The following is a 143,754-nucleotide window of genomic DNA, read 5'->3' as shown; positions in this document are numbered from 1 at the left end:
AAGCTTTATTAATTCAGGCCTTGTTTTCTCATTCCTTACAGCATCATTTCTGCCACAGTTCCAATAATTCTAGTAAAAATTCGCTGGAGGACATCTATTGCTTTGTGTGCAGGACAGAGAAAAATTTTCATTAAGAAACAACAGTTTCTTCCCCTTCCCCATCTGCCTTCAAAGCCTTTTTCTTATTAAAAGTACATTAGCTCCTTGAGAGCAACAGAAATAAAACGACTTTCTCTATAAGTTGTACTTTCTACCTGCTCTTCTTAAAGAGCAAAAGACCCACCTTACAACTAAACTCCTTGGAGCCCTGGCAGCAGAAACAGGAATTTTCCCTTCTGCACTATCCCTACAAACATATACAAGTTCCCTTTGCTTTTTGCTTTAGCCTGAGGCTTCCAGTATGTAGAAACCTGCTGTCTAAAATGAAACTTATACATTTAATAAGAATTCAAGACTGTCTGAAGAGAATTGGCTCTTTTATTAACTACATAAGTCTGAAACTCAGTTAGACACTGCTCAGAGTTCTGTAAATATAAGTCTATATTTCACCATGGACATGTTCAGTGACTTAAAAGCAATATAAACAAGGTAATTCCTAAAGGAGCGTGGCATCCTTTTCTCAGTGCAGTCATATCCATTGCAGTTACTGGCTACTTTATTTTACTATACTTTACTTCTTACAGCGTTCTAGAGGAGGTTTTTGTGTTGGGTTTTTCTTTTTACAAGAAAAAAAGTTGCAAAGAATAAGCAGCATGTGAATAGCAAAGATATTGCTCATGTTTTTATACAGTATAAAAAATTCAATAACTGTATGGACAACGTTGGTACAACAGAGTGTTTTGGTTAGGAAGAGAGCTATATTTCTCTGCTACCTAAAAACTCAAACTAAAAGAGACTGCAAAGGGAAAGAAATCCCTTCCCTGCCTATATTGTAGTGTTAAAAAATCTCCAAAGCAGGATATCATGCACATGCTCTATGTTGTAAAGCAGCCCTACCTTCATTTTTTAAAAAAGAAACAACACAAAAGAAAAACTTCCTAGGCTTAATGTTTCAGAAAACTGTTGCCATTTGCAAATACATTTTGGGTGCAAAAGTTGAACAATTCTGATCTTTAAAAAACAAGGTTCTCCTAAGAAACTCAGAAAAACATATATTTTTTTTCTAGACACTGAACTGGCAATATTTCCCTACAGAACAGCTCTGAATCTGTCTGAATCTGAAAAAAAAAAAGAAGCATTCCTTGACCCACAGCCAGACTGTGTGTGTGGAGGCCCAACAGTGTGGCACCAGCTCTGTGCCAGGCTCTGGTCCTTCTGCAGCCTCCTTGGAGCTCACTCCTCCCTGCCCAGCCTCACTGACCCACTGCTGGCTCTGCACAGCCAGAACAGGGGGCAGGGCAGGGCTGTGGCCAACAGGAGTAATGCTGGCTCCATTTGCACAGAGCTAGAGCTAAACACCAGGGGTGGCAAGGAGAGGAAATGAACAGGTTTGAACAGCCCCAGAATTATTTCCATAGAGTCTTAAGGCAAAAAGAAGCCACATGAGCTCTATGCAGCAAATAGAAAGGGCATAAACAGGGACCACACAAGATGGAAAACATTTGTGGCCATGAGATTCACAACGTTGAAGGACAAAGAGTAAAAACTACAAGAACAGACATTTCCTACCGAATATGTGCAAATAACTGCAAAGCCCAGAGTGCCCTAAAGAGTGATATCAAAGGATTCAATTAAAGATAGAAAGGATTTACTGCTTCCACAGTTTTACAACAGAGCTATCGAAGACAAAGCATAAGGACTGACATTTTAATGCTTCTGAAAACAGATAGCGAGGAAACGGGTTTTTTTCCCCAGACAGTATTAAAGCATGTAACAGTGAGCAGTCTATATTAATCCTCTGTGCTGCAAAGCAAGTTGGGCTTAGGTTATTTGGGAGTGAATGACAGATTTAGCTGTACTGGTGAAACAAAGTACAAAAGCGAAGGATTTCATCAAAATTATGTGAAAAGGCAACCAATGTCATTTAAGATGACATCAAATCCTAACTTTAAAAACTGTTTCAAATTTTTTCTAATCTCCAGAGACAACCAAAAATAGAGACTGAAATTACTCACTACAAGGCTCTGAAACCATAACCAAAATTAACTGCAGTGACTAAGCATACTTCTCTTGCCAGTAATGAAAAAAAAAAAAAAAAAAAGACATCCTTTTTCCATGATAATTTGACAGCAGTTGTTATTATTAACACAGAAATAAAGTGATCAATGCCCTCTCTCTAAAATACAGAACTCTTCATATTAACAGGTGACAAGGTGAGCAATCCTACTAGAGCTCAATTATAAACCAGTTCTGAAAGGGAATATTTCACACTGAACAAGAACTACAAGGACGACACGAAGACTGCTGCAAAGTTACAGAGAGCACAAGTCCTCTTCAAGACTTTACACAGTGGGCAGGGATTGATAAAGCAATGGAGAAGGTGACAGCGAAAATTCAACATGCAGCCAGCCATGCTATGGGTTAGCAGAGAATTCAGAAAAGACTTATGGTCAAATCTGCAACTATTTAGTCGTAAGTGGTCTTAGTGCAGACTGCAGCCACAAGGAGCAGTTTTCATCGGAATTTTCATTATAACACACAGGACTCTGAGTCTTGCAGGTGATACCCTGCTCTCACCATCTGCACCAGAGTTTCCAATGCTTTCAGGAAAGCAACAGAATTAACAAGGCCGAAAATGCTGATTTCCAGATTTCCCAGTCTTGGTTTCAGTTTAGAGCTGTTATTTTTAACAGAGGTTCAGAGATATGAATTCAGCCACCATTTCACTATGGAAAGTGAAAAATGATGCTCACAGTATTACCATTCACTTGTAAGGATACACCCTTCTCATGGAATTTGACACTTTGGATCATGCACACCTTTATGGAAAAAGCCTCCCAAGCTTGGATAGATCCAACACAACTCAAAAATCCGCTCTCCAGCAGAACTTAAAAAATACAAGAACCTTCTTCTTTCGGGGGGAAAAAAAAGAAATTTCCATTACCACCTAAACCTCTAGCTTTAAATCTCCAGGCCAGATACCAGAGCCACCCACTGTGAACGGGACTTGCATGTATTTACCAAGCCACTGGAATCTGGCACATCCTCATGCACCTAAAGGAACACTTTATAGAACCACTACAATCAATGATCAATAATCAAGAAGTGCAACAAAAGAGCCCATACAATTTTAAAATAGCTCTGCCTTTATTGTACTTTTTACTATAATCTTTACTTACATAATCAAAATAGTGTTTTTCAAATATTCCAATATAATATCAAGCAATTTTCTTAAGGACTAATTTAGAACTGCAGGCACTGAAGTGATTTATACTTTAATTCCCATGCACTTATCTAAATTGAATTTAATCTGACATTTTATTACCAAGTTCTATTACATTCTCCTAGAGCTCTTACTAGTCTTTTCTAAAATTGCCTAATTTATATAAATTTATGGCATTACCATGTATTGACACCCTGCTTTTCACCATTACTCTAGGCAGACAGCATAGTAATATATCAGTTGGTGTGCAAAGCCTCAAATAACCCCAATATTTGACTTCTTTCTAGTCCTTCCCAGTCACAGGACTTGTTCTTTAAGTTTCCTACCAATTCATGCACAAGCATGAGTGGCCCAACTTTCCCCCTGCCTTACTTGCTCCAATTTTCCTTAGTAACTTTGAATGAGTTACTAATCCTTTCAAAGTGCCATCTCCTAAATCCTGCTGGTTTCCTTCCAACAAAAATTAGGAAAAAACAGCTACATACATCCTTCCAAAAAACATTGGAAACTCATATGCTCACTCCACTTTCAGTTTTACAGATCTCACCCAGCACACAACACACCCAGGCTCAAGTCCTGCCTCAAGGTGAAGTAATGTAGTTGGTGATTCTCATGAGAAAATTATAATGCTCAACTAGATTATTGATTGTTTCTGTATTTCACGTAAAATGATGACTGGATAAGCACTAGGAAACCAGACAAAATGCAGAGACATCTCTAGTAATAACGTGTAGATTCAGGAATCACTAGAATGTTATGATTGAGTTCATCCCATCCTTATGTTTGGTAACAATAAATCTCAAATTTATCTCATGACCAGTGACAGGACTCGAGGAAATGGCACAAACCTGAGTCAGGGGAGGCTTAGGCTGGATACCAGGAAAATGTGGTCGGGCACTGAACAGGCTACCCAGGGCAGTGGTCACAGCACCAAACCTGACAGAGCTCAGGAAGTGTTTGGACAAAATTCTCGGGCACAGGGTGGGATTCTTGGAGTGTCCTGTGCAGGGCCAGGATTGGGACTGTGATAATCCTGGTGGGCCCCTTCCAACTCAGGCTATTCTATGATTCTATGAAATATTTCTCACGGGTAGCAACACACTTCAGACCACAAGGACTGCAACTTGAGGTGCCCCAAAGTTGAGGCCCTGGAAAGTTTTAAGATCAGGATTCTAGACAGGAGAACTTACACTACAGCTAACTTTACTCACCCTAGAATAATTTTTTTTTTACTATTGCATTATATTCCTGAATAACTGAAATGCATTAACTGTCATTTTCTAATACCATCAAAATAAATGTTATATCTAGACTTCATACCATTCAAAGACCAGGGTTCCTCAAAGTCAGAGTGGCAGCTGTGACATTTGGCACACTCAGAGATCACTGGTAAACAAGGGCTGAAATTGCACTTATTTTCCTGCTCTGCTCTTCTCTCTTGAAAATACTCAAGGTCAATGGCAACACTTGGGTTTGTTTTAAAGAAGACAGCTATCTGTGGAGAAATGTTTCCCTTGGAGATTTTAAAAATTCGTATTAAAGAAAATAACAATGAACATTATTTGAATATAAATTGAAAAATATATTTCAGTTCTGTTAAGTTAATCAGACTTAAATCTCCATGGGAAACTTGCAACACTGTTCTCAATTTAAACACTTCCCAACAATTTACAGCTTCATTTTGCCAACTTTTCCCCAAACCATACTCCCCTGAATTTACACAACCTAGAATGCTATTCAACAACAGCTGAACAAAGCCTGTGAAGAAGAGGTTTAATATGCTGATGAGAAATAGTGCAGGAAAAAGTAGCAGCAGCCCCTGAAAAAAGTCCTCCTTTTTATTCAGATGAAAGATACCTTAGTAATGCATCACCACTTTCTACACTTTAGATCAACATTGGCAGATCAGTTTTGTTCTTATATTTGCACATCTATGACCAGAAATGTTAATTAGCTTTAGGATTCTCTGGCCCCTCATTAGCATCAAAGTGAGGAACATATCAGGGAGGGGGACAGGCAGAATGATGCAAAAGCTACTTAAAAGATGAACCAAACTTCAGAGTTTCTTGTACTTGGTGCAGAACTTCTAAATGGAGTCGGGCTGTAAACGTGCCACAGCACAGATCCTGTTCAAAATCTCTGTCACATGGAGACCAGGTAAAGTGGAAGTGCGAATCAACAACAGCAGAGCTTAATCTATTTTTCATTTTGCACTCTGAGCCAAAGCATAAAAATGTGAGATGTTGAGTAAGCGTCAATGCATCGATGGGCTATGGATGGGTGAGCTCCCAGCAAACAATGCACAGACACAGAGCCAGAATGCACTGAATTTTCTTACCAGGACCCAAAGGAAAGTTGATTCCAGAGGATGACATTTGCACTTAGATACTGTTTCAGTTCCTGGAATTAGCCAGCACTGAATTGAACTCTTGGTGCTGAAAGAATGCAGTGAATGAAGTGGGCACCTGCACCATCCAAACGCACACCACTCTGCTGGAACAATTCTTACTGCTCCTCTTCACGTGCCTCTCCTACACTGCCAGTGTTCAGTTTCCAGTACAATACACAGACATTTCCATAACAGCTGTTTCAAGGAAAAGGGATATAGCAGCAGTCATGAGGATGGATGAATATTAGGATTTGGCCCTTGAAGTGGATTTTGTGTTCAGAGGTGGCTGATTCTAATACAATCAGAATACACAAACACACATTTATATGGTTGCAAAAAAAAAAGGTGAAATTCTATTCACTATGAATTTGTTGGACTAAAATGCTTGTTTCCATAGTGAAACAAGACAAAAAGTCAAAAATCTAGAAAAAAATAAAGAATTTTTAAAGGCTGGGACTGATAATTCTATTCCCAGGCCAAAAGATCTGTATCCAGCAAAAACACTTGATGTAAATAAGATTAAATGTTGCAAAATATTACAGATTTTTGTTGTCTATTTTAAACAATATGGAGAAACCCAAATATTTTGTTTCACTATAATAAGTGAAATCTAAGCAATTTTACGACTAAAATTTTTTTGCCCCAAAAATCAAATAATCTTTCATGTTCAATTTCCATGAATTAGCCTAACACACAGAGCAAAAAAAAAAAAAAAAGTAATCAGAAAAAGAATTGACTGTTCCAGCTCTCAGCAGCTCACCCACAGCTGGAAGCTGTTTGATACCTTTCTTGAGCAGGACACTGGGAACTTCATGTGCATCCACTCACTGCTGAGTGCTTCATGGAGCTGCTCTGGAACTGCATTTTCACACCAGTTCCTTCAGTGAAGTCACTGGTTGTATCTGGTTATTCTTCTCCCTTCCTTTGCAATACCTGCGCATAAGATGAACTACCTTGCCATCCCCACGAGCAACTTCTGCTACAAGTCAGTCAATATATTAAGTTTCTGTCTCATTTTAAAAACTCTGTGATAGCAAAGTATTTATAACTACAACCCCAAAGTAATAACACTATTGCTCTGACCTCTGTTGATTACTTTTAATTTATATACAGGTTAGTCCTTTTTCACCTTCTGGTCTTGTTTAAGAATATAACAACAAAGCAACCTTGACAAAATTGGAATCAACTGGTAATTAGTATTCCATTTAATGGAGATGAAAGCCACGGCACTCTAAGAGGATACTGCACTTATTACATTAAGCTATATATAACTGCATCAAATGGAATATTTAAGCATTTTAACTTGAGCATTTTATGCGTTAGTAATTCACTTAATTATTTTCTCCAGAGAACAAGTGGTATAATATCATGCTGATGCATGGGGAGTCATATGAATAAATCTTCAGGCATCAGGATAGGATCAGATACCCCAGAGCCTCACTTAAATCAATAACAGCAGGAGGAAGTAGTGGGAAGAATGCTGCTTCTGGCTTATTTCACAGCACTGTCTGTACAGCAGGTACACCAATCATGCTGAAGACCTAGTTGCCTTAACTTAATGAAAATGTAACTCATACTTTCACACTTTCATAAAAGTAAAAAGCTACCTATATTACATCCTCATTTAAAATGTCTCTGCTAGACCTCTTGCTTCATGATAATCATGTTCTAATGAATTTGAGCTGTTTAGGTCACATTGTATTTCTACACGGTCACTGCAGTCTCAGAAAACAGGTGAGAATGAATCAGTAGAGTGAGAGGGCATAAACAAGAAACTTCGCTAACAATTCCCTGCAGATAAATAAATGAATGTGTCACTATTCTCCAACACATAACTTCACTAACACAACTAAACCAGCCTCTGTCTAAAATATTTTCTGCAGTGTAGCCTATTTTTATAGCTCTGAATTTGATATGGGAAATATTACAACAGTAATCAATGACTGCAGAGAGAAATTGAGATGAGAAAGAGTCATAAAATGAGCAAGTAAGGCAAGGAGAAATGGAACATTATGTTAGAGATCTGAAAATGGGAAACAGGACTTCTGTTACTTTGTGTCTATGTGCTTTATTTTATACAGTATTTTCTCTTTACTGTATTGGCAAATAGTACCCATACATGGGGCAGGAGAAATTGGAAGTTAAAGAAATAGAGTAAGAGACTGACACAAAATTGGCAATGAAAAATTGCCAATTTGATTTTGTCTGAAATTTTGTCAAATTCTGTCTGAATTTGATTTGCACCTGATCCCAGCTGTAGTTGCTGCTACAGCTGAGTGGTGGCCAGGGACTTCCATCTTCAGACCTCAAACTCCAGCGCAGCTGTGGTGAAATCCAGATCACACTGTGAGTCAGACCAGCACAAACATCAAACAGAATTCAAGCTACAGCACTGCCCTAAATTCATATGCTGCTACCCACTTTCTTGGTGGACTGTTGACAGCTGAGACTAACTCAGAACCAAAAACCAATTTCCAACTCTTGTTTTGCACAGGAATTTCAACCAATTTGGCACTGGAGAAAAGTTGAAATGAAGCTGCTGTGGTGGTTGTTTGTTACCAAGGGATTCCTCCTGTGTAAGTGGAATTCCTACCTAGCCACTGTCTGCCTTTTCAACTACTTTGTGCTGCAGAAAAAGGGATGTGACCTTGGCCCCCATTATCTAGAAAAACTAACAAAATGTAACACACTTCTACATTAACTCATTAATATTACCCAAAGAGCACAAACTGTTGGCTGCACTTAGGAAGATGAATATTTCTGAATATTTTGGGAAAAGCATCCAGCTGCCAGCTGGTGAATCACCATAACAAAATGCTCATTCCTCTAAAGAGTTGCCCATCAATGTAAGTAATGCATGGGTTTAAATTCCCAGTTACACAGCCCCCTTGACTTGGTCATTTTGATGTCATTCCTGAATTGGTGCTACATAATTGCCATAGCTCTCTTGAAGTCATGGAAAGTTCCCCACAGTGAAAGAAAACCCAAAGAAATTTACTGCCTTACTACCCACCCCTCCCCGCCCCTTGCCTGCAGTTATTGCAATAACTGATTTAATTTTTTCTACTAATGCAGGTGTTCAATATCTCCTTGTCCATTTGCTACACCTCTGCCTATCTTTCACCCTTCTGTTTTCCATGAGTGCAGATTTCGGTCCTTGACTGTCAAGGATGCTTTTATCCTTTTTATAGGCATTATTCCACAATGAATACATAGTCACTCATAATAGACCCCAGATTCCAGCCTTCCCCTCAGCAGTGCTGGTAATGCTGTTATCGTGACACTGTCACAGCTCTTATCTCACCTTCGTAATTTGCAAATCCTTTCTTGCCTGAAGTGCCATTCATGCGTATAGACAGACCTAAACTGTTTACACTGCCCACAGCTCTCACAGACTGCTCAAAGACCACAGGTTTATATTTAAAAAGTTTGGGAAAAAAAGGTTGCAGACATTCTCCCTTTACATTTCTCCTGTGCTGCTGAAGTACTACTTGTACTGATATTTTCATCAGCAGTATTAATTCTACACACCATCTCATCCTTTAGTAATTTCCAGAAAAATCAGCATAACAGGGTGATACTTGAAGTGTTATTTGAAGAGTTACCCATGGAATTAAGAATTAAAATGGACTAGAGGGACAGGACTTCTGAAAGAGAGACCTATCCCCAGCTCCTCACAGTGTGGATTTTGAAGGATTCAGAAATTGTAGGAGAGAGATGAACCATCTGTTCTGTCAGCTGGGGGAGGAAAGGGACTTAGGATACTGATCTAGAATAAACTCACAGTACAATATTACATCTTTTCTGGATATTCCCAAAAAAGGAGACAATCGTAATTATCTTTTTCTTTAATTCATTACTGTGCATGGTAATACTTTCAGTTCAGCCTTGTGTCTTGGTCTGTAAATACTAGATACAGAACACCCAAAAGCAGAGCCAGGTAATTCTAATGACTTTTCACATTTAAAAATATAAAACCAATGTGAGATCTCTGATCTTCGGAAAATTTCAGAGCTAAACCATTATTTGAATTTTGCAGCTTACAGCGTTGTCTCTATTGTAAAGAGGGAAATTTAGCGGTTTCTTTTCATTACTGCTCCTTTGATTTACTTCTAGTTGCTAAGTAGTGTTACAATAGTAACAAACGTGGGTAGAGATATGAAACTTTATGTAAGGTTTAGCTGCAAGTATGTGTATTCCATGATACTAATGAAAAACATCTGCACAACCAACTGACTGATGAAGAGCAGGTAATAAAAATGTGGCAAGCACAACAGCAAGCTCCTGGTATTTTAGGAGTCAAAGAAGGAGGAAGTATTATCAAATTGTTTCACAAATCCTGTCAGCATAAGAGTTTTGTGAGTAACTGTTTTCTCTCTTAAATGTTTGCATTACTTGAAGTTTAACAGAAAATCAAGAGCATAAAAAAGAAAGCTGGGCTTCTCTAAATTAAATCAAAACCAAAATTTTGTCCTAAATTTAAGACACTGACAAAATCTCATTGTCAAAAGAAGGTCCACCACATCCCTTTTCTCCTAGTTTGGACCAGCAGTAACATACAGGCTTTCTATATGAACAAGACAAAATTTAACATATCACCCATTTAGAAACCCAGAAATTAATGAAATTCTTGATATCTAATTCAATGAATTCTAGGGTGGAGCAGCAGTAATATGCAGCATAGAAGCAACTTGATTTATCTCCTGTATCCAGAAACTGGGTTATCTGGTTCCAGAACAGCTAGTTCCAAAACATCCCCAGGAATATAAGCTATAGCCCTTATGTGAAAAGGACGAAAGAAACAGAAAATGCTTTTTCCTCGGAAGCCAAACAACCGGTCAGCTGCAATGTCTGTGTTGAATCACAACCCAAATAATTCTTACCTAGTAAGTTATCTATAACTCTAGTAATTCACTGGCTCAATGACATGGAAGGACTATGCCCTAGAACCCCATGGGAAGCCAGCACCCACGGCGCTGTTATCAGAAGCCAAGAGCCTTCTTCTCCTCGCATGTCAGGTAAGGATGACAAATAAGCTCCTTAGGTCACTCCTAGATCCCAGCGCTCTCGATCACCTACGTAACTCCTGGCACTTTACAGGCGGGGTCCCCTTTCCTGCCACCTTGCCTCTCAAACGAAATTGGAGCAAAGAAAAGTTCATTGCAAGTATCCACCTTAAAGGCCGAACATGTCCATCCACCCTGGACCCAGCTGCCTCCTCTGACCCCAGTGCGGGAACGCTGCCGAGCTCGATCCGCCCTCTGCTCGCACATCCTCCTGCCCAGCCCCAGGGCACGCAGCGGTACCTGCGCTCCCATCCCGTGCAAATGCTACTCAGGCAAGCTACGGCACAACCCTCGGCCTATAGGTCAGACACTTGGAACCGAAAAACACGGAATAAAGTGATGGTTAAGGGTTCGCAGCCCCATGGGCAGAGCCCAGCAGTGACCCACAGCAAGGGCCGGGAACGCAGCCGGAAAGTGCCAGAGCAAACCCGCCCCGAACCAGGTGGATTTGAGCCATCCCACACCACTCTGCCCTGAGGCTAGGGACCGCTCCTTGTGCTACAGCCCACGTATTTGATTTTCAAATGAGAAAGCTGAGCAGAAATGAGGAATGTTGAGCCAAACTCTTTCAGGAAATCCGTAGGAACTGAACTGACTTCAATGAAGCCAGTTAATCAGGAGCTGAAAACCTCTCGTAATCACTCTAATTTCCCTAACCATGTCATTTTCCCAATCTCAATGGGACTGGAAGTGAGGTATTTTGACCCTAGAGCTATCACCTTTCAGACAACCAGTGATTAATCAATCATCCTTTTCATCCAAATCTCCAAGACTGCCTTTTGCCAACCCAATCTAATCCTCATCTTCCCCTCTTTGCAGAACAGTCACAGCCTCCAACCACCTCCTTCCTCAGGCGTTTTTGCAAGCCAGGGGCGGGACCCCAAGCGGGGACAGCGACTGTCAGCAGCTGCTTTGGGTCTGCTATGGAGACACACTCAGAACACACCACCAGGCTGCACAGGTACTTGGGATTATAAATATCCATCACAGGCTGCTCCCAAGATTTGCGCTGCTCAATATCAACCATCACTGCCCGTGCATTTTCTGGAAAACATTGCAAGTGTTGTCACTGGCCAGTGGGTGTCTAGAAACAAGGAGTGGGCAGGCACAGCAGTGTTAGATTCCTGGAACAGCAACTGAACATAAGAGGAGAAGGCAGGCTCGTGACATGTCCATAGAAAGAAACTTCAGTATGGCTCAATCCAAGAATATCCAAGTAGGGGTTTGGAATCATATTTTTATTACCAACAAATAGAAATGGATTGCTTTTTTGGTATCAGTACAACTTCTAAAAAATGTTCACAATTAAATGGCAATACAGGAAGAAGGTAATTGTATTTTTGTAATAGTTTACTATTAATACAATCTATCCTGAACCTAGTTCTAGTAATTTTCCATGACACTAAGTCTGCATAAAAGATTGCGGTTAATGAGCTACAAATTTCTTCGAAATATAGAAATGCAATTCTAGGAGTTTTTTCTAGAAAAAAAATAAATTTTTAAGTACAATCAAATTACCATTTTAAAGTACAAACAAATTATCAGTATTATGTACTTGGTCTATTTTGTCATTGCTATGAAAAGGAAGAGCAGCAAAATTCTCTGAAAATCCTCACAGAAGTGCTACTTTTACCTGGTGCACATTTTGTTCCCAGCCCAGCAATAGCATCACATTCCAGTTGACGTCTTTATGTTCCACCCCATAATAAACACTGATAATTCCTACTCTGGTTCTAAAACAGAATCTATTGACATTTCTAAGACCAGCAATGAGCAGATCTCTGTTCAGCTGGAGAACTCTACACTCAGCCCCAGGCAAAACCAGTTTATCCATCTGGGACAGCACACACCTGTTGTTAGTTAATCCCCAGCTGACAAATTACGAAAGGGAGAATAACAAATACGTAGGATTTAAAATAATGTGTTTCCAGCATGAGTCACCTCATAAAACCCTGAATTTTTAATCATTAAAATGGATTAGAAGTTTGTAACAGGAGTTTAACCAGGATGTTTTCTTGCTACTAGGGCTGACTTCCAAAATAAAGTTACAGATCCCGAGGCATATTTAGATTTCAATAACATGAACATACTAACTGCACTTACACTCTTGAGAAAAAATTCCAAGGCTGTGTCTGAGCAATATAAAGGCTGTTTCATTCGCTTACCACTAATATCTATCTTGTTTCATTATAAAGCACTTGAAAGCCCTGTGCATACAGATAATGTGTGTTTCTTCTGTTCCATCGTGCATAGCTCGCTTGCCATCTAGTGGGTAGAGCACGTGAAATAAAGCACAGCTACTCTCGGCAGGAAATGAGCAGTCACAAAATGTGTGGGTATAACAGCTTTGAATTAAATATTTCAACTAACAGCAGAAAATTATTAGCATAGCAAGCAGGACTGCCTACTAGATTCCCTTGAATGCTAAAGTTTGTCTAACTCCTAAAAAAAACACGTTAAAAAACACTTTCTTCATTAACATACATTTAGTCTCAAAAAAAGAAACCACAATGATGAAATCAGATTATAGTTCATCTTATAATACTGCCAAGATAATTTGCAACACGAGACTATTGAGACACAAAACATAAGCATCTAAAGCCTTAATCTCCAAGACAAAAACATCATCTCACTTTTAGTCTGGAGAAAGACGAGTTAATAAAAAGCATCCTGTACTTCCTTGATTCAACCCCCCAAAGTACAGTGAATTAATTACATGTTTAAATTAAGCATTCAATTAAGTGTCTTCCTTGACCAGAGAGCTCAGTATCTTATTGACCTGTGAGTCTGAGTTACGGCTCATTTGCTTTGAAACCAGCCCAGGACAATGAACAGCAGGTAACAAAATGATTTTGTGCTTGCTTGCATCAGTTTAAAAATGGAGTAAATCCTTTAAATGATCCAGAGCTGAATCAGACCGAAAGGGTCAGCAACCCTTCAAAAGTTTTGTATAATTCTTTCAAACAACACTTTGTTTAAGTTTTAGTGTGCTTCTACATTGTCAATTTGAAGGGGATTAAAATACTTGAAAAATTCCATATAAGAGTCAACAGAGGACAAAAAATATCTATCAATCAGAAAAGAGAGCCTGTAGAGTCCTTCTAATTTCCTGTTCAGAAAATTATATTCTGACTCTGAATGTTGTTTGAGATCACTAAATAACATGCTGTGGACACGCTTTTTTCCTTAATCAAGTTAAGCATCTGCTAATGACCACGGGGAATGAAATAGGCCACAGCTGGCTAGATCGTGCACATGTGATTACTGCTTAGCCACAATTTATGTAATTAGTTGCAGTCATACTAAGCTACCTAAAACACGTGTTAAAGATCTAATGATGAGCTGACGTTAGTGGGTCTTTGCAGCATGCTTAAACCCTTCCCAAAGAATGTTTGAATATGTCTCTGACATGCAAACAGGACACATGCAGAAGATATCAAAATATTACTGCTTTTAAAGAAATTTACTCAAGGGAATATTTCTGAGTATGTACATTTTCAAAAGATATATCAATACCCTTTTCTCACTACAATCTCAGTTCTACAGGGCTGGCAATGTGTGGAAATTTTTATTGTGGCTATTCATGTTCAAAAGCTTAAAGCCTACAAGGGAGAACTGGCCTTCTGGAGGGAATAAACATAAGCACTTATTTTGAGTGAGTCCCTCGACAGCAGTTTTGCTAAACCTATGTGATTCTGCTTCTGGCCAACATGGAAGGAGCTGCTGGACTGGGGCCCAGAGAGGCACTTCACAGCAATACATGCAGAAAGCCAGGTTCAGGTGCTGCAGCCCCAGCTCCAGGCCAGCCCATGCCTGGCTGCTCCTGCTCAGTACCTGCCTGCCAGGGGCAAGAGCATCTTAACCATTGCAAGGGTGAGACCAGGACATGCTGGAATCCAAGCCATCCCTTATAAACAGCCAGTATCAAGTGGAACTGTTGGAATTATGCATCACTACAGTCCTTCAAACATTTTGGTTTAACATCAGGAAAGTGTAAAGTGAGGCAGAATGGCAGGTAATGAGGAAGGAGTTTTGCTTTCTGAACAGGCAATATTACAGTCAAAGTTCTCATTACGACCCAGAGGATGCCTGTGAGCACAGGCAACTCAGCTGGGTTGGTGACATAGGGGATAGACCAATACAAAATGCTAAATACTATCTCCTATAACACTTTAACTCCTATTTTCTTTACTTGACAAGTTACACGCTCTTTCAAATAAAACTTTCAGTTCTGTCCTTCAACTTTTCCTTCAAAATTCAACTGGATGAAGCCATGAGCAACCTAATCCTGAATTCAGCCCTACTCTGATGGGTACTGGACCAGGTAAGCCACTAACTTGGCAAATTTCCCAAACCATTCTTGAGGTGCAGTTATTGCTTGAGACAAAGTACAAAGAACAGATGTAGTTATACCACAGGATTGGTTCACCACCAAAGAAAGAACATTTCCTTCTTCATCTCTTCTGGCCAACAAATCCCTATATGTTAAAAGTAAGCATCAAAAAAAGATAATCACATTAATTTTGATTCCAATCAGTTCAGAAAGCAGATATGGTTGGTGATCAGGACTCCTGCTCATTCAGCTATTCCAAAGTCCTGTTGTTTGCACACATCAGGATTGACTCCAGCTAAGTCAGTAATGTAACACTAATCTTAACACAATGTAAGATAAAAATCCCCTATTAAGAGAACAAAACATTTGCATTACAAGCTCAAGCAGACTTTTTTTTTCCTAGTGAATTTGAAAATTTACTGTTTATAGAAAAGGCCTGGATACTTAAAGGACTGGATTTGGCTGTCAAGTTTCAAATTTTGCAGTCACACAGTAAAGCTAAATATCTCAACTATTTATGGTTATTTTTATTTTAATCTGGAGATAGATAACATAATAGATGCAATCATTACCCCAAAGTAAGGATTCTGCCCTCCTAGCTTCATTTCTCGCTTAGGTATTCTTTGAAGACTGTTTATTTTTTAAGTTCCTTTTTCTTTTCTCCATAGCTTTACAACTGTATTATTTATTTCCATCTTTATTTTCCTTTTTTTTAAAATAACCAACAGCACTAAAAACACAAAAAAGATTACATAAAAACTCTAAAAAATGTATACACATGAAGACTACAGAAACTAACACCAAAGGTCATACCAAAGACCAAAGGTCACACAGTAGGAAATTCAGTAGAAGTTTAAAATATTTACATCTGCTTTAAAAAGAAAGACCTTTACAAATGTTTTGAAATGCTGAGTATTCCCACGAAGTGTGTTAAGTGTCGTAACAATTTAAACACGTCTGCCTACATAAATTATCCATATTGTCTCTGATATGCATACTCCATTAACACTCACTTTGTAATTTACTATGACTGAACTTAGCAAGCCAACTGGAAACAAATACCCTGAGTCCTAGGTGAGCTCCTAGAGCTTCACAGTGTTCAGAGGAAAGAGAAATGCTCTGCCCCTAACAGGAACAGAACATTCCCTGCTCTACGCTACACTCCCAGCTCCTTTAGCAGGAATCAGGGAAGGAAGAGTCCTTTTCTGCATCTTCCTTTGGGTACCTGCTCGCTCAAATTTGAACACCAGTCCATTAGGGAGTAACATCCTTTTCAGGCACTGGCATATGGTAAAACAAAAGTTAATAGTACCCAGTCTGTTTTCAGAGCTGTAGCAAACTCTGCAGACAAAAGACTTGGAAACAAACAGTGTGACTTGTGACTCTTCATGCCATACTCAGGCAAGCAGCCACATCACATTTGAGAGGACCGTTTGTATGAGCAAACACTGCTTAGCAGGAACATAAATTGTAGACTTGGGCCCCAAACAATCCATTATGCCCATAGGACAACATTATAAATTAAACTGAATAGCAATTAATACCATGCATACCAGAAGTCTGTAAAGACCTCAGCTGAGAGTACAAAGTCTCATAAAACCCCCTTTCTGCCCTGCATTGTAGCTGCATTGAAGGTAACACCTTAAGCGCCCACTTTTTCCTCAGATGGCAAACTGTAATTCTAAAGGCACATCTCCTTGTGCTCAAACGAAAACATTTTTGTGGCTCTCAAAACCGGGTAACAACCTCCTCCCTCACCAGAGTCCAGTATCTAGGATTCTGATCCAAGTCCAGTTTTTTATTGCTGCAATAAAGTGAGGGAAACAGAGGGAAAGACAACGACCAAGAGGACAGCCAATGTGTAAGGATGGTGATTACACCTCACACGCCCGATACCCGGCACCATAACCTAGTTATAAATACCCAAGGTTATGAAATTCTCACAAAGCCCTTCCAGATAGTGCCGGTATTACTTTATCAGAAAGATATTCCAGCTGGCATACTTTATTCTCACAATCTCTGGACAATTTATGGTCCACAAAAATTTACAGCTTCCCACAGCCTTCCTCACCACCCCTCTCCATGAAGGCCTTGTAAGTCAGTTCACAGAGGAAAGATGACTGGGGGCACTGTTTTATGGGTGTGTATTTAAAACAAATAGAAAACTTCCCCGTGTAGCAGGAAGCTCGGGCAGTGCTCTAGACCAGGACTGGGGAGAAAGACATTTTTGTCCATTCCTGAGAGGGTCTCTCCTCCCCGCTCTCCCTCACGTTGGGCTGCTGTGGAAGGAAGCAGGGCGACCACCCCGCACCGCACTACCGTCGCCAGGGCTACGCTAATTCATTCTGACTAATTAATTTCTACAGAACCCTCACTTAATTGCTGGGAGAAGAAGTTTACCCGCGACTTCGTGGGGCACGCACAGCAGAGCGGCCTCTTGAAAGAACTTCCACAGGACTTCCCAGCCGGGCTGGGCTGGGCTTTGGCAGCGGGGCAGGAGCTCCCATAGAAGGAAGCGGGGAGGAGGAGGCCGGAGGATGGAGGCGGCGCTCGGGAGCAGGCGGCGGCTCAGGTAGAGAGGGGCGGTCCGTGCGCTCCGGCCGCCCCGCCCGGCCGTGCCCGCCCCGCCCTGCCGTGCCCGCCGAGCCGAGTGCGGTGATGCGAGCCCAGCCCAGCCCGGCCCGGCCCGGCCCGGCCCTCCCCGCCCGCCGAGCCAGTCCTGCCGCGTCGGGAGCCGCGGCGCAGGGCCCGCCCCGGCGGCGCTGCCCGGCTGGTTCCGCAAGTTTTTGACAGTTTGTTCGCGGCACCGGGAGCCGAGGCTGCGGCGCTGGGCTGGGGCCGGGGCGCTCCGCAGGACCGAGCTCTCCCCGCCGGCACCATGTCCCGGGACCCCGAGGAGGTGAACAAGCTGACGGAGAACACGTACAAAGTGAGTGCGGAACGGGGAGGGGCTGCCCGCGGCCACCTTTGGCCCGGCACCGGGGGCCGCGGGGCAGCCGCGGCTCCTCACGCGGAAACGCAGCAAACTTTTCTCTTTTTTTTTTTTTTTTCCCTTCTCTTTTCTTTTTTTTCTTCTTTTCTTTGTTCTTTTTTTCTTTTCCTTTTTTTCCCCTGTCCCCGTTCCCCTCTCCGGGAGTGATCCCACCCGCCCCGCTGTGTCCGGCCGCTCCCCGTCCCCGCGGCCGGGGCTCCGCCGCAGCCCCCGGGCGGGCACGGCCGCGGCACCCCCGGGACAAGGCGGCTTCCAGACCGGTTTCTGCCTCTCCAGCAGGCTCGGTTCAACAGCCAGCCCTCATTCCCTCGGTGTGTTTTGGTGATAAGGTGGTTTGGAGATCCTGGTGGTTGTGGTCTTCTGCTTGAACCGTTTCTTCATACGGGCCAGAGCCTAAAAATGGCTTAACGCTGAATTAATTTGCTTGCCAGCGTCCCGAGCTGATAATCAGATTTATGATGGTGCACCCTAGCACTGCCTCAAAGCACTGACCGCTGCGGGTAGTTCAGTTCATGTTAGGAGGCTTTAAAACTTTCCAAAATGCTTCATTATTTGTAGAATTAAAAATATTTTGCTTATGGACACCAGACACTTGTTCTGAACACTTTTTCCTTATAAACACAGTCCTTCCAAAACACAGCAATTCTAATTGGGAAAAATTCCCTTGAGAATCATACTTTTGGTTGGGTAGTGAAGTAATCCATAGTTGGATCTGTAATCCTCATTCTGTACAGTCTGTTGTACCAGAGAAAGCACTCACATTTGCATGATTGAATCCATTTGCAAATTTAACTTACAGCTGCACTGCACTTGCAGGTTTGAGCCCTAAGGAAAGCTTTCTGATGGATTGTTCTATTTCACTATTTACTAAATTTTTCTGGTTTATTATCAAATGTTTTCATATTTCTGAAGATGTTGTCATCATCATTTAAAAGTTTTCAAAAACATTTACTAGGAGTAAATTTTGCTGTTACTTTTGTTGTTCTTTGACACACTTAAGTCAACTTTACCCCCGTCTTATACCCCCAGTTATATTGGGGCCATGTTGTATTTATTGTTTACTTTCTTTGGACTTAGATATCAAATTAATGCAAAACTACTGAAAAAAAATGAGATTATCCGGCTATAAATTTTGTCCTCTAGAACCAGAGCAGATAATCGTAAATAGTCTGGTGCTTTTTGGTATCAGTTACGTTTGCGGCAAGGCCATAAGCAAACATAAATTCCCCTCTCAGAAGTGCACCCTGTAAATACAGGCTCACAGAGGAGAAACCTGGGAAGTTGACTGTTCAGGGCTGTGCCAACAAAGGAATGCTCTACTCTGTCTGTTGACTTCCAGAATGCAGTCATAACAGTTTTACAGAGGAGAGGGAAGAAGATCTCCTGTGTGTTTTAATGGATATAATTTAAAATAGGCTTTAAAAGGAGTGACCACTAAATAGGAAAACCTTCCCTGTTACTCAATTCTTATTTCCTGGGAAAGTTTACCCTTTAGTTTTGTTTCCTAGACTAATTCAAAGAGATCTAAAGATTGAAATAACCAGCAAAAACACAGAGTAATACAAAGTTAATGTTGACAGTGTGATGAAATGTCTCCTCTGTAGGTATTTTGAGAGGTCTGGCATGTTGCATCACATAGCTCATACTCACAGGCCTGGAAACCCTCCTGCCCTGCCCTCATTAAAAATTGAAACTTTATCCAGATAAGGTAGAAAGGCTGCTTCAGATAGAGAATGGATTCAGGGTCCACTTTAAAGCAGTTATTTCTACATCAAAGTCGAAATCTTGAAAACAGTTGGTTACCCTTTCGGGGCAGAGAGCAGGAGCCTGTGTATTCAGCACTGGCTGGGACTGTAATCACAGCTCCCCCATCTAAAACAAATGAACACCTCTTTGTGCTGTGCTCTGGCCTGCGTGGAGAGTGTGCTCTCTTTTGTTCAGCAGTGCCCATGGCACTTCTGCTCTTGCCTGTGCCATCCCAGCAGTGCACACAAACATCGTGCTGGGATGGGTAGAATCCAGAGCAGTGTTTTGTGCTTCTCCTACCTGTAAGAAGAAAGGCTTGGTCTGGGGAAACCAATTCAGTGTAGTGCTGTGATGGCATCTGTGCTGCAGGACCAAATACAGGCTTTAGAGTTCTCAAAAAGAATCAAGTTTTGGGTGACCTGGAAAAATAATAGAAAATTAAATTGAATACCTTGCTGGCCTGCTATTTTGGGGGGAGGGGGTGTTGTTGTGTAATTTTTTTATTTTTCTTTCTTACAGTGCTAATCCATTGGATTTATTATATACATGGTAACCTGTGTTATACAAAGCTTCAAAATATATTTACAGAAGTCATCAGGTGGCTGAGTAATGCCGTTTTATTTTTATCTTGTTCTTCCTTTCTGTTGGCATCCAGACCAGAAAGTGAATACCTCAATGTTTTTTAGCTAACCTGACTGAATAAACAGCACAATTCACAACTGTGTGTGCACACACAAAAATCAGGGCTGACATTTACCCTTTATGTAAGACCTGAAGAATCACTTTAGCGCATGATGGGAATGGCACGTGCACAATGAAGCCCAAGGGTGTGGGAGCCTATGACTAAAGAGGGCCACAGCCTCCCTTTTGCCAAGGAACTGCTGAGAGGTTCCCTGGTATGACACTGCCCTGCCCTGGCAGGGACGTGGGGACGATGTGGGGGAACACTGTGGGCCACCCTCATGCACAGATGGTCACTTGGTCACCCAGGAAGGTTGTCGTGTGCTGTTGTGTCCCTGCAGCCTGTACAGGTTTTCTGCTGTAAATGGGGGAAAACTGCTTGGCATCCGGCTGAGATACACAGAGTGCAGGGGAAAGGGGACAAAACAGGAAAGTGCTGAGGTACAGACCTGTCCTTCTGCCTGGATGGGCCAAGGGCTGGGCAAGCAGCTCACAGAGTGTTCCCATGGTGGGAGGTTTCTGGAGCTCTTGATAATGGCATGATTGGTGTTGCTAATCTTGGATTTAAAAGATGCGTTTCTCTGTATCCAAGTGAATTTTGATTATCAACCAAAGCATAATTTAAAAAAAACCAAAACACCTTCCTCCCGCAAGAAACCCGTTTGTTCTCCCCAGAGGCATTGAGAATTACTTTGGTAGGCTATATTGTTTTATCACAGAAATATATCTGATAAATTCAGTTTAAAGTCCCACATTCCATGTTTCTGTATTTTAAAAAGACTCACAATTATATTAAACTACTGGACTTATGTATCAAAATTCAGATTCACCTATGGTCCCAGCTCATACTGCAGTGAGGCTGTCGCTTTGCATTCCTGCAGTACAAATCTAACTCCGGGGAAGAGGAGCCTTTGGGAGTTTGTGAGTTTATAAAATCCAGTTCTTCCTTAGTACAAATTTTCTCCTCTGCCCTTATTTAGAGTTATGCCGGCTTGAGGTCTATCCTTGGGCATGTGTTCATAACCTGGAAAAGTTGTATTAGAAACACACCGATGGATGATGTACTAATGATGTTTCTCTTAAACAAGAAGTTTTCCATCAAGACGACTAATAATTAGTCATAAGAATTAGTCTTTTTGAATAAACACTGGCATCTTGATTTATTCTTTTCCATTCTGTTAAACCTGTTTTAAAATAATATTAAGCTAACTTACAAATGAGATATCTTAACATGAGTGTGTTGAGGGCTCAACTGTGCCCTTCTGAAAACTGTACTATGGATTTCAGAAGCTAAAGCAGGAGATGAAATGCACTAATGTACAAAATGCTTCAGGTTCAGTACAGCACAGTATTATTTCCTTTTTGAATCTTCTCAAGGCGTGTCTCCGACATAGTGTGGCAACACTAAAGACTTTTTTAAAAAATTTACTCATTTTCAGATTGAGAAATAATTTAAACTAAATCACTAGTAGCTATACAAATCTTAGCTATGAATAGCTACAGTGGTGGTAACTAATAGGAGTGATGCTAGAAATCAAGATCTACTTTTCTCTGGTGGTTTTATAATTTCAGAATTCTACCCAAATGCGTTGTTATTCACTCTTGCAAGAGTGCCTGCAGGATGTAAACTTGAAACTGCAGGGAGTCTATGCATTGTTTAGTTGTGTTCATACCTGCTGAGCTATTGTTCAGTGAGGTGTGTCTTTAAGTAAAAAGCAAAGCTGAGCATTTACAGGAAGGCACTTTTACAATGGCTGTCATTTGTTTTGAAGATTAGCGTTGTTTATACGACTATCAGGAACTGTGGAAGATGTAATACCCACACACAACAAGTGGAAATTCAGGGTTTCTTCCTCTCCAGCCAGCTCCATGCTACCCAGCTGGATAACTCACACTGGTTTCATGTGGTGAAAGGAACACAGCAACTCCTACAACAGATTCTGAGGATTTAATGACTCAAATGACCAGAATAGGTTTCTCTTATGCTTTTTTCCTTGGAAGGTCGCTTTTGCCAACTCTAAAGGTCTCTGCATAAAAGATGTTTCCAGTTGCCTGTTTTGAAAATGTTTCCCTTTATTTCCATTCATTCTAAATAATAGAAAGCTGTAGGATCTGATCATGTGCCTCCTCTTCTCGTTAATTATTCTGTTCATGAGAGGTAGTGTGTCACTAGAATATAGGACACACGATTGACAATTAGGAGGCCCTGTTTGTGTGCCTCACTGTACAGGCAAATAATGTGTTGTGAACCTCTTTATCTCTCCCAAGCTCTTTCTCACTTTGTGATGTTTATTTGGATTAAGACAAAGGTTTTATTTCCATGTCCTTGTACACCAAGGCAGATAAAAATACTGTTATTTTCTGAGACTTTTGACAATTTTAGATTGTTTTCCTGATCAGAATTTTTTCTTGGTTCCTCTGTCCTCCTTTTTGAGAAGTTTTGAGATATGGCTTTATTGTATGACTTGAAATTTTGCACTGGTGTTCATTCCACTCATTTTTGCAACCTTGTCCTTAGACTACAAGTAAGAGAAGCTATAAAGCTGTAAGATGTGGTAAGAAAAAGTAGCTGTACAAATTGATTTGAGTTGCTCTTGTCCCCTATAACTTCTGAAGCTGAATAGAATACAACAATAATTTTAATTGCTCTGAAATGCCTTGACAATATCAAATCTATAGCTCATTCTGAAGAGGGAGTTGCCTGTGACAGCTTCCCTTTTTGATAAAGTGCTCTAGATACTTCTTCCTGAACTTCCTGGACTTCAAAGACAGCCCGTGGTTACCTGTGGTTAACTGTATAGAACGACCACTAGAAGCATGGCCAGGTTTTTTGTTTGCTTTGAGAATCTAGTCTTCAGTAGAAAGGAAAAAGATCACATATTACGCTTTTTTCCTAATGTATGAAAGGGAAATAATCTGAGAATTATTTCATCAGTTCATCTTGGAGACGTGGCAGGGGGGTCAGGGAGAGTTAAGTTTTTCTATCGAGCACAAACCTTTGATTGAGATGAGCCTTGCCCAGTGCTGTGAGGATCAGCTAACACCCATAAACCAAACTCTGCTAAACCAAGCAGACTCCAAAGGGGAATTTCCATTGCAAAGGTTTTTGCCGTTTCTTGGGCGTTCACGTCCAGGGACTGGTTCTGCTAACAATCAACCACTGTGGCAGTGCAAAGCCTGAAACACTTCCAGAGGCTGCCTGGGCTGATGGAGAAAAGATCCATTAGTTGTGCTCCTTCCAGCTGCTGCAGGCACTGGCTGTAAATAGTTTCCTCACCTTTCCCAGCAGCTTTACGTGTACCTTGAGCAGATGTGATGTCCTGGAGCTCTTCCTCTGAGTTCCCTGTGTTCAGTGGACCTGCTGTGTCTCCAGAGCATGGTCTGTGTCTGCTGTTCATGAATACCTGCTGTGGATCAAGAGCTCTAGTGAAAAACAAGAGCTGTGGGGCCTGGCTTCAGAGAGGGGAGCTGTTGAGAGCAATTTTATTGGGGTTTGTTTACTTCCTCTTGGATGAAAACAACTGACAGGTGCAATCACGATTTTTTGCTTGAAATCTGCATTAGAGGATGACAAGAAAACCATAATCTTTACCCCTGAATGCCTAATACAGTCATTCCAAAAATCAGTGCCTCAAGGCCAATAATTATCACGTTATTCTTAGAATTTTGGGGTAGGTGGCAATAAGGGGTTTTACTCTGTAATTTTTTGTTTTGAGAAACAGGGTTAGCAGAGGCAGGATCTTCCAAGATTATTTTCAGTATAGAATGGCAATTCAAGGTGGCATTGGGATTCTTACCTGCCATGGATGCACACCATTATGGTACATCTTTTTTTCCTCATATCCTTGAAAATACAGGACTCTCTATCCTGAAACAACCCCCTAATTCATCTTTTTTTTTTTTTTTCCTTGTGATTCACTGACTCCGTGTAAGTCAGCAGACATCATCTTTAGTACACAGCTGGGAAGAAATGGCAAAAAGTTGGAATAGGAAGAAACAACTTGCTCCTTGGAACAAGTGTCTCACAGAGTACCTCAGCAACGAGGAGAGCAACAGGCACAGCAGCAACACAGACAGGAACAAATTAAAAAGCTGGGGCAGGAGGAGGGATGTTCCCAGACACCAGAGCCTGAATATCCATCCTGTTAAGTTGTTAGAATAGCCCTTGGCATTGTTGGCCCAACCTGAAACACACTTTCCCAAATGATTTCTGGATGTGGTTTGTGAGTTAACACAAATCAAGGGCCTGGGGACAATAGCTGGTTTGTTTGCAGTGATTGCATTTGGGTGGGTGAGAGTTTAATGGGACAGACCAGAAAACAATCCCAGTTGCATTTAATTTGTACACAAAGGCAGTGAGGCCAGGTATTGTTCTGTGGCTGCTTTTGATGTAATTTATACTATACTAGTATTGGAATCTAATAGTTTATATAGTTTTAAAATAACTGTATTTTTACTTGATATGACTGTTAAAGTATTATTGGAGTTAATCCTTCACTTTTTATGTTGAGCAGAATTCAGGTATAGTGCTGTCTTTAAAAAATAATAAAATTTTATCTGCGTGACCTTGCCTGAAAATCAGATCAATGTGATGGAATTGCTGTTCTTTTTGGGTCCCCCTGTGTACTAAACATAAATATTTTCATTCTGTTAGTAGTACAACAGACAAAAGCTCGATAGTATTTCACTTGTCTTGAGTCTTGTATTTCTTGTAAACAGAAAGGATCTTTTTTTAATTCCTTGAACTTGACAGCTCTGCTGTGTGAACAGTAGTGAGTTTGTGTCATAAAAGTATTGCCATAAAAATAGTAAGAATAACAGAACGGTGTCCACAGGTATCTCATGATCTTCTTTTCATGACAGTGTAATTTCAGAGAGTAATGTCATAGCTATAGTTTTGTTAGGAAGATTCTGGGGAAAGGAGGTCTAGAATCTGCAGGTTGTAGCATTTGCTAGGAATGAGAGCAGTCCTGCCTGGAGCTGCTGGATTTCAGATTCTGGTTGTTTCAGCCAGTAATTGTATTTAACAGTGAAAGCAGCTGCAGTGGTTTTTATTTTCCCCTCCTATTTAAAGTCACCATTTTCACTATCTTTCTGAAAGAACCATGGCTTTGTACAATTTTCAAACAAACAAAAAAAGCAGAAAAAATCCCCAAAATAACCAATTTCACTTAATGCATCTGTAACACAGAAAACACAAAGAATATGAATCAGAGATCTGATGAAATTTTTCTTCTTTTCTTTTCTAGAATTTTTTTAAATTTAGAACTCAAATCTTGAACCATTGTCAGAAAGTTCTTGTCTGAATTTATAAAACAATTAGTGGACAAAGGATTTTCCAACATCACCCACCATAAAGATGGTTTTGTACAAACTTTGATCACACACATGATATCCTTTTGTATTATAAACAGCCAGATCCCTGTTGAAATAGTTTAACTTTTTTTTTCCCATTTGTTGATCTTAAATGCTCAGTTTCTTCTCCCTTCCATCCTTTGTTTTCCTGTGTGCCTCAAATCTTCCAATTTTCATCCATCCTTGGACTTCTCAGTTGTGTGCTGTACATATGAAACTTTAAACTAGACTCATCTCAGGTCGCTGAGATGAGTATTGACACCCACTGTGGAATTGCCTTGGTTATAACACAAATGTTGTTTTCTTTCACTAGAATGTCATGGAACAGTTCAATCCTGGACTGAGGAATTTAATAAATCTGGGGAAGAATTATGAAAAAGCTGTTAATGGTAAGTTTCCTGGCTGCTACATTTAGAAAGAATGTTTAATTCTCATTTAAATATCCATACTGGATATGAGGGTTGTGTATATAGGCTTCCAAGTTGAACTTTGGATGTGTTTAATTAAGAGGAAGAAAACCCCAACTAACAAGCACGAATACACAAATATACCTTCTCTCCAGTCTTTCGGGGTTTTTCCACTGTCCTGGAGAAGTTGCATCACAAACAGGCACAGAGTTCCTGCAAAATAAACTGAAAGTGGGTTTAAGTAACCCACATTGGAATAATGAATGAAAAAACCCAAAGTTATGTAAATTAGGTGTTATTTTTTTTCTCTCTGAAAATACCTTCGAGAGATATTTCACATTCCTAGATGTGCTCCTACTCACCTACACACATCACTACCTAAGTAACCTTGTGTACTGAACAACGTGAATTAGTACAAGTTGCAGGAGTGAACTGATTTGTTGTTGTTATCCATACTAACTCTGATGATATCATTTTTATGGAGTCAAAATCAGAATGAATAAATTTGAATCTAAGGACCCAGTTTCTCCAGCTTTGTAGAATATAATTGCTTACTGCCATTACTGACCTCACAGAAACAATCGAAGAAGGGCTTTCCCAGAGCCTGCACTGTGGGACCTGTCAGAGCCTGCTCCATTTCACCATGCAGACCTGTCAAACTGCTTGATACCATATTAAAGCCATGTAAAATCTCTCTAATTTTGCCTCACTCAAGCCTATGGCACATCTTTCCCCTCTGTGTAATGCAGTTCTCTGAGAAATGGGATCCTGCAGAAGTAGTGCATAGCCAGACAGACACTGAAATCTCTCTTCATGCAAATTTTAGACCTGGCTTGAGAAAAAGATAAAACCAAAGCCTGCTGGAGATGAAAATAGGGAAATGTTGACTTATTTGTGGTAGTGCCTAACTTGATGGATTAACATGTGGTTACCTAGTACCTGACCTTAGGAATTACAGGTAGTACCAGAAGTAATAACAGGTGTTTTCATATTCATTTGAAATACTTCTATACCAGTTTCTAAGGGTTCTGCTCTTCACACACTTTGCTGTTGATATGTTGCATTTTGCCTTTTGTTACATTTGCCTTTAAGGCTGGCTGATAAGGCATATCTGAAATGAATGCTTAATTTCAAATGAATATTTACACTGTTGCAACAACTGTTGCAAAGTCATCTTTGGACTCCCATAAATTTGTAATCTTTTCACCATCGCTTCTGAGTGGTGTAAATAGATCTGTAACAAGGAGTAAATACTCTGTTGCTAAACAAACGCTTCACAGCTTTCCAAAAAAGTCGGAGTAGGCTGACAAAGAACATAAAACGTACAAGAACTCCAGATATGTTTGCAATGTATTTTTCTACATTTTGAGGACAAAAGGTCAAAAACCCCTTCCTTTCTGCAGAAGTAATTTGTAAGCCATAGTACTGGTGAAGAGACTATGCAAGCGGGGCTCTTGATTTAGCTTAGTTAGCACAGGGAAAATCACACATTTCCTTCCTTTTTTAGTGCTTGTATTAGGAGAAAAGAGTGACTTGGGGCTGTCTTGAGAAAACACAGATAGGAAGAGTTGGACTGGCATCAAACCCTCTTGTACAGGTGGCACACTGCTTCATCAGTAGCACCAGTATGATTCTTCTGCTCAGAAAGTTTGAGCACAGAGCACCTATGAGACAGAAATCACCCTTTTTAATGCAACAGAGCCTCAAAGAGGATCTTTGTTCGATTTGGAAAATGTTCAGACTTCTCAGTGAATATACTGTTATGTAACCAAAGATGTCACCTTACTAGTAAAAACTATAAAATACAGACCTGTAATTGGCAATTATATTCCTCTCAGAAAAAAAAAGTATTCTAAAGTCAACAGTGAGGCTCTGCTTGACTTTCACTTTAGGCTAAGAATGTACAACTACAAAAAACTGTGACGAGTAACTTCAATAAGTTATTTTTCACATTAAAGCTTGCCAGCTTGTCCTTGTTATTTCTTTTCTCTGTGGCATGCAGATGAGTTCTAGACACTGAAGATGCAAGGCAGGCACTGTAGATCTATTCCCTGTGTAAGATGTTTCTCCCCACTGGCCTCCCTGCAGCTTCATTCCGACGTTTCCGTGTTTGTTCCAGCGAAACTGGCTTTGCTGTTTAAATCAGCCCTAACCAGGAAATGATTAACTGGGAATAATTGAAACCTTCATGGTGTACAGTGAGAGCTTATTGGTTCCTGTAACAGCCAGCTTTAGAGGGAAATGATGATTTGTTTTTGAGGGGCTCCACGTCTCCTTGGGGCAACCGCAGGCCCATGGTTGGTGGCCAGTTGCCATTTCCCAGATCACTGGTCTGGCTGGTCAGTACAAGAGACCTCAGCACTTTTTTGGGATTGCAGTTTGGTTTTATTCCAACAGTTTTCTCTGTACCAAGGAATTTGGTTATGTCCTGACCAATGGCCTATGGCTAAGCCTGCCCACCAGGTGCTGATTGCCCCATGGGAGTCGGAGCTAAGTAACAGGCTGAAACTTCATTAATATGTTCTGGAGTTCTGTCTTTGTTTCCTGGTTTCACAGATCAGCAGGGAGCACAGGGACTTGTGCAACTTTCTCTGACAGAAGGATTTCCTTGTTGCCATGTACCCCTCTCTTACTCTGTGCTCTGGATGACAAGATTTCATAGAATCATAGATTAATAAAAATTGAAGATACTTTGATTTTTTTAACAGTTGTGTTTTTTTCACTCACCCCCAGTTATGGTAGTGGCTGGAAGAGCATATTATGATAGCCTTGCAAAGATTGGGGACATATCAGCAGATTCTCCAGTATCTAAAGAATTAGGTAAGTGAAAAGTAATTTTTTAAAATTACTTCAAAATATAAACTTTATTTTTGCTTTCCTGCTGGCAGTTCACCGAACGAATGTGAAGTAGATAGGGATGAGTAAAAGTATGTTCTACTCTTATATAACAGGGGTGGAAGGGATCAGATGCCTTTAAGGCATATTATTTCTCAAGACACTTACAATGTTTTGACAAAATTACCTTTTTTTCCTCCTTTTGTGAATATGTATCTGCATATGCATTCAAAAGCATGTATTTTTAAGCTCATATAATTCTAAAATAAATACAAAAGTATGTATCTTGATTTTGAATGCAGAGGTGAAGGTTGAAATACTTCTGCAACAGAATATTGGTATGAGGAGTCCTAGTGTACAGCAGCAGTTTTAGAACTAAAACAATTTTCTGGTTGAGTGTCATTGTGAAGGGTTCAGTTTTACTTCACTACTTTTGATCAAGTGTATCACTAAAAGTTCTCAGGTACATTTATATTTATTTCCTACTTGAGCTTTTGAAAGAGAAACTGTAGGCTCAAAGATGGATTAATTTTACATTAATAGAAATCCACTTCAAGTTCTGTACTCTCCCGAAAACAATTTCTGAATGTTTGAAAGATCAGCAGCAACACTTGCCCTTGACAACTTCACTTTTGTAGGTTGAGCAGTATAATTGCAACACTGGGCAAAGGAGTACGAAATATTTGTAATATTTCTGGCAAAAGATTCTCAAGTCACTGCAAAAGAAAGAACTGGGAACTATACTGCAAAGAAGAAACATTTGCTTAATGCCTTCATTTGCTTTTTGACAAAAATAACTTGATGACGTGTCTTGCCTCTGAACTTTTGATTTTGGGCAATGTAGGACTCTTCCAGTGATGTAACTTGCATCTCCTGCTGTAACTCAAAGTATTTTGTTAATTCCGCTGATTACAAAGGATGGGTTTAGCAATTTTTTTTTCACAGCTCTGGAGAAGTAGAATTGAGGGGACAGACTCCTTGAAAGGTGGCCACTGGTTTCTGTGTGGCTGCCTACATTTTTATGGCTTGTCCTGAAACCACTCATGGGTGAGTGTTAACGTCTGTGCCGAGGGCTGGGAGAGGCAGAACAGCAAACAGGGCAGAGCAAACAGTCCCAGCAAGCAGCTCCCTCTGTTTGCTCTGCAGGCTGTTTACAGAAAGCAGAGCTGCTGCTGTCAAACTGTGGAACAACAGCTAAAAGAAATGGCTGTGCAGAGTCTTAGGAAATCGCAGAAAATGCACAATTTCAGTTTTTGCAATCAAGCGCTTGGGCAGATGCATGGAAGCAACTGATTTATGACTTGTCGGGGGGGACATTTTCTGCTTGTTTGGAAATATTATTATTATTGGGTAATCTTCTGCTGACTTCTGAAAATAACTGGTTTTCCCTATTGTTTGGGACAATACAGAATTGTGATTGAAAACATACTTTTGTTGAACTATGAATTCCATCCTGCAATTACAAATCTTTTTCAAGATACACCATATTGAGAAAACACAGCCTTCTTCCCTGCTTTCTGTTCACCTTCTGCTTTAACTGTTACTGCAGAAAAATCTATTCTTCTTAAGGCAAACAGTAACTCTGGATTTCTTCCAACATACTCTCTGATGGAATACTTAATTTAGAGATAAGGAAAGTCAATGAATGCTGGAAAAGGCATGATAATGTGGCTAGGAGTCTGTGACAGATCATTTGCATTTTCAAGAAGTCGTCTTTCTTACAAGTTCTGAAGCTGGGCTACAATATTGGACTATTTACCACAGAAATATGATACACCCAGGTGTCTCCAAAAGTATCTGCTTGAAAAGAAAAGTATTTACTGTACACTCGTGTGTTTTAATAGCATTGCAGGGCATGCTGAGCAGTATGGGGTGTGTAAGGACAGATGAAACTTTGCCCATTCATGGGCCCTGTAACTCCAGGGGAGTTGCTGCAGCCACCTGTGCAATTGTCTCATCCATGAGTTCCTTTAGACTTGCCAAAAGACAAGTGATTGACCACTAGCAGCTCCATCATGCATAATACTTCTGTTATCTCTGCCAAATTAGAGGTGGTTTCACAGTTCAAAGCCAAACCTGCTGGGTGACCTAGAGTGTATTCACTGCCAGTGTGATGTAAAGATTTGTATCAAACCCACAGCCAATCCTTCCTTCTCATAAGGAAACACAGAACTGAACTTCTGAGATGAGACAGTGAAATGGACACGAGCTCCACAGCAGGGTAGAAAGAGAAATGCACTAGAAATAAAGGAGTTTTTTTTAAAGTAGAGAGTAGAAAGCAGAGAGGCTGGAGAAGTCATGGGGTAAAAAATCAAATAAAAATCAAGCCAGAAAATGCTTTCTTCTGTTGAATGAGATTGGAGCAGAAGAGGGAAATGAGAATGAAAAGGAAATCTGGATATTCCAGCTGATTCAGAGCTTTTGTACTAAGTATCTCTATCTTTCAAGTCTGGTTGAAGCTCTCTGAATCATTTTAATACAGAATAATTTAAGCAAATTGAGGAAGTAGAAGAATGTACTGCAGTCATAACACAATCCTTATGAATAAGGGATGAGTTGATTGAGTCAACATTCTTTCTAATTCCATATTTCCCTAAATTTCTGAGCTTGTAGTCCCTCAGACTTGGCTATGAGCATTTAAAGAACGGAACCTGAATTTGGTGGTTCAAGCTATTCTGCAATACAGAATTTGCATACCTTTTTTCCTAGGCACCTTTTGGAAATCCCTCCAGGAAGAAAAGATAGAAAACAAGAAACTGCACGTTTAAAAATGTTGAGATTTCATACTATTCAAATTTCAGCATACCACACCAGCTCAATAAAACGCTGTGTTTCAATAATGCACTAAACCAGTTCCACACAGACACTTCACCACGGTGTTAAAACAGTAACTTTCACATGTTGCTAATTGGTTTTGTCCTGCCCAAAACGCAAAGGCTTGTGAGGCTCTGTCACGTCGATTTTTAGTACTTATAATTTAAATAAAATCTCCTCTAGTAACACAGGCTGTCTCTGTAGCCTTCACTTACACAAGGAATCAGGAAGTTATTTCCTGCTTGCCTGTGGAATACTGCTTCTCCTATCTTCCCAACTATCTTCTCCAGCACCTGCCAGTTATTGTAGCTACATCTCATTTTATATTGTGGGTGTAAAGTCCCACTTAGTTTGTTGTGTAGCAACGGTATCTACAGCAGTCACCCACAATTGCATTATGGGTCTGTACCCAGAGCTTATTGCTCAAGAACTAAGGAGTGTAAACTATTAATTGCTTGTCAAAATAGAAGAAGAAAGAAAAATATTATCTTGCATGGTCTTGATCAGTGGAACTAAACGGTAGAAGATCAGTATGTTAATAGGACAATCAGAGGAGACAAAATAGTCTTCCCTAATCTAACCAAGACTGATAATTTATTTAAAGATTACCCTGGTTTACAGGCTTGTTTTTTATAGTTTATGTATTGTGTTCAAACTTAATTTGAAGCAGGTATGCAAGAGCTTATGCTCATCTGCAGTCTAAAATGTAAGAATTTGGGAAGATTTGGGTTCCTTTCAGAAGAATTTTTTTTGTTAAAAAACCAGTACAAATGATCTGGAGAAGCAAGTCTTGTTCTTTATTGTGGCAGTCACAAGATAGAGAGAGGTGGGGAGAAAACTCCAAAACTTCTCATGGTGCACAGAGGATGTGGAATTCTTTCCTGACAGAGGGTGAGCCCTGAACTTGATGTTCCTCTCAAGCACAAAAGAACAGACTATTCTTCAGGTTAAAATACAGGATTTGAACACATTCACAAAACACTTTTGCCCATCAAGTGGTGTAATTTTAAAGGTCTCCACAACTTTGTCATGTTTTGCCAAATACAAAATCTTGAGGTATAGTAATACCACTTTATTTTACAGAGTAATAGATTGATTGCAGGAATTCTGTGATATGAATAACAGGGCAGGAGTTCTCTGTATCCATGTTTCCTTCTTTTGAGAGCCTTTATACTCCTCTGCAGGTAGGCAAATGCCTGTATTGGGGTAACTGAATGTTGGTTTGAGAGTCAAGGCTGATAAACCATCAGTCACAATAAACTAGTGATGGTTGATGAATAGACCTGCAGCTTATCCAAGAGTTGGCATTTCGTATGAATCTCTATCAAGTTTGATCCTTTGATAATCATGTACATTTAATACTAATAGAACCAGCAGTGTGAGGTTCAATTTATAGAGGGTTGTGATTTTTTTTTTTAGTGATAACCACTTTATTTCAGCTTTGCAACTAAGAGAAACCCTGTGGGCTTTTCTTTTTCCTCATTATTTCCAGAATTAAGAGAATTTCTGTATCAGAAACTGTGTGCTTTAAGTGTTCAACTCATACAGGAAAGAATTTGGAACTAAATTGGAAAATTCTAATTTTGCTAAAAAGGACATACCTACTTGCTGAAAAATTTCTGATCAGGCCATAATGTAAAGCAGTACTTTCTTCTTAAAAGATTATCTTGCAAGTATTTATTATTCAAAACTATCATTTTCTTCCTGTTTAGCAAGTAAAATTGCCACTTGATTGGGTACTTATCAGAACTGTAGCTCTGTGGTTTTAATTCTGGGATATAGCACTTGTGTCACTCTCACTAGTGGGAAAACCAAGCAGAAAAAGAGAAAATTCCATAGTTTAGGATGAATGCAGCTAGCTCTACTTCCATTTTTAAAAAAAGGGAGGAGGGAGAGTTGTTGGCTTAGTTTAACACATATACATTGACCCTGTCAGCTGGAATCCTATTGCACTTAGAAAGATGACACCTTGCACTCTTCCCTTCTCTGGCTCATTTCAGCTGGACAGGAGAGCTCTGTCATCTTTGTCCACCTTACTGCATCCGTGTCATCTCTGTAGAACCTCTGTGCTACCTTTGGAATAGATTGTGTTGGATAGAAAGGAAAGAGAAGTGTGCCAGCAGCTGCAGAACCTTACACACCTCATCTGGTGGAAACTTCTGGGAAAGCAGCTTAGAGGCTGCAGTTTAAGTAGTTAGAATCAGGCGAGCTTTTCCTATGGAGCATTAATAAAAGAGTCTTCTACTATATTTATAATGGAATTTCATTTGAAGAAGCCACTCCACTCGTGTGCTCTAAAAGGAAACTACACAGAGAGCTGCCTTGAAAGGGAAATGCAAAGTATTTGTGGGCTATTACAGGAATGAGGTTTTGTATCTTCCAAATATATATTGTGTATTCTGGGCTTGTGCCATGCTTGTCTGCTATAAGAAAGGTGGAAGGAGATGAGCCAGTCTTGGGTGTAAGTTCTATAATATTTTTCTGATAGAATATAAACCAGAAATGCTACTTTCGAGAAACACAGTGAACAAGAGGTGGGTTTGTTACTGAACATAAATAATGTGTCTAAAAATGCATACTGCAGTTTGTTCTTACAGAACTATCCAAAACAAGTCTGTTCTGTACACAATTATATTGTTGTAAATTTTGTTATGAAGACTTCCAGGTAAGTTACAAATTTTCTGGTTCTAGAAATAGCTGATGGGAGGAAACAGACTATGAAAATACACAAGGCATTTGGGATCAATTACAGTAACACCAGGGAAGGAAAGAAGACAGATATTCACATGATTTCAGTGATACTTTTCCAGCTATTTTTTCATTTTAAGTTAGATAATAGGTTATATTTTTCAGTCAGTTTTAATATTTTATTCCTTACCTGCCCCAGCCTTACAGCACCCTGTAAACTGAAGCTGATTCCCCTGTTTTCAGTCAGTGATAAGATAGGGAACAGTCCTGCGAGTCTGTAGGGTGTGTAGGGTGTAGGTCTGTAGGGTGACTGTCTGATGCAGTGTGGTGGTGATGGCACCAGCACAGGTGTCTTGGCACCTGCAGCTGTAGGAGCACCTGCTTGTGTGCCATGACTCTGGGCTTCAGCACAGAAACCCTTAATGGTACTGGTGAGCACACACCCTCCAGGGAAAAATACATATTCAAAACACCTGCAGTGAGCAAGACTTGATATCTTCGTGCTGTGCCTCAAAGGCCTGAGACAACAGTGAAGGGAATCCTTAAAGAATTTCTCACTATACTGGAACACATAAATTCCACTCGGGCCTCACACACATCTTTCATCTTGCAGTGGGAACCCTGGGAAGGACACCCTGGACCTCACCTGCGTGTCCATGCAATCTTTGCTAGGTTGTGGCTAGGTCTGGCTAGGCAAGAGTAATTCCAGGCCCTCTGTGTGCACACAGCTGTGTGCTCCTCTCAGTTCTGAGCCCATCCAAACACGGTACCAGCACCAGGGGCCCGTTCAGGGCAGGAGGTTGTTCTCTCTCACATCTCTAAGCTCAGGATGCTGAGCAATCACAGCCTTTCCTCACCATCAGCCCCAGGTGAAATAAGCCTGAGAGCTGCTGTCGAGAAAATGTACTTGATTGTCCTCTCAGTGAGAGAAAAAATGGAAAGTAAATGACAACTTTGTGAAGAAAATAAAGCCGTATTTTAAACCATCTTGTAAATCCTTTAGTGAAAGTCTAACTATATTTAGTCTGTACAGTCAGCTCTTCCTGCTGAATTTTTTCTCAACAGAAAAATAATCCAGTGTCCATCGCAGATGTCACTACCAGTCCCAGGGGGCAGGGCAGGGAATTAAAACCAATTGTCTTGGACTTCTGAGAAAGAGACTTTTATCAAAACTTGCGACTCAATTTGGGTGTGGGGTTTTTTGGTTTGGGTTTTTTTTGGACACTGCTAAGACTGTGAAACTCAGTGGCAGTTCCAAAATGCTGTAATGAAAGTTGTAGTGGCTGCTTGTGGTTTATTGCATTTCATGTTACATATATAATGATAATTTAAATATATACTTTCTCTGGTACTGGAAACCCATAAAAACTTCAGCTTTTGCAGGTTAGCATGATTTGTTTGTTCCAGTCCTGCTGTAAAACAGAGATTAGCTCTCTTGTATGATCTTCCTTAACTAATCTCACTAAAACCAGCAGGGTTTCATCCAGGCAAGTTCAGGCTTGTGCCTGTATTGTAACTTGCTTTCTTTTCACCTGGCTTGTGTGAGGATTACGAGTCACTGCACAGCATTGCAGCTCAGGTATGAAAAGCTGTGGTATACAGGGCTTCCAAGGCCCTATGAAAGATGAGTCTCTGACATATAAACCTTAATATATTCTGGGTTTACATGATTGGGGGGAAAAAAAAAATGCCTGAAGCAGACTTCATATATACTAGTAATGGAGTAACAGGTGGAACAACAAGTTTGTAATTTTTCATGCATTATTTACATGGCATATGCTTTTCCTTTCCTTTTTTAACATGAAAATTTAGTTTCTGTGCTTACCAATCATCTGTGACAAGCTGAATATTTCATGTTAATTAACATCTGTTCAATGATATAGTATGTTTAAAAAAAATTCTAATCTCTGAATTTTTTTGACTAAGAGATCAAAACATCTTGGGAGAAACGGGGAAACCAGACTGCAGACTGAACTCTGCTGAATAACTCTTGTTAATGTCATAAATATTCACTCTTGTCTGGCCTTATGTGGGAATAGCTAATGGATTAGCAGTTCATTGCCCACTTTATAGCATGGTATGAATTGTGTAGTACTTTCTAAAATCACCTGTGTCCAGCTGAAAGAATTTGGCTGGATAAATACAGAGGCCGAAGTTTTAGGCTTTTTTGGGTTGGGTGGTTTGGGTTTTTTTCACTTGAATCAGATGATAATTTGACTGTGGTCAAGCTAGAATACATTCTTCCCTCTGGAGCCATATGAGGAGCACAGCAGGGAAGTCTGTGAGAAGGAGCAAGAGGAGCACTGGGAGTTCATCAGTTCAAACACCATCAGTGCCCACGTCACTGAATTAGCAACAGTGTCCTGCACAATCCTATTTATTGCTTACTGGTCTTGTCTGGACGTGGGGCAAGATACCTAGACTACTTAGGCATCTTGCAGGACTGTTTATCTCTTTCGTATCAATGAGACTGTAAAGTAATTATTCATTTCCCTTAACCCTTAATCTGTTTTAAATTAACTGACTTATTTGCTTGCTATATCGCAGAAACATTTCTGTTGTTCACAGCCTTGATGAGAACTCTGCATATTTTAAAATTAATCTCAGAATGCCATTTAGAATGTGAAGTTCTCCTTGCTTCTGTTTTTATTTGCAGATTTTATTTATGTATGGTTCTAGCTGCCTCAGGGCACTGTATCTAGCATGTAGAGTGGACTCAAAACACTACTGTGCTTGAAAATCTCTTCCCCTTTTCTTGACTGTAGGCTTTATTCTTTTTTTTCTCCTCCCCTTCACCTTCTGCAGTCACCTTCACAAAATGGCACTGAATGGTCATGTGTCAATGCCATTTTGTAAAATGAACTACAGAGAGATTTACTCCTGACTTCCTATTCCATGTTCGCTCATGCAGTAAGGAAAGGCAGACTTGACCTAGTCCTATTGATTTATGTGCATATTACTGTTAATTCTACAGATGGGGGGAGTGTGTCAAAGCTCCCTGTCAAAGCATTCTGGACAAATTGTATCAGAAGGAAAGTGCAGTTAGAGTTGGGCAAGTTTTACATTATTTTATCCTTCTTTATGATTTTCTTCCTCCATGTTAAAGTCCATTGAAGCTTTTTGGTTTCTTTAAAGCATCTGTTGCACAGTTAAATCCTTCCTATCACAGAATGACAGATTTATCACCTTTGAAGCTTAGCAGATGTTTCATTCAATCATATTTATTTGTTATACTGTATTCCTTTGAAGATTCCTATTTTACTACCTCCTGGGGGCTACTGTTTTCAAAGGACTTTGTTTCTAACTTTCCCATGTCATAAATGCCTTTTTTTCTGGACAGAGGGTGACTTGGAGGAAAGAGTATCATGCCAGCAATAGCATCTAATAACACACTTGGACGATACTGTCTCCATGTGCAGCTTTGACTCAGCCTTTCATTCTCTTGTTTAATATAAATAATTATGTGGCTTCATCTCTAAGACACAAAGTTAATCAACCTGCCCTGAATACAAAACAGGACAACAGAAGGTAAATAAGTGATACAATTAAGCATTTTGCCTGTTCCCAGACATCTAAGAAGGTCTCACTATTAAGAGACTTGAAATATTTCACGAGCAACTTCCTCTAAATAAAACAAAATTGAAGTATATTTCAAGTAAGATGATGCAATTAATACTTTTATTGATTTTAATTTAGCTATTTGGTGTTTTAAAAGTTTAAGTGATTTTGTTGGTAGCTGTTGATACTTGTTTCTATGACAGAACTCTATTGATTGAGTTCCATTTTTGTTTCTAACTTGAACAAATTCTTCTAGACTTCGCAAGAACAGTCAACACAAGATAAAAATGTAAATAACCTGAACAATCAGCCAGTGCAAACAGTGAGGTTGAAGTGTAACTGCTGCAGAAGTTCTGGCCTTACAATGAGTATTTCTGATAGAAATTGCTTTCCTTGATTTTCATCTCCTGGGAAGACAGCTTTTCAAGGATGTCTCCTTGTTCAGGGGATGCTGTATATGGAGCAATGAGTGTTGCACCCTTTGGGCTCATTATTTTTTTTTTTAAACAAAACCAATATCATTAATGGAATTCTAGTCTGTATTACGTTCTCAGTAGAAAATATAGATACAACCAACAGCCTTGGTTAAGCTTAAAAGTATTCCACAAATTCCTAAAGTTTTGTCTTAAAAGATCTTTCTATGTGTGCACTGAATCTATTTGAAACTGAAACAAATTTACCATGGAACCATTACTGTTCATGGTCCTGTATCAGATTATAGCTGTATTATGAGACATGGTTTCAAGAACTGCATATGAGAAATGTTTAATTTTTTAAGTCATTTAAGATACTTGAGATGTTCCCCCAATATCCTTTTCTGAAAGAGATTGTTGTTTCCCTTCCCTACAGTGCACCTCTAAGGTAATAGCAAAATATCAGAGCAAGTATCTGTGAACATCTACAACTACTTTTTTGTTTTCTAATCAAAGTGTGAATATTTAACGTACACCTACTTTATTAAGCCACAAAGATTTCATGTTCAGGGTGTGGGGAGATAGAAAGCAGAAAAAATGTATTTTTGAGACAAGTATTTGAATAGTTATGTTTATCATCAAGACCAGGGTTTGGGGTTTATTAATTCATTGCATAATATGATGCCTAAAACTGGTTCAAGTTTACAGGATGGCTGCCACAAATTGGACTTAAGTGGCCTGTTATCATGTGCTCTGGTCATGTCATTATGTTTGATAGGTTTGGGGTTTGCCAGTAAATGATGATGAGGTTAATATTTGGTTATCAGGTATTATGAGTTCGCATATATAAAACCTGATCAAGAGCAGCTTTAATATATAGCAGAATATTTTAATTGATGTGAGAAATACATGTTTGTCTTCACCTTAAGTAGTTTTGTCTACCCTTTTGCAAGAGCCTGGCCTTAGGTTATGCTGCCATTAATCCAGAGTAATCCACTGTCTTTCTTAGAGCTATTCTATAATTCACCATGGTGATTAAAATTCAAATATTATATTGAAGTTGGTCAATTTCCATTCTACTTGGACACTGTTCCCTTTAGGCTAGGGGTTGTTTTGTCTTTCCTGGATTAGTCTACAAAAACTTGTCTCCTTGGATAAATTAATTCAGGAGAACCATCTAAATGTGACTAACCCATTATCTTAAACTGGCTGTAAGGAAACATGGTGTATGTTCCCTTCAAAAAATGCTCTCTATTTATTCAAAGTGCAGAATCTGATCTGTAATTTAAATCTTAATTGATCAGAATGTGGCTACTATGGATGGGCTCTTTTCATGTTTTGAATCAACACTTTGAAAGGGGAAATGAACTGGGTGAGCCGGTACATGTAGCGCCTGTGGATTCCTGGTGGCAGGGAGGAGATCCCAGTATAAAGTATGTGTATACACAAATATAAATATGACTTTTGCCTGATGCACAGTACAGGGAGTCTCTGGTTGAGAGGAAAAGAAAATGCAATTAGGGACACAGTCACTGACATCTAACCACACTGTTTAAAAGTGTTCTGGAACACTCTAAAATAAACTCGTAAAATAATCCAGCACAAACCATTTAGAAGGAAGTGTAGTTTTCAAAGTTCTCTTCAGGACATGTTTTGGCAGTATTTTTTTGTAACAGAGATGAAAAAACCTGTTTCCAAGCAAGCACCCAAAGCCCAAAGACTGGAAGGCTGCAGTGAGTGCGAGACAAAAATAACCCCGTGTGCGCGTCAGGTTTTCCACTCGCGCCGCCCCAGGTGAATGGGTGTTTTATGGAGGCAGGCAGGGAGGGAGGCAGGCAGGGAGGGAGCTGAGTCAATGCCCAGCGTTGTTGGATGTCTGTCTGTGCTCGGAACGCTGGCGTTGCCAAGGATTAGCTCAGTGCTCTGCCTTGGCAGCCGCTGCTCAGAGCGGGGTTTTTACACAGAGGGAGAATAAGTTCGTTTTAAAAGCAGAAATCTATAAGGGTAATTATATTGAGGGCCATTCCAGTTCTCACCCTGAATTTCTGTAACTTCCCAAACAGCTTTCTAGTCTGTGTATGTAAAACCAAACAAACTTGGTAATTTTATTTGTATTTCTTGATATTTTTTCCTGCTTTCTTTTATCAACATTTTCCTTTTTAAGTTGTAGGTAAGTATTCACAAAACTCTTCTAACTTTAAAAGCCCATTACAGTCTCAAATGTATCTTTTGAGTTGAGTAGGTGAAACAGAAACAGCAGGGACAAAAGTGCCTTCACTTCTGGAGCCTTAAAATAACACTGCTCACCTCTGTTACTTTAAGTGTTTGTTTAACTAATTGTATTTACTTTTCTCTTGTACATGAACAACAAATTACTATAGCATCTCTCCCTTCTCACAGCATTCATATTGCTGTAGTGATCAGCAACTTTAAATATGAACAGAAAAAGCACAGCACTCTGTGGGCTGTACAGAACTCAGAAAAACTATACATATTTAAAAAAAAATAAAGCATTCCTCTGTCTCTGCCATCTCCCATCCTGACTGTGAATTCCTTTTCTTGCTGCTCAAGGGGTTGTCTGTTCTCATTGTACTCAGATTCTTTCCTCTCAGTGTCCTGCAGTCTGTTATGCAAAGAGAGGTAGGGGTGGGCACTGGAGCACAAAGAGGGATTCCTGAAAAACCAGGAGAGATGTGTGTTTCTTCCTGTACCACCTGATGTTTCCCCATAAACAACAATGCAGACCCACATTTTACATGATTTAGTTGAAGATCTGCTGTGTCATAGTGCTTCACAGGAGATGTGGTTCTCATTTCAAAGAAACCAGGATTTTGAGATTATGTGACTGGAAAATGACAAATCAGAAGGGAGGAAGGTGGTAACACATACCCAGGAACATGGGAATGCTTCTACCTTCTGTGAGAAGGTTACCAAGTCACCTCCCTGCACTATGGGGAGACAGGCTTGGATGTCTGTGCATTTCTTGGATGAGAAAGGAGAAGATGAGAAGGTTCTCATCAAGTTTTGTCATTTATTGAGCCAAATTTTTTAATTACCGGCATCTTTTGGGAGCTTTCCTGAGCAGCTGAAGGATCTGAAGCACTTTAGGATGATATGTCTTTGCTGACTAACTCAGGGGTTCTCAAAGTATATGGATGGTAGAAAACATCATACACTGGCATGTTAATGCATCCTTTCTTTTTTAACCCGAAAAAAGGAAACAAGAATTGCGTAAGATGGCAAATAGGAGGGACACACAGTCCCATGCAGTGACTGCCAGTGGCAAGCATTGCAGTGCAGGAATTACAGAACTGTGGTCACTCTGCAGCCCTGCCTGTGCATGAAGACAGCACAACTGCAGGTACCTATGTGGCAAATCCAGGTGGGACAGCTGCAAGGGGGATTGAGGGATACAAAGATCACTGGAGGAGGCGTGCCAGGGAACAGCTGTTGAACTGAACCTGCCAGTGCTGCCATGCAAATGGAGTGCCAGGAAAACACATCTCTAGTCAAGGTTTCCACATGCAGCTCAGTTTGTGGATCTGACTGTGGTCCTGGCACTTTGGTAGTGGCTCCTGGCCAGGAGCTGGTAACACTGGACTGATCTGATTTGGGTGAAATCAAACTGGGTCCTTCCAGCTGCTCCCCTCAGCAGTGTGTTGCAATCTCCCAGACAGGGCTGGCACTCACCCAGTGTGCCCGTGCCAGGGCACGGAAGGGAGTGGGGATGATGTGGCCATGAGCAGCAGGCAGGGTGATGTGGCTGGCTGCAGGCAGGGCAGCACCAGCCCACAGTTTACACTGCTTTGCACATACAACCACACCCAAAAGATTGAGGGATGTTTCCTCTATATCCTCCTAAAGCAAAATGGAACAGTTCAGCTTTCAACTGCTCACGGTTCAGAGTGAGGGGTGTAAGTTTGTGCTGGAAGACAGCAGAGCAGAAGGGGATAGTCAGGGCTTCTTGTGAGGATGCTGAGGAATCTGCTTTGCCTTGGCTGTTGGCTAATGCTGTACAGGTGGGAATTCATGTGTGGATCAGGTCTGTTTTAGCAGGTGTGCTGCCAGGGAACTGAAAGGTTCCTTTGTTGACTCTGAAGGTGCAGTAACTTAATAAACATTGAAGTTTAATTTTCAGACTAAGAAATGGGTAGCAGCTATTTGGGTAGTAACAACTTGTGTGCTATTCTCTGACTTGGCATGAAAAGAGGCTGTTACTAAACCAACAGGAGCTATTCTGGAGAGAAGGAAGTATTTATTATGTCCCTTTTGCATAACAATGCATGATTAGTTCTTCTGTCACTTATGAACTGCTTGGTTTGTCTGTGGCCAGAGTGAATTATTTATTTCAGCTGCTGAGATGAGCAACAGCAAGATATTTTCTGTCCCTCTTAAATATAACCATTAATGAGTATATTAGTTAAATGTATTTTATTACTGCTCTGTGTTAACTAACTTCAGAAGTCTAAGAAAGAAACCAATATGGTTGTATGTTTATCAACAGGCCAAGTTCTGGTAGAAATCTCAAGAACACACAAGAAACTTAATGACAGTCTAGAGGAGAGTGTAAGTTAAATTATTTCTTCTAATTAATTCTGCTTGTGAAATTATAAATTACTTTTTCCAATTTTTAATAACCCTTAATTTGTTTTTAAAGTTCAAAAAATTTCATAAGGAAATTATATCTGAACTGGAGAAGAAAACAGACCTGGATGTAAAATACATGACTGTAAGTACATTCAATTCTAAAACTCCTATTTTATTTGTGTATTGCTAGTCAAAGAATTTTTTGAGACATTGTTTCCCAAGATTTAATTAATTGATATGAGCTTTAATAGAAATGAACTTTAGATATCTAAAGATGGCCAAAATTTTCATGCTTAATTTAAGTTAAAAAGGGAACCCCTGTATGACTTCATAGCTCCTTAAAACTACAGCAGTTGCTGAACTCATTTGGTGTGTGAGAGAAATCTCAGAGATCACAGTGATGCTTCTTAGTCCCTTACCCAGCTACCTGGCTGAGTGCATTATGAGATGATGTAAATGCTTTGATTGCAGGCAACCTTAAAAAGGTACCAAACTGAGCACAGGAGCAAACTGGATTCTTTAGAGAAGTCTCAGGCCGAGCTGAAAAAAATCAGAAGGAAAAGCCAAGGAGCGCGAAATGTAACAAAGTACGAGCACAAAGAAATGGAGGTCAGTGCGTTGTCTCTCGTTTCTTTCTCTGTATGAGAACTGGTCAAAAGGAAATGTTAATGGTTCCTCAAAGCTGATTTATATTAAAGGCACTCCTAGAGTTTGTACTGCAGCTGCAATTGAGCTCTCATTGCTCCACTGTACGTATTCAGAGATTTCTGCTCTGGTGCCTCGATTTTGTCCCCTGACCAATAATTGATTTTTTTTAAAGTACCTCTGCAACTACATCTTTATGCAGAGCTTTACACAGGGAGCCAGCTAAACTATGCAAATTCAGCAGAAACTTGCTATAGAGTAATTCCCCAAAGTAGGCAGTGCCAACTTGTGTTACTGCCTTTCCTACTGCCCTTAATCCAGCATTGCCATCTTGAGGTGAAATCCGAAATGGCAAGACACTGAAGAGAAACTGTTTTAAAATTAGTAAATCAGATTCTCATTGTCATGTGTCTCTCTGAAAATCCTTGCCTTTGATACATTTATTTGCATGAAACTTGTACTTCGTGCTGGCTTAAATATTTTTTTCTCCTTATCTTTCTATTTTAATTTTCAAATAAAGCTTCATGTATAAACACAGTGTAGTAAACATAGGTAACAGTAGCTCCTATTTCTTACTGCCTATTTTTTAATCTACAATTGTAACAGTTGAAGGTTTTTTTAAGGTTCTGAGTCTGAGAGTTCATGGATTAGCATTTAATCACAGTTTAGCCATGAATCCTCATAATCTCAGATAAATATAGTTTAGTCTTTTTAGTAACTCATTCCCCCCCCCCCAAATGATTCATCACAGCTTTGTGTGAATAAATGCAGCTGCATTCAATAAATGCAGTGGAGCAGACAAAGGTCATTAGTCTAATTTGAACACACACCACACACACCCCCCTCACAAACCCTAAATAGGCTGTTGATTGCCTGTAGGGACAATATACATCTACCTGATGAGATCAGGGAAGTCAGATGTGTGCAGGAAAAGAGAGGGACTCAGAAGTAAGGCTACCCTATCCCATCCTGTCTTTCCAAAAACTTTTTCTAATTTAGAGTTTACTTAACTAATTGGATATAGCATCAAATAAAATTCAGAGGCTCTATGTGATTTTTTTTTTCCCTTTTTCCCTCAGTATTTGGAAACCGTGAGCTCTCGACAAAGTGATATTCAGAGGTTTATTGCAGAAGGCTGCAGAGAAGCTCTACTTGAAGAGAAAAGAAGGTTCTGTTTTCTGGTTGACAAGCACTGCAGCTTTACCCAGCACATGCACTTCTACCACGTTCAGGTCAGTGGTGTGAGCGTGAACAGAAATGAAACTCCTGAAATCCAGGCACACAGGAGATGTTTTGTACTTCCTGCAGCATGTAGACCAGACTGCCAGAAATAGCTAAGGAAGACTGAAGTGCCAGACGAGTGTTGTGATCAGCTCACAGGAAATGTTTACAATACACTATTCTATGAAATGTATTGTAGCAAAAATAAAGGGTCACTGAGACTTTTTAAAAATCATGTATTAAGAAAAAATGCATGGACTAATCAGGTACTTCCAGTATGTGACCCTGCAAGAGAGTTGTTTTTACAACATCTTATTTGTTTCAAAGAGGTATTCCGTAGAAAAATCTTAGAAAATGCTTCCATTTTGCTGGTGTAAACATGTTGGTATAGTGAAAGTTAACCAGTAGGTTTGTGCAGTTTTATGAAGAAGCCTGTCTTTGACGAGTGTCTTTTAACTTGGATGCAGTGTGCAGACTTCCTAAAATCCAAGCTGCCGGGGTGGGAGGAAATCTGTAGTGATGCCACCAAAGTGCCTGAGAAGGTCAGGATGATGATAGATGAAATCAGGACCCCTGGTTCCACCCCGGTGTCGGGAACGCCGCAGCCTTCGCCCATGGTAAAGAGAAATACCCTGGTATGTTGTTCCTTACGGTTGGGGGTTCTCTTCAGTGGGTGTGGAGTGGCTTCATGAGGTTCTGTTGGACCTCAGCATTTAGGATGGAGTCCACAGTGTATCTCAGCTGGAATATACTGGGATTGGGTATGGAACTAAAATCATTCAGCTGAAGCTCTGCCATGGGACAAATACACAGTATAAAAGGGAGAAGCACATGTCCTAACAAGGCTCAGCTCTCAGCTGGGTGCCCAGGGCTTCTCCTGCAGAGCTCAGCCTCAGGGCTACTTTTGTTCCAACCATTCCATTTCCTGCATTGTTGTCTGTAAGTAATACTAATTACATACTCAGTAGTTCAATATAAACTTAAGCAAAATGTTATTTCTCTTTTCTTTCCTTCTTCCCTTCATGATTATTAGCTTACTGGAGTACAGGTGAAATTCTCATTTCTGCCAGTTTGCATGTTGTGTCATCATCAGTTGTTAAATTTCTAAATGATTATAGTAAACTTCTAAACAAGAAAAATCTGGAGATAATCATGGTATTTGCAGAAAAAAAGGCTATTGTAGCCTTCCCACTAGCAAGTGTTTATCAAGCCTCTTACAAACCATCAATCAGCAGTTCCATAGGAATATGTGGGCTTTATGTCATGTTTAAATGTGTATCGTTTAGGAATATAAGCCTTGCTCACTAGAATTTAATCTTACAAAAAAGTTATTGCTGTCTCCTCAGTATTGTGATACTTGTTTTTGTGACTCCAGATTGGAAATGATTTTTATCCTCATCAAGAAAATGCATCCAAAGTGCCCCCGGCTCCCATGGGCAAGGCGTACACGAGCCCACTCGTGGATATGTTCAACAATCCTGCAACAGCTCCCAAAGCACCTTCTGAAAAACTAAATCACTCAGCAGGTGAGTGTCCCTGCCCTGCAGACTGGGTAAGTGTGAATGCAGCGTTCAGAATTACCTCAGGGCTTCTCCTCTGCTACAATGATGTGAATTCCAGGATGTATAGAGGAGTAGGAAACGATCTTTACAAAGGATTTATGTAATTTACCTAACAGGACAGAGATGTGTTACAAGAGAATGGTTTGCAGTAAAATGCAGGTCAGGATAGGTGGTTTCTGTTTTAATCACTTTCTGTGTGTCACTGATTAACTCAACTTAACTGCTCTCATGGCTTCCAATGTTATCAGCAGAAGGCATTCCATAATTTTGAAAAGGATACATCTGAGTGTTTCAGTGCATGCAAACAAACATAAACACTCCAACAGTCTCGCTCTGGTTTCCTTTAAGGGCATGTAGCACTAAGGGAGGAATGCACATGGGACAAAATGAACACAATTTTGTAGTTCTTTTCCTGAAATTTAAAATCCTAGTAAGAATTGCTTCCCAAGTGTCTAATATATTGATTTTTTTTTCCCTTTCTGTGATATAGGACAGAACTAGGCCTAGATCACAGCATAAGAAATGCAGAACTCTTCAATGTGTAGCAGAAATTCCAGCATTTCTTCCTTAAAATTTTCTTCCTTGTATGGTCAAATAACACACAGTTTTAAGCCCTCCTTTATTTTTTTTTCTGATAAACATACGGTGTCTAGAAAGTGACAAGTATCTGCAAATCTCCCCAGTGCTGAAGCTGAGTGCTGAGGCACATTTGAAAGTGAAAGTTGGATTTTATACACAGTTCCATTTTTTCAGAAGGGAAGATTTTCAAAGGCCTTTTACAGCTGTGATTGCTTAGTACTTTTCATGTCAAAAGAGGAAGAAACCAGTTAAAACTCACAGAACTTTTTATGCCTGTTGGTTCCATTTTATTATGCTGGGTGTGTGCATATAAAGGCACATGCAGTTAAGAACTTCATGGTGATAAGAAACATTGGCAGTGAAAGTTGTCTAAGTACAAAGTCTCAGAACTCAGATTTGCACTTGAGTTTTCCTTTTATTTTTTTCCTCTCAGATTACTAATTGCATTTATTTATGTGTGTCTAATTTTTCTTTTTTTTTTCTGTTTTTGACAGAGAATTCAGATGATGCCAGTTTGTCACGTTCAACTTCTGTTGCCACAGGCCTAAATATAATGAAAAGGCAAAAAGTGAAAACAATCTTCCCACACACTGCTGGAAGTAACAAGACGTTGCTCAGCTTTGCCCAGGGGGACATCATCACCCTGCTGGTGGCTGAGGAGAAGGATGGCTGGCTTTATGGGGAGCATGACACAACCAGACTGTAAGATAATCAGTATATTACCCACCCTGAACATGAAGTAAAAGTGTGTCTCAGCAGACTGTGTTAGCAGATGTCAGTAAATGGTTTTCCACCCTTTTTAGTGGCTGTCACTGACTAGGGACTCGGAGTCTCTCGCTAAGGAAAATCTCTGCACATATTTAGTTTTACACACTAATTTGGCATCAGAAATTGGTTCCTTCAAAAGTTAAATCTGTTTGCTGAGTCTATTGTTTTGTCCACTGCTGTATTTTGAAAGATCTTTCCAATTTTATATAATATAAAAGACTTCTCCCATTACAGAAAAGGATGGTTTCCATCATCATACACCAGACCACTGGATGAATCAACGGAAGAAAAGGCTTTTGCCCCAGTGCCAAGGTAACATTTTGGGTGGCACTTGCAGAAATGCCCAGATCTTCGCTAACATTTATTTAAAACGTTATTTTTGTGCTCATGTTCTTTAAGGTTCAGTAACATGTACAGAAAATACTCTAACAGCCTATAGTACAGTGCCTTAATTATGTTAATGTGTTTTTATGGTTACACACAGACCCAAGAAGTAGCTTTAACTCAGAGTCCCACTGACTCCAGGACACTGTACCCCATTACCAACTTCCAGCTCATGCACTTCTGTGCCTTCCTGGTGCTGCAGAGCAGCAGTGAGAGATGGATTCTGGCACCTGAGGATGGTATTTGTTGGGTTCTGTCTTGCAGCCCTGCACCAATCCGAAGTGTTAGTTCTGTGAACCTTGTGGAGAAAGGGGAAGTTGTCCTCCCACCTCCAGACTACGTGGGGGCTTCGCAGACAGACAGACAGATGGAGCCTGCCAAAGGTGCTGCTGTGAAATCTCCTCCTGACAGAGCGGAGCAGGCAGGCCCGGTGAGTGCCCGGGGCAGGGAATCCAAATGTTCCACCCTGCTCAGATGGGCTCTTCAACGGGGCCCTGGGATCTCCTACCTGACCTACCTGTGCTTGACTTCAGCCCTTTGTCCCAGCTGTCTTCAGGAATATTGGGGCTTTGGCATTTCAGTCCGTGCATCCCAACAGGAAGGGAGAAGAGTTGTTCAGGGATATAATTGACAGTAGCAGGAGACTCACTCTGTACAGCAAAACTTCTCAGCAATGGAACCTGTCAGACATGGAAAGAAATTCTCACAGAAAGTAGTACAAATCCATCATCTCCAGTGATTTTAGAGCTGTGGGGCACAGGGGATTTACAGCAGCATAAGCACGTGTACTTCTGTATGCTTCTGTATTCAAGAACCCCCTGAAAGCGAGTGTTGGGTTTGCAGCTGTGGCTGAGGGAGAGCTGTGCTAACTCCTGGCTGAATTCAGCAAAGCTCCAGCTGAGTGGAAATACATTTTTTATAAACAGATAATGCTATACAATGCTATTATTTCTGCTATCAAGGCAGCATTCAAACTGATTCAAAACGAAGACTAATCAAATTAGGCAATTTCTAGGTTTTTTCTCACTGCTTGTTTAAGTTTTTTGCTGATGTGTATCTAAGGGTGATGTTTTTGAGACTTTCTCCAAAAAACCTCTTGAAGCAGAGATGACATTTTGAAGGCAAAAAACCTAATTATATAAAATAAGGTTATCATTGCTAAACTTTGGGACACTGTACCAAATTAAGATGCAAAGTTCTATTAGTCGGTGCCATGGGAAGCTTCAGGAATCAAAGAATCATACAGTTGGCTGCCAGTAGCTAAAAAAATGTGTTTTATTATTTATTGGTATGACTAAAATATTTTGTCTGTCAATATAACATCTAAACAAATTTTGGGATGACCTGCTGACAGATGTTTCTGCTTTCTAAGTCATCTGGTGAATCGTACAGTAGAAATTGAAGTGGCCTTTGTAAATTTGTGCTTTGTGCAAGTAAAACTAACTAAGAAATTTAAAAAGCAGAAACTGAAAGCTTGTTACACCACGTCTTGATTAGTGGTGAAAGAGTCCAAAGGATGACAATTTATAAAGGTATTCTGTGAAATGGAAAGGCACAAGGAAACAATGCCTGTCTTTAAAGAAACCTCCTCTCCTGTTCATTTAAGTCTGCTTTTAGGATGTTGGGTACATGAACAGCATTTCTTACCTGGAGGTGTTGGGCAGTAGAGGGGTTTTTTTGCTACATTGGCAAGCAAAGAAAATGAACTGTGTTTAAAATAAGTAAGACGAGAAGCATTTGCTTAATAATAACCAAAATATAACTGCCAATACATCACTCTAGAACTCTAGAAAAAAAGCAGAAAACATGGGAAAGACAAGCATGGCATAAATTAGATAAATTGACAGTAACATGTGCATTTTAAACTATTATCTGCATTTCAGAAGTATGGAGAAATACAGAAATTTAACAAAGGGGGGGGAAAGGAATTATATTAATTTTGTTTCTTGAGGAATAGAGTGTTTTCAAAGCAATCTCTTTTGTAATCAAATCACAGACTTGTAGCTAGTTCTTAAAATAACAGGTTACCTCAATTTTACAAACATAAAAAATGAGAAAGGAAGAAAGAAAGAAAGAAAGTTAGTTAGTTTTTGCTGGAGACTTGTGAAGCTCCTCTGAGTCAGAGATCTTACCCCATTTCACTGTGAGTCATGTTTTGGGATATCTTTTTTTTCCCCACATAAATATTCCCATGGAAAAGATTTGCACTTTTCTGGGGAGCCCAAACAGTTTAATATTAGCATATATATTTGAATCCACATTCAAGTAAGTGGGTTTATTTCTCAGTAATGAGCCTTGTGGTGTAGGAAGTGTGTAGTTTGTGCAGTGATGTGTTTCTGGGACAGTGTTTTCTGTGAGGAATGAAGCTTTTCTGCTGCATGAAATGATTATCAAGAAATATGACCTAAATCTCAGTGTTCAGTCACTTTCAAACAAGTATCTGTGAACTTCTAAAACGATTCTTACAACCAGCATCTATATTTTGACATATTTGTGGTTTTCATTTTTGAATGAAGAAGCCATGAGCCTTAGTAATGGTTTAAGGTCAGGATTTATACAGTGGCTCCCTTACCCTGTGCCTTGCTCTTGAGACCTGCAGGATCAACACAGCCTTCAAGTGTGATTATGTTCAAAGCCCTTGAAGGTGCCAATCCAGCACGGAGAGTTCCGTGCCCTGGCACCAGGTGACTGACTAAAGAGCTTAAAAGAATTATGGAATAGGTGAAATGGTCTCAGGAGCCCTGCACTGTTCTGCTGTGGTCACTCCATTCTCAGAACAGTCACCTTAAGGGTTCTTTTGGTTTGTGGCATTAGGTCAGAGGGTTTAGGAATAAATTTAAGGCTCATGGACTAACGTTCCTGTTGAACCAGAAACCCAAGAGGAATGGCAGACCAGTCAGCTGGCAGAGCTCTAATGAGAGCAGCACAATCTCTTTGGAAGCCAGAATGGAAACTGATAGCTCCCTGATAGCTCCTCGGAGTGGAAAACAAATACATCTTTTTTGATAATCTAAATTTCCACAGGGGAAGCAAGATTAAAATAAATTGGAAATTCTGGAGTATAGAACAATAACCACTTTTGTTGAGGCACCTCCTAACTCACAGCAGCTGCTGTGACCCCATCTTAGGGCAACTGTAGAGGAGAGATGCTGCACTTGCAACCAAGTGTTTGTTCCAAAGTCACTATTTATTTTCACTCTTGCAGAACTTCCTTGTCTTTCCTGCTTCCGTGCAAGTCCCCAACCCCCACGCCTCCATAGGCTTTGGAAATAAGCCCAGCATTATACTGGGCTGGCTTGTATGCTCATAGAGGATTTACAGACGTGTAAAACAGTCTGTCCACCAGGACTCCTATGCAGAAGCAGAAAATTATTCAAGGCATATTATTTTTGTTTCAGAATACACAGAAAAAGCAGCTCAGGATTTCAAGAAGGAAAGATGAGGAATGGTTCTTTGTAGTTAAATTGTTCATGCTATGCTACACTAAGTAATATGCACAATGGTATCAACTATTAAAAAAAAGACGTAGTCATTGAAATATCTTTGAGGAAGACTGGTGTTCAGTAAGATTTAATTTAGGCATTTGTTCAATTTTCTTAATTTTAAGGGCTAATTAGGCCTAATTCTAAGGTCTAAGTCTATTCACAACTGATGTACTTGAGCAATTTCACTGGAACCACAAGCCAAGATTGAGTTAAGAACCTGCTGAATGAACCTGCTGAAACCCAGCATGCCTGGAATGGAAAGCCTGCCAGGCTTTGGTTCAGCACTGAAATTTGAAGTGTTAAAACCAAACTGGCCATATAGACTGGGGACAGGGTCTCCTTCCCTTGGCAGGACAGCGAGATCACCTGTAGTGTATTTCTATAAATTCATGTAAATATCTTTTTTTTTTTAACAGAAACCTGGCATGAATGGCATTATAAAACCACCTTTTCTAAGGTAAAATACTTCTACACTAATTTAGTTGTGCTGATTTTTATATGGGCTTCTTTTTATTTTATAGATTATAAGGGTAAATAAGGATGTTTATCATTAATTTCTCTGTGACCTTTCTCAGGCACTGCTAGAACAATATGGCTAAAATTAGTTGCACTTTCCTCAAGAGTGGCATCAAGTGCAGTACAATACACAGGCCCTTCTCAGAAAAACATGTTTCTCCAGTAGTTTGACAGGGAGCAGGACTTTTCTTTAACTGACTTTGAGGATTAAAAGCAAAAATCTTTGAAGACTGGGGGCTGTTTGAAGAAGTCCAGATGTGACTGGACATTAATTTCCCAAATTTCTGGATCACTGAAAAATGATTCTTCATATTAAACCTCATTTTAAAAATTCAAATTAAACTAAGAGTTGCACAGAATCCCTGAGTCTCAGAACCATAACTTACTGTTTGATGAGAGCTTGGATGAAGGACCTGAATGAATAAATTTGGGGTTGGATTGCAGCCAGCCTTCAAGTAACTTTATGCATTTCTTTTCAGTGGAGAAAACCCCTTTGCAACAGTGAAACTCAGACCCACAGTAACAAATGACAGATCAGCACCGATTATCCGATGAACACACGGGCCAGACACGTGTGCTTCTTCCTTACCAACACCCACTTCCAGCAATGACAATTACTATCTCAACTTGTCCTAAAAATTTATTTAAATGTAATTACTGTACAATAGACACATGTTGGAATGGAGCTCTGATGTTTTTTTAAACCTGTAGTTTCTAATGAGGTAATTGCTTTGGGCTAGTGTTTGAGCACTTGGGCTTGATTTTACAGTATGCCTTTTTTTGTAGTAGGAATTGTGAAAATACTAGAGATAGTTTGGATACTCTAGTGAATCAGTGTAAGTAATAGCTCACAGAATCTTTGGCATTCATTACTTGGAAGCTGTGATGGTAAGTTCTAGAATATAAGCCTGCATATGCCACCTACTAAAGAAGACAACAGTGATTTTTTTTTTTTCCAAACAGAACAATGTAACAACTGCCTTATTCCAGAATAGAGAATTGCCTGTATAAATGATTAGATGTTATTTTGTGTAAGAAAGATACCTTAGGTTATAAATAAATATTTATCCCCTTAAGAATAGAGAACTTGTAATGCCTTGCTTAATGTTCACACACAAATTTCAAGTGTCAACAGAAACTCATTTTCAGTCTAATGTTATACTGTCAACACATTCTTCAATGATAATTTTGTCTTTAAAAAGTGTTGTCAAATTTTAGTCTGATAAAAGGTCATAATAAAGCAGTGCCATGATTTTTTCTCAAATGCCAATATAAAAACCTGCCTTTGAAGTTCCTCCATTACTGTAGCTTCCCCAAAAGGAAAACAGCTTAAAGTTGGAAAATTTTTGGTTAAGGAGCTGAGCAAAGGCCTAAGTGCTGGCACAGTGCAGTAGCTGAGTTAAGTGAAATTGAGCTTTTACCTTCAGCCACAGCAGAGCTGAGCAGTTTGTTACCTCAGGCTCAGATGTGGCAATTCCAGTGGAGCCAGCTTGTCCAAAGCCTTTTCCTACAGTAATAATGACCTCAGAAATGAGCCCAGCATGCTAGGAACTGACTCTGAATCAGTAGTGGGTGCTTCATCACTGCCCAGCTCAGGGGGCATTTCCCACCTGCTGCAAAGTCTGTGTTGTGACTGCTGCCCGTGATAAATCCTTGCTCTAAATCCTTCTGTTTGACACATGCACATGTTTCCTGCAGCATCCCCTGGCTCGTTCACTTAGTGGTGCCTACTTCTACTACTCTGAACAGTGAATTTGAGTCATGTGAAATGCCTTTCAGTTACTTAATATCAAAAAATAGTATATGAGCATGTGCTGGCTCCTCTCACCCTGCCCTTTCAAGGCTGAGGACAGTTTGCCAGAGCCCTGCATAAACATCCACCATCCCCACCTGAAACACCAGTTTTTCACAGGGGTAACCTACACCCTTAGACCTGAGCCCATCTTCTAAGCACAGTAGGGGTAAGTCAGCCTTGCCTGTCTGAGCGTTCAGTAATTTAGTGTCAGAATTAAACAATCTAAGATGCAAAAGCCTTTACTCAGTGCCTCAACCTCTTCCTGCTGCAGGCAGAGGGTTCTGTGAATCAGCACCAGCCCCTGTATGAAGCAAAACCTTCAGTAATTAAAGCAGGGCTCTGATTGTGTGTTAATACTTGTGCCTTCAGTGGGGGAGAGGAGCTGCCAGATTAGGGGCAGCACACACAGCGCTTCCCCCAAATACCTGATGCCCTGAACATGTACAGTCTTAAAGCATGCTTTATCATCATCATAAGGATTCTGGCAAATACTTATCCTTCATTGTAGCTAGGAATACTACTCTGTTTCCAGACTATATGGGATCAGACATGTCAGTAACATACTTAATAATCCAGCCACAAGTTGAGGATTGCAAAAGGAAAAGCAGTTTTATTTAGTTTTCAACAGGTGCCACTAAACATGGAAAACAAGTCAGGTTTTCATGTTTTGCAATGCACATGCTCATAAAAGATTAAGTTTAAATTACATGCAAGAGACTAAAATCCTTCACACTTTACAAAACAGGTCTGAAGCAAATAAAATGATTGTACATGACATTTACATTAGAAAGAGTACGCTAACAGTTGTAGCTTCTGTAAGCACGTCCACGTTCAGCCCCTCAGCCAAAAGCTGCCCCACAGTTAGGGCATCTTCTCTGCCTCAGTGCAAGGCAGAACAGAATCCCAATTGGAAAGAATACAATGGCACACAAAACACCAAGACAGGTGAAGGTGTCCTCCAACACGCCAACCCTGCAAAAAGGGAGAACAGCAACAGTCAAGGACACTCAGCAAGTTTGCCCTCAAGTCACCACTCAGTGCTTTGGCAGTCACGAGAAACCACACCATTTTACAGAGAAAGATAAAGTACAAGGTTTGGGGTTTGTTCCTGGTTTGTACTTCTCCAAACTGATGTCCCTTTACCACTGTAGAAGAACTAATGATTGATGTCACCTGGCTCCAGCTGACTCCCGACTGCACAACCACCCAGAAATTTTGTTTCAGCATAGTCCTATGACAGCAGAAATTTACCTCCATTTCAGTCCCTGACTCCTTTCTGAACTGCTGTATCTGAGCATCCCCCAAAATGAAGGCAGACAGTCAAACAGAGAATTCATACTTTAGAAATTTGTGCAGTTACATTAGTCAAGATTTGGAGTTTAGCAAAACACTCGGGACAAGATGTATCCTCCTGGTACAGTGAAAGTCAACGCAAACAGAGCTGAGCAACCCTGAAGTGCAGGCTGTGAGCAGGGTGCCAAGGCCAACAAGCTGCTCACAGCCTGCAAGCAGGCAGGGACAAGCTCTTGGACGTGTAAGTGGAGCAAAGGAAGGAAGGTGCAGGCTCAAGAGACCATTTCCTTACAGCAACTGCCCGAAACACTGGAACTTGATTAAACTTGGGAACCATTCCCCTTCCCCTCAACCATCATCACAAGCCAAAGGCTTTTCCAAGTGTTCTTGATATTCTGCTGCTTATGGAAGTTCATGTTCCCCTTAAGCATTCCCTCATTTTAATGCACTTTATTTCTGTTTGCAGAGATAGAAGTTAACTCTGTATCTGGTATAAAATAAAGGAACTGTCAGGTTACCACTGATCCCAGCAGCAGCTTTATCATTTCATGTCCTCACTCAAAAAACCCAACTAAAAAATGTAGACAAAGCTTGTATCACTACACAGATTCAAGTCTCAGCACACAAGTGTCCCACAGCTCAGACTTGTGCAGCCTTTGCTGGACATTGTGGCTGCTCCCACAAAGTCAGCATAACATTACCCCTGTTCCCTGCGAGTCAGGCAGTCCCCGAGCTCCAGCTCTCAGGGCAGGCACTTTGGCCACAACAATGCAAGATTACTCTTGAACAAGAGAGAGATGAGCTCTGCAGAAGTGTTCTGCTTCAAGACACACTCCTCAGGACTCCAGATCTGACCCTTTTTCCCAGAGCTGGACCGCATTTGGTAGAGTGAGTTTCAGTAGTGTAGGTACTACTGTCCTCTCCCCATGGCTCCAAAGCACTTCAGGAGAGCCTCCTGTTCTCTCCCCATGGCTCCAAAGCAGTTCAGGAGAGCCTCCTCAAGTGTGGAAAGAGTTTCACCTATCTCTCCAGAACCTTCCAACTCCTATTCCCACACCCCTATCACCAAATTACAAATCCAGGCATCAACACTGACCTAAAATAAAACTCTTTCTGTGATGCAGGTTACCAGAGCTCTCTTCTGTATGTCTGGTTTGACAGTATATCTGTCTGGCTGACACTGCAAGCATTTCTTGTGACAATGACGATGAACAGAATTCTGTGTGTCACCAACCAGCCTCTGCACCTCTGCTGGCCTGATGAGCAGTGGGCTCATAAGGAGAAAAAGGTGTCCTATAGTCCCTGCCTGGCACACACCATGTCTCTACCTCTGCAGCGGTGTCCCCAGCAGCCACAGAGGAGCCCAGGCCGCTCACCCTTGGCTCAGGAGGTGTGTGAGTCACTCTGAAAACACAGGCGCTGCTTTTGCACGGCTTGGTTAATATTTCTTCTTTCTTAGGCTGCGCCTGGTGTGCTGCTACAAAGAACTTTAACCCAGAATTCCCCTGCTTCCCTGCCCCTCTCACCACAGAGCATTCCCCAAAGTGAAATACCAATGGTTAAACCAGTCAGAGGGGACAGGACTGCTGGGAAAAGAAATATGAAGGAGTTACTGAAAAAATCACTAACAGAACAGCAGTCACCATCACTACGAGAAAAAAAGCAAACATCATAGAGGCATGTCATGAGCAAACTTTTCCCACATAATATGGATGATTAATGGCTTCATCCAAACCACTGTATGCAGCTCTGGTCCTCATTTAAAAAAAAAAAAAAAAAAAAAGAAAAAAGCATGGATTACTAAGAGTCAGAAGGAAAGAAAAACATGAAAAAAAGTATCGTTCCCATCAACTTACCCTTGCTACCCAACTCTCAACTCCTAATCCCAAAGCAGTTGTTATACAATTAGCTTGTGTCAGGAACATCAAGATCTGCTTGCTAGGTCAAGCTCAGAGCACACTAACCCAAGCAGAGATGCCTTCATTAGGCTGCCCTGTAAAGCAGAGCTGAAGAGCCTCACATTAACCCTTCCCGAGACTTCCCACTGGCTGCCATGCCTGAGCACATCACTGTCTATGATGGGGGGTTATGGAGCATGGCTTAAGGCTCACAGGAAAGCTTCACCAGAATTCCTTTGCTGTGCAACCTCTTTTAAAAGGGCCTATCTGAACAGTAAAACTAAAATTACATTGCAAGTGACCCTCAAAATTAGACTCCAATTAAAGAATGAAGTCAGCAGACAAGGCTCTCATTTGGCAGGGAGAAGATGTGCTACTGGAAGTGCCATCTCCTGGGAACACTCTGCTACTAGGGCTGGAATGCAGAGAAATTCAGGACCATTGGGACCAGACCAGTAACAGATACCAGGCCAAAAAGGACACTGCAGTGTGTCAGCCAGAACTGTCAGGTGGGGATGAAGCAGCTGAATTTGGTAATTTGCACTTGGGAAATGCGTGAAATGCTGAGCAGCCTCAGACCAAACAGAAAGCAGCAGCACAAGCTCAGTCAGTGAGGCCTCTCCTTTTCCCCAGTAGTACAGTGTATGTACAGAGAGGCTCAGACACAGTCTAGCAGTTTCTCAGTAATTCAAGATTTAGTTTTCACATGACAGATCCACCCAAGACATGCAAAGCCCCTTTCCCAGGCATTCCATGACATCACAAATAACACTAGTTTGGAAAATGCACACCAAGTACAGTACCCAGCATGTAACAGCTGCTGTATTTCCTTTCTGCTCTGCTGTTACACTAATGCCTTCTTTTCCTTTCACACGCACTGAGCCTCCTGCAGGCATCCAACTCCTGCTTCATTACTGTTCTGAAATCTTCTCCTGGTCTCTTAATAATTCCACATTCCCTTCCTGCCCTGAAACCTACATTTGTGACGAGTAAGCCAGTGTGCCTAGTTAAGAGTATAAGCACTATTGATGTGACCTTAAAGAACAAACACACTGATCAAACATTAAAGGGATCAATTGGGGTACTTCTGGTCAGCCCCGAGGAGCTGCAGACCCGACAGCCCAACTCATTCCAATCAACCCTCTTAAGCAGCTTGCAGGGCCCAAGTCTCTTGGTCAGCACATGTCCTTGACACTCTAAATTAGAATTTCTTTTAAACTCCCTTCACCCTAAACAGAGTTATTCAGAAGTGTTTTGTGGTAGTGCAAAATGCCAAGTTAAACTAAAAATAAAAATTAAAAAATTGCCATCCATATTCAACTCCAGATCCAGGGAAAAGGCCCAGGGAGTACTGCTGGATCAGCACTGCTTGGGATAGCCCAAGCCAGCAGCAGAGCAAGGCAGCTCCAAGGGACACTCACCAGAGCTGTGCCTGCATGACCTCCACACCATACCTGTTGTTTCAGAGCTCCTGGGGTGTCTAAGTGTGATTACAGCATTAGCCACACAAACACTTCTTGGCTTCTGTTGATTTATGTCACCACCTAATTTTAGACGAACACTTACCCAACCACTGCTTAGCCAGTTACTAAATTTAAAAAGAGAAAAAAAAATACTTTTCATAAGGGAGACTATGAATATTTTTTGCTTGTATATCTTACCTGAGCTGTGGAGTAATGAGAGACTCCATATTCAAACTGTAGATTCACTAATGTAACCAAACATAAATTTTCTTCTACAGCATAAACCACATAAAAGCTGATTATAACTGCACCACTCCCACTCTAAAAATAAAGTGGAAAGGTTTATTTATACTGCAAGCAGCATCTTGCATTTAAGCTATAACTGCAGCTGCCAACTCCATATAGTAAGGTCAATTATTCCCACTGGCAAGTATTTAAAACCAAATTATTTTTCAGACAACCCCCTTTTTCAAAGTAACTCTTAAAACATTAAGATCTTAAGTCAAATGCCCACGATCAGAGGGCCAATAATGAGATTGGTGAACACAGCATTGGTACGATTTAACATGTGCATTTTTAGACTTACACTACATCACAGTGTTTAAATGTGGCCTTATCAGCATTTTTTAGACCTTATAAATACACTCAAAGGGTCACCCCAGGTAATCAGAGATAGGCTGGTTGTACCATAAGCTCTTCAAGACACGAAAAGAAACTGCACTTGAGAAAATTGTTATCCAGTACACAGATCACTGACCAACCACATGGAATTTTCATATCATATCCCATCTTCTGCCCTGGAGGTCAGTTGAGTTTCAAAGTTTAGATTTGAATGGAAACATCATACCAGGGACAAACATGGACTTTGGCAGCTATGCCCTAAATCTTTAATTTTGAACATACAAACAAAACCAGCCAGAGATTCTTTATAGTCTCCTGGCTAATGGAACAGCAGCAGCTGTGTTAAGAATGTTTAAACCTCACCTGCAAGCTGCAGAAGAAAAAGGATTGAGAATCATATACAGAGCTACTGAGTAAGCACTGAATGTTTACAGTTTTAATTTCTACGAAGAGAGGGATCAGCTCCTCCAGCCTCAGCCTGATGGCAATTTTGAATAGTTGTTGATCCATATTCACAAGAAGCCTAAATCTCTATGTAGCCACTGGCTTGCCTTCCTCAGCATAAGATGTACATATATGTAAATGCAATTATCCTTAAAATTCACTTTCAACTAAGAGGCATGACAGTATTTACAGATTTATCTGGGTTTCCTCATGCTTTAGGCCTCATTTCCTAAACAGAGGGCTGGCTGTAGAAGCAGAGGAATTCTGGCAATGGGAGCAGCCTGTATCTAGCTGTTGTCTTTCTTGAAATGCCTCCAAACCACCAGCCTTCCCTGCTGCAGGAGCACTACTGCTTTAGTTCCAGTTCTAATTAGGAGACGAGCCTCAAGGCTTCACACCAACAGCCCAGCCTGGCAAACGAGGCTAAGCACACCAGTTCAAGCTCTCTGTGGGGTGGACATCCAGCAGGGTGAACCAGACTGAGCCCTGGTGGGGTTTTCCCTCCCTTGTCTGCACACACAGCCAAATCAGCACCGCTGTGGTGACCAACAAAGAAGGGCAGTTCCTTCTTCTCTCCCAGAACAACTCATTGCTACAGTGAAATCCTAATTATCACAATACAGACAAGTATTCTTCAAGACAAATGGTGGCTCTAATAAAAAAATTGCTGTAATTCAGGGCCAGTGACAGACAAGGCATTAGAGACCAGATCATCATTTTTATAGAGTCTCATTAGGGAATTCATTCCTGCTGTGCCTTATTTTTCTAAGAAATGAGACTTTATGAGATGAAGTCAATGATTATTGACCACAAATCAGGTCAGACCAGTGGAACAAAACTCCTCAGAAGCAGCCAGAGCTGTGCTGTTCTCATTTGGGACCCTGTTAAAGGCTTATCCCTCCTCTCTGTGGGGCTCAGCAAGCAACTTCCTGCTCAGCAGCTGCTGTTAGGCTGGGAAAAGTCCCAGCTCTCCCAGTCAGGAATTCCAAACGGCACTCACGGCATCTGCCCCAGTCTGCTGGATCAAGGCTTTCTTCTTCCCTGTCCTCCTCACAGCACTCCCAAAAAGGTATTGCAAAGTTTGCTTCACTCACAAGGTTCAAAAGGCTCTCCAGCCTGCTGCTGGAAACCAAAAATGCTCAGGTTTGCTCACACTATCAGACATGCTCTCTAAACAGGTGTTTTGCTGGTGCCTTTTATTTAATTCCTTGTATATTTAACCACTGAATGTAATTAAATTATATTAAGAATATTTACATGAAGTTTAAACGTAGCTGTGAATAACTACAGAAAACCTGTATCCTGAGCAGCCTTTTATCAAAGCCCACACAGCATTCGTGACTGAAAGAATGGAATTAAGAGCAGAAGACTGAAATTTGGAAGGACCTGATCACCTAAGTGCAATTTTTCTAGAGTCTATTTCCTCAGTAGACATGCATATAATTGAAGAAAACAAAATTTTAACCAAAACCTCAGAACTTACAACTAAAGTCAAAAACACCCCCAATAAACAAAAAACCCCACCATAATACACCAAAACCACACCTGTGGCAGGAAGAATGCTGTGAGAGATCTCAGAATAAATACAGCTTTAATCAAACTTGTCTCATCTTCCAGTTCTGGAAGAAGCTTCAGTGTTGGCATTATTTGAGACCCACTACAATGCCTATCCAGCAGTTGTGCTGTAGTCACCAGAAGTGAAAGCTGCAGCAGTGTGAGGTCCTTTCCCTCACTCTTTCTCCCAACTGAATACTGTTGAATAGGAAAATAAAAACCCAACAGGGCCCATCACAGGCTCGCTCTCAGATTTTGAAGGAACTGGCTTTTACAATCATCAGATCAAGAGAATGTTTTTATAGTCTTTAAAAGAAACTTTCTTCTGTTAAATAACAGGAAAGCAAACATTCCTGAGCAGTTAGTTATCCCCAACAACAAAAGACAGAGAAAAAGAAAATGAAAGTGACCACAAGTAAAGCAGCCAGGCTGCATTCTCCAAGCTAAAAAGATAATTCCACAGCAGGATATCTGAAGTCAGTGCCTGTAATGACTCAATGTGTACTTGGGAACATAAAACAGTTTAAAAGCAGGACTTAGCCAAACCTTAAATGTCAACTAGAAGCCATAAAGCTGACGAGATTGTGCAACTCAGTTTAATTCTCTGTACATCAGGGCTGGGAGAAGAACAGACACCAAGACAACAGGACTACAACCACCCAGGACATTCTCAGAGTGCAGGGAAGGATGGAACACACATTAAAACTGAAGTCTGTAACTAGAAAGCACCACTGAGCAGTGATGAATGAGCACAATGTAAGGAACAGCTCTAAGCAAGAGGCACAGCTTGAGAGACAGGAGAGTCATCCCTCAGAGGGCAGCAGGGCTTCAGAGGGAGAAGGGCAGGAATGCAATTACCAGTCACCAGGGGCATACTACCAACTTCAGAGAGGCTACTTCTGGAGATACTTTGTACTTTTTATGACTAAATACCATTAAAAAAGCCTAAAGATCAACTGTACTCGAGCCAGCTTATTAACCCCAAGATCACGCATGACTGCAATAAAACAGACACCAATTCAAATAACAGACCAATACTGTGTACTGCTGCTCAACACCATATATTTTAAGTTGGAAATGGTTTTGATTTCAATCAGCAACATGAATACATGCCATAGTGCAAAAGACTACTTTGTATTTCTGATGGCAGAAATCCTCTCGATGGCCTTTAGGACACTCCATCAGTTACGTCATTCCACAGCCACACAAAAGGCTTTTCCTGGTGATCCAAAGCAGATGGACTTCTCTAACAATGATGCACACCATCAAATCAGGACAGTAACAGGACAACTGACCTGGTAGTTTAAAAACAAAGTCTTTTTATGTACCATTAATAGTTTTTAATATTTTTCAATGCCCCTTCAACAACTTTTCTGTTCAGAGTGTAGCTGCACATTGCATTCCTCATAAAATGTTTCCACGACATGGAAGTAAACTAGAACTGTGTTTAAGGTCTTGAGAAGTCAAAGATGATTGGGTTCTTTCTCTAACAGAAGCAGCCAGTGTAACCTTCTAGAATATGAACCTGATCTTTCAGGCTCCCATGAATATTTCCAATATTATGCTTTTCACCCAGCCTCCCTGTCCTTTCTCCTGAAATAACAGACTATCAATTCCATGACTACTCAAAAAAACAGCAATCTGAAGTTTTTCTCTCCTACCTTGACACTTGACTCCTGTTCTAAAGACAATTAGGAACAAACAGTGATAGGGCAAATGAGACTGACACACCATTACTAGATACAGTTACTCAGCCTTGGGATCCCCTGATCCAGGTGCTGAGGAGAGTCCTACACTTCAAGCAGTGCAGTAATCAAGATGTCACAGTTCTCCTCACAGTTTTTATTTTTCAAAGCCTAAAACAGAAACTGAGGATCCAAGATTAAACTAGGATTTTGTGGAGAGTACTTTGCTTTAGGAAAGAGTCCACAATGGGTGCTTCCAGCTGGGGCATATCTGATGACTTAAGAAAACAATTCAAGTGAGGTCACTTAAAACCAACTAACAACAGAGTGCTCATTTTCAAAAATTTGGCTAAAGTTAAATATTATATGTGCAAATGATTGTTTCAAAAGTCTTTCCTAGACCATCCCAGAAGCCTTAAGTCTGTCTGAGTTCAAGAAGTTTTGGACAATGCTCTCAGGCACATGGTGGGATTCTTGGAGTGTCCTGTACAGGGCCAGGAGTTGGACTAGATGATCCTGATGGGTCCCTTCTAACTCAGCATATTCTATGAACTTCCAGAAAAAGAAAAAATAATAGCAACAAGAGCCTACCAATTTTAAGCTATTGCCAAGAGCACTTCCCCAGTGAAATGCTTTGAGCTGTACTGGGGTCAGGGCCAGAAGGCCTGTCTGTATAAGCACCCTGCCTGCCTCTCTCCAAGCCATGCACAACATCTGCCCTGTCTTCTGGCTGAGCTACAGCATCAGCATCTTGATGTAATCACGCAGGTGGCAGGATCTAACACATCCTCTGAACAGCTCAGCGCTTGCTTTCCCCCACAGTTTCAAAACACACATTTTTGGATCAATAGCTCTAGCTGGTACAGGTTTCTCAGCCTTAACTAGTGGCATTTCAACAGGCACCTGATGTTACATAACACCAGAGGATACTTCTTATTTGAATCGACCTTTGAAGGCAGGTACTGACTCTCAAACACCAACTCTAAGAAAACCAAAAGACACCTGGGGTCCAGCCTCTGCCATATGACACCCTCTGTCCCATTCATCACACTGCAAACTGCATTGCTTCAGCTGCTCAGGCAAGTCTGCCTCCTACACGTTCTGAAAGGGAAGCAAGGGCTCAGACCTGCAGAGTATCAAGTGCCTCCCTGCAAGGTACCCCAAGGGTAACTCCTGTACACTTTAACAGAGGGGAATGAGCCTGCATTTGAGTCAGGGCTGGCCAGGCACAGCAGAGCCTGAACTGCACCAGCAGCAATCCCTCTGCCCTCAGCCACGCCCCATATCCTGGGAAGAGAAGAACTGAGAAGCGAAAGGGACAACAGCTGACTTAGAGCACTAGTGAGGAAACTGAGTGCCTTCTTCCTTTTTTATGGCTGTGATCTCCAAGGGGGAAGTTCTTCTCTTGCTGCAACTCCAAGTAACAGCTGACCACTTTTTCTGCAGCAGACTGACATTTTTAGTCTGGTCTATCAATCTCTGTTCTTCTGCAGTTAAAGGACTTTTAGAGATTTTTTTAAAGCCTTAAGCCACTGATGTTTTCAGCCGATACTGACAATCACCCTGCCTGGTTTTGCACAGTTTGGATTGGGAATGGGAACATACACCACAACAGCAGAAGTTCTTCCACATAGCTGCCAGAAAACCAGAAGTGACTATGGTCAAAAATTACAGTTTCCCAACAAAATCATGCTACTCACCATTACCAGGCATAAACACATGAGAAAGGACTTCCTGTCATGCTCTCCCCCAAGAACTGACCCGCCACATCTGTTACTGAAGTGCCTTTTCATTAAAAGTATTACTTACAGATCTGCCTCCATCTTAAAGAACAGATTCACCTATTGAAATAATACAAGACCTACAGTCTTGTATTATTTATAGCAGGTGTCACAAACCCATCAGGACAAGCTCACACTACACAAACCAAAGCATTCCACTCCTAGATCTCAGTGCCCTTTCAGTTAATTGTAATACACACACAAGCAGAAACTATAGGAAACCAAGGAACCATATGGACACCTCTATCTCAAAAAACAAAACCCAAGACTGCATTAAATTCCTTGAGAGCCATTTTACCTGCAGGCAGGACAGCCACCAACTACTACTACAGAAGTGGTGGTGGCAGGCTGCTGAATAATGGTGTACGTGCTCGAATAGCCTGGCTGTGAAGTCGGTGGAGGAACAGCATACCCTAAAATAAGAAAAAAAACTTCAATCACCACACGTAAGGTACAAAGAACAATGGTAATTTACAAGTATGACAACAAAACATGGAAAACAATAAACAGGAATGTGGCATTGATTAAGCACTTTAAGATCTATCAAAATCAGAGCTGGAACACCTGGCACATCTAATAGCAAAGCCACTTCATAAACACAAGTATCAATTTAACCATCCCAAAAGGACACTGAGCTAATAATTAACTTGGAGATTTTGTTTCAATGCTGTTGAGCACCAGGGAAAAACTGTTTAAACAATGACCATAGCTTTCATCTCCGGATGTTATGTATCAAGAACATCCCACTCTAGCAGACAAACGACTTGAAACAGAATAAATCTTCTTCTAGTTTCAAGCTTAAATTCCATATACTGAGTTTCTAACTGGAGAGCAAGGTAGGAGTGATAGGATGCAAGTAGAAAGAAACAGCATAGCACAGAAAAAAACACCAACTTTCAGAAAGTCCATGTTGTTAGCGATGAGTAATTTTAACAGCTGTAGATAGAAGACAGAAGCCTTTAACTCCTTTATTAACGTTAAAAACGTTAAATTATATTTTTAAAAGCTTTTGAAAGGGATGGTTGGATGTATGCAGTGTAATCAAGGCACAGTTTGCCCAGGTATAATCCACTTTGACCTTATTTCCCAAGTTCTCAGATTTTCTTCAATCAAGTTATGCATCTGTGAAGTCTGGCAACCTCACTTTTCAAACCGAAAATAACCACTAATATCCGTATTGCGGGAAAGCAAGCTACAAGTTATCAGCAGGAAAATCAATATATAGCCTCAAGGTTCAACTCAAAGACGGGGGTCTGTGTCTGCTGTGTAACTTTTGTAACTTTTGAAGCATTTCTCTTTCCTGAGAGGTTACTTCTTTCTTCGACAAATATTAATTCAGTTAACGAAAGTACTGCATCTACTCACCTAAGTCCCTCCCAGACTACCGAAGTGTATCAGAAAAAAAACAAACATTAACCAGAGTACAGCGAAGTGCAAGCAAAGAACAAGTTTGGGGTCTGTTTCAGTGCCAAGCACAGCTGTGGCTCTGCCATTGTTCCGAGGCAGAAAACCCGCGCGTGTGAGGAATGCCCGCAAACCCAGCCGGGATTTTGGGGAGAGCACAACGCAAACACCTCAGGGGCCCCGAGGGAAGGAGGGGAAAGGGAGGTGGCGCTTCCGAACACCTGGATGCCGGCGCACCCGCCCCCGTGCGCTGCCTTCGAGCGGGGGAGCCGCGACACCGCCAGCACCTCCGTGTGCCGGGGGAGCCGCACGCAGGAGCGGCCCGGGAGCTCCCCGCTGCCGCCCCGCAGCCCCGGCCCGGCTCCCGAGCCCGCGGGGCACCCCCGCCCAGTGCCGGGGGCAGGGGAGGCTCTCCACAGCCGCCCCCCGCCCCAGCGAAGGGGCGCCGGGGCGCTCGCTCCGCACACCGGGGACCCCCCACCCGCAACCCTCCCACCCCGAGTCGGCGCCGCCCGTGACCCACCTGGGGCGGCCGCGGCGCCCGGGTAGGAGTACGGCGGGGGCGGCTGGAAGCCGGGCTGCGGGGCGGGGATGGTGCCGTAGTTGCCGTGCCCGTAGTCGTAGCCCGGCGCGCCCGGCGCGGCGGGGCTGTAGGCGGGGGGCCGCTCCTGCAGCAGCGGTTTGCTGTCCATGCTGCGCCGGCGCTGCCTCGTCCCGCGGGGCCCACCAGGAAGCGGCGCCCGGCCCGGCGCGCGCCGCCCGCCCCGCCCCGCCCGGGGGCGCCGGAGCTCGGGGGCGGCGGCGGCGCGAGGAGCCCGCGGCGGGGGGAGGGGAGGGGCGGGGGAGCGGCCCCCCCCCGAGCGGCGCGCGCGCGGAGCGGCGGCCCCGGTGCTGCGCTCGCGGCCGGTCACGAGGCCGCCGCGCCCCACGTGACGGCGCTCCCCGAGCGGCGCGCGGCGGCTCCGCCGGGCGGGGCGGGGAACCCGCGGCCTTAAAGGGGCCGCGCCCCGCCGGGACCCCGCAGCGCCGCCGGCACCGGCAGCCCCGCACCGACGCTCGACAGCCCCGCAGCCTTCTGCCCCGGTCAGCGGGGCTGGGAACACGCTGCCCTCGCTGGCGGTCCCGGGTTTCGCCCGCTCGGGCAGCGGGAGCAGCCGGCGGTGGGACAGCCTGGTCCTCGGCACTGCCCCGAGCCACCGCGCCGGCCCCGCTGGTCTGTCACTAAAGCGATGAGGGATTTTTAACTTGCCCGCTCAGCCCCTGTTCAGCATCGTGCTCCTGCCCGTGCTCTCTCCCCGGACTGCGATCCTGCGCCGACCCTGCGTGAGCTGGGAGGTTGGAGCGGATGAGCCGCTGTGCTCCCTTCCAAGCTGACCCTTTCTGTGAAATGCGGTCCCTGCTGGAAGCCCGCGGCATGGGGAGGGGAGGATGAGGATGCTTACTCGCAGTGACTTCTGCAAACTCTTACATCCCCACTGGGAAGAGCCGCACTTGAGCGTTAAAGGAAAAAGAGCTCTGGGGTGGTGGCACAGAGAAGGAATGTTGTAAAAAGAGGGAATGTTTTTTAAAAAGAAACTGAGGAAAAAGCAGGAGAAAACTCTCATGGTTCAAAGAAACATTGAAGTTAAGAAACAAACACTACAGGAATGAAGAGGAAAGCAAAGGCGATGCTGCTGCCTCCTGTACAGCAAACGACAGGAACGAGTTCAACAACACTTTCACCAGACTCAGCTGCTTCTGAAACCCACGTTCTCGATGACTGCCCGGGCCAGATGCTGTAAAGATGTTAAACGTCTTTTACTCCAGCCAGAACTCTTGCCTCTTCCCTCCACACCTTTATCCCTTGAGCTGTCTGACTCACCAAATCTTTTGGTTTGGAAATCCCTGGTTTGTCCTTTGCTACAGGTCCCAACACAGCCTTATCACCATGGCAAACACTGCGACTCCCTCCCATGACAGGTCCTGTGCAGCAGGGAGGGAGTAGCCCCATTTCATGGGAAGGGGAGAAAAAACATAAAAAGCAGAAGTCATTAAACAATTTGTCTCGAAACAAATTCTTGAAATGGATAGGGACACAGATCACACCACCCCAAATCCAAGCCAGTGCCAGCATCACATGATGGTGAGGAGGTCCCTGCCCTCCTGCCTTCTGTCTCCTTCCTCTGGTTTGCAGGTGACCCATCTGAAAGGGGCACCTCCTCTGAGGGCTCTCTTGCTTACTCTAACTGTAGCAGTGTAAATACTGCAGGAGGTTCTTGAACGAAAAATCTTAAAACACAAATGAAATGCAGCACTTCCTCACTAGGGGAAAGATACTTCCTTAAAATGAATGTTAAGTAACAAGGAAAAATCCCTCTTTTAAAGAAGTGAAGTTTGGGAAAGCATGGAAGAGCCAACAGGAGGAAACCTCTCTGTACAAACCCGCTCTGACTGTGTTAGGACACAGACTGCAAAGCACTGAAATAGGATTGAAGATATCCTGACTAGGCTTTGGTTCCCTGGAGAAAACTCCTTCTTCCTGAGTCACTCAGTAACCACAGGACTGAAGGATGTAAATGAGGAAGGATATCTGCATGTTTTCTCTCTCTTTTGCAAGGCTTCAGCCATTTAGGGAAGATCCAGGACTCAGCCTTCACAGGCTGCAGACTGGAAGTGAGGTTCCCATTAACCCAGTGTAAATCTATTTATATTCAGCTGTCTTTGCAAAAGCTTCCTCCTTAGCTCCTTACAGAATGGGAGCTCTGTTGCAACACCAGCAATTGAACAAAGCAGGGCTCAGCACTGGACACCCAGAGCAGAGAGTTCTTGTAAGGCATCAATTCGATCCTAACTTTTACATCAAAGTACAGGCATAGCAGAGCCACTGACCACACAGAAGGTACGTGCTGCAGTGTTATGGAGAGCACTCGTTTGGTTTCACATGAAGTGTCCTCCTTAAAAGAAGCATGGAAAAACTGTACTGGTTGTAAATGACTTATTGTGCAAACCCCTCGCATATCCTATCGTTTATGCTGCCATCCTGTAAGATTAAAGGACTGCAGTTCAAAATCCAAACCGTGAAAAAAATCCCAGGAAATGCTCCACAAATTCTTCTGCAATCTAGTTCCCATGGAAAATAACAAAAATCTTGTTTCTACCTGCTCAAAGTGGAAATGGGATTGAGTACACATGAATTGTATCAGAGTCACAACCACTGAAAATCTTGCAACATTAATTTTCTAGGATCTAAACTGTACTTGGTCTTTATAAATATATATTGCTACAATGATCAAATCATCAAAACACTAATAGGGAGCAAAAATTCTGTGTTGAGGTAGGCCCCAGTCTGTGCAAGGGACCAAACCAGTGCAGTGAGTCAAGTGTCCTGGGGGCTCAGCAGGAAACGACCCAGACGGGATGGTTTTACCTCACACAGGAACCATTCCAGAGAATTTCATGTGTGCATCAACCCTCCAAACCACAACCCTCTGCTCATCAAAACCATCTGAATCCACAGGCCACAGGACAAGAGCAAGGCAGACGTATTCTCCTTAACCAGCAACTAGAAACTCCTCAGGCAGGATTTCCAACAGATCAGCCAGTTCCCTTTGAAAGAGGTCTGCAATGCTTTTTCAACTCCTGTACTGACCTGCAAGACATATGGAGGTCTGGGATACTTTTTGTTCAGATATTTGAACGGACAGGCATGGGAGGCATTGCCTATCTTCTTAGATTTTCTATCTCACTTCAAAATGAACTGGAATGTGATGGCAAAAACTGAGATGTATGGGCAAGCAGTTTCGAAGGCAGGTTATTGTTTGTAGCAGGGCAAGTGTGCAATATCCTGCAATAAACGCTAAGCAGCACCTTTGGTGTCGCCCAGGGAAGCAGGATCGCTACTGTGCTCCTACTGCACTGCCACAGGTTGTGACAGTAAAGGCCTTCCTTACACCTCAGGCAAGGCATTTACTGATGCATCAAGAGTAAACACAGCTCCGGGTAAAGGCTGGTTTCCCTCACTCCGGCTGCAGCCACTGCTCACTCCGAGCAGCCGGACAGAGGGATGGGCACTGCCTGCACAAGCCCCTTTCACAGAATCACAGCATCACAGAATGGGTCGGGCTGGGAGGGACCACAGTGGCTCATCTGTTCAACCTTCTCACTCAAGCAGGGTCGCTCCAGAGCACAGGATTACATCCAGACAGATCTTGACTATCTTCAGTGAGGGAGACTCCACACCCTCTCCGTGCGATCTATTCCAGTGCTCGGTCACTGCACAGGAAAGTTCTTCCTCCTCATGTTCAGGTGGAACCTCCTGTGCATCAGTTTCTGCCCCTTGTCTCTTGTTGTATTGCTCGACACCACCGAGCAGAGCCTGGCTCCGTCCTCTTGACACACACACACCTCCCTTTAGATATTTCTACACTGGATGAGGTCCCCTCTCAGTCGTCTCTTCTCAAGGCTGAACAGGCCCAGCTCCTTCAGCCTTCCCTCGTAAGACTCGCTCCGGTCCCTCGCTCAGCTCTGTGGTCCTCCCTGGAGCTCACGCCCGGGCGCTCCCCAAGCCCGGTCCCGGCGGAGCCCCTCGGTCCGGCCCCGCCGCCCCGGCCGTGACGCGCCCGGCCCGCGCCAATGGCGGCGGCGCTCGCAGCCGCTGTGGGCGCGGCGCTCCCCGCCGGCCGCGGCTCCGCGGGGCCGCCCTGCCGGGGCGCGGCGGCTCCTTCGGCCGGGAGCGGCGCCGGGCGGCGGGAGGCAGGTGAGGGGCGAGCCCGGGGGGCCGGGTCGGGGCAGTGCCGCTCGCTGCCCGCGGGCCGGCGGAGGGGAGGGGAGGGGCGGGCCGGGCAGGGCGGGTGGAGGTCGGGCACCCGCCGCCCTTCCCGGCGGCTCCAGCGCTGTTGGGAGCAGCGGCGGAGCCGTGGGGAGGTGCCGGCACCTCCGCTCAGCCCCCGCGGGGAGGGCGTGGGGGGCGCCGCGGGGCGTTTCGGGTCGCGCCGCCGCCGGAGCCCCGCGCCCGGAGCTGCCGCAGCCCGCGGGGAGCGGGGCCTGAGCCCGGCCCGGGGCCGCCCCAAGGCCGCTCCCGCCGCCCCGGCCCCGCGCGGCTCCTGAGCCGATCCGGCCTTAATGCCCGGCCGGGAGCGCCCCGGGCGGGGCTGCCGGGCGCGGTTCGAGCCTTGGCGCGTTTGTGCAGCGCTCTGGGATCCCCGCGGGCTCCGAGCGGCGCGTCCGTGGCCAGACGGGGGTACCGGAGGAGTCCCCGCTCGGTTCGTGTGACACGGAGGAGAAATGTGTGCGCGGTGTGCCTTGGAACACGTCGAGTCCTGGCGTGGTTCACATCCTGCCGCCGCCACGGCCTGAACTCGGGGACAGGGCCTTGCTCTTCGGAGGAACATCATTGCTTTTATTATATGCAAGGAATTGGGATATTTTTCTTGAATTCTGTAGCAATCAGCGTTTTGCCAGGCCACTGGAAATTTTAATTAACAATATGTTATCGTCATTTCAGCATTTTAATTCTATCCAAAATTACCTGGCTGAGCTGCAGGATGAGAAATAAGTCAGCAGATCTGATTTTTTTCAAGGCCCCTGAGAATACTTGACAACTTCTGCTTTCACTATAAAGCACCTAAGCCACCAGCACTGAGCATCCTTCAAAACTGGGCAATATCTGTCTTCATCTTCTGCAGCACAGCCAGTGCAAAGTGGCCTAAAGTGAAGTCTTAAAAGTTTATAATCCCAAATGCATTTGGGATTTTCCCATGATTCCCCAAACACTCTCTCCAAAGTTCAGATGAGAGAATATGTAGAAACTCTCACTTGTCTTGGCTGCCTTGAGTATTTCAAGGCAGTTGCATTAGCCTGGGTTATTTTAATTGTCCCATCTATGTTTTTCTTAACTTCATAATCTTTGGAACCTTCATCACCTTTTCCCGAACTGCTCCAGGTACTTTTCTTCCTGCCTGCACTGTCATTCCAGGTACAAGTCTTCATTTATATCTTTGCCCATCTCTAAGATACCCAAGCATCACTTTTCTTTGTTACCTGGCTAGGTAGCTGTCTTCGTTGCATTATCCATAATGCTTCCTTTACTCCAGACTCTCTGGCATTCTGTTTACTTAAGTGCATAATATTTTCTTCTGTTCTAAACACTGCTTTGGAGAATTTTAAGTGCTAATACTGAAAGGCTTCTTTTCATGGCCTTTACTTTCCCAGTGATACACTCACTATAATTTCCACCCCATCTTCACTTTGTTCCATTCCATTATTCCCTGTTATGTCCTTCTGTACTCCACTATAGGAGGATGTAAAGAAGGTGATCCAAGAGCAGACAAACATGCATACCTTCAAAGTCCCAGCAACAACGAGGGAAAAACGGTCAAAACCAGCGGATTCATCTTAGTTATGCCACAACTAATGGGAGAATTCTGCTTGTGACCTCCCCCTGGTATCACTCATTCTCTGCTGCTGTGTGTTTGCTTATCACCGTTTCCTGTTCTTCACCTGTTGGATCCAGGTTTTTAGGTACTTAGCAGCAGCAATTCTATGAAGCAAAGATTCCTGATATATTCTCCCTGGGATCCCATGGGAATTTCTGTGCTGTTCTTTGACACTGACCCAGCTGTGTGAGATTCTCCACAGTTCCACTATTGCCATTCACATACACAGGGCAAGTCAGTCCCTCTGTACCACCACTTTTATCAGAAAGCAGGCAGGCAGCTCTCCTGAGGTTCTTTTATTAAAAGCACAGTTGCCATTTGACAACAAAGAAGCAGTGTTCCACACTGACTCCAAGCAAGAATTCCTCTTTCATTGTGTTGGATCTGAGTCCACTTTTCTACCTTTCCTCTCCCAGTTCCCTACTGCATAGTTAAAGGAGCTGAAGGCAAAGTTCAAAACACTCATCAGCAGTTCTGACTGTCAAACATGCAGAACAACCAAAATTTGTCTGTTTTGATGGCACCCAGAAGGTCAAGTGACAGAAACACACTGGCCTTTCTTGACTTCTGAAAGGACTGATGTGCACCTGCCTCACCCCTCTGAGAAGGGCTGGGCTGCAGTGCCCAGAAAATGACAGGTTATTATGTGATAGAACTGGAATGGAACTCAACCAGGTCTCTGCTGCCAAACCATGCTCTGTATATACTTAAATTCATCACACCTATTAATATAAAGATCAGATCCTAAAGCTGGATCTGATCCAGAATGTTTTGAAAGAGGTTTCCTGGCAGGAGCAGGCAGTATGTCCATGGATTAAAACCAGATGTGTGCTTTTGGAGAAGCTCTCTTTCACATCCTTGCCTTTGTACCTGTGTAGGTGTGTTCTCAGCCTCCATGGAGAGCAGGCTGAGAAGGAGGGATCAGGGGATATCAGGGCTTTGTGGAGCTGAGATGAGCAGGGTGTGTAGCACCACCAGCATTACCAGATCTTGAGAGCAGAGCTGCCTGCCATGAAATGGTCTGTGCTGTCATCCCAGTTCAGAGCTGACGTCTGTCCCCAGCCTGCCAGAGCTGTCCCATTTACTTCTGAGCTCTTGTAGGATGGGCAGTAGTGGGCTGGTAGAAAGGCCTTTCAGATGGCTTTTCAGGGCCATCTGAGAGGTGTTGGCTGCACAGCTCTGACAAAGAGATCTGCTGCCAGCTTTGCACAGGCTCTTTTTAAAAAATCATCCCTTACATCTTTATTTAATTTGACTGATGATGGCTCGGAGCATGACTGACCTGCAGTAGGTTCAAGATCCATTTTTGTACCCACCATTTCCATTAATAACCTCGGTTTTGCCTTTCAGATATGGCCATGCCCAGTTCCCTTTTGTGGGCTGTTGACATTTTTGGGAGGGTTTACACTCTCTCTACTGTTGGCCAGTACTGGGAGCTCTGTAAGGACACACAGCTGGAATTCAAACGGGTCTCTGCTGTCAAACAGTGCTGCTGGGGAATAGCCTGTGACCATCAAGTGTACACCTACGTGTTCTCAGGAGATGTTCCTATCAGATACCAGGAGGAGACCTATGAGAACCAGGTATGACAGGTACAGTCCCTCTGTGACACAGCCACTGCTTGGGCTGCCAGCACATCCTACATCAGCTGTCTCGGGGTGTTCTTCTCACCAGAGAATCGATTGAGCAGTTTTGTTTTCATTTTTTACCAGAAGTTTCTGAAGAGTACATATATGTGCCAAATACCAGCTTATCTTTTAGTATTTAAACTCCCAAACGAGTTATACTACCCTGCTCCTAGCAAAAGCAATGCCAGTGTGAACTCCACCTGTTCTGTGTGAGCCGTTTCAGACTGAAGCATTCACCCTTTTCACTGGCTGGTTTACATTTCTCCTTTCCTTACAAAAGTGACAAATACCCAATCCCCTGAAGAAAATGTCCAGTGTTACTTCCAGGCACCAAAGATACATTATCAGAAATATATTATTCTTAGGAAAATGCTATTTCTTAGTGTTAAAAAGACTTCTCTAATAAAGGCATGATTTTCCATTAAAGTACAATGTTTCCAACTTTTTTTGCATAGGAGTGTTAAGATGATCCTTTCTATCTGATGGACTTCAAAAAATGTCTTTAAAACCATATTTCAAAGGAAATTTATCAGATTTTTTTTCTAGTTAACCAAAAGTTATTTGGGAGAGAAAATTGATGGATTTTCTTGAGCACATTTCTCTGATTTCTAATGGGCACTGGAATGAATATAAATTGGGAAAAGACATTAACTTACCTGCATGGGCAAAAATACAACAAATTAATTTTATACATTATTTAATATTGATACAGCTTTTCAGCCATTTAAGAATGTTCCTTTCATTGTGTAAACATGTTCTTTAAAAATGCAAAATTTAAAATTTTATTTGTTACTTTAAAACTTTCATTTTGTTTGTTCTAGGTAATGAAAAACAGAAAACAAAATACTAGAAAGCACAAAAATAAATATTCTACAAGAGCTAACAACAACAAAATTAAACTGAAATAGTTTGCAGATAATGTACAAGGCAATTTAGCCAGATTTCTAGTAACAGCAAATAATATTTTGTGTAAAAATTATAGATAGATTTTGAACGACTCAGTTTCCACATGCCCTAAAATGTAAGACAGTATTACAGGACGGATTTTGCCAGTATTTCTATAGTATGTAGGAGTGTGGGGGAAAAAAATGACAGCTGTATTGGTGAAAATCCTTGTGTTATTTGTTCTGTAACTGATTCAAGGCAGATTAGGGAAAAAATATAACATGAGATCCAGGGGAGATTTGCTGATCCAGTTCTCTCCAGACAGTTCCTGGCAGAGGCAGTGCTGTTTTTCTAGTGCAGACAAGATATGAATCATCTTTCTCTGGGAGTAGATTAGAGATACCAAGGCCATCTATCCAGCATTACCCTAATGCTGCAGTGTCATGGTGCCATATATCACCAAAGAAAAATATATAATATATTTTACTGTGCCTAGTAAAATATAGCATCAGATGTTCCTATTTATATAGCTGAAGCTGACTTGGTTGGGACGAGCTCTGCAGTCAGCCCTTCTTTGATATTCAAAAAAGCTTCCCCCAAAGGCTGTGTCAGGGAGGGCCTCATAGAGTGAACACTTTCTCATTCACCCCAGCAATTTATTCCTCTTCTAGTGCAGAAAATAAGAAACATGTCATGATTCCCTGTAGATGTCCAATGAGATAATGTGATCTCAAACAAAATACTTTATTTATTATTTCTGGCAGCGCTGGAATCCAGTTGGTGGCTTTTGTGAGAAATTACTGCCCAGTGACCGCTGGCAGTGGAGTGATGTGAGCGGGCTAAAACACCAGCAGCTTGATAGTTTCACACTGCCTTCACCACACTGGGAGTGGGAGTCTGACTGGTATGTGGATGAAAATATTGGAGGGGAACCAACAGAGAAAGGGGTAGGTGAACAATACCAAAAAGAGATCTATTCTGGGAATCCTTACTCTGTAAAATGAAAAGAACTGTTATAGAAGTGTAAAAAAGTCTGTAAAAATAAAACTTGCCATAGATACTTCTTTCTGGGAAATAGCTCAACTCTAATACAACAGAAGGAAGGATCTTGTTTGAAGGCTTTTGAAGTCTATAGGAGCTTCTGTAGAAGCTTTTTTTCCTGATCAAAAAAATCACAAAATCCTGGCAACTGAATGCCATTGTTATTTAAGGTCTTTACTATGAAGAAAGTAAAATGTTTTACTGTGTCTTGTTTGTTCTGTGTATATCATCCCGAGGAATTTGGGCATGATTCATAAATCATTCATGGAATTAGCTGATCTGTTAATCAGGGCTCTAGAGACACAGAGTGACTTGTGCTGTGAGTCTTGTGCAGAATTGCTCTGAGTTATGTCTTCAAGCTTTCCCTTGATCCTGTTTTCATACAAGAAAACCTCTGTTTGCAGGGCTGGACTTATGCCATAGACTTCCCCAGCACCTACACAAAGGATAAGAGATGGAATTCTTGTGTCAGACGCAGGAGATGGATCAGATACAGGAGATACAAATCCCGGGACATTTGGGCGAAGGTTCTGGATCTCTTTTAAATATTAAATAAACTGAGGGTCTGAAATAATCAATTATAAGGGTGGGGAAGTTAATTCTTATGACTTTTCTGTAGGCTGGACTTGGATTCCTTCACTTCCAACTTGCTATTTTGTTAGCATAAATGGAAGGCTGGGATTTTTCATAGAAACCTGTGGTAATAAGGTGTCAAATCTCATGGTGAAGCAATTAGAGATGGATGCTCAGCTCCTTTGCAAATTTCAGATCAACTTTTTAACTTCCTTTGGTTGTGTGACAAAACACTCTCCTTCAAGCTGGCATCTGCCTTGTATTGTTCACCAGCTGCTCCTTTATGTGTGTGAATAACTGTTCTTTAATAATCGTTGTTCCATTCTAAGGACATTAAAAATGTGTAATTTTTGATCTTTCAGCTTTCCAATTCTGTATGCAGTGTTCTGTGAATAAAAACTTCCTTTACTTAGGGTACAAAACACAGACTTCTCCATGCTGCCTTGGCAGCGTTTCCCTCTCTGCATATGGAGGCCTTGAATGAGAGGGAGGATCTCCATGCTCAAACACTCTAGGAAGCGCTACATAACCAATCTGCAAGAAACAGGCTAGGCCGCCAGCCAAGTCACCTGTTTGCAGTGTCTCCTCTCCTCAACCTTCCTTCCCTTTGCTCCAGATTGTGTCCCATGATGAACCAGACCAGCTGCCAGACCCTTTCAATGACATCTCCATCGGAGGATGGGAGATCACGGACGAGCCCCTCGGCCGCCTGTCAGTGTGGGCAGTTTCTTTGCAAGGAAGGGTATGTGTGCATTCCTTAAGTTTTCTAATTAAAATTACAAGTGGAAAGGAGTTAAATACTTGTAAAGCAAGGCAGGAGTGTTATTGTCTTATGTTGGTAAGGAAATACACTGCTTGTGCATCTGGATGAAAAGCTGCTTTGGGACTACATTATGTAACAACTTGTGTTGTAAATGGAAAGGCTTAGTATCTCTAGGATTGTTTTATGGAAGCCTGTAACCTCTGTGAACAGGTGAATCTTAAAAACTTGGGTTGAGTACTATCTTATATCTTGAAAAATGCCCAGAATGCTGACTGTGGTGCTCGTAACCAGGAGAAGGAGCTTTAAAACCTGACAAAGGTTCTGGTGAAGCATTGTGCTGTGCCTTTGGGATGGAGAGACAGAGAGAATTCAAGAGTTTACAAAATGGTTTTCTAAGACTTACTGATCAGAAAGTGGTCACCTCCTGACCTGGCAATGTGGCATCCAGCTCTGAAATGTTTTCATTTTATTTTCTATTGAAAACTATACATCTTTCTCTGTTGGTGGTGGTTTTAGGCCTCCCATGAGGTGTCCTCTTTTGCTCAGTGCTGTGAAGATTTGATTCTCCCTTTTCTTCCTTCATCCTTACAGCATGTATCTGATATTCCTGTGTCTCTAGACAGTTTCTAACTTATGGTCTCACAGGGCAGAATGTAATACTTTTAACAGATAGCCTGAGCTCTCAGTCACATTTGGCACTGCCTGGAAGGGCAAGCAATCTTGGTTAAATTGTTTAAAATAAAATTCCCTATTCCTCCTACTTTCTAGTAATATGTGACAAGCACCCCAGTCTACAAGCTTACCTGACTGCCATTGTAAAATGCTTTCATTTCCCAAGTGAAAGTCCCCAGGGAAAAAAAGTATTTCCAAAAATGAAGATTTAGCACTCAGCAGTCATGCTGTGGAGCACTCATGTGACTGCCACAGGATGCTTTCTATGTTTGACCTTCCTATTTCGACTGTGATCTACAGAAAATTGCACAGTCCAAGACTAGCAAATGGCTGGATGTCACCAAGGGCTGCACAGAGAATGGAATTATTCCCCCATATTGTGGCAAGCTCTGTTCAGTGAAAGTGAGGTCAGGCTGTCAGCTAACAGTAACATTTTTGTGTTATGTATTTGTTCACTCTCAGTTTATATAACATGCCCTGAAATACACTGAAGTGGTTTAAATGTTGAAATATACACAAAACTTGTAGCAATAAGTTACTGTACCCAATCCAGATTCAGTTCCATGATAAAAGCTGCTCTGTAGAACAGCCTCCTCCCTAAGTACATAAGGAAATGGCTTCAACTGCATAATCAACATTAAAAAAACGTACCTTTAAAGGTCAGAGTACCATACACTACATAAAAAAATCCTGTTGTTAAAGGAGAACTGTTCTTTCCAGTTTGGCTTTACTCTTGTCTCAATGGTTTCATTGTTGTAGTGATATTTTTTTCTTATTTCATTTGTTTTTGTTTTTTTTAAACTTGTCTAGGTATGGTACAGAGAAAATGTCTGCCATCACAATCCAGAAGGTTCCACATGGTCCTTAGTCACCACTCCTGGTGAAGTTGTACAGATCAGCTGTGGACCCTATGACCTCCTTTGGGCAACTCTTTGGGAAGGGCAAGCTATTGTGAGAGAAGGAATTGATAGGAATAACCCTCAAGGTAAAGTTTGTTAAATTTGGCTGGAAACCCCTTTGATTTGTATAGTGTTGAATAAGAAACTAACCTACAATGCCTTCTGGGTTCTGTCTTTTGCAGGAATTTCCTGGAGTATTGTGGAGTCTCCAAGCTCTGAAAATGGGATTATGCACGTCTCCGTGGGTGTTGATGTGGTGTGGTGTGTTACAAAGGATAGAAAAGTAAGAGGGTCATGCTCTGCTTCTGCTTTTTTCCTTCCCTTTCCCTGTCTGCTGCTCTCAAACAGGAGTGCAACTTGCCCAGGAAGCATTGTGATTTGGACTCTGTATCCCCATGGTCTGGGGAATTCTAGTTCCCCTTGCTGTTATGGGAATGCTCTGTGGTTTGTGATAGTTGAGTTTAATTGAAGGAAGACTTTCTGCTTTTCTTTTATAAGGAATTTTCTAAACCCAAGTCAGACAGATTTGGCAGGTGGGTAGGGATGTTGGTGGGGATTGGATAAGGGGCATCTTCTAAGGGATATTAAGCATCAAAATTGAAGTGACTCCTGTTTCCACAAGGACTGAATTTTACATCAAAAGCAGCATGGGGAATATTCTCATCTACATTTATGATGCTATTTTTTTATCTTCTTATTCCAACTGTTCCCTCTTCATCAGCCTTTTAATGTGGGGGTTTTGGTATTTAATTAGGTGAGATATCTCTTCTGTGGATGTGTGATTACTTTCTTACTGGAGTTTTAACTTAGAATGATAGAATGTCTTAAGTTGGAAGGACCCATAAGGATCATGGAGTCCAACTCCCTGCTCCTTCAGACTGAATTGAAAGCCAGGCATGAACTCTGTGCAAGTGCAGCAGTTCTGCTGAGTTTCTCTGGTCTAGTGAGTCACTACTCGTCAGCTGAGCCATGGTAACAGGTTGTGCCCAGCCTGCTCCATCTGCCAGATAAACCCACTGTAATCAATGGAGATAAGCTGGTGTGTTTTCCTTCAGATCTGCCACAGGGCAGTCAAGTATCCTGATGTTATGGGATTCAACCAACAGCTTCGAAGGGAGCTGCTTGCTACTGCAGAACTATAAAGCTATATGCTACATACAGAGGAAACCTTTTCCAGGTACCCAGCCCACAGACACTTTCAGATTGGTAAAGTCAGATCTAAGGGGAGACAATGTAAAGAGCTGTACTGCTAAAGACATCCCCCTGACAGTTCCCTCTGGCTGCCCTGCTTCTAGGGTTTGAATGTAAGAACACTATTTAGAAGCCCATTCAGAGTGATCAAAAATAGCCTACATGTAGACATGTAATAGAAAGTATTTTTCCAACAGCAGAGAAACTAACTCTGTCACAGAAAGTCCTACAAAAAAGTCTCCTTGTGGGCTCTTCTGGCTGTAGGTGGACACACAGTGTAGGTACTATTGGGAGAATTGTTTTATCTTTATCTGATAAAGAAAAAGAATCAAGGAAGTAATTGACTTCTTAAGACAATGTGGCAAGTCAGTACTAGAGATTAAGACTAATCCACTAAAGAAACTAAATTCCTGATACTGCAGGAGAAAAATTTGGACTTTCTGTTGTTATGGTAGGTGTGGTTTAGAAGAGGAGTGAACTCACATAATCCTTGTGGAACAAGCTGGATTGAAATGGTTGGAGAAATGATGATGGTAACTGTAGGCTTAAACAACCAGGTAAGAGAGCTGGGGAGCAGCTGGGAGGGTATTTACACTCCCCTCTGTACAGGCACTGCTCACATGTGGTGAGGACTCTCAGCCATGCCAATAGGGCTGGCTGGACAAAGGGCCCTGGGCTTAAACTGCTGGGAGGGAAAGGGGCTGAATTCTGCAGTTCTGCACCTGAAGGTGACAGTCAGCACGTGTCTTGTGTGGCACAGGGAGGTGCAGATAGGCTTTGGTACAGAACTTTGTTCTGCATCTACAGTGTCAGCATTAAGGAAGAACACAAAAGGAAAACACTGTGTCCAGCAGTTTTCTGTGCTCAATTCTGCACCACTGCACCTTTTTGTATCTGATAACCTACTGCATTCCAAGTCATTTCTTTCACCAAGCCCCTTCCCTCCCTAGGTCTGGGGAATCGGCTGTGATGACAGAGCGATTTATTTTCGTCAAGGTGTCACACCAAGTGAGCTCAGTGGGAAGACATGGAAGGCAATTGTGTCTGGCAGAGAGAGTGACAGATCTCAGACTGGGAGCTCAACAAGTCTGCTCAGGTACGTCATGAAATACCTGCTCAAGACTTTGTACAGCAAGAGTTTCAATGCTAGGAGATATTTCTTTATGTTCAAGTGGTACAGACAGGGAGGAGCGGGGAAGACTTCTCTAATCATTATGTATGCCAAAAGGCATTTGCATTTTTGCCATTATAATTAACAGTAAGCAGCAGTTGTTGCACTCAGAGAAGAATCTGAAGCTCCCACATTGGAATTCACTGCATGATGCAGAAAATGCAGTAAAGCATTTTCCTCTGGGCATACTATCACTATCTGGAACTAGTCTCTAATAAGAGAAAATGTTGTCTATGAAATACCATGAAGGAGTGCCAATTCCACTTAGGAATTATTCTTCCTGAGTGTCACTGTACGTTTCTTTTCCTAGGGAGATTAAATCAGTTACTCCCCCTCTGCCTGCCGGCCTCTGGGCTGTGCCACACATGCCAATGAATCTGGGAGGACTGCAGAAGCTACTTGTTTGAGCCAGAGTGTGTGCTGAGAAGTTCCCTTTAGCAAAGACAAATCATAATGTTAATAATGGGCATTAAAAAAATTCTATTCATTCTTTCATATTCAGAAAATGCAATGTTGCTTCAGTGTTTTCCTGACAGTTGTAAGCAGCCAACACCACCAATTGTTTGAAAAGATCAGTGAAGTTCCTTCCTGTGTTTCAGATTTACTAGACCAGTTTGCCAGATTTGTGTCAGACTCTTTCCTCTGATGATAGAATTTGACCTTTAAAAGAGAAATCTGCTGTTTCTCTCCTACAGTGAAACACTAAATCAATTTCTGTGTGTCTGTGATCTAAGGCCTGTGCTAATTTACAATGCTTTGGATGATAATTAATTATCTATTTGTCCTTCAGTGCTGGCTGTTTCTTTACTGATGATATTCAGAACCAAACAAGCGCGGTCATTCAGGGTGATGCAGATCCTTCCTCTGATACAGAGCTCCCTGGCGTGCCCACGAGCCCTGCCAGCACTGCCCTGCTGGGAACTGCAGCCGCTGGGAACAGCCCAGCCAGCCAGGCTGAAACATCTGCACAGCTGCCTGTGGATCCTCTGCACTCTGAGCAAGGAGAAGCCACTGCTGCTTCAGCTACTACTGAGAAAGATAACCTTGAAATGAATAAATCTCCTGCAAACCCAAATCCTTCTGCAGAACTGCAGTGGATAAACATTGACTTGAAGGAGGCTCAGAAGCATCCAGTCCTCTCTGTCAGCAGCTTTGCAGACACATCCAGCCTCTCTTCCCTGGGCGTGTTCTCGGTGGGAGCTGAAGACCAGTACGGAGCTGATGAGCACCCACTGTGGGCCTGGGTGTCTGGGGGAGGCTGTCTTGTAGACCTGCACAGCCCACTGAAGTGGTTCACTGCTCCATCAGGTACTGGCCAGTCACCACAGCACACCCCAGTTCCAGTCACAGTTCAATATGCTCTTTAAGAAAAATGTTGGTTTGTTTTTTCTGACCAAAGCCATGGTGCAAAACTTGTGCTAACCCACTTTCTCTTACTGCAGTTTGTTAGTAGGTTCATGTCTGAGCATAGTGCTGCAGTATTTAGCTGTAGAGCACTTTGGGTTTGAGATAAATAAATGTGAAAGTGATATTTTCTACTGAGTTCCTGTAAGTTTTGTAAAGTAATCTGTGCTGGATCTACATCTCATTTTTAATTGTACTGAGACTGCAACTTTGGGCAAAACACATATCATTGAACAGGAAGGGGTGAAAAGGGCCCTCTTGGGAGATGCAGATGCCAGAAATAACTGCCTCACTGCCATTCCTACTGAGATGGGTAAAATAAACCATGAATTGTGGCATCCCAGTATTTAACAGTCTAACTCGTGATGCAGTATATTATCTAATTGTCTTGCATTGACAAAACTCCCATTTTTACAAGGTTATGGATTTAAAAGCTTCTGTAGAATCATCTAGTGATCCTATTTCTATGCATCATTTACAAAGTTTGGCTGTAATACACTGATTCCAAATGATAATCACTATAAAAATGGTGTTAGACTGGGTTGATCCAGTCTGGTGTTCAAAGGAGCGCCGTGTTTGACCTTTCACAGAACTGTACTCAAAGCTCACTGGATTTTATTGGGTTTGGTTCTGTCCCAGGTTTGTCATCGTCTGTGCAGTCTCTGTCCCTGTCTATCACTCCTGCACAGACAGCAGCGTGGAGGAAGCAGATTTTTCAGCAGCTCAGTGAAAGGACAAAGCGGGAACTGGAGAATTTCAGGCACTATGAGCAGGCTATTGAGCAGGTAAGCAATGAGGACATTTATCTCTTAGCTTCTAAACACATCTGGGAATCAGTAATACATTTCTGACATACTGATTTGAGCTTATTGCCAGCTTTATATTCTTGCCCTTATTTCTGTCTGGGACAACTTTCCTGGATTATTAATGTCTGAGCTCCCTGTGGGAAATGAACAGCTTTTCAAACATGGAGCAGCAGCTTTTTTCATCTAAAAGCATTATCAGATAGTTTTATTTAGGAAGAAACAAAGCATTGGTCAGCATTATTTGGGTACTGTGAGACCTCAAATCCTCAGAGAAGTGGTTGCAACAGTGGAATATTGTATGAATTATTCCACCACAAGATGAGGCATCTTAATTGAAACAGTGACTCAAGTAGGTGAGCTTCCCTTTCTGTGGCCATCAGGACTAATTCAACTTGCCTAAATAAATGATGAAAATGTCAATGGCAGCACATAAATAGCAGCAGTTTTGTTTGATGTTCCCTTTGTTATGACTCCTTGGCTCTTTTCAGATTCATTCATATTTTTGGTCCCTTCATTGCTAATTGCCAAATGACATCTGGAATTATTTGATTAAAAACACTTGGAGTCCAGGGCTTTAATCAAGTTTAAAAAAATTATGTCAAAGCCTTTAAACTCTGAACAGAGGTTCTGTTATAACAGGAGCAGACTTGAGTCAATTAGTACCTGCGTGCTACTGCATTCTTGCAGGGGTAAGATGTTACTACTGTTGTACACGTGCTACTTCAGCATCTTTTTATCCACTTTTATGAGTGTTCAGTGTGATACAGTGTATGAATGTATGATACAGACTAACCTGCAGCACAGGCAACTCCTGGTCACAAAAACGGCATTTGGGAGAAAGAAAAAGAGTCGTGCAGTTTCTTCATTGCTGTAATTTTGTGTTTGCCTTGTAGTCGGTTTGGGTTAAAACTGGAGCCTTGCAGTGGTGGAGGAACTGGAAGCCTCATAAGTGGATGGACGTTCGAGTGGCACTGGAGCAGTTCACCGGGAGCGATGGCATGCGCGACAGCATCCTGTTCATCTATTACATGTATCATGAGGAGAAAAAGGTGTGTTCAGCTGCAGACCCCTGGGTTTGCTTTTGGCAAACCTCCAAAGGGGAAACAGTTTCTTGAAAGGAGGCAAATTATGGCACGCTACTGTTCTGAGCTTTGGGAACCAATTCAAAGGTAACCCCAGGTACCAGCAAACCACAGGCTTTTCTGAGCTGTGTTAATGCTGTGTCAGAAATACCCAGTCAGGAACCACTCACACTGCTTAAACCATCAGTTCTGCACTAATTAGGAATTCTTCTGGAAGTTCAAAATGTTCTTGATTGTGATGGCTTGTTCTGGCTTGGCTGAACAGGGTCTTCACAAGTAGGGTTAATGCCTGCAGGCAATAGGAATCAGAGGTGGTGCAAGGCTGGAAATTGAGTCCCATTCCCTCTGTGCCAAGAATTGATTCTTTGCTGTCCTTGGCAGGAATGCCTTGTTTGTAGACCTGAAGTGCAAAAATGCTGGATCTGTGGAAGGTTTGCCTTAAGTCACAGGTTTTTTTTCTCTTGTCTTAGTACATCCACGTGTTCCTCAATGAAGTGACCATTATAGTTGAAGTGCTGAATGAAGCCAAGCACTCCTTTGCACTGTACACACCTGAGAGGACGAAGCAGCGATGGCCAATCCGCCTGGCAGCTGCAACGGAGCAAGAAATGCATGACTGGGTAATTCTGGGCATCTCTCATTTCAAGCTGGCAGTATCTGCAATAAAACATAGAAGCCAGTCTCTGAAATCTCAGCATTACATTTAAACTCTTGAGGCCACTCATCTGCTTTTTAAGTTTAGGTATTTAAACCATCTGATCAAACTTACTTAGAGGCACCTGAGGCTTCTTATCTCCTCTGAAGTCTGCGTGCTTTCTGGTGCTGCAGTTATCCACAGCAACACAAATGTTGCTTTTCATTCTCTTCCCATCTCTGGATATAGATTAGGGTGGGAATGAGTTAGGAGTTGAATTAAGTTATTGTGTTCTTCTGCATTGGTAGAAGAACCATTCTGTGTTGTCACTGTTGCAGAGTCTTTTGTACAGGCAGACAGGCATAGACACACTGGAGCAGGAGCAAACCTGAGAGATGCTTCATCCTGATCAGCTCCTGCAAACCACAGCGGTTCCAGTGGTTGTGTAATAATTTCTGAACCACTGAATTCTAGTGGGAATTTTTTTTTGAGAAAAGGCTGCAAATTCACTTTGCTGATTTGCAAGAACATGCAGAGGTAAATTTTTGTTTTACAGTACTGAGCATCTCTATGGAAATTTTTGTTCTCGCTGTAAATAGAAGCTTTTTTTGCTTCTTGTTTTGTAGCTGTCTTTGCTGAACATGTCTTGCTGTGAAAGCAGACGGATTCAAGGCCCTCCTTCTCACCATGCCATTTGGTCAGTTACTTGTAAAGGAGACATCTTTGTTAGTGAGCCAAGTCCTGAGCTGGAGGCCGGACCCCAGCTGATGCCGTGTGATCAAATGTAAGAGGCTTCTGAAGCTGTTCTTTCTGCATGGGATGCCATCCAGCAAAGAATGTCCTTCCTGTCAGTTCAGTGGCTTTGATGGGCTGTTGGAGTGTGTAGTGCACTGCAGATGTCTCTCAGTGACAGGGTTAATGAGTGCCTTCCTATTCATGACTGCATGTGAAGAAATTCACCTAATCGTATTTTAATTCTTAGATTCTGGAGATATCCTTGTGATTTCAAAAGCCTTTCTCACTGAGATCCCATTTTTTGTACTTGCATTTTTAATGTCATAAGAGATAGCCTAGACTAAAAGTAAATCTAATCTCTGTAATTGGAATATAATTTGAGCTTTCAGTTTTATCTGAAATTCGCAGTCCTCCATAGACACTGCAGTCCAGAAGCAGTTTCTCGACAGTTTTTATGACAACTGTGGCAATATGGTACTGCAAACCCCTCAAGCAGAATAACACCATCTGCTTTTTGGTAGCTGTTCAGAGGGAAATGCTTTCAGCTGGTATCTGCCTTCACTTACAGGTTGCACAGTGGTTGGACGAATGAGCAAAGAAAGTTGCCTGTCCTGAAGATTGTTGGGTTGTTGGTGGGGAAAGCACACATTCCTGAAGGATGTGGTGTTGAATAAAATGTCCTTTTCCTGGCAGGTTCTGGCGTCAGGTGGGAGGCCACCTTTGGCTCATAGAGTGCAACAGCCGGGGCGTGGTGTGGGGCATCGGCTACGACCACACAGCCTGGGTGTACACCGGGGGATACGGAGGTGGCTTCATCCAAGGTACAGCTTCAGAGTGAGAAATACAATAATCAGTGGCTATTGGAATTGAAAATGTAATGTCTTTAAGCTTTAGCTTTTCTCTAATCCACCTGATTTATTCCTCACAGGACTGGCCAGTAGTGCTGATAACATTTATACACAGTCAGATGTGAAATGTGTTTACATCTATGAGAACCAACGGTGGAACCCGGTCACTGGATACAGCAGCAGGTTATTTACTCAATTTATTGTATTTATTTACTTTAATACTTTAATAAATGAAACAAGGCCTTTTTTCTAGCTTTTTGGAAGAGTTATTCCAGTTACTTCAACATTCATAGTTAACCTGTGATGGAAGGAGCAGTGTTTCTCAATTTTCTAATTTGTAATTTCTTTTCAAAATGTCCTTATGGCAAAACATTACAGATTTGTGCTTTGTGATTGCACAAAGTGTGCCTACTTGCAGTATCTTTCACTATTAAGGCCAGACAGAAAAGTTATTAGGATCTATATATTCGTATACACATTGTGCTAAATACACTGGGTTCTTGAATAGTATATTTGAACAAAAGTACTGAAAAATCCATATCCACATAAATGGGATTCACATTCCAGTTTTAAATGGTAGTGAGGAATATCGTTCTACAGAGAACAATTTACATGGTCCTCAGGTCTGGTATAACTGGAAGCAATAGTACAGATTCTTTCCCACTATGCTCATCACTCACTATTTCTAAATAGAGATTAATGATGGCAGTGTTCTGTGTGTGAAAGCAGGAAGTGCTACAAATAGGCTTTTCTTCCCTTGCCCTTTAAACTCCCTGTTGTAAATGACCTTGCATTCCTTGTGCACTGTTCCACCACCACAGAGGTCTGCCCACAGACAGATACATGTGGAGTGATGCCTCTGGCCTGCAGGAATGTACAAAGACCAACACCAAGCCTCCTTCTCCGCAGTGGTCTTGGGTAAGTTTTGTCTTACAAATTTTTTTACAAAGAAGTCCAGGCTTAGCAAGTAGGATACAACACTTGAGTTCAAGGGGCCCAGATTTTCTTCTGGGATTTGTTGTAACATTTAACCTTGTTTTTCCCATTCATAACCAGTAGTAATCTTCCAGTCACAAGAATGTTAAGCATTGAGTGAGGTTTTTTGTTTAACATGACTTAGATCCTTTTCTCTTCAGCTGAATTAAAAAGCTTCGGGAACCTCTGTATGTATTCCAAGTATTAGAAGGTTTTTAGCAAGTCTTTGCTCTCCAAAAGGTGGAGGCAAGTAGAAGCAGAGGTGTTTATCATACATGAGGTGTTGATTGTTATTCCCAGTGTCCCCATTTACCCACAGGTCTCAGATTGGTACATCGACTTCAGCCCGGCGGGCGGCACGGACCGGGAGGGCTGGCAGTACGCAGCTGACTTCCCAGCGTAAGGAAACTCCTCTTCTACCAAATCCCAGGCTCCACTCCTCATTCCTTCTCACTTCTGTTTGCACATTAACTGCCCTTTGACAGGGACACAACACTGCCTCATTTCCCCCCTTTTGTGGGCACGCTGATGTTTGCAGGGAGGGAGGGCAGCGAGGTGAACTTGGCAAACTGTCACTTCAGGAATTTTGAAGTCAGCAGGGGTGCCTGGTGGGCAGATGGAGGCAGTGCTCTCAGGCTGGCACTGACACTGGAGATGCTCTGACATCCTCATGAACACTGTTTAAATCTGTTTTGGTAGGTCCTACCATGGCCACAAGACAATGAAAGACTTTGTCCGACGGAGGCGCTGGGCAAGGTGAGGAACCTCAATATAAATAAGTTTTGAACTTGAATGCTAATTGCTCACTAAAAGGCTACTTCAGTTATGAGATGAAGAGTCTTGTCACCCAATCAACAAAAGAAAAAGTAAAGAAACCTGCAATAAATAACCCATCTCCGGCAGAGAAACTGATGATCTTTAGCATTATGGCCTTGACTGTAAGCCTTTATGGGTGGTTACCCTATTGGATTTTGTGGGATCTGTAGATAAAAGTCAGATGGTTCTTCTCTATATCTGATTTTCCTTATGGTAAATGATTAAGGAATAGTAGACACTGGCTATATCAGTACATATGAGGTCACTTGTAACAACAAGTTAATAGGCCTTTTATATTAATAGTTTTAATTTATGAATTCCACATACTTGGTGCTAGGCCACAGATAATGCAACCCCATTTCCATCAGAGGAAATGTCCAGGTGGAACCTGGAAAACAGCAAACTGCCACTATATTCTATAAGCTGGGGAAGTCTGTGCATTCCCTGTTTTTCCAACTTTTCTGTCCTTTCTATACTAGAGCATTTAACAGCTGTCCTAATTAATTGCTGTGAACTTTCATACTGCTGGGTTTGGTATTGATGCTACAAAGTATTTTGCCCCTTGTACAAAAAGCTTCGAAGTGAGGTTCTGAAGCATCAAAAGTGTTGTTCCAGGATATGCAGCAAAACAAACCCAGTAAATCAAAATGGTGACTTGAAATAAGCAACTTGAGAAATACCCTCTAGTCTAAACACTTCCTCTTGTTTTAAGTATCAGTTGAAAATTGAAAACAAATAGGGAACTGCTCAGGGCTGGATCTGGTTTTTCAGAACTGGAAAATGGAGGAATGTCCTGATGTTTTTAGGACATCCTTCATACACAAAATATTGTGGTGATGATAGAGCCTAACATAATTTCCCCAATAGACAGCACTACTTTGTTTCAGTTTCCACAGAAAAAGTACACAAATTCCCAGCAAGACTTAGCAAATCTTTCATTTAGAGCTGCCTTACCTCTGCCTACCTCAAGATGCTACATAACCTTTTTAACAGGCCCCACCAAAAAAGAATTGTAAAATTATTCCCTCAAGCAAGACAGAGGAAGGAATGAACTGGGTGTGGAGTTCTCTCTGCAATTTATTGCCCTGCTGTTGCCCAGTGAGTCTGAGAGAGCTACGGAGCAGTGTAGCACCAGTTGCAGACTTCTTGGGTAGTCTTGGTTTTATACAGTAGCTTTAAAAAAAACAAACAACAGAAGCTTTGAGGAATCTGTATTAGTTGAAACTTCAAAATCTGATGCAAAACATGAGTGATTGTTAAAAACCTCTTTCAGATTAAAAATACTAATATTTAATGAAAAGTATGCCTAGTGAAAAGACTTTAGGACTGGAAGTCAACAATAGACTGGGAAACAAATTCAGTCATAGAAAGTATGTACTTCTGACAGGCTTGGGTTTTTTTCTGCCTCAGAAAATGTAAGATAGTCACCAACGGGCCATGGCTGGAAGTGCCTCCTGTTACCCTGTGGGACATCTCCATAATTCCCAGTTCAGATGCAGATGATGAAGAAGGAGTAGCACTGTGGGCAATCAGTGACAAAGGAGACGTGCTCTGCAGGCTTGGAGTGACACAGCAAAATCCAGCTGTAAGGCTCCCTGTTTGTTTTTACTGCTTATTGAGGTATTTAATGTAATACACAAGTACATACAATCACACAGGGCCCTCTCTCAAAGCACCTTGTTATTTTTCATCCCTTTGTGTCCCAGATTTGGAAGTCCCTGTCCATCAGCTGCAGCACAGTTTGCTGCCCACGTTCCTTATAATAGCATTTCCCTTGCATAATCTACCTGAGCTTGTGCCACATCACCTGCAGGAGCCTCTCTCAGCTCCTGGCCATCTTCTCATGAAGCATTTTACTTCCACTTTCTGCACTGGCAGCTTAGTTCCTCTTTTTTTGTTTGTTTTTTGAAATTGTTGATAATAGGTGTATTCCATTTAAAGGAATTGCCAAGGAATAGACCCTGTGAAGCATGGTCCCAGTCTAGTGCCTGTTGATACCAGTGGGATAAAAAAACAGGAAAAACATCTAAGAAAATACTGTAGTATTGAATTTGGAGAAAAACTACAAGAAGTTGAAAAATATTTAAGAATTTTTTTTCATCCTGATCTGTAAGGCACTGCAGCAGTAAGAATTGGAATCTGTCCGGAATCTGAAATCCCATATCAGTTGATTTTTGTGAGACTTGTTCTGTGTAATAAAAAACAAGGGATTTTTAAAAAATAGAAGGCCCTAGTCTAGCTGTTCAGAGACATGTAGATATCCAAAATCCAGTGACTTTAATAGAAAAGGTCCTTCATTGTCCAACTTAGCTATTTTCAAAGAGTTGTTTATCCAAATATCTTTGAGGATCAGCAACCTTGTTTCTGTTCAGTTGTAAAGTATGTAAGATTTATTCTTCAGAATATTTTTCACTATGTTGTTTTTTTCTCATTTGGTAATAATCAACAATATTTTGTCATAGAATTTTTAACTATTGCTTCACAATTCATCTCCCATGATTTGTTAGGGAACATCCTGGCTGCACGTGGGAACAGACCAGCCCTTCATTTCCATCTCCATTGGGGCATTTTACCAAGTGTGGGCTATTGCTAGAGATGGTTCTGCCTTCTACCGGGGTTCGGTGTCTCCAAACAAACCTGCAGGTAAGAACCTGCACTTTATCTTTTGCTCTGTTCCACTGCCATGTCTGAAAAAGTCCAACCTGTTTCACAGAGTCCTTTCCCATAGCTGTGCAAAACAGTGCATACAAATAATACAATAATGAGAGCAGGTAATTTGCTCTTCACCTGCATAAGTTAAATTGTAAAAAACGAGTTGTTAAAAATATATGAAGTGTGAGGTCATTCACAGATTTCTTGCTTATATTTCAACTGCAGGCATTTCCATGCCTAATTCTATTTTCTCAATGCTTAACTCAAGATTTCTGACCTTTAGGTGACTGTTGGTACCATATCCCTTCACCTCAAAAACAGAAGTTAAAGCAAGTCTCAGTAGGACGAACATCTGTGTTTGTCTTGGATAAAAATGGTAAGGATTTAAAAAACTATTAGGCAGTGCTACAAAAAGTACATCAGTCTACACCAGACTGATTTAAAAAGGAGAGGCTAAGTTAGAACTGGACAGATGATTACTGGTGCTCCAAAGGGAGTAATATTTCCTATTGAAGGATTTGGAGTAGCAGTGCACTTAGGTACTGCTTCGGAAGGCCTGGGTTTTGTTATATCTGATAGTGCCCTGGCTAACAACAATCCAGCAGCTGTGCTCTGTGGGGGGAAGACACTGATGAATGTCAGAGAATTGCATGGCAGGGTTTTGTCTGGAATCCTGCTCCAAAACAGATAAATCATGAAGCACCTTTTGTACAAGAAACAAGCCTTTAACACCAGATTCAGAAACCTTCATCCCATTTGCTTTTGTTTTCTAGTGAATAGTTCCTTATATGAACATTTTTCCCCAAGAAGTTTTACAAAACAGAGTATTTGCTGGTTTTTATAAACAGTAATTATAGAAATACAAATTCCAAAGTGAGAACTTAATTTTGTCCACCTCTGTAACACATTAGCCAAAACAGCATTTCCCCAGAACACAGAAAGAATAAATTCCTGATTTATGTTGTTTACAGCACTACAGACAAACAGCCATACTGGGCTGTAACCAGCACTTTGTTTTACAGGCAATCTTTGGTACCGCCAGGGCATCACACCCAGCTACCCTCAAGGATCTACCTGGGATCATGTTTCAAATAATATCCGAAAAATGTCTGTAGGGCCCCTGGACCAGGTGTGTACTGAGCTTCCTTGTATCTCATTAGTTTATTAAAAATTATGTAGAACATACCTTAGTAATTAAATGTTCTTCAGCCTTAGTTTTGTTTAACTTTGTTCCACAAAGTGTTGGTCTAAATGCTGGAATCTGATAGCAAGACAAAAAACCATACCAATGAAATAGTGATACAGCCAAGCCCTCTGCTGTAAAAAGCCTCATTATTTTTCCATTTTTTTAAAACAAAGCTATGTATTTTAAGAAGGCTTTTATATATTTAATCTCTTTCCTGCCAAGCCTTACCAGGCAATGTTTTAATTATAACACTGCTCTATAGTTTGTTTGGGTGTCTCGCTGCCTAAATTAGAGAATTTTCAGCCTATTGAAGACCAAGACTGCTTTTTGAGAGGGATTAGACAGAGATTTCACATCTGGGAAGAGCAGCACATTTTATTGCCTCTCTCTGCTTCCTCGAGGTGTGGGTGATAGCTGACAAAGTGCAGGGCAGCCACAGTCTGAGCTGTGGGACCGTCTGCCACCGGACTGGTGTCCAGCCAATGGAACCTAAAGGCCTCTCGTGGGATTATGGTATTGGGGTAAGTGCTGGGGGCACAGAACTGCCTGGAAGTTGTACATCCCAATGTCCATGGGCTCACAGAGAAAGGGAAGTGCCATCCTTCCCAGCGTTGGAAAGCTGGAATATACCTGCAGGAAACTGACATTTGCCTTCAGGTTTATGTTCCTTTTTGAAGTTACTATAATGGGCTGTGCAAGTGTTGCTGGGAAGTTGTTTATTTGCATTTGATAAGTATTCATTTTAAATAGGTAATTTAAAAGTTACAATGGAAAAACTAGCAGAGTAAGAGCCATTTGAAAAGAAAGTGGATTCCTTCCTGGTCTGCTCATGATTATTCCTCACTGTTGTACACTGTATTATTCTCAATGTTTTGAGAAAGGCTTTTTTAAGGTTTTGCCACCTTTTAAGCTGGTGGAACATCTGCAGTGGCTCTGTTATGAATGCTTGACTCTACTAATCTTAATTCCCTGTGATAAGAAATAATCCTCAAGTTTACCACCTCTATAACTCCCTGTCAGGGAGGTCTGTTGTATTTTGTTTCATTTTACAGGGAGCCTTTTTTCTGATTCATCCCAGAGCAGGATAACTTTCCTCATGAACAAATAGTATAAACTAGCAGTGCACATAAAGCATCACATCAGATAACAGCAGTGACAGGGTGATGTTTCTTCTTTTGAATTTCTGTATCACTTTTTCACAGGGTGGGTGGGAGCACATTACAGTCAGAGGAAATGCAACAGAAGCATCTCGGGTTGCTGTGCCTGACACCGCTGAAGAAAACCCGGCAGTATCGAAGGAGGGAGAAGATGAGGAGAGTAAAGGGAAAACAGAACACTCTAAGACCCTTCTGATGGTCAGTGAAAGTCAAGAATTGGACAGAAATTCTGTTAACTGTTAAATTGTTGCCGTCTACATGTTGCTATCAAGTAATTTAAAAGAAACAAAATGTCTCCTGCTTGAAGAGAAAAATGTGACCTTTCTGTGCTACTAATATGTTTGACTTAACTGGACTTTGCAATGGGGTATTTTAAGTACTGAATCCTTCTAATGCATCTTGTGTAAAATGTGACTTGATAGAGTTCATAGTTTTGTCAAAGCAGGCAAGGTTTTTAACCACAATGTATTTCTGACCCTTTATCATAGCTGCTACACACCATACAAATGTGAATATGTGCAGATGATCACTACATTTACTTCTTTTTTTTAATGTTCCCTACATCTCTCTTGTATTGACACATCTTGCACACTGTCCTTGAGCACAAATGAAGATGTTGTTTTGATTTGAATGAATTGCAGGCAAACACAACTGGTCCTGTTTGTACAGGGCCTTACCCATGCATGGAGCTCTGCTCACGGGAGGGCTCCGTGCGTAAGGACGGACTCGGGTCAGGCTGATCTTGCTCCCATCAGCAAAATCCAATTCTGTACAACTCTGCTTAGGCTGCAGTTACCAGGAAGGGCCAATTTTTGCTCTCTTTGCTCACAGTGAGCAATGTGTTAATCAGGCAGAAGAACCTCTCTCTGCTTTCAGGGAGCCACTGGAGAGAGCCCAGTCCCGGTCAGTTGGGCTCAGCGAGGTCTCGCTGTAAACTGTCAGTGCAAGAGCTGGGAAATCATGTTCTGTCCTCAGCTTAACTGGAACTGGGATAATTGAGGTACACAGATGCCTACCTAATGAGGCTGGAAGGCACCAGACTCTGGAGGCTACGTTCCACATCATTGCAAATTATGCTTTCATACTGTAAAAGTCAAGGGAAGGTTTAAACTCTGAGTTTACAGTGGTAGGAATGCAAAATAACTTCACTGATGTCAGTGGAGTTTGCCAGTGTACACTGATGGCAGTTCAGAATGAAGTTTTGCTCTTCATTTTTAGTAAGTGATTTATTCATCTCTTTTTCCAACATGAAACCACTTTCTATTCTCAAAATAAGCTTTTTTTCCTGACTTATTTATCATAATTGGACAGTTTACATTCATTTCTCCTCTCTGTGTGTGACTGTATATGGAGCTATTTTTATATGATGAGCAGTTTGGTGTGGTCTCAGTACTGTATTTGTAGAAGTAAAACTTAATGTTTGCACGTATTTAAGGAATATATCTGGTATTTAATGCCAAGGAAAGCACTGTTTCCAAGTACAAATGTGAATGAAGATTGAAGATGCTTTACTGTTAAAAAAAGAACCTGTTGATCTTTCCAGTATGTGATTAGAGATTTCTGGTTTATACATACATTGTGGGAGAACCATAAATAATGTGTTGCATTAATTACCATAATAGGTTTTGCATAAATTGCACAGTATCTTGTCCAAATAAATAACTTTATTACATGTATTTTTAGAGAATTATTAGGATTGTATTTTTCTCTGCATTGTATCAAGAAGATTTTTCCTTTTAATAGTCAGTGTTTACATCTCCAACAACCAACCTGATTGCATACAATAAGCTTTATAATGTACCTTTGCATTTTTCCCTACATTGCCAAGTTTCACTTACTTTACTGTAAAAATCTGGGTTTAAGTGAAAAAAAAGATAAGTTATAAGTTGTTTATGTTTGAGTACTAAGTATTTGCCTTCTAAAACTATTATTTAGAAAATTATTTGATTTAAAAATATAATGTCATTGTTGTGGCTAGTTAAAATAAGGAAAAGTGACTTTAAATTGAAGCAATTTTGAAAAATAAAAGTAATTTATCAGAAAAAAATGCTTCTTACAAATCCCTTTTGACATATCCAAGAACACAGCGCTTTGTAGCACAGTACCACTGTGGAACTAGCAGCTGTAATTCCATTAAATGCCTGTGTCCAGAGCCTGTCTATCTCTCAGGGATGGCAGTGTGCAGAGAAGGGGTGACTTTCACCTGCCTCCTCTGCTGCTGTATTTATAGCTAGACATGACATGCCATTTTGGGCTTAATATTTGAAATACCTCTGGTTGCAGGAAGTCAAAAATACACTGCCCAAGCATAAACTCTGTCTATTTAGCAGCAATACCAACATACTTGTTCTTAAAGTGCAATTCTTCACCAATAGCACTGTTCAAGTACTGGGTTTTAAACTCACTGGTTCCCTCTTCCCACCAACACAACCAGCCAGCAGTTCAAACGTAACTATCCCACAAAAGCATTTCAGGGACATTTACTAGCTGGCAACTCTCAGATAATGACCTTTAAAGAATCCTACAAAAAAATACCATAATCTACAAGTCCTTAGTCATCACTTACTGTGTGACATGCAGAGCCACAGTTTGCACTGACCTGTAGGGTGAGAAATAACCAAATAACGTCAACATCTCTTACCTGAAAAGTGCTGAGTGGAACAACTGAAAGAAAAAGCCTTGGTGTTACTGACTGACCCCACTGTGATCAGACAGTGTAAATACAGTGAAGATTAATTCACACACAGGGGGCAGCTGGTGAATGGAGCAAGATCCAGCACTGTAATGACAAGTTAAATCTCTAAGAGACTCTGCAATACTTTCATTAACACTTGAGTACAAGAAGGGCTTAAACACATTTATTTTAATGTGAAAACAGTTCAAAAACTAAGAAAGTGCTGGGTTGAGGCAGGATCCAAATGTTTTCTCCAGTAAGGCAACCACAGATATAAACTGTTGTGTTGTTCTACATCATAGCTATGGATTGCTGTGGTGGAGAAAGATAATTCACATCCCTTGCCAACCTCACCTTTCACTCCGATTTAAATTGTCACCCCCTCAGCTGGGCTGCAGCAAACTACAAACTGCACAGTGCAGCACAACCCTTCTGTGATGGATCTGATTAATCCTTCCTCAGCCCCCATTCCTCCTTGGACAGCCTTCCTCTGCAGGAAAAGGACCATACCACAAACCATTATCAATCCGAGTGATGCATGAGGTGCCAAATGCTTCCTGTGCCATCCACAGCACAAAGCAGCAGCCTCCTGTTCCACGGGGCATGTGAGGAGGGGGAGCTGTAACAGGGGGGCTCCATGGGCACCACACTCTCAACTGAGGCCACCCCAGCTTCAGGCGCCCCAGGTATGAGAATACAAGAGGAAATGAGAGTTCCTCTGTGACATAAAACTTTTCACCACAGAAGGGGATATGGGGAGGGGAAAAAAAGAGCTCATTTTCCTTTCTGAAGAGTTTCTGCTCATTTATTGTTTTATAGTATCAGAATCTAACACTAACATGGAAAGAACCTGATCATGTCACAGGCTTCATTAGCAAATAATTTATATTGGCCAGAGCATTGTCTAACTTAAGACTATGCTAAAGCATTTTTATCATTGTTTTGGCAAAAATAAGTCATTTGTCCCTTATTTATTATTTGTATTACAATGGCACCCAGACACCCACTAAAGAAAATCTTCATGAGGTCAGATGCTCTGGAAATGCAGATCAGAACTGTCCTTACTCTAGAGAGCTTACAATCTAAGAAAGCTTTGCAGATGTTTGCATCAGCAGGTATTTTTATGCCTTGCAAGGTTCAGAATTATCAGGGCAGATCCACAGAAGTTAAATATCAAGATAAATATTCAGATCTGGTGACCAATTTTCCATATGTGCCACTTCAGTCACCAAGTCAAATGCTGTCATCAATTTTAATCTTCTCTTTAGCATGGTAGATGAGTCACTGAAAGGCTGATGAACAGAGCTACAACCAAATTCTCAACAAACTCCAAAGAACTTGGGTGACACAGACCTTAAATGCTCAACTCACTCTACTCCAGGTAGGGTAATTTTCAGAAGCTACTAAATCACTGTTTTCAAGTCAACTCCAGTGCTACAGGATAGGTTTCCAGACCCTGGCACACCACACAAACACATTCACTATGCTCTGAAAAATTCTGAGGGTTTAAACCTCTAGGTAATGACATGTATTGTGATGTAAGAAGGAAAAACAATTACAGTAGTAGGTGGCAGCCGGTGTTTTGGCTGAAGTTATGAATCTATGTGGAATATTTCTGTAGATGTTCCTCACGGTCATCTTCCCCATGCTGCTGTTGATAATGCTGGTACAATTTGGATCCCCAGGCTCCCCCCATCCCTTCTACTGCTGGAAAGTGTCCATTGGACATACTGAGTATAATGGAGGTCAAGGATTTAATGTAATTTTTGGCCAGCGTGAGGGTCTCTATTTTGGAAAGTTTGTTCTCAGCTCTCACATGAGGGATCACCTCCCGCAAGGCCTGGAACGCATTGTTGAGCTTGTGCATTCTCTGCCTCTCGCGCTCGTTGCTTTCCAGTCTCCTCAAAAGCCTGTCCTTACTGCTCCAAGGACGCTTGCCTCTGGCTGTGGGGATCTTGCTGCTCTCCTTGTTTCCCCCATTCCTCCTTTCTTGGCCTCGCAAGCATTTCCCCAGTTCCTTTTTTCTCACTGCCGGCTCTTCGGAAAATGCTTCTTTGTCAACAGCTTGCCTTTGCTTCTTTCCTTTGGTTTTAGTCTTCATGTTTTGTTGGATGGACTGGTATTAATTAGCAGTGTGCTGTAAAAACATAACACCAATGTTCAGCTGGGAGTAGAGCTTGCAGAGGAAGCAGGGGGCAAGTGAATGGAACCAGTGGAACAAAGATGCAGTGAATCACCTACTAGTGAAAAACAGATGCCTCTGCTTTCTCAGAAACAGGCCTCATAGCAGAGAGATTTTTCCTTTATCACTGTACATAAGAGAAAATGGTCTCCAAGTTGATCCAGTCTTTCTGTAGAGAAGTGAACCACAACTCAAAAAATATGCACAGTATGACAGTCAGTTAGGTTTGGTAACATTGCCTCTGTTGTTTGATCTCATATGCTGCTGTTGTCTCCCAGCTCCTCACTACCCCACGTTATAATAAAACCATGCACCACTTCATTGTGCATATGCTGGCTTATGGGGGGGTATTAGACTGACCCTCAGGCTCTTATTCAAAGTAATTTCTCCTTGACTCCTGGTAATTGTTTTTTGTAGGCACAGGTTTCCACTGTGCGAGGAGTCCACTAGAGGGAAACATGGCACACTCTCAGGGAGAAGCTCCGAGCCAGCCACGTGTTTTCAGCTGCAGCATTTCTGTGTTCTGGATTAGTCCCCACCACACACACAAAAAAAGCACTTCCCTCTTCCAGCAACAATCCGATAAAGGCAGGGCTTAATTGCAGTTACTGCCCCAGATCAACAGCAGCAGAGCAGGCTTTCCAAGTTATCCAGAAAGACACAGCAATGTTCCTTCCTCTGCATTAATGACAGCACTGATATTTTACTCCCCCCCCAGCCCAGATTCTGTGCCCACACTACACCTGAAGACAACAGCATCACAGCAACCCTGCCTATAACACCAGTGATCAACATTACTAAGAGACATTCCTGAAATATGTTTCTTCCATGGTCTTCCAGTTCATGTAGTCATAAAAAGGTTTGGTCAAAACAAAATATATTTTATGCCAATACTATTGTGTAGGAGCAGCCTGAGAGTTGGTGAGCCAATAAAAAATGAAAGAAAAAGAAGAACCAAAAACTAACCCCAGCTGCAAGACTGTCCCAGCACAAGACATCAACCTTAGCTGGAGCAGGTGGTGGCAGTTCCCAGCTGTGCTGTGGTAAACACCACCTCCTGTCTCATTTCTCATTATTTAGAGCCATGCTCAGCTGCTCGGCTTGCACAGTGACTCAGTTCTCTGCCTGTGAGGGCATTCTGGCCATCCCCAGGTTCCCTACTACCAAAGACACCAGGAATTCACAAAGCAGCTGGGTTAGAGCAGCACCCAGGTGATGACAGCTGAAAGACAGCACCAAGCAGCTCGTGTTGTGGGAGCCTAAAAAAATGCTGGAGACACAGAGGTACTTTCTGTGAGAAAACAGGTCCAAAGGCAAGCACTGGGCTTGTTCTGGACCCTTTGTGTAACTCACTTGGCAGAAAAGGGACAGCTACAGGACAGCACAGAGGCAAGGGAGCTTCCCTGCCGAAGCACAGGAAGCACTGCTGGGGAGTGCTGCTGTTTGGAAGAAAACAGCCCACAGGACTTGGTGAAGAGGGGGTTCATGGAGGCAGCCAGGAGAGAAAGCTGGAAGAAGACCCAAGAGAAAGGAAGCTTCAGCTAACTGAGAGAGCAAAGTAGTCTGTAAACTGCAGGCTAGGCAAAAGCGAATGGGTTATCATGGGATAAACAAGGTGCTGAGCTTTTCTTTCAGACTGCCACTGCTGTTACCTGGAGAAGCAACCTTACAGAGCCCCAGCTCAGCTGCTGGGAGCCCCAGAGAGGTGGTATGAGTGTGCAAGGAGCAAACAGATTGTGGGGGGATCAGCAGCAACAGATTGGAGTGGTCAAGAGAAACCAAAGAGAGAGCAGCCAAATACCAACACATTTAACACCCTCTGCAGCCGTCTACCAGGGCTGGCAACCATCCTCTGTGACTTACCACTCTACCAGCTGCTGAGAAGGTGTCTGGGGCCCAAGGGGCAACGCGGCAGAGCCCAGGGGAAGGCAGGAACAGCAGCAGGGGCTGTGGGGGCAACAGGGAGCGAACGCTGCGTGTCCTTTGACCGAGCCCGGGTCTGTCAGCAGGAGCCTGCGAGGGGCCCAGGCCCTGCCCCTGGCCCGAGGAGCCCCGGGCAGGCGCTGCCCCGAGCCCGCAGGCAGAGGCGGCCGGAGCTGCCGGCGCTGCCCCGGACACGTCGCTTTAGCGGCGGGGGCGGGCCCGGCGGGCGGGCGGGGGCGAGCTCCGGTCCCTCCGCGGCACGGGCCGGGCCGGCACCCCGGGCACCCACCGAGGGGCCGGGCCGGCACCCCGGGCACCCACCGAGGGGCCGGGCCGGCACCCCGGGCACCCACCGAGGGGCCGGGCACGCACCCCGGGCACCCACCGAGGGGCCGGGCACGCACCCCGGGCACCCACCGAGGGGCCGGGCACAGCCACTGCGCCCTGTTCAAGGCTCCCGTCCGTGTTGGGGGTGCCACAGGGGACTCAGGCACGGGGAGGCAGCACTCGGCAGCGCTGCGGCAGCGTGGGTGTCCCTGACACTGAGCCAGGCACGGCTCTGTCACCACAGGAGGGGTCGGTCCTGTACCTCCTTCAGCAGGTGGAGTGTCCCCGGCTGGAGGAGGACAAAGTCTGTCTCAGCTCTGTTGTGCAAGTTGTCACAGCACTCCTGTGACACAGAGCCCCAGACACAGCACTGCCCTCCCTTTGAGAACTTGCTGCTCATAAAGATTCCAACTTCTCAAATTCTTTGATAATAAGCTCTATATAAGGTGACCAATTTAGTGCCATGGGATCTTTTACATCTGTTCTCATTAATGACCATTGCCTTGGTCAAATTTCAGCCCAGTAGTTATATTTTACCTAATGAAGTTAAGTCATCTTGATATCAGTTTCTCATTCCCAGGTCACAGCAGGTGCCAGCACTCAACAGCTGCGATGTGAGGTGGGGGCTTCCACAAGCGCCTCCATCCACACTGCCCGGGCTGCCCTGGGCCATCCCACCCCTCCCGGATAGCAGGGAAATCAGCACTCTCCTCCTGCCCCACCGAGTGCCCAGCCTGAAACAGCCTCAGTATCTCAGCAAAGGAGCTCCCTTTACACACCAGTACTACACTTATTTACTGGAGATTTTTGGTCCATTCAGCACATGCACTTAGATTGAAAAAACCCAAGCAAAAGCAAGTCTTCTAGAAAGAAATTCAATGAACACCAAGAAAACATCATTAACCTGTTTTCTGAATTTATAAATTCCAAATCCCCATTCTTCCCACAGATCTTTAATTCTATGATTTAAAGCAATATTCAGTATCCAGAATTACACTATTTCGGTTTTAATTATTGCTTCTCTACTGACTGTGTACACACTTTACCTGACATTTTCACAAGGGTGATGATACTGGAAGAAATGAAAGGTGACTACACTATTTACCATGGACTCATCTGCTGGGACTGTGGCTTTGAGCTTTTGGAACTTTCTCAACCTCAGGACACTAATAAATTTATCTTACACTGGAACTACACTGCTGGCATCTGTTTAAAAATGAACAAACAGACAAAGAGATTATAAATATATAACTGTATTTTATTTTTAATATTAAATATTTTTAAATTACAAGCAGTTTCTTGAATCACACTATGCATGATAATCAATATACAGTAGAAATTACAATTTAAAAATGTACACAATTTAAAGACATTTTGACCTGAAATTTCATTAACTATGATATATTGCCATAAACCTCATACCTGTATTAAATTACAATAGGAAAACCTCATACCTATGATTTTGTTACATAGTTTCTCATTTACAAATAGAATTAAACATTATATATACACACACACATCAGTACCATTTATCATTTAAGTTACACCTACATCTGTGCAAGTTCAAACAATTTCATAAACAAAACTAACTGTAAGTCATATTCAAGTTTCTGAAAAACAGGCTGCTGGTATTACAAATACTTATTTTCAATAAGTTTATATGATGTTTGACTCTCCTCTAGATTTCTTCCCATTTTGTACCAAAACCATTAACATACAAGGATATTTGTGTATGACTTAAAGCTGAAGTAATTTTGTACACTCCATTCTTATTTAAGGCTATTTCTTATAAGGCTAATGTACTTGGATTCCACCTTTCACCAACTCCAACACAAATAGCCAAGTCACTGACACCTGACAATGCTGACATTTTAGGATAGTGCTTAATTGTAAAAACAAGTCTTTCTACCAACCAGCCTCCTCATGAAAGATTGAGTATTACATAAAAATCTGCTAAAAATACTGATAAAAAGAATGAGGCTTAAATGGCTTTCATTAGTGCATCAACAAGGATATGAAAAAAAATGTTAAATCTCCTAATTTCCAGGAAAATAGCAATTTCCATAAATGCAGTTATACACAGTGTATCTGCAGCTGGGGGATTTGGGAGAGTACAGGTGTTCCCACTGAAACTGGACACTCTTGTTGCTCTCTTGGCTTCTCACTACAGATCCTAATGTTTAAACAAACTTCTTTAGGTGGGAAAAATCAGATCTTTTAGATACCTTTAGTAGCCAAATTGAGACAATGCCTTCATTATTCAAACAATTCAGGTATTCTACTAGAGAAGGAATTAAGCTGTAACCAGTCCTCATAATAAACCATTGAAAATAGATACATGTACTTCTAAAACGGAGACCAGGCTTAAGTAGCTAGTGCAAGAAATTACACAGAGTGTAATGAATGATTTGGAACAAATCCCCTCATTATAATGTAACATGTTGGAATTATTGATTCATCTTCATTGTGCCACTTGACTGCCAGGCAGATATTTAAGTATTGCTAGTAGTTGATCAGATCTTTAAGTATAATTTTTTACCCCAAAAGACAGTTTATATTATTGCAATCCAGCCTACTGGATTACTGAAATTAAAATTCATGTTTAAGTAATGCGAGTTAACTTTAAATATTTCTTTCTCTTCATTGTACAGCTAAAAAGGACATAACCTTGCTTAATATCATACACATCTAGTTTTGGAAAAAAATGCTCCTTTGGCAATTCATTAGCAATGAGTCCATTTGGACAAAGGAGTAAACTTTCACTTCCTGTATAATATTTTCTTTAAACCTGGGTAAAGAATAAAAATCTTAGATCTCCATCAAGCAAAGGAAATTCCTGATGTGCAAGATAAACATCTGATTTTCCAGAATTACAAGAAACAAAATGCACAAGCAAATTACAACATTCTGGAGCATAAGCTTTTATTTAACCCAGGACTATATTTTAAATCAAATGATTCAAAATTAAGGCTGAACTCCAGGTCTGACAGGTTTTTCACCACGCAAGGCAGACAAGCCCACATGTTCTTTGCAGACCATTATAGAGTTTCATTCTTACTATGGTGAGAATTAAAGACAGATGAGATACCCTAAATCTAGCTGTATCAAGGAGTTCAATGTTGGAATTATGGAATTTCTAGGCAATAATTTGTGCACAAAGTCTATTACCAACATTTTAAAATATTTTCAGTAGCGCACAGCTTCCTTAAACCCTCTACAGTACTATAAGCCTGTATTAAGAACTACTTGACTTTGCCTTCTAAAAAATGTTTTGGGAAAGGTCCTTAGGAAAATTCAGTTCTTCACTTCATACTGAAGAACAGTTCTGACTAACTCCGAACCTGAGTGCCTCATCAGAAAAAGATATCTCAACAATTCATTGGCAACTTCAAACAACATGATAACTAAATCATTCCCTTTTAATCAGTATGGAAGCCATTCTGGTTTAAGGGCTAAATAACATTGGAAAAAAGTAGTTAACATATTCCTGTCATTTTTAAAACATACTTAGAAACCAAAATTAACACAGAGGTATTAAAAAAAAAAAAAAAAAAATCACACATCTGAAAATATCTAGTCCTCCCATCTTCAAATAATGAAAATTCTCTGGTGACTGGATCTGGACACAGAGCACTTGGACCACCATTATCTCAAGCCCTGCCAAAGCAGCCACTAAAATACAAAGTACTTTGTATCTCAGTACATTTGCATTTTAGTACAGGTAAACAAATACAAAGCCAGGTAAACTGTTCCTATCAGTGTTCCCTACAGATCTGCAACTGCGTAAGGCATTCCAAGAAGTCAGGGATTTGTTTCTCAGCTGAACTCAGTTTGGAGTAATAACTAAGGATATCTTTTTCCGAGCAGTTTAAATGATTAACTCAGCTAAATGCATGGTAAAGCAGGAAGGTTAAGCCCCCACACTGTATTCCCTTCCCTACAGGCTTCAGAGCAAACCTATTGTAGTGCACCCTTTGTTCAGGATGCACCATGGAGCTCTGCAGACATCTTAAATGGATCTGGCCCTATAACAGGTGCAAAACTGGGCATTAACCACTAATCAGAATCTTAATTGTCATAACATCACCAAGAGGTAGATTTACCACAGCCCTCTGAACGGAGCCTCGATCTGCAGGCAGCAGAAGAGTGAGCTTCAAAATTCACAGAATGTACAACCAAAGGGCCAAGTGTACCCAAATCCAGTCTATTGAAATTAGTCTTTTTATAAGATTCATAAATTCCAGAGTTTTGTACAGCCAATTTTTCCTCCTCTTTCTCCAAGGCAGAAATTGTAGTAAAAACTGGAAGGCCCTTAACTGTGATATAGTCAGATGCTATTACAGTTTAAGCAGTCAGTAGGATCATATGTAAGAATTAAGAGACATTATCTCTTTCATCTAAAAATTCCAGAGTATATCATATATTCTTTTCCAGTTTCCTATAAAACATGAACACGAACAACCATTCTATAACCATTATCATTTTAGAAATGGTACTGAATATAAGATTTCAGCAAGTCTAACGTGATACTCAGAAGTTATGTACGTTTTACAAGTACCGTGCATAGCAAAGGCTACAAAAAGGACAAATTAAACTGGATAACTGGGCCAATTCAACTTGTCTTATTTTCCTTGAAAGATTTAAGATTTTGATTCTGTACATCATCAGGAAATAAAGGAAGAATAATCCATAGTGCAATTGTAATAAGCAAAGTAATATGTAGTGATATCTTTTTGAATAAATATGGCTCACTACTGATCAACTACCATTCATACAGTTCCATCAACACAGCCACCTGTTGCACAGGACAGTTATACACAATTCTACAACAGGTGTATGTTCAAATAGATAATGAACTACATGGAAAAATATAAAAAGAATATTATACAATCTCATACATAAACCAGACTGTAGTGTAATTGCTTTACTTGTTTAAGTTATCTGAAAAATACTTCAAGTACTTGAAAACAGCGGCAGAATCGTCTTTCAATGAAAAGCAAAATTGCACTGATTTAAAAATACATTACAAAGTTAAATACACATTCAAATTAATGTCCTGATTTAACATTGCTTTCAGTGTTCACTTTCATTTCTCAGTACTTCTTGATTACCTGTGTTACTCCAGGAGGATCCAGAGTTTAGATAAAGAAGTTTCAAACACAAAGCCTGTGTGTTTTATGTATGGAGTCCAAGCAAGTTTAAATTGATTTAATCTTTTTCTCCATCTTCACTGCTTCCTATTAGTAGAGGAAAGGTCATAAGATACAGTGAGATTCATCTGCACAACCCCCACTTCTTCTTTGCAAGACTCTTGCTATTCTGCTGTTTTGCACTTCTAAGTTTTGGTTAATTTTTCCCTACACTTTCAACTACTGTAAACATTTGGTTCATTTATTCATAGACATCTGCTTCAATCACACAGTTCAATGTCACTTCTTAGGACACATAAGGCAACGTAGGATCTCCAAAATATTCTCTCTTATCTGTAAGTTACTAAGCAGCAAACACTATCTAATCAATAAGCAAAATACAAGAACAATACAACTCCGTATAGCACTGATTACATATTTATAGACATTGACCATTAGCAAGGCTCTGCAATCAGTAATATTTATTTTTAATAATGCAGTGTGTTATCAAGATTAATAATATGCCAGACAGATTCAAGTCTGCTTATTTTTGCTTCTCTTAACCTCAAAAATGTATCAAAGGTTAAAAAAGCTTTTTGTTACTCACAAGAAGGCCTGTTAATAAATACTGCTAGTACTCAGTTATTGCTCTGAATGGATTGTTTGGCTCTCCTAACAGAAGCTATCCTATTCACAGCTCTAGAAAACATGCTGCAATTCTGGACAGAATGTCAAGAATGCACTGTCTAAAAAGCAATATGAAAAGAAACTAAACTGTAAAACGAGCTTACACAATAATGGCAGAAACATTATGTTCCTGGCATCCTCATCCTGTGCAATGAAAACACAATTGTGACTTGAGACAGAGCAATAACCAGGATTAGTAACTGCCACAGTGTGGCAGGTGTAACAGCAGTGCTTCAGGATTGCAGAGGTTTCATTTATCCATATACAGCACTAGGGGTTTGTAACATTAGAACTGAGCTTGTCCTGTAAATGTTCCATAGGCTGTTCAACCACAGTTTTGTAGCAACTTGGATGCAAATAAACTCAATCTCCATGGAAAACTATGTCTTAAGTGAAACACAAGACCAGACAAACTTTTATGGTTTTAAAAATGTACTTCTATATTTGGTATTTAAAACACAACAAGACTCGTTGTATCTGCTAGTTTTATCTTTACATAACAATTTTAATTTGTATCCTCAAAGTAGTTATTATAACTAAATCACTTACCTCCTTGTTCTATATCCGAATCTGTAAGGTGTGTAAGAGAAAAGCTTGCCATGTTTGCAGGAGAGATGGAGAATCTGGAATAAGGGGATGAATGTGACCAGTTCTGATCAAGAGTCCGGGAAGGTGGAGGTGGAGAGAAGTACTTTGATGGCTGAAGGGGTGGTTTAGAACCAATGAGACTATTAGCTGCCTTGGATATAAAGGATGGCTCTGGAGAAGAGAAGTCATCGTCCCACTCAAAACCCCCACCTTGGGGAGAAAAAAAAAAAAAAAAAAAAAAAAAAAAGAAGAAGAAAAAAGCAGCATTACAGTAATGTCATGTAAGGTCACCCAGAGCTGTACAAGTAGACTGGAAGATTGCATTAACCCCAAACAAAACCTGTAGCCCTGGGCAGGGTTCTAGCCCAGGGAAACACAAAGATTTGCCACCCACAGTTTGGTTGCCTTTCAGGATACCTTGGACACATCAATACATAAACAACCACTATCACATCCCAGCTTTGCTCCTCAGGAACAAGGGAATCTGAGCCCAGATGCAGTGTCTGCTTAGGACACAAAACTGAAGCCAACGTCGTCCAGTGAATTTACAGATCACATATAGTTTAATGACTTCTCATAAAAGGCTGTGCATAAAATTGTCTTGGCCCCTGCTGTGTATAAATATATTCATGCACCTTCTTCATCAGTTGAGCTTTCTGAATTTGCAAATCTGTTTAAGTAACCAGGACTGGAAGATGAAACAGGAGAGCTGCCAGCACCTTCCCCATTCACGTCTATCCCACGGCTTCCCAGCTCCTTCGTTGGTGTTTCCTACGGCAAACAAAATCATTTAACTCTTTTTACACACAATGTCTCCATGCCTTCAGATGCCAGCACCCACAAATACCCACAAAAAATCCCACATCCCACCCACAAAAATCCCCCATCCAGCCATCAAGTCAAATGTGGAATTAGAAGGTCTGTAAACTGTTACAACTACACCAGAAGACTTTGAGTTACAGATTAAGCACATACACGTACTTCTAAAGAAAGGTGCACCAAATCTATGCTAAAATGCATGCAGGAAATGACTATTTAAATATTATTTACCATATTAAATGGTTTCATATTTCTAGGAACAAAGCTAAAATATCTTCCAATTGAAAACAGTTCCCATATCAGCTTAACATGGGGTAAGGGTTTCTTTTCCTCTTTAATAAAGCCTTATCCCATCTCCCAACATTTTTTTTTAATCCCCTAATCATGTTCAGGATAAAGAGACAGACTTTGTACAGCCGCTATTGGAAGCGGCCTACATTTTATCAGTCATTGTAATAAAAACTAAAGAGTTCAACAACTAAGAGCAGTTTAAACACAGCTGATTTTTTCTTTCCCCTCTGGACAAAAGGATTACTATTCTACAGGCTGCCTAAACACAAATAAATCACCTATGTTTTCTGTTCCAAAACACAGTTAACTCTAATATTTATGTGCGTCATCATAAGCAACATTTCCAAAGCTTGACAATGTGACTGTTCTCTTAAACTCACTGGACTAGTTTAGTCACCATAATGCTAAAATATAATCCCCTCTGTATCCAGTTACAGAAGTTAAAAATTGATAAAGCTGATAGGGAAACAAAAGTAACCTTGAATTTTATAAGCCGATCAGTATTTCACTGAACATGAATCCCATTGGAGTAATAAAAATTAGCATTACCATCTAAATACTGTTCTCATCTTTGATTATGATCTTAGTTAAATTTAGTGCTAACTAACACACGATTCAGAGTTAGGTTTTTTGGTTAATTATTGGCTTTTTTTGCTTTCTTCCTTGCTTTTATAAAGGTATCTTAAACTCAACATCTTCAAACACATTAAACAGATATGCTGCTTCTAGAAAGTTACAACAATATTCTGTCAAAATAAGATAATTAAATCTTATAAACAGCAGAAAAACCTAACTAAAAACCATGTTGCATTCAGCATGTGCAGTCAAGGGTCCAACAGCAATGGAGACTCAGGATTTGACAACCAAAGCAAAACCCTCCTTCACTTCAGATTAGTGCTGCTATTCTGCCAGCAGCACAAAACTGCACTACCCAAGTCAAAAAGTTCTTTTTTCTTTATATATAAGTATTATTCTTTTACATATATGTATTCTTGTATAGCCTTAATATATAAAGGCAAAATAACCCACACCACAAACCAGCTTTAACCCTGCCGAAACAAGAAAGGTACTCTTGTAACGAGGTTTTCCCAAATATTAAGCAATTTATTCAATTACTCCTTGTTTAAAGAAAAACAAAAATAGCAAGCCAACAAAAACTTTACTTAATAATAAAAAAAAAGGTGTACCTGATCAAACAAATAGACTGTCACATCATCAAAGAATGTTACAGCCTTTTTCTCATCTTTCCAAAGTTCAGGTTGCCTTTCATTAAGGGGTTTTGGAAGTTTCAACAAGCTTCTCAAATGTTTTCCATCATCCTTGTCAGTAATTATCTCAGGTACCTGATGAACAGTTTCATCTTCACTGTCAGAACTCAGACTATGCATATGAAAAGTCCTCATGTCATCCTCAGAATCACTGTTTTCATCTTCCTCATCTGCATCATCGCCATCTTCTAAATCCAGCATTCCAGACACGCTGAGTTTGCCAAGGTATTTTCCTTCGATATCTGGCTCTTTCAGTTTTTGTCCTTCCATGTGATAGAAGGACTTCTCACTGTTACTCAGATCTAAAGCCATGTTGTGCACAGGCTTTAAGTCTCTGTGTGAAAGAAGCTCTGAAGTGTTAGTGCCAACACAAGAGACACTTTTATGAGAAGTCTCAGATAGTTTCATTTCATCCCTCAGGTTACCTTCCATCACTATTTCCAGGGAAGACAGAGTTGACTCAGCCCACTCATCAGGACACCCCTGCATCCTTTCATCCATCTCTTGGATCTCTAAATTGTGGTTTAGTTCTAGTTTTCCATTTTGATTATCATCATCCTGGTGATTCCTCACATCACACGTTTGCTCTCTCTCTTCAAAACCATAAACCTCTTCAGTGTGATTCTCTCTGTTGGAGGAAACAACACACACAGTCTCTCTGGACAGATTTACAGACTCTTCTGGCTTTTTATCTGGCTCAGAATCATTATCAGAGAAATAGGCAGAGTCTCTATATGAGTTTTGACTTCCACTCAGAAAAACCACTGGGGTTATCTCAAAATTGCTGTTCACTGCATCCAAACAAGCTGCTGCTTCTGACACAATGATGACTGGATTAGAAGGCAAAGCACTGACACTGTTCTCGCTCACAACACACAGAGCAGTATCCACACTGGAAGCGTCCTCAACAGGGACATGGGAAGTCCATTCTGGAGATTCCAGGTTTTCTGTTTCATAGCCACTGTCAGCAGGTTTATCTGGTGGCAAAAGTTTCTGAGGACTTTGAGCCTGTAAAGATTCTAAAACCTCATTTACATCTAAAGAATCCAAAGAATCAGGTGTCTCTAAGGCTTGTTCTACAGTTTGTATAGGAGATGGGCTGTCTTCCAAAAGACTGTCCTGACTTGTACAATCTGAAGCAGCAACAGAAATTAAGGTCACCTCTTCTGGAACATCCTTACAGTTCTCAAAATGATTTGATGTTTCTTGTATTTCCTCCAATAAACATTCATTTTTTTTTAATACAGGAGAACTATCTTGCAAGTTTCTTTTCCTATCTTCCTGATCACTACATTTTTCTCTATTAAAAGTTATTTCATCAGACTTGAAAAGCTTTCCCTGTTTCATCTGTGCATCACACTCATCTGTTTCAACAGCAACACTGTAATATGGACTATTTCCAACATCATTATTTTTGGCATTGTAAGATAGCTCTTCTTGACAGAGAACATTGGTGTTACAGGACATGACTTCATTCACTTCTACATTTAGAAGTTTCCCCTCATCCTTCAAAATAGGAAGATTTTCACATTTATCACATGACTTATGTGCTGTGGGTGGACTAGAGGATGCCTGCATCTCTACAGGAGTCTGAGACTGAGAACTGGGATCTTTATTCATTGTCACTGGGTTAAAATTTTCATCTTTCACTGTTCTAAGACTTTCGTGTATTAAAGAGAAGACCTGTGCATTTTCAGCCAGCACAGGCTCAGGCTCTACAGAGTTTCTTTTTGAGGTTTCTAATATACTTTTTAGAACATCATCTGAGTTTTGCCCAAAATCACTGCTGGTTTTTTTAGGCAATAATCCTGTTAATAAATTTTTCTCTTGAAGAAATAAGAAGTTATCAGAAAGCTCTTCTAAAGTTACCAGGTCCGACTGGTTAGAGATATTTTCAGATAAGGAAACTGCTTCATTTTCAGAAGCATGACTAGAATGCTCCTTCCCAGAACAGCCTACTGCCTTTCTAGCATCTGTGTTTGAGTCCAAAACAGCTGGTTTAAAGTCTTTAGGAGAATCATTTGTTTCAGCAAACCCAAGTATTTTTCTGTTTGTCAATTCTTCTGATCTATCAATGTCATTAAATATACTCTGGAAAGGACTTTCTGGACTACTAGTAGCAGGCAAAAATTCCTCTTTAGGATCTGTATTGTAGTGGAAGAAGTCCCCATCGGTACTAGATTCTTCAACATCAAGATCCCTGAGAACCGTGAAATGAGAACTTTTTTCTTGTACAGCTTCTTGATGATCAACTTCTGTTGTTAATACAACTGATTGGTTATCAAAATTCATGCTGCAGCCACTTCCTTTTTCCTCTAACTGGATATAGTAGTCATTTCCAACAGAAAGTTTGTGTGCATCAAACACAGGTAACACCCCAGGGACAGCCAGTGATGCCTCTTGACCACTTCCATCCTGTGCTCCCGGTCCTTGCTCTGAAAGTGACCTCTCAAAAACCTCCACTGGATAGAAAATACTTGTGTAGGTCATGGCTTCATCAGGATTCACATGACCACATTCATCAAAGTGATCATGTTTAGCTGCCTCCCAGATGTATTCAAAGCTCAGACCATGGCTTGTTTCAGTTACAGTCAGAACCTCCTCCAGCTCATGGCCAAGTCTATCTCCTGTGAAGTGATCCAAGATTGGGAATGCAGAATTACTTGCTTCTCTATTTGAGGTGTTTGGTTTCAGAGCATTCCACTGCTGTTCAAAATCAATCTCTGAGTCCCTTTGGCTTTGCATGCGGAGGTAAGTTAAAAGTCTGTGCACTTCTTCTGCCGTTGGTCTCTTCTCTGGAGGCAGCCAACAGAACTGCAGAACTTCATACCTATACAAATAAAAACATGTTTCAATAGGTTTCACACTGAAAAGGAATTTATAGAATTCAGACACCTAACAAGCCTCAGAGTACCAATGTCACTGGCAGGAACTTCCACCTACAGCAAGTCCTTTTACTCCCTTTATCTAGAATTTGTTTCCTGGAAGCATGTTTCCACGTAGCAATTTCAATGTATTTAAGAGAACTGAGTCATTTGAGAAACTTCTTCAGCAGCTTTAGGAATAAATAGAAATATTTAAAGTTTACCATCTATCAGAGTATGGCTGCTCCAGACGTGGCTTGAAGGGTTTAACCTGCTTCTCCTTGATGACATGGGTCAGGACTTCCCTGTCAGAGAAGTCCGAGTAAGGCCGAGCACCATTCTCAAACAGCTCCCATAACGTCACACCCAGCGCCCTGGAAAAGAGCAGCAAATGACTGAGCATTCTCAGAACTGTCCTGGAGATGCTTTTCTAAGAAAGTAAGGATATGCAAATCATAACTGGCAAGGAGAAATAAATACCACTCCCCATTGTCTCTAGAATAACTTCAGAAGTTAACTCATTTTGACAGAATGCTAACAGCCCGAAGAGTAAAATTGCTTGAAGGCAACAACAATTAAGGCAACAAAATATAGGGGGTCTCAAATTATTTGATCATGAAAAAAAATCCCACATATAATAAAATACTATCTTTTCAACAGTTTTTAAATAAAAAAATATTGTTATAGTGTATAGAAATGAGATTAAAAAACCTTATGGTTCATTCAACAGAAGAAAAAAGCTTTCTTGAGAAATTGCAGTTATAGGTCAAACTGCTAGAAAACTTGTCTTTGTTCCAGTGTTCATAGAATTCCTTATTTTCAAGCTGCAGTGGTCAAAAGCTGCCTCTGCCCAGTGCTGCAGCTGTACTCTATCCAACACTAATCGCATTTTCAGTTATTACAGTCAATGCTAATCTTGGGGGAATCTTTCTGTGCTCAAAATGCAAAGTAACTGACTCTGCATGTAGAATAATTTAGATTGGAAGGGGTGTCTGGAATCATCTAGTCCAAACCTATTCAAAGCAGCTCTGCATAAGAGGCACTAAAATACAAGCTGGAAAGCTTAAGACCCTGGCTGCTTGCAGTCCAGATGAACACTATGAGCTGAGGAAGCCTCCTTGGAGGATGGAAGCAAACTAGTATTTACATAATTTCTATCTATCCCACCTGCTTTCTGCAACCCTACTTTTAAAACACCAAAGCCTAGTTTACTATTTCATATCCTTAGAATATAAAACCAGGAATTAACTACAATGTTTTCAGAAATGTTAGCCTAATCCACAATTCCCATTATCCAAATTTCTTGGGGCTTGAGAACTGAAGTGGAACTTGGCAATTTCAAAAACGTTCATCTTCAAGAGTTTCATCAGCCATTGTCTATCAGCTCTTTGGCAACACAAACCATCAGTTAATTGCTCTCAAATGCTGCAGCAAGAACACAGCATTTTAATTAAAATGCCACTGTTCTACCAACTGAACTTTATCGGGCTCTAGTGGGATCAACTTTTTATGTCACCCACAGCTACTTAATCTTGGAAAATTCATTTACCATTTCTTTCCTTTATGAACATCTGAAGGTATTTTTATTAGCATAAACACCTATTATTCTGCTAAACATTTTTGTTTGCTCCAACTTTCTCTCAACAGATTTCTAAGAATCTTTCCAAAGCAGGATATAGTGTCAGGTTTACAGAGATTAACCTACTGTACATCCGATGCATCAGGCCAATTTAAATATTATTTACTCCTTCATGTAACACTTGAAAATATGTTCACAAATCTCTCATTGAAATTATTTTAAAGACTTCCACATACCATATGTTACTGTATTTATTTTGCTCTGCTGATAACAGTCTGTCTTGAAAACTTGTTACTAACTCAGGTGCAGTCCAACGTAGAGGAACAAGTTTCTTCTCATCTGTCTCAATATAATCTTCCTGAATTATTGATTAAAATGAAAAAAACAAAATCAGAAAAAGGCTGAACATGCATTGGATCAACTTCCAGACAGTGACAGTCCTTTCCTTAATATGTTTTTATGTGAAGCCTATGCAAAAAATTAGAATTAAAAAAAATAATCCCATTTTCCCCAAGTAGCAGAGAATAATGCTATGGAGGAAAGTCATTCACTGGTCACTGCACAGCCGAAACTTGAATGCAAATTTCTTGTTTAAGGTTTGGTACTTACAAAATGTTTTAATTAATGTCTTTAATTTTTCTTTTTCTTGATATACTTTAATATTTTAAATAGTTTCCTTAAGAAATTTGAGCCTTTCTTTCAAATTTGTCCTTAAAAGACATTAAAATAAATTTGTTCATATTCTAGGACTACTGTAAATAGGACCAAAAAAAGGTAGATTTACCAGAAGCTTCCAGAAGCATAAACTCTACTCATCTCTAGAAAGACCATCTATTCCGGTACATGAATTTGCTGCAGTTATTTGCCAGTAATACTCTGAAAGTTCATTATTCAAATAAAGGACAATCTAGTATCAGTTTACAACTTTCAGGCATGCTTGTTGTAACCTTGAGCCCTGAATCCTTTAAAAAAGTGGTCCATGACTAGATTAACTTACCTTATACCTGCTGAATCCTATACCATAATCTCCTACTTTGACATTTAAATCAGATGTAAGGAAGCAATTCCGTAAGGCCAAGTCACTGAAAATGCAAACAAATAAACAGTGAGACAAACCAGGAGGTCTTCAAGGCAAATTAAGACAAATGGGCTAGTAGAAGTGACAATTCTTAGAACAGTCAGGTCACAGTTTAAAGTATCAAATGAAAAATCAAGAATACTATTTTTTAAAAACTTAGAATCTAAAAATCAAGGACTTATGCACAGTTACAGATCATAGCTGCAAGTAACAGGAGCACAAAACAGTGTTAATGATTCAGCATCCACTCTAGATATACTTCAGCAATCCCACGTGCATGAGCTGTAGGCTGATCCCTAAATCCTACTGAAGGCTGAGGCAAGCTGCGTGCAAGAAAGGTGTGCTCCTGGAGCTCCTGGAGTTCCCTTCCTGATTCTCTTCAGAGGAAATCAAACCAATCCATGCACTCCGAAAGACCAACTCATGCAGTGCAAACCCAGGCAAAGGAACTGGGGAGACTGATTTCTGAAGTGCAATTGTGATCTAAACCAAATATTAAGTTTTCTTGTTGCTTACATTTTTACTAAGTTTTAGAACCTACATGTGCCAACAATTAATTCTGTATCTCACTGGAATACTGCGGACACTACAGTTCTATACAAACACTCATCACTTCCAGAAAAAACAAACACCAACAGGGTTTCTCCTTAGAGATGACTTATTGGACAAGATTTGTTTTGTGGCCAAAAGTCTGATTTCCCTCAGGCACTCCCACTGCTTCAAAAGAGGATCAGTTTAGAGTCACAGAACCAAGCAGACACAGCATTCTGGAATCCAAAGAAATCTAAACACAGTGACAAGGCAATCACATTTAAAGATTTCATACAAAAACCCTGGACTATTATGCTGTCCTGTACAAAAAAGATCAAGCTGCAGGCACTTCTCTAGAGCAGTGGTGTAGACTCTTAAGCATTCAAACTACAAACAGCATTTACATGCAGTTATTTCATTCTGCTCATAATCCTCTCATGGAGATTACGTGGGCTGTTCACATGCTACAGTGATGTCACCCCTCTTCACACCTATCATTGCATGGCTTGCATTCTAATTGTCCCAAGCAAAATCTATCAGCAATTCAGATTAAGTTTGAATATTAGTTCACAGTATGATACTAAGCTACCAGTAATATCTTACATCTACAGTAAAGTTCCTTAAGCAACAAACCCATACATTACACGTGAGCCAGAACTACAGTCAGTCTTTGGAAAAGACCCACAGAAAAAGTATTTCATAGAAGTCCTCTACTAAACAAATCACAAAGCTCGTGAATAGACACAGGATTTGCTTCCAGTTTCTACCATAAACCAGATCACAACTAGTCACAAACCAGCAGTGCTGCTGTAATAGCACCAAGAAGCAGTTTTAGGAAACCCATCATGCAAACTCAGAAATTTATGCACGTTTAATGAAGCTGGAACTGTGGCTGCGACAGCAGAGAGCTCGGCAGACTAACTGCTCAAATATTTCACTTCTCAGTTTCACAGAAGGGGACCAGGCAATTAATTAAGTGCCCTGAAAGAACTCTACCTTTGCTTATGTTGGCTTAAAAAACAGTCTCTGAAGTACAAATTGTCTGAAAGCCACAGCTTGCCTGCTACAAAGAAAGATGATGATGTTTTCCTTTCCAGAGTCATTGAACTACACAGGTCAGAAACACATCTATAACCTTCAAGTATGTCCCAGAGCTTGCCAAATTGTTTTATACTATTTAAATAAATATCCTGGAAGAGAAAAATTGTTGGCTGCTTGAATTTACCACTAACAACAAAATCACTGATGCTGGAGCTTTACCACTTACTCTGACAGCATCAGGATAGTGTTGCTAGAAGTAAACATTACAATGAGAATCCTGCAGATCCACAGAATAATTATTTACCAAGTTTATCTGTGTTTCACTGAAAATGTACTGTTAAATTTAATACCTGCAGAGCCATGCTGCTGCAAGACAAGAAACTGGTCCCTCAGTTAGACAGGTACAACTGGTATTACTTTCAAGTCATCTGAAATTGTTAAATGGGTTAAAAGAATAGCTCTGTTCATCAGCCACCAGCTGAGTCCAGGCTTTGGGGTTTTTTCAGGGTTTTGCTGCTGCTTTACACCTGCACCTTTTAAGACTTAGGTTTGAGAGCTCATTTCTCCCTGAACTAAAGGTCTTTGCCTTCCCTAAGCAGCAAGATGTGCATTGATAAGCTCCAACACAAGCTCCTGACTTGCTGAAAGGGTGATGCAAGTGCTGGTCCATTTCAGTCAGATTTTCCCTCTAAACTCAGCTTCCCCCTTACTACATTAGAAAGGCTTTTTTTTTCCATTTTTAGTAACAAAGGTAACAGGTTACCAAAGAGAAGTTCTAAATTGCTATAATCTGATAAAAAAGTCACAGTAGGTAAGATTCATCCTAACTGAATTTTAACCTCCCTCCCTCCACAATAAACAAAACAAATTTGATTTGGCCAAGAATTAATCAAACAACTACATCTGGATTGGCTTGGCAGCAGGTTGTGTTCTGTGGGCTGCAAACTCAAAGAGCAGGTGATCAGCTTTCAGGCAGGTGGAGCTGGAACACCACACCACTGCAGCTCAGTTAGCACCTTCATTAGCATCACACCTTCATGCCTCAGGGTATGTCACAGTTAGACAGAAGTTTGTGCAAACAGTCTTCAACAGCCATGGATTTTAATGCAAATACTCAAATGAATTTCAGAGTGCATCTTGACTGAGTGGGATTTCTCTGGGAGCCTACCTGTGCACAAAGTTGTGTTTGTGCATCACAGCGAGGCCAGTGGCGATCTCGCACGCCATTCTCTGCAGCAGCATTATCTGAGACTCTCCTTTAATGTGCTCCTGCTCATTGCAGGTGTAAGTTTTCAGGTCACCCTGTAAAAGAAGTTGAGGATATTTATTAGCCTTATATGTTGGTTGAATCTGAGAAATTCATTTTTAATAAAGATCCAGCCGACCACATTACTTATTTACCACATTTATGCTCAATAAAGTTCCTCAAGTTTCCAATCTCCATAAAGGGTCATATAAAAGTCATCTAAGGCCTATGGTATTGTCCTTAAGGGTTTTTAATCTAATCATTTAGTAATTAACATCCTAGATCAGACTGCCACATGAAACCTGTCACGCATGAGTAACTTCCACTAAAAAAACCCAGAGTTTGCTGAGCCTCTGCTTTTAAATGAGATGAGTTGTCAAGTGCTCCAAATCAGCAAAAGCTGGCTGTCTGGAATTTGTAAGGGGATGGAAGGGAGAGACTACAGAAGAGAGTTTCAGACATTGCCAGCTCCCAGAGCTTTCTATATAAAAAGCATGGTAATACACCCCATTCCAGTCAGAGAATTCTGATGATGGCAGCAGTTTTACAGAACCCAGGCAATGCTGAGCAATAGACATGTAATTAATGAGCACACAGAAGCACTCCATAAATTACTAAAATAAGAACAGCTTTGAAATAGAGGAAATAATTGAATACTGTCCAAACATTTGGGAAAAGGAAAACTTATGTAGTAAGAGAATCCAAGCCAGGCAAAAGAACAAGTTTCTCATACCATTGTTGTTCCTCTTCTCACAGTTTGGCTTTTAACCCAGCAGTCCTGTATTTTTGTTATTTAAAATATAGACTTTCCAGAAGGGTAGCAAATTATTTCAAAGACATTTCTGTATTGAGACTGCATAACATACATCACAACTTGTTTCACCAGCATAACACTCTGGGCTCTATGTCCATTTTCTTCCTAAATCTTGGGCCAGGAAGCTCTTGCCAGAGCAGAGTTCCAAACAATTAGGAAAGGAACAGCGTTTGTAACACACACAGGTTCCAAACGGCAGAGTCCAATACAAGCCCTGAACACCCAGCTGAGCTGACTGTAGGTGGCAGCAAGAGCTCGAAAAAAGTCAAACTCCCTAAAATTGTCATTCATTAAAACAGCAGCTGCTTGCTTAGGGCTTGTCCCAGGTGGATTAAGTTCCTAGGATGCCTGAAATGCACCCAGGAATTACTTTTTAATTTTTAAATGCATTAGTAACAGCAGTACTGTGTGACATCCCTTATTTCATAAATTATTCATGTAGGCACATATTTTTGTAGGAAAAACAATTTTTATTAAATCCAGCACCTTGAAACACACTGGTTCTATGTTCCCATTCTGGTCTAATTAAGGCTACAATCAAGGTTAAAAATATAAAATAGGTACTTTTGGTATTGCTTTAAAAGGAAATTGCTTGTACCAAACTGGGGTGAACCAATGGTCACACTCAGGTGCTGAACTGCCCTTCAGAAGAACCTGGACAAGCTGAAGAATGTTTCAACAGAGACCTTATGAAATTCCAGAAAGACAAATGCAAACTCTCACACCCAGGAAGGAAAAAACCCCTTGCAACAGCACAAAGTGAACAGTGGCCAGCTGGGCAGCAGCTCTGCAGGAAGGGACCTGGGGATCCTGGTGGGCAGCAAGCTCCACATAAGCCCTGTGTGCCCTGGGAGCAGACTGGGAGCAGCCTCCTGGGCTGCACAAACTGGGCCAGAGCCAGGGGAGGTCTCACCACCTTCGCAGCACTTGTCAGACCACATCAGATCCTGTGTTCAGAACTGGCTGCCCCAGAACACGACAAACTGGAGCAAGGTCAGGAAAGAGCCACCGTGACAGGGGTCAGAGCATTTCACCATGAGGAGAGGCTCAGGGAACCAAGCTCATTCAGCCTGGAGAAAGAAAGACTTCAGCATAATAACTGTCCAGTATTAAGTTATTAAAGACTAAGCCAGGCTCCTACCCGTGGAGCAGGGATGGAGGATGAGAGAGAACAGGCATGAGCTGAAACATGGAAATTTCAGACTGAGTGTAAGGAAAACAGTTCTACACATAAAGACATCAGCAGAAGTGCAGGCTGATCAGAAAGAACATGCAGTTTCCATCCCTGGACGTTTTCAAGATTCAACTGGACAAAGTCCTGAGAAATCTAGTCTGGCCTCAGGATGATACTGCTTTGAGTGGGAGGCTGCAGACCTCCTGAGCTCCTTGCTAGCCTGAATTATCCTATGATGCCTCCCTGCCTAAAAGCAGACAGTAGCAACACAGCAACATTATCCCTGCACTATTTCAAGAGCCACAAAATGGCCCTTTATTGACAGACTTTTTAACACAGTAAATATCAAAGGTTATATATATCTGAATAAATGCAGTTCTGCAAAATTCACTGCAGAGACATCTAAATATAAAAAGCTCAATAATCATGCTTGAGGAAGGCTCTGCTTTCTCTCCAACCTCCTCTGCCACTCTGCCTTTTCCCTCCTCTCCTGGGACACCATGAAGAACTAAATTTTGCCTTTCTTCCTATCCTTTTCAGTTCAGTCATTTTTGTAAGTAAGTCTTAATATGATTTTTCTCTGTAATAGCCAGAAGCTGGGGGCACACTTACAGTCAGTACTCTTTGTCAGCTTTTTGTTTGTGCAAATTCCACACTGAGTTCATCTGAACACCCAAACAGATGACTGACATGACTTTTTAACCAGAAGGCACTGATGGTTTTAAAACTGATGACAGTTTTGAAAATGTGAAGAGGTTACCAAATTACATCTACACATTCTACCAAGTTGTCATAAACTGACAAATCCCCCCTTTATTTTTAAACCACACACCACTGATAAGTCTGCTCCTTGGCTCATATCCATACTGACCATGATCATGAAATAGATTCACTGAACTCTTTGATTATGAAGTTTTCATCACAAAGACTCTTCTTTTGATTAGAACATGTTTTCAAGGGGCCGTAATTAAAAAAAGAACCAATCACTGCAAGCAGGCACCCTCCCCTAACAGCAGCATCCCTGAAGTAAGCCACAGAGCATTCCAGGCAAATCAGCATCCTGCTGATCTCATCTGCCCAGGGAATTGCAAGACTTGAAGAATTTCAGTAAGAATTTGATAGGCAAATCAGCCTCACAATATACATGCAACTTCCACATTTGAATAACTTTCCTTTTACTCAAATTATGTCAATCTGTTGGAGGATTTGCTGTGCTGACAAAATGCTGGCCACACAGGGTTGAGTAATATATTAAAGTTAATAAGACAGCTACCACTATTTTTAACCTGGCATCGTTCTGCAATGTTTAACAGTGAACAGTTAACTATTCCTAGCAGACTGCACCAACATACTATGCAACTAATATGGGGAAAGGGGTTGTGAGACCTTTTAGAGCATTTCTTTTTATATTTACTGTTTTCTAAATAATTTTAACACAGGCAAAGCATAGAATTTAACAGCTTAAATCACTTACGTGAGACTGACCTCTCTTGCTTCTTTCCCAGCTCTGCAAAGCAAGGGATACAGAGCAACCTGGACTACATTATGAAATAGACTAAATGTTAGCCAAAACAGTTATTGCACATGCAACCAGCAATCTTGTGTAACAGAAATATATCAGGAGTTTCTGTGGCCAAGAAAACAAGTAAGCCAGCCTGCCTGACATTCAGCATTGCCACCCTGACAGCTCTGGTTTCTCTGCACTACAGTTTCCAGTGCCTCTGATCAAGACCTTTCAATGCCAAGGAGCCTGGGAACTGATAATCCAACAGGGCTGCCTGAGCAGCCAAGACAAGGTCAACTGGCCCTAAAAAGGCTACAAATCCAAGCAAGAGAAGTAGCAAAAGGAGGACATGCTGTGATAGGCTATGAGTTTGAAGGAGTGTGAATAAAACAACCACTGTACCCTCCAGACCGTCAATGCGTCAGCAGAATAGATGCATTTTTTGTTACTTAATATGCCAAATTTGTAAAACAAGGTCAACACTGCCAAATGAGCCTCAAAAGAACTTGTCACCTGAAGATATTAAAACTTCCTATCCAACACAGCTGACATATTTGCCATCTTTTTTCAGAACTATTGAATTCTTAAACACACACGTACCAGGGACTAAAACAAGTTCACTTTGCTGGATATACACAGACACCACCACACAAGGGAAAGAGCTCTAGCTCAGCATTAAACCACTGGTAGCAGAACAGGACCATGTTCCTCATCCTTCCCATTTGAGCAATAGTCACCACAGACACTGGAACCTTTAGTCAACCACTTTAAGTTCCACCTGCCCTGATGTTTTTTCTGATGAAGAATCACTCCTGTGTGTGCATCTCCATGCACCCCAATTCACCCAATTTCAAGAAAAAAAGTACAAAAGGAGTTTTGAGATCAATTACTAAAAGTCTAAAAAATCCAAGTAACTGCCATTCCAACCACAGCGATAAAAAGCTTCCTGACACTCCCTTAAAAACCTTTTTACTAAAAAAACCTATTTAGCACCATCTCCTGTTCCAAAAGGTGCCATCATGCTTCCTTTACATTGCTTCCTTCCTGTCTCTTCTCTGCCCTTACTCCAACATTGTCACCTCCCACTGCAGGCCCTGGACCACAACAAGAATTAGTGATGTATAGGGACACTGAGCTACTCCCTTGTCCCAGTCTCTGCATCAAACTGCTCAAGTGAACACTGCCCTGTCTGCCCAGCTCCTGTGTATTTGTGTGCCCAGGGAAAAAAAATGTTATCATGTCTAGGAGATACTCAGCTCTACCAAGTAAGACCTCTTTAAGTGAGCCAGACTTCAATATGAAAGTTATGTTTAACTGACTAATATATAATTTTCTAAAACCAAGTTTTATTTCACTTGGAATAGAAAAATGAGCACAGACATTTATTTTCCATTCCAAAGAAATTACCTAACTACACTCAAATTTGTAAAACCACCACTTTAACTGTCAAGCTTACTGCCCCCAGTTAAAGGGAAAATCTGTTTTATCCCCTTAAATGAAATCCTTTCCAGATTACTCCGCAGGATCATGACAACTTCTGGCATAAATAATCAGGCATCAAACGAGGATATTATTTTTTCCTGTATACTTAAAGTAGGGCAATCTTTAAAAGCTACTCCATCTTCAAATTTGAAGTTGGATCAAATCACGTAACTATTTGAAAACATGGCAGCAATTAAAACTGATTTGGATGCATATCTGATGGACTCTATAAAATGCAATTCTCTTTCCAGGGTCCTTTTAAAGAAACTCCAATCTGAATTGCAGGTTTAAAAACCAGTAAGAAGTATTCTATTTCTACATTGAAAAACTATAAAAAACCTTATCTGTTAACCTTAGGCACAGAGTTTTTAATTGTTAGCAAAACCAGAACACTTCACTTTGATCAGTCACTTTAAAAGTTCAGGCATTTCTTCAATTTGGAAAAGAAGGATTTTATCAGCACTTTTGCCTCATTAATTTACCACAGCTAATACGTTTGAGCAAAAGAGCAGCAAGTAAAAATACAGTTATTTAAGGTCACAGATTAATTGATATTTCTCAAAAATCTCAAGTTCATGCTAACTAATTTAAATTGCCTGAGGCAACTAGAAGCAGATTTTTGCACCTGAGTTTAAAGGAAAATTGTGAGTACAGAAACTGGTAAAAAAGATCTTGCTGAAATTTATAAATGCAAACTGTCTTATTTCTGAAAGATTCATTCCTTAGTAATATCTGTGCACTTCTGACTTCATTTCTGTCTTGACATTTCCCAAGGAACTCTGCTTTGGGTGACATCTGCACAACAAACCTTAAAAGCAGCTACTGAGCCAATGTTTAGACAGCCACCTGGACTTTGGGGTTTGTTTGGTTTTAGTAACTTGTTAAGCTACAATAAAACAACTCAAGTCTTTCCAGACCATGAATCCAAATTTTTGTCTCTCATGACTCTGCATGCTGGGCACAGTTCAGAGGTTCTCTACATGCCCCCCCCTCCTCACAACATTCACGTACATTCCAAGGAATGTGGTGGCTGAGCAAGGCTTTGTGCTGTCCCTCCCATTCCAGGGACCACTGTGGCACTGAAAGCAGTGGGAACACCCTTCAGTGTGTTCCTACCTTTTCTTCTGGTGCCCAGGAAGCATAAGGCAGTTGCTTGGGGGGCAGAAGAAGGCAAATAAAAGGATAAGAAAGTAGGGAAAAGAATAATACAGTAAGAGAAAGGACCAGGAAGAGAATGAACACTGAAACTGAAAATTCTAGCTATAAGAAGACACATGACTGATATCAGATGTGAGCCCACCATTGCATTTTAGCCCAAAGCTGCACAGCATGGGTAAAATCTAGGCACTGCAGAGGTGGGGGTGGAGGCAGGAGGCAGGAAATTCTTCCATTTTCCTCAATTAACATTTTCACATAAATGGTAATAAAAGCACATTAAGATTGCAGACAGCAAATATCATCTCAGATGTGATGTTAGTGCATGCATGTGATACTGGACTGTGATAAAAAGCTCCTTTCTATGATACCCTCTGCCCTCCAAGCTCCCTGTTGAAGGCAGACTGAAAGAGACTGGCAATTCCATTATCAAAGAACAGGTATTTGCCTCTTCAGCATATTCCACAAGCACTTAGAACATACATGATGAATTGAAGAAAGTACCAAAAAAATTGTAATTGTGGTGTCTCTAAACAAAAAAAAAAAAAGTCCTGTGAAATTCTGGTTAATCAAAAAACTTCCCAGAGAGAAGAAGAATCATTTCATGAGCAAAGGGCAGTAAATATACCACACACAATTCACACCAGCAGAAAAACAACCGCAGCCTCTCGTATAAGTGCACTTACCAAGTCACAGAACTCAAAAACTAGGAGATAAGGAATGGCTTCCACACATTGCCCAATACACTGGAGAACATTTGGATGCTGAAGAATGCTGGAGTGAAAAAATACAGTTAAAGCCAGGAAGATCACAGCAGAATGCAACACACTGAAATCCCTACCAGAAGTTTCAACACATAACATTGGAGGGGGGTGGCAGGAACAGAAGGTGCAAGTACCAAAGCTACAGATTCCATTTGGACCTTTGTATCTCCTTTGTATTGCTGAAGTGTATCACTGACAGCAGCCAAAACTCAGAGCATCTCAAACCCAAAAAATCCAGGACTGTCACATGAGAGTCACACCCATCCTCCCACCACCCCTCATACCAAAAATAAAAGCATGCAACTGGTTCACGAACTACACCAAGGTACAGAGCTGGCTAAAAGATAAACCTTTTTTTAGCCAGGTTAGTTCCCAGCCAGATCAGTTACTTTTCCTAAATTGCTCCAAAACCACTTGTGCCAATGCAGCAGAAGGCATGAAATTTCTTCTGACAACTGCCAACAACCCAAGCCTAAATGCAAATATAGCCAGGACGTTAGAAAGCACGGAGAAGAGAAAGCTCTTCACTGACCAATCTTTTACAGCATGTTCAGGCAAGGTAAAGCACAAGTTATATGAACACAACTTTTGCTCACTTTGGGTTGAATGTATTTCACATTTTAAAGACAAACATTACAGTTATATGGGAGGGCAAGTAGAGACAATAACACTGAACAAAAGCAACGTCCAAAACTCATCTGCAGTAGAACGAAGCTGTGAAACATTACTTACTAATATGGTTCTCCATTTCTTAAAAACTGTTCTTGCTCCTTGGGACCTGCACTTGCCTTTAACTCCTTCACTATTACCCTTGCTACACTAGTGCCTGTGTAGATCTCTCCAAGGAGAACCTGAAAAAGAGATTGTGTCTTTAATCAGAAGGGAATTCTGTAGTGTTCCTCCAAAGAAAAACAAGAGCTAAAAACATGTTGTAGGAAAGACACTCTGGCTTTTTTACAAACACAAACAGAGCTTTGATAATTAAATACCCATACTTAAATCTTGACAACTGATCTACACATCAGCTTTCAGAAAACATGTTTGCTGGTGAAGACCACTTATTAACTTAAATTTTTTCCTAAAAAGAATTGGTAAAAACAGGAGTGCATTAACTCAAATCCATGTAAGTGAAAAGTCTAAGTAGTCTCTAGTAAGAATCTACAGGTAAATTCAAAAAGTACTGCATGCAAGGAACTATCTAATTTCAACTTCAATTTTTCTTATGTTACTACTTTTTTTTGAGTACCATTTTAAGGTAAATACAGAGGCCTAGTCAGCTGGGAATAAGCCTCAATCTGAGCAATATTAAGAGATAACTCCTCACCTTTCCAAACCAGCCATTTCCAATTTCCTGGATGTAGTTTAGACTCTGACGTGCAACTTGAGACTTTGATCCATCTGTCACACAATGAAACAAATGTAACATGTATCAACCACTCAGATGGCCAAAGTCAGCAACTGCTGAGGAAATAATACAAGCTTCTACAAAATTTATTCCCAACAGGGTGCACACATTCAGCCCAAGCACCAAAACCTTGTCAAATGTACATAAAGTAGGAAGGTAATGTTGTGACAACAGCACTCAAGTGAAACTTTACTCAGGGGCAGCTTCTAAGCCATACCAGAACACACCCCCTACAAAACCACAGCAATTGTCCTGAAGAAATGTGAGCTTGAAAGTTTTTAACACATTCAGCAAGAAGGCAAAAAGGCTAAGTTCTGCTTCCAGTATAAAACTGTGTTATAGCCTGTAGCTGGGTAGAGAAAACAATCTACTTACAATAGTTTCCTATGTAAGTAAAATAGAAAACCCAATGTACATATTAACATTTATAGTTATATAGAGTTACTGTTTTAAGAGAAACAGTTTGACTGCTTTATTCTTCAGCCCAACTGCCCTACTTGTAGCTACCATCTGGAAGGAGGACATTTTTCAACTAAAAATGCTTCACATAAGAGCCCAGAGAGGAGAAGGACAGAAAAGAAAACCCAGATCGCTGCAGATAATGGGGCAGTAACAATGGCAGACCCCATACACCAGAGGAGATCCAGCAGCATCTGTCCCTCTGCTGCCCCACTGCTTAGGAACACTAACAAATAGATGCAAACAAAACCTTTTCTTGTCTGAGAATTCTAGCCCACAATTTATTTCCATAAACCACATTTAGAGCAGTATTATTGTATTGGAAGAGCCAGAGCTGTATAATTCACTGTCAGTGTGCTCCTAAGCATGGTGAAGGCCACAGCAGTGCAACCACATTTTATCCAAGCACTCAAGCACATTGCCTTACTTCTGGCAAAACCCTTGTTGTGACAGTATCATTTTAACAATTATGGCTACACAGAAGAGCTGACATAAAATTTTTCACTCAATTTTTCCCAGCTCTTTAAAATACTGAGTCATTTGTACAACTGTGTCATTTGTATTAAAGGCACACTGAGTTTCTTGAAATTCATACAGGAATTTTACTAGAAGCTTCCCTGAACATCTAATGCTCAAGCAACACAAGTAGTACGTAAAATTATGTGAAATAGCACATAATAGGAGAGTAAACACTCCAGGCTAAACTGTGGTTATAGTATGATAAGATGCTTAAGTTTCCCTTTACAAAAATTGTGTTTTAAAGAACACATTCCAAAAACCCTTCCACACAGAGAGATTAAACCTAATGCTCTGTCTTACCAAGATCACATTTACAGCACAAATAGTCTACAGTGACATTAAGAAAGTGATGCAGCTGAATAGCAGCACTGATGTCAAGTAAAGGATTCACTCTTGTTTCCATTTAAGGGTGGTGGTTAAAATCCAATGACAACTTAGCCATGAAGAAAACCACTAAAGAGCGAAGTCACAAGTGTGCCAGGGTACTTCAAACCCTTTAGGTATATACAGATATGATGACAGCAATCTAGAGAGGGGGTTTTAAGGTAGTTTTGCTCTCTTAAGCTCTCTTACCCTGCCACAGGTTAACATCGTAGAAGCAGTATTTCACATTTTATCCTTTACCCTACAAAATATATTGGCTCGGTTTATGGAAATCTGTAGCAAGTTATTTGTTACAGTAAAGTCAAACATAATCAGTCACACTCCATTTTAGACACTGAAAATGGCTACTTTTGTTTTTGCACTGAAAACCAGTATTTTACCTGTACGAGATGGAAACTGGGAGGGAGTTGGTAAAGCAATATTGGGAACTGAAAGAGTAAACACTTCTGCTGGAGACTGAACAGATGGAGTATCTTCTGCTGGAGGTGTAAAATCTATTTCATCATCAAAGTTATCTTCAAATTCCTAAACAAAAGAAGTCTTAGTAAACAAGCTGATCCTTGCCTTTAAATAAGTACTAATACATTTCTTTCAGTTTGAATGACCAATGCAAAGGAAGCTTAAGCTTTCTTCCAAGGATAGTAACAGACATTTAGTATTCTACTCTTTATTTTCCAATAATTGCTGTCTCAAAGAGATTAAAGCATTGCTTTTAATAATCAAGGGGTTTTTGTTTAGTTGGGTTTTTGTGGGCTTGGTGGTTTGGGTTTTGTTGGTGGTGTTGGTTTTTTTGCTTTGTTTTCTTTTTACTTTAAATGCTGGCTTTGAACAAACTACCATGAACTGCTCAGGCCAAATATTCTCCAGTTAGAAATGAGAGCAAAGCTCAATTTTAGGAACACTGATTACAGATGTTCCAAAAGTAACTATTCTCTGATGACAATTTCTCAAGAGTTTTGCTACAGTGCATATGCATCTTCAGTATTCTTATTCGACAGGAGTGTCTTAAACCCCACCAGCAGACTAAGAAAAACAAAAGAAAACACAGAACAACAACAAAAAGGTTCTTTACAGCAAAATTGTCTCAAGGGTGTAACTTTTACTACTGATCCTGATAGCTAGTTACTATTTTGAAAAGGCATTAAAGATTCTTACTGCAGCAGGGACCAATTAGTTCAAACAAACACCTGCATCAGGACTTCACAGCCTGCAAGAATACAGTCACTGGCTGTTGCAGAAGAGAGAGGATGTACAGTGACACTGAAGAGTATTAGCACAACTAATCAAGTGTTCTGGATATCAGGATGCAGCTGAGAATTATCACTTATACACACCTTGGTAACTTCAGGTCTTACCTTGAAATCTATCTCAGGGTCTTTACAGCAGGAGACACAATTTGCCAGCAGAATGACCAGGACTACCAGAGTACACAGAGACAGAACCACAAAAGATGAGGGAACTTCAGCTGTAGCTCCTTCTCCTAGAAATAAACATGTATGCAGTATTATATAAATATGTTTAGCACTCTAAGCAGTTCCTCCAAAACATACTACCTACCAGCATTTACTTTAAAATGGGAAGCTGAACATTTAATCCCATGGATGTGATAGTACCAAGCCTTGGGATTCTGTTTAAGTCAATAAATTTATACAGATATCCAAACAGAGAGTAGAAATCTGGTCTTTTGGAAGACATTTCCCATGAGCTAAAACACCTGACCTAAAGAACAGGCAGCAAGTAGAAATCCTCACCTAATCTGCACACAAATTTAAAATACATCACCATAGGACAGTACTCTGTCTTTCAATAAATGCATTTGTGACAATCTGCCAAACACACAAGTTGCTGTCACAAATGCAATGGATGTAATCAGCTCCACCCAGCTTCTGTTTCTTGTGATTCACTGGGTGATTTGTCTCCATTTCAAGAACTTTAGATTTCTAGCCATTTTACAAACACTTACAAATAATTTTCCAACATTTTATAGATAAACATTCTACAATACATTTCCTGAGATTAAGTCAGGTTATTACTCACACAGGATCAAAAGCCTCAAATGGCATTTTAGAAAAATCATAAGTTATTTCCAGGGGTATTAAACCTATTTTCCTCCCTGTTTTCATCTTCGATAGAGAACAAAGACATGTGGTTCCCTAGGAGACCAGAGCACACATCTTGAGGAGTTTTGTTGTTGCTGTTTTTTTTCAAACAGGTACTGCCACAGGGATTAGAAGAGTAGTTGGACCACAACTGATTAAAATATATTTAGATATTACATCACTGTCAGAGTTTAACAATGTCAGGTGACCTGGACTGACTGGATTTTACGAGAGCATTTCAGTATCAATGGGAACGTCTGTATACGAAGCCTTGAAAATAAGAAAAGCAGAAGCTGATCATGAGTTAAGGGGCACACAAACTTTTCCACCTACCTCTTAAACCTTCAAAAAACTACATAATTTAAGAGATTTGCAGAAAAAAAAGCTACAGCTTTTTATCATGTTCCACTGAACACTTACAGAAAAGACTAAATTGACATAATAAAAATCCTACTTTCAAGTGTGTCAGCATATTTTCAGGTCACATTTTCTGCACAACTAGGAATATTATCAATACAACAAATAAAAGTTAGCAAAAATGGAAGGTTTTCAAACAAGTGATTCTGTTTCTGGTTTCCACAACAGTTTTGGCATTCTAACCTCATTAGGGACTGGGAATACTCCACTGCAGATATTGAGAATTGTTCAAACACAGATCAACAACAATGTGAGACCACTCACCAGCTTTTAGTCATAACTCTGAAGAGAACAAAGTATCTCTGAAGAGGGCTCTTAATAGAACAATTTATATTCATTTAAATCAAGTCTTCTACATAACTCAATGGATATTTTTCAATTTCTAAGCATCAACAAGAAACAAGGGGAAGATAACAGCTGACTTCTGTTTACTTCCTCCAAATGTTCAGTAGCCTGATGAAGGAGACTGAAAATTACCTGAACTGCAAATACAAGCATTTTTTGTGAAGTCATTAATTAGTTGAATTACTGTAACAAACACACACAGGTAATACAGCTGTAGATAAAATTTAAGAAATTCCTTTGAGCTCCTATTTGAAACCAAATTATAAAAGGTAGCTTTACTACAAAAAAAAAGAAAATATTTATGTTACCAGGTATTACAAATTAAAATTACTGTTTCAGACATTTTTCCAAACCCATCACACCTGATTTCCGAACAACTTCCTTACCTTCACCAGCAACTCCACTGAAACAAGAAGTCAACTCACCCCAGACTATCTACTGAACCGATGCAAATTTTCCCTAACAAACACCCAGGAACACATCACCACAATCACAATATACTCCTCCCAGTAGAAGATCAAGACTCCTGAACCCCTCAAATGTTTCAAGCACTTAGGAAAGTTGGCCAAGCAAATCCCTGCACACTGAACTCAGCCACCAAGAGCATTGTAATTACTCACAGAAAGCATTCCTGCTATTTGAGGACTTAATTTCAGACCAGGTTGTTAAAGCACCTCAACTGCAAAGTGTATGAAACACTAAAAAAATGTTATCAAACTTTGAGTTTCTAGTACACTCTAAGGTCTCTTTTGATGCCCACATGGCTAACATGAATTTTCCAGTGACTTCCTGTTCCCCACAGAAACTGAGCATTATCCCTTCTCACCAGAACCTTCTGCTCCAAACACCACATCATCTTCTAGATGGTCCTTCTGACCAGCCTCTACCGAAACTTGAAGCAGCTCTTCAAAGTTTCCTTTACTTCTTTCAATCCTACTGTTTCTTTTCAAGACCTGACCAGGGGTTTGTGCCCCCAGAAGTACATCTACTGCAAGCACATCAGTTGGTCTACAACACGATGGCCTCTCTACCTACAAACTCTCAGCCCTGCACTATCCCAGCTACAGCAGCACAATCACAACTACTGTTTACACAAACATTATCATGCTCACTGCAACTTAGGATCCCCACTTTTGACCCCAGCAGTTACAAGTTATCATAGCAAATCCAGCTAGGAGGATTCAAGTTCCGGATGATCTTATGCACAATTTATTAACACAAAGCAATACATTTATTTAACTCAAAGTGGTTTATTTATTATATCACTCAAAGTGAGACATAATGAGCACTATCAATCATAAGTTGCACTTATTGAACATGTTAGATACACTGCATATGTATTCAGACATTTAATATAAAACAGATTACATTTTTGCTGGAATTCCTTCTGTGAGGGAAACTGCACATTTATCAAGCCTAAAGTCTTACGTGTTTTATGCAAGTTACACTGTTCTCCATAAGGTAACCATCTCTTTTAAGTGTCTTGGAAAGAATACCTAAAAGAAAAATATTGCTGCTGTTCATTATGTTACTTCCTAACCTTTAAATCCTTTTATAATTTCCTAGGAAAGAAAGCATGTGAATGAGCAGCAAATAATTGGAGAAAGTAATGAGTTTTTTCTTTTAAAAGCAAAGATCACTTTGAAAATGCAGCTTATCATTAAAGGTCTGTAAAGATGGAAGTCATCTAAACTTCCAAAAGCACAAGGCAATTTTCACATAGAAAGTTATGAACAGAAGCTTTAACACAAGAAAAATGCCAATTATCATGGGCAAGTTTCTGCAACAGTTACAGAACAGCATTTCAGATGACTCATACAATTAAGAGCTACTTACTAAGAATTACAGAATCCATCTCTGTTTGGATAAACTTTGAAGTTTCTTATACAGTAATTAATAAGTAATATCTTTAATTTTTAAAAAACCCCTGCAAATTAATGTAAAATTAAGTATTAAATTATGGCAACCTGTAACTGGGCTAAAATTTATTATAAGTGAAGCTATTTTAATAGCTTGCATGTATACATATTCAGTGATAGAAGTCACTGATTAAATATTGGAACTGGTCTTTGTGACACAGTGCTGAAAATCTGCTGCAGTATAACCTCGTTTTTCAACTATTTCCATCCAACGATTAATTCACTGGAGCTTTGTAAAATGACTTGGAACTAGAAGATATTTAATACACCCTTTTGTTTGTAAATTGTGGAAGTATCAAGGAATGATGGATATTTATTTTATGATCCTGACTGAAAACAGCAACCAGCAAGAAATCCATTCTAATTAATGCAGAAGAGCATTTTATATAGTCATCACACAAGAATTTTCTTTAATTAAAAAACCAGTTAAAAAACATCGTAAATTGAAATAATTTTAATATAAACCTGGATAAAATCCAATGAACACTCAAATTCAAGATTCTTAATATTATACATTCTAGAGAAGTTAAGAGATTTACTCAGGATATCACTTTAAAACCCTGCTATATTTACTGTAACCCTATGCAGTAACAACCTAAGGCATCTTAATATCTATCCAGAAGTCAGAATCTGTTCTTTAGGAAAGGAACCATCAAACAGATTTAAAAAAAAAAACAAACCATCTCTAACATGGCAACTGTAAAAGGCTTCCTGTCAGCTAATACAAACAGCCTAGACTATTTTGCTTTGGTATATCCAAACTACTTAAGCCAGAGGAAGAGGCCTGGATTACGTCCGTCCTATATTAAAATAAGCAGGAGATGAAGTGCAGCTGTGTCACTCTGTGTGTTACTGCAAGGTTCACACAAAGTAATGCTTTACAAAGCTCCGTGCTAGCCACATGTTCCATCCCAAAATGGCACCTAGGTGGTCCTAAATTATCAACATAGAAAATCAAGTACTCTTCCAAAGCTTCACGGGATTAAATACATCTATGTTATTTACCCACTTTTTAGAAGTGCATGGTATCATAAACAATTCAAAGCCCTGGTTGAGGCAGACATTTAATTAACAGCTTGTGAAGCAGATTCCTCAGCACCTCTGAAGATGCCATTTCCTAAGCAAGTTCTTCACTAAAGCCTAAATTTGAGCACAGCACATGTGAAGTCAAAGGCTGAACACAGGCAAGCACACGAACAGGCTCACTGAGGAAACAATGATGATGAGCTGTGTTGGCATTCTCAGGATCAAGTACAGACCTGAGAATACACACGTCAGTATTTATTACAATGTTTCAAGGGGTGGAAAATATGATTTTCATACAAAGCATATTTCAAAGCAACTTCTATAGGCCAGGATTCCCTATAACTTCTTACGTTTCTTTTAAATCTCCTTTCTTCATAAGATAGTTCTCCAACTACCAAATGCAACGCTCAAGCAAACACAAGTTTTCTCACTAGAATTGTTTGCCTTCTCTATCCCATTTCCCAGTCTGCCCACAATACTCTCAAATACCCACATGTCATCCACCTGTGGCATCCTTTGGTATCATTAATTACAAGTAATGAGCATGCCAACTAGCCAAATATTCCATCCACATTTACTCGCCAAGCAACAGCCTCCACTCAGGACAACACAGGACCAGGTGTAGCTGTCCATACATGAGGGATGCTGGGCTTGCCTTTCTTCTACTACCAAATCATGAAAGGCCGGTATGTACTCTTAATTTTGGTTCAATGTGAGTAATCACATTATTAGGTTCTCAACCTTCAGAAAACTGGGCTAAAAAGTGCGTGATACCACACAGTTCTAAGCTCAGGGAAACAGAAAAGTAAATGTATATTCCAGACATTACCGAGTGCACTGATAAAAGACATTCATTACTGTGATAAAGGCAGCGTAAGGCACAGATAAATTAAGCATTATTAGGGCACAGTGAACTTCAAGGGAGCATCTGATTTTAAGCTTTCAGCACAGTAGTTGCTATGCAACAACAGTCCCACTGCATAAGCAAGAGCCCATTTCCTTTCAAGAGCAGCTATATAACTGGCACTAATAGCTATAACTATTTCCAGCACAAATCTAGCATGACAGCAGTCACTTAAACTGTCTCTTGGACACACTCAAATTTTATGATCATGAACTAAGATGCTACTTTATGACACCAAGGCAGAACAGCACAGTCTTTCAAATACTAATGAATGACCAAATCTAATTTTGCTCCCTAGCTATACCCAGGGCATCTTTCATAAACTTTGTCAGTTTACTTACTCTGCTTTTAACGAATATTAAAGCAACCACATTTAAAAGTGTAATATCACCCTAATTTATAGTGGTTTTGACAAATATGATTTTAAAAGCCATCCCAACTTTCCTAAATAATGCTGTCATTCTCTTCTATGCCAGCAATTAAGTGGGAAAGTGCTATCGACTCCTATCCAGTTCTTCACAAGTCAGATTCTGATCATTATCTTTCCCTCACAAAGAGGTTCTCCTGCATTTATTTACTCCCTGAAATCTTCAGAGGTTTGCTACTAATAAGAACAAAACCATACAGACAGAACCAGGCCTATAAATTCAGATGGCCTGCAGGTAACGGAGAATACTACACGAAACCTCCATTCAAAATTATTTTTGACACATCTATTGTGTAATGCCCAAGCTGTATGATAAGGTAAAGCACAACAGACACTGCAACTCCTCCATTTCACAACAAAAAAACCCCAACCAAACTCAAGCACATTCCATTCATTACTGCATTCTTGTAATCTCAATTTTTTCCTGCTATGCTGCATTTAACAACTGAGCCAAAAAAAGCATCGTTTTCAAGATTAAGTTTCAGCAGAAACGGGTGCAGTACGATTATTCAGTTGTGCAATGCTGTATCACAATGGGCTTTAAAATACTACATTAGAAGGGCATTCAAATCACCAACCTTCAACTGAGATACAACACAAGCAAACAAAAACTTAAGTTTTGAAGGAGTGTTATTTGCACTTCAGACATTCTTTTGAAAATAAAATGAAGAGAATTCTAGGGTGAGAGAGACACTCCTAATTCCAATCTGCCCTTTGCCTTGAATGGCCATTACCAGTAAAACACCAGTACTCCAGGAAGAAACATTCCCAAGATCTCAGAAGATTTTCATTGACTTGATGTCCTCAATGCAATGGCAGCACCTTAGTGAAATCTAAAATGGGTTCCAAATGCCCAAAATATTTCAAGCAGCGACTGGAAATGTTCCTTCATTGAGCGTTGCTCTCTAAGAACAGGCACACAACACTGCTTAAGGAACTTTTACGTTTCTCAGTTTACACCTGAGCTTTTCAGCATTCAGATTTTTAGTACTTAAGCCACTCACCTCAAGCAGAAATGTTTACTGTCTTAGAACAATAACCTGGAACAAACTATTGAAAATTTTATTAACTGAAGAGTTATTTCAAAAGTCTGTCTTCTCATGACTTTATTGCTACCCTTACGTTGGATAATGCAAATGTCTAATGCATTACTAATAAAAGGAACCTTGGGTATTATGTACCCTTTTGCAAAAGCACTTTATCAACGGATTTTATTTTTCCTTCTGTGGAAAAATCTTACTTTCTAGATATAGTCTCAAGCAAAAAAACCTCTTAGGGACTTAAAGCTGCAGCTTTCCAAGTTACTTGTGCACAATTGTACTTAATCTTTCTGAAAACAAGAAGCAATAACTAACAGCTTGTCAATAAAATGATTTCCTGGCTAAATCTGAATTGTGTCACATGGCCTAAATCAAAGTCTGGCACTTGGAAAGATACAAGTAAAACGACAAGACTTTTCAGCAGTAGTGTGGGGAAAAAATAATCAAAAGTCAAATACAAGTCTGTTCCCATATTCTACCAGACAGAAATTGAAACATTTCATCCCTCTACTCAACTTGTCCACTACAAACCCTGCCTTACCCTAGAACTCCATTAAGTCCCTCATGGGGCAGGTGGGTGGGATGAAAGGCCAAGGCATGTGCATAGACAATTCTTTTGAAAAAGAATTCTTCTTTACAACCATTGACCATCAGAAGTAAGGGTAACGAAGACAGCAACATGGCCATTTCTTACAGAGTTTATCCCCATGAAACAATAAAAACCCCTCTGACACACTCCTTCAACCCATCTTGAGTTCTGGATATATTTCTACAGTGTCAAAAGCCAGTTTCACAGTTAAATGTGTGTTTTGTGGACACATGACCCTGAAATATCACTGTCCTATGCAGTAAGTTACAATATTTTCAAGAAGAAATCTTAGCTATTTCATATCACGACTGGATGTGTAATTCCATGTCAACAATTCTCAGCAAATTATCTCTGTCCTCCCATTTGTCCTTAAAAAGAACGGAAGTCTACCCTGCAGTATAAGCCAGCATTTTTTCAAACTGCTTTATCCCATGCTCCCCCCTAAATGCTTTTACAATGTGCTTCAAGTGAGTTTCTACATCTGCTTAAATCCACTTTGTGTGGAAGAGTGGCACAGGTTACATATCCTAAGGCAAGAATACCCAGGGAAATGCTGGACTCTCCTGGAGCACAGCATCTCGGAACAACACTGCTCTGATCCTCCTGCTTCTGAACACTTGTCCTGGCCCGAATATTGGCTGAACAGTTAGTAACCAGCAAAACTCTGAGCTGGGATTGGTTTTACATTACTGACCTTATTCTATTATCCTACAAGTCTTCCCAGTAATGTCAGAGAATTACTCACACAACAGCATACTGCTCAATTTTAATAAGGACTAAATATAGGCTGGTACTTCAAGTGTTTACAGAGCGAGATCTGTTTGAAGTTTCAGTGCTAGAATCTCATGTTTGCACAAAGGCATCTTAAGACAAGGTAAAAAATATCCATGTTAAATAATTATGTGCCTTATGCCTTCATGGCAGTGTTTCTGGAAAATCTGGGTAGCATTATCATCTTGCAAATGTATCACTGACTCTTCACTGTGTGTATGTATATGTGTGCATATAGGTACATACACATGCTCACAAAATTCTGCTGTGCATACTTTATTCTGTACTGCTAGATGTTGGTTTTGACAATTATTTCCTGCTCAAGTACATTTTTTTTCATCTGCTATATCATTTCTCCAACAGTGAGGCATGGGAGTTGTAGTTTTTTTTGTTTTTTTTTTTTTTTTTTTTTTACACAGGAAAGACCACAATAATTCAAAGCAGCATGAGAAAATCACACATCAAGGTATCTCAAACCACCAGAAAAGCATTATCTGCAGCATGGAAACCAAAACTACAGTATCTCTTTCTCCTGTCATTTGATAGCAATACAAGCTATTAAGATACACTGCCTTTGAAGAGGCTAATTTCCTTCACTTCACAGGAAAGAAATCCATAAATGCAACTTTCATGAGACAGGATTTTCTGGAATCTTGATTTTATAGTAGATGCCTTTCCAATTCCAATGTACAGCTGGGTTAAGAAATGCAGGAAAGAAACGAAAAAGCAGCATTTTGCAAAAAGAGCTTATTAGATCTATTTCTCACCCCTATTCATAGCTAAAGGATGCCTAGGAAGCACAGGCCATAGAGTAAATGACTGATTTTGGAAAACTGGATCTGGTCTACAGTCTGAAAGCTTAAAAGTCAGCACTAAAAAAATCTACTGTTACTATTTTCTGCACATCTTTCATACCAAAGAAGTCTCAGGGTGCAATGGCAGTCCCAGAAGAGTCATGTCACTGTTAAGTCACTACAGTGATGTTTTCTACCAGGAAGGAAACTTTTGTAAGTGTAGCAGTGTTGGACAAGGTGTTACTTTGTACAGCATTTCATACTAAAATCATTCGGAAGACAATTTACTGACAATGTGCTTCCCACCACTACCCTGCCTAAGCTACATATGGCACGACACCTTGCTACAGACAGTGCTTAAAGCACATGTCCAGACTCACAGGGCTATCCTGACATTTTGTACATTTCTGACTATAAAAGTTGACAAAATGTTTCTAGTAGCTAGATGTTGCTCAAGACCTTTCATAACAGCAGTACAATGAAAACAAAGAGCTCACAGAGAGCAACAAAAGCATTGAAGCTTTTGCAAATTGTATCCAGAACCGCATCAAGCTCCAGATACTAAATGCCCACACCAAACAGAAAGGCAGACCCAAAATAAAACCTAAGGCAGACTCCAGTACTCCATGTGCTGTCCTTCTGCTGCAGAACTGCAGTGTTAGTACTGAAACAGAACTGTGATTTCTGCAGCTCTGGCATTACACTGACTGAGGTCCCTTTATCCCACGCAGATAAACCGTGTGTGAATAGTGACTGAAACCAGACTACAGCAAATATTCAATAAATTACTCCCAATCAAGTTTACCAATCCGGAATGCTGGATCTCACAAAATCTTTTTTTTATACAGGGGCACAGCCAGCACCCATCAATGCACCCTTTCAAACCAATGCCCAGCACCTGATGCTGCGACAACAAACCTTTAAACAGTCTCTGATCAGTGCTATCTCAACATGCTGTAATGATAACTGAGGAATTATTAGATACACCCAAGCATTTGAGACAGAAGAAACTGCTTCAGAAAGTGACCTCCTCCTATGAGGACTCCTTTAGTTGTAGCGAAGTCCAGACACTTTATAGCCACAGGCAGAGAAAAGCAAACCAAGCCTGTGAACAAAGCCTTGCGTGGAACATCCCAGCCGGCCAGTCAGCACTGGCTTCCTACCTCAGAGTCAAACTCACAGGCAGAAACAAAAGATAAAAGACAAATTTCCAGCTCTAGTTCTACGATTATTAAATGCTTGGGACAGAACCTGGAAGAAGAAATATAGGGAGAAGTAAACAAGTTCAGTGCTTGAAAGGGGAAGAAGGATAGACCACTCCCATGGAAGGCACATACCATAGTTAAAATCCCCACTTTAAAAGCAAGATTTTTCTTAACTTTCAGTGTTGCTAACTTGCATACACTTAGAAAATTTTCTTATTATGTGCAAGAGTCACAGACATTTTACATGGTACCAAACCGCAGGCCACAACTGCAATTTGGTCCCAGTCTGACAGAACTCCAAGTAAAACATCAAGCCAAACCAACTCCAAAGCAACAATTTTCCCAAGGGGTATATATATACACTACAGAACTCATCTCAACACACACAAAAAAAGTGTCTTCATCTCAAAAGTTTTAACTTGTCACCTGAGGCCAGCTGAGTACACTAGACATAGCTGCATGAATATTTAGATACTCTGGATACTATATACCAATTTCTAACCATCTCTTCCTGGATCCTACATGACCAAGTCCATCAGCAGGGACTCCCTGCCACTGACACCCAACTGGGCCACTCAGTCCCACGCCCAAGGTTCTCAAAAAGCAATCATGTAGGCACCAAGTCCAGCTGCCTCACTTCAACTGATCAGACTGTGTAGTCATCACAAGCGTGAAATTGAACACACCTGCTAAAATTGCTACCACCTATACAAGTTTTACAGGATAATAAAAGTATTTTGGAGTCTTACTTTGTATTTGCAAAGACTTCAGAGAGCACAGAGATGATGAAAAGACTTTGTCTGACATTACACACACACTTGATTCAGATGCTCAGCAGAATTAAGGTCAAGTATGGAAATCCAAGTCAGAACCAAGAGCCTGGATGTGAAGCTTTGGTGGTGGGTTGTGATGCCCTATGTTTGGCTGCTAAACTCTGCTGCAGAAGAGCAGTGCCCAAACATCCTTACTTCAGCCACACAGCTGGTAGGGGAAGTCATGTTAGCCTGATGCACTCAGGGAAAATCAACAACACTGCAGGCTCAAGACAACTTCAGCACTTCAGTCTAGGAACTCCTTTTCAGCACAACTGCCCCAGCTCTCACCTCCAGTATAAAGTCAAACCGTAAATTCAGAACTATCACAGTACGTATCAGTATCCTTCTTTTCCACTCTCAGAATAAATTAAATCTAAGTTAGCCAAAGTATTTTTAGCCAGTAGCATCTTCAACAGCCTGTTTTTTGTATTTTCTACAATAATTGCAAGGAACCTTGCCAGTTAAACAGTTCAAACCTGATTTCATTTACCTCCTCTCCTTATTGTTGGATAAAAAACATATTAAGTCAGTTTAGAAATATAACATCAAAAATGCAGATAAATATAGAACACCTCATCATCTGCTTGAAAAGAGTGGCATCATTCATCTCAATCAGGGCCCTGAGAACCTGACAGGTCCCCAGCCATCCAGTCTGGCAAACTTCCACAGCGTTTCCACAAATTGGAGCACTTTTGCACAAGGAATCCAATCTAGTCTTGCTAGAACCTGCCCATCACCACTTCCAGCATTCCAGCTTCCTCCCCAGAGGAGGAGTTAATTTACTGCAGGTGTATTCCATGAAACAGTCTGTAAAATTCCTTACAATAATAACTACAGGCACTTCCCTTCTTTTTCTGTGGATCCCATCTTTCCTATTACAAGCGACACACATAAAGATGTTTCTCCATTGTCAAAGAAGCAACCACTCTTGTTAGGTGAAGAACTGTGGGATTCTAAAGTAATTTTGAAACCAATTACTAATCATTCTATGAAAAGCCCATTGAATACTTCACAAGTTTTCAATCCATATGTATCAGACCAAGTGTTACAGTGAACTGCAAAAACTGCCAAGGCCCAGAATGAAGCCCACCACCACCTGCCAGCCCCAACACAGGAAATCAAAGCAACCTGTCAGGGACACAAGAGGCACATTCAGAATACGGCTGATTTGTTTTTAAACACAACCCATGACTCTTAACCCTGCAAAATAAAGTCACAGGTTTGTCTTCAGACAGGTTATAAAACCTGCCTAGAGTGACAGAGAAGGTTCAAGCTGAACCAGCCTCATTGTCATCCACTGGGAAGCAATTCAAAGGAAGGAGAAAAAAACAAGGGCCTTGTAGCTTTCCCACTGGTTCCTGCTGCTCCTACAGGTGATGATACAGGACACGTTGCAGCCTAAGAACCTGTTGCACTCAAATCCACCAGGCACACATTATTTCAGTCAGGAGAAAGTCCTCCCAGCAAAAGTGATGCCAGTGAAACTGGAAAAGGCTCCTAGTGAGGCCCTGAAGTTTCAATACTAAATATCCATCAATAAAGTAATCCAAATACATTATCTCTTCTTACATGACAAAGACACAGTAGAAAGCAGCAGCTTCATTTCCTGGAGTCCACTGGGTTTCCCATGACAGGATTTGGGCAATTGGCTACACTTGAGATAACATCCCATGTATACATACTTTGGCCTAAATATAACCAAAACCTACAAATAAAATTACAATATCTCATTCATGTTGTATGAGTCCAATATCACAACATCATAAATATTTCTCTTAGCAGTATTGCAGTTGGCAGACCTGATTCAGTCTTTTAAAAATACAGAATAAAAAAAACAAAAACAAAAAACTAACACTTTAATACTATGTCCTGCAATTTGTCCAATCAGCTTTTTATTTTGAGAATAAAGCTTTTTACCAGTGCCATGGAAGTTATGCTTTGTTCCCCCATCTTTCGAAGGTACATGCATAGTCCTAATAGCAAAGAGGAAATAGTATTAAAAAAAAGGAACACTTTGACATTTCCCTTTCAATAGAAAAATTAACTGCATTTCAAGAAAAGTAAGACCTAGAAACGGCACAAAAAAATTCTCCATACAGAACTGATTCTGCTGTCCTACCTTACACCTCAATGAAAAATTGATATTATTTGGACAAAACTCAAGTATTTTATAAATGAAAAAAATTATCATTTAGCATCAAAGGAAATAAATATTTAACTGACAGATTTCTCCTTTTCAGAAGTTTACCTTTATACAAAGTATGAAAGACCTCAAAGCAAGCTGATGGACGGAGTGACTTATGAACAATTCATAAATGTTCTGGGAAGAAAAATCTGGGAAAGAGACACAGGTCCGAAAATAAAGGAAGTATGGGTTCTACTCCCAGTTTTGATACCTCGTGTGGAAGAGCAGCCAAATTACCTAATCTTTGTGCTTCATATCTTTCCCTCCCCACTGCTCCTGCTCCTCCCTCAACATCTTGTCTATTTAAGCTATACAACTCTTCATGGCTAGAAGGGAATCTCAGCACACATTCAAACCAACCCGACTCTAACAAAATTCAGTCTCAATACAATGTTATACTTGTAAGTCCCAATGAAACGCCAATAAAAATGAATCAAAGACGTAGTTGGTACCTGTGAGTCCATATAAACCTCTGATCAGTCACTCCTGCAACTACGAGGGCATATTGTTTAGCTTGTGCTTTTAAGACAAACAGGAAAATAAGCAGGGAAATCGAAGGAAGCTAGGGTTACCTAACATACGAGAGAAATGTGAACTACATGACTATTTAGAGAGCCCGGCCCGGGGGGGCCGGGGGGGGGGGAATCCGACTAATCTGACCGGAAAACAGGGAAGCTCCGTCTGCCCTGAAGAGCCTCCACCCAGGAACGGGAGTCCCGGTGATTCACAGGCAAAACCAGAAAAAGAAAAATCCCGCCGAGCTCTGTACAGGCGAAAACAGCAGCACTATAGGAAGAAGGTCTGCGGTAAACACACAGAGAGAGCAAGCCCGTAGCTCAGTGCCAGGGGTCTGAGCGATCCACAGCGGGATATCGCTCACTGCCACCGGCAGAGCCGTGACCTACAGCCGGGGAGCCCCAACCGCCCGCCGTGCCCTTCCCGACGCTTCGGCGGAGCCCTGCCCGCAGCACGGGGGAGGGACGGGGGCTCAGAAACCCGCAGTGCCGCCGCTCCCGGGCCCCGCCGCGGAGCCGCACCCCCAGCCCCGCTTCCCCGCGCTCACCTGCACCTGCTGGCGGCAGCGGAGCCGCCTCGCCGCTCCCCACGAGCGGCCACAGCAGAAGGACGAGCCCGAGCAGGTGTCGCGAGCCGAGGAGCCGCGGGCCACCGCCCCCCCGCCGCCCGGCGCTCCCGCCGAGCCCCCCGCGCTGCCGCATGCCGTCCGCTCCCGGACTGAGGCCCGGCGCCGAACGAGGGGCTCGAGGTTCTCAGCGACTCCAGGGAGCCCCCGCGGCAGCCGCCGCCCCCCGGCTCCGCGGCATCGGCCCCGCCGCCGCTCCCCTCACAGAGCCCCACCGGCCGCCGCCGCCATCTTCCGGGCTACCTGACCGCGACGGGGCGGGGCGCGCTGCTGATTGACAGCCCGGTGCACCAATCAACCCGCGCCTCACGCTCAGGAGGCGGCACCACTGGTTGGGCTGGGGCTAATCCGTGATTGGCAGGTGCGTCAGCCAAT

General features: G+C 41.2%; 5 protein-coding genes across 9 annotated transcripts; 2 read left to right on the top strand and 3 right to left on the bottom strand.

Annotated features, from left to right (window-relative positions):
• The first annotated feature begins 17,821 nt into the window (after positions 1-17,821).
• BAIAP2L1 (BAR/IMD domain containing adaptor protein 2 like 1) lies at positions 17,822-53,427 on the top strand. 2 transcript variants are annotated; one of them, XM_048320671.1, is made up of 14 exons: positions 17,822-18,039; positions 26,198-26,273; positions 29,025-29,111; positions 43,104-43,165; positions 43,257-43,328; positions 43,658-43,795; positions 44,911-45,063; positions 45,520-45,669; positions 46,428-46,578; positions 47,688-47,895; positions 48,196-48,273; positions 48,610-48,775; positions 52,247-52,287; positions 52,826-53,427. In XM_048320671.1, exons 1-14 carry the CDS (start codon positions 17,989-17,991, stop codon positions 52,899-52,901), a joined length of 1,509 nt encoding a protein of 502 aa, XP_048176628.1. In that variant the 5' UTR covers positions 17,822-17,988; the 3' UTR covers positions 52,902-53,427. The 2 variants fall into 2 exon arrangements, with proteins under 2 accessions (XP_048176628.1, XP_048176627.1); XM_048320670.1 differs by having other exon boundaries at positions 17,823-18,039; positions 45,520-45,687.
• A 1,297-nt stretch (positions 53,428-54,724) lies between these two features.
• BRI3 (brain protein I3) lies at positions 54,725-67,035 on the bottom strand. Its single transcript, XM_048320673.1, has 3 exons — positions 66,808-67,035; positions 65,179-65,293; positions 54,725-55,113 (listed from the first exon to the last, which is right to left on the bottom strand). The coding sequence occupies exons 1-3, from the start codon at positions 66,974-66,976 to the stop codon at positions 54,981-54,983; spliced, it is 417 nt and encodes a 138-aa protein (XP_048176630.1). The 5' UTR covers positions 66,977-67,035; the 3' UTR covers positions 54,725-54,980.
• A 3,928-nt stretch (positions 67,036-70,963) lies between these two features.
• On the top strand, positions 70,964-95,491 carry TECPR1 (tectonin beta-propeller repeat containing 1). Its single transcript, XM_048320829.1, has 25 exons — positions 70,964-71,019; positions 74,048-74,280; positions 75,975-76,157; positions 76,656-76,778; positions 77,441-77,566; positions 79,070-79,244; positions 79,341-79,441; positions 80,805-80,906; positions 81,300-81,445; positions 82,311-82,828; positions 83,564-83,709; positions 84,624-84,779; positions 85,283-85,432; positions 86,073-86,230; positions 86,875-87,002; positions 87,110-87,212; positions 87,851-87,947; positions 88,324-88,403; positions 88,704-88,760; positions 90,231-90,405; positions 91,328-91,463; positions 91,756-91,848; positions 92,495-92,601; positions 93,060-93,179; positions 93,861-95,491. Exons 2-25 carry the CDS (start codon positions 74,050-74,052, stop codon positions 94,056-94,058), a joined length of 3,609 nt encoding a protein of 1,202 aa, XP_048176786.1. The 5' UTR covers positions 70,964-71,019; positions 74,048-74,049; the 3' UTR covers positions 94,059-95,491.
• Positions 95,492-97,470: 1,979 nt separating this feature from the next.
• On the bottom strand, positions 97,471-100,799 carry BHLHA15 (basic helix-loop-helix family member a15). Of its 4 annotated transcripts, none has more exons than XM_048320833.1 (3): positions 100,535-100,799; positions 98,727-98,840; positions 97,471-98,626 (listed from the first exon to the last, which is right to left on the bottom strand). In XM_048320833.1, the coding sequence occupies exon 3, from the start codon at positions 98,588-98,590 to the stop codon at positions 98,090-98,092; it is 501 nt and encodes a 166-aa protein (XP_048176790.1). In that variant the 5' UTR covers positions 98,591-98,626; positions 98,727-98,840; positions 100,535-100,799; the 3' UTR covers positions 97,471-98,089. The 4 variants fall into 4 exon arrangements, with proteins under 4 accessions (XP_048176790.1, XP_048176791.1, XP_048176789.1 ...); XM_048320834.1 differs by having other exon boundaries at positions 97,471-98,653; positions 98,731-98,840; XM_048320832.1 differs by having other exon boundaries at positions 98,731-98,840; positions 100,535-100,798.
• Positions 100,800-102,158: 1,359 nt separating this feature from the next.
• Positions 102,159-143,549, bottom strand: LMTK2 (lemur tyrosine kinase 2). The gene is made up of 14 exons (XM_048320554.1): positions 143,302-143,549; positions 129,058-129,182; positions 128,083-128,227; positions 126,260-126,333; positions 125,668-125,786; positions 124,858-124,945; positions 117,965-118,098; positions 115,144-115,228; positions 114,383-114,504; positions 112,792-112,941; positions 109,623-112,533; positions 107,961-108,096; positions 107,287-107,535; positions 102,159-106,158 (listed from the first exon to the last, which is right to left on the bottom strand). The coding sequence occupies exons 1-14, from the start codon at positions 143,453-143,455 to the stop codon at positions 106,130-106,132; spliced, it is 4,521 nt and encodes a 1,506-aa protein (XP_048176511.1). The 5' UTR covers positions 143,456-143,549; the 3' UTR covers positions 102,159-106,129.
• Positions 143,550-143,754: the final 205 nt, after the last annotated feature.

This window comes from Corvus hawaiiensis, chromosome 16, assembly GCF_020740725.1.
Source record: "Corvus hawaiiensis isolate bCorHaw1 chromosome 16, bCorHaw1.pri.cur, whole genome shotgun sequence".
In the NCBI taxonomy this organism is placed as follows: domain Eukaryota; kingdom Metazoa; phylum Chordata; class Aves; order Passeriformes; family Corvidae; genus Corvus; species Corvus hawaiiensis.
The sequence above is the reverse complement of the archived record's forward strand: the minus strand, read 5'-3'. Positions and strand labels throughout refer to the sequence as shown.

Excerpts from the sequence above, each read along its gene's own strand:
- BHLHA15 (XM_048320833.1), bottom strand. The coding sequence starts at position 98,590 with ATGAAGACTAAAACCAAAGGAAAGAAGCAAAGGCAAGCTGTTGACAAA.
- TECPR1 (XM_048320829.1), top strand. The coding sequence starts at position 74,050 with ATGGCCATGCCCAGTTCCCTTTTGTGGGCTGTTGACATTTTTGGGAGG. Across the intron at positions 88,404-88,703 it reads TACGCAGCTGACTTCCCAGC|GTCCTACCATGGCCACAAGA; the intron begins GTAAGGAAACTC and ends CTGTTTTGGTAG. Across the intron at positions 90,406-91,327 it reads TGACACAGCAAAATCCAGCT|GGAACATCCTGGCTGCACGT; the intron begins GTAAGGCTCCCT and ends ATGATTTGTTAG.
- BAIAP2L1 (XM_048320670.1), top strand. The coding sequence starts at position 17,989 with ATGTCCCGGGACCCCGAGGAGGTGAACAAGCTGACGGAGAACACGTAC. Across the intron at positions 45,688-46,427 it reads TGGTAAAGAGAAATACCCTG|ATTGGAAATGATTTTTATCC; the intron begins GTATGTTGTTCC and ends TTGTGACTCCAG. Across the intron at positions 48,274-48,609 it reads GCTTTTGCCCCAGTGCCAAG|CCCTGCACCAATCCGAAGTG; the intron begins GTAACATTTTGG and ends TCTGTCTTGCAG.
- BRI3 (XM_048320673.1), bottom strand. The coding sequence starts at position 66,976 with ATGGACAGCAAACCGCTGCTGCAGGAGCGGCCCCCCGCCTACAGCCCC. Across the intron at positions 65,294-66,807 it reads GGGCGCCGCGGCCGCCCCAG|GGTATGCTGTTCCTCCACCG; the intron begins GTGGGTCACGGG and ends TTCTTATTTTAG. Across the intron at positions 55,114-65,178 it reads GGTGGCTGTCCTGCCTGCAG|GGTTGGCGTGTTGGAGGACA; the intron begins GTAAAATGGCTC and ends CCCTTTTTGCAG.
- LMTK2 (XM_048320554.1), bottom strand. The coding sequence starts at position 143,455 with ATGCGGCAGCGCGGGGGGCTCGGCGGGAGCGCCGGGCGGCGGGGGGGC. Across the intron at positions 128,228-129,057 it reads ACCCTGAGATAGATTTCAAG|GAATTTGAAGATAACTTTGA; the intron begins GTAAGACCTGAA and ends TCTTTTGTTTAG. Across the intron at positions 115,229-117,964 it reads AAACACAACTTTGTGCACAG|TGACTTGGCCTTACGGAATT; the intron begins GTAGGCTCCCAG and ends TTGCATTTTCAG.